General features: G+C 45.5%; 2 protein-coding genes across 6 annotated transcripts; one reads left to right on the forward strand and one right to left on the reverse strand.

Annotated features, from left to right (window-relative positions):
* The first annotated feature begins 49075 nt into the window (after positions 1-49075).
* On the forward strand, positions 49076-52953 carry hamp (hepcidin antimicrobial peptide). Its single transcript, XM_069939962.1, has 3 exons — positions 49076-49297; positions 50043-50099; positions 51372-52953. Exons 1-3 carry the CDS (start codon positions 49211-49213, stop codon positions 51480-51482), a joined length of 255 nt encoding a protein of 84 aa, XP_069796063.1. The 5' UTR covers positions 49076-49210; the 3' UTR covers positions 51483-52953.
* A 2128-nt stretch (positions 52954-55081) lies between these two features.
* Positions 55082-93494, reverse strand: LOC138764273 (serine/threonine-protein phosphatase 2A 65 kDa regulatory subunit A alpha isoform-like). Of its 5 annotated transcripts, none has more exons than XM_069939960.1 (15): positions 93220-93494; positions 91349-91439; positions 90907-91007; positions 90031-90263; positions 87454-87601; positions 85651-85806; positions 83596-83710; positions 83206-83276; positions 82092-82226; positions 64061-64234; positions 63579-63639; positions 59828-59982; positions 59024-59166; positions 57379-57470; positions 55082-55534 (listed from the first exon to the last, which is right to left on the reverse strand). In XM_069939960.1, the coding sequence occupies exons 1-15, from the start codon at positions 93292-93294 to the stop codon at positions 55518-55520; spliced, it is 1767 nt and encodes a 588-aa protein (XP_069796061.1). In that variant the 5' UTR covers positions 93295-93494; the 3' UTR covers positions 55082-55517. The 5 variants fall into 5 exon arrangements, 4 of the variants coding, with proteins under 4 accessions (XP_069796061.1, XP_069796059.1, XP_069796060.1 ...); XM_069939958.1 differs by having other exon boundaries at positions 64184-64234; positions 93220-93351; XM_069939959.1 differs by lacking the exon at positions 64061-64234 and having other exon boundaries at positions 93220-93351.
* Positions 93495-122337: the final 28843 nt, after the last annotated feature.

Below are 122337 nucleotides of genomic sequence, written 5' to 3' on the forward strand. Positions count from 1 at the left end.
TTTCCTGCACATCTGCCCTGGCTTCTTCTGCCTTAGGCTCAACAGGACAGGATTCCTCTTGTCCTCACCCACCACCCCACCAACCTCCACATCCAACACGATCTGCTGCAAACGTTGGTTAGATATATTTACCTCCTATGGAGTGAACTGATGAGTTTCTCCAACATGTTTGTGTATCAAACTGCTATCAGAGTGTCTGCAGATTCTTAGTTAACCCTTTCCTCTCTGGGCATTGGTCTCAGGAGAGTAATCTGTAACCCCTGTCGTCCCCTACACCCCTCCCTGTTTTTATAACCCCTTCCAGTTCCCTACACCCCTCCTTGACTCTGTAACTACCTCATGTCCCCTACACCCCTCCCTGTCTCTGTAACCCCTCTGGGCCCCTACAACCCTCCCTGTCTCTGGAACCACCTCATGTCCCCTACACCCCTCCCTGTCTCTGTAATCCCCCTCTGGGCCTCTACACCCCTCCCTGTCTCTGGAACCACCTCATGTCCCCTACACCCCTCCCTGTCTCTGTAATCCCCCTCTGGGCCCCTACACCCCTCCTTGTCTCTGGAACCACCTCATGTCCCCTACACCCCTCCCTGTCTCTGTAACCCCTCTGGGCCCCTACACCCCTCCCTGTCTCTGGAACCACCTCATGTCCCCTACACCCCTCCCTGACTCTGTAATCCCCCTCTGGGCCTCTACACCCCTCCCTGTCTCTGGAACCACCTCATGTCCCCTACACCCCTCCCTGTCTCTGTAATCCCCCTCTGGGCCCCTACACCCCTCCCTGTCTCTGGAACCACCTCATGTCCCCTACACCCCTCCCTGTCTCTGGAACCACCTCATGTCCCCTACACCCCTCCCTGTCTCTGTAACCCCTCTGGGCCCCTACACCCCTCCCTGTCTCTGGAACCACCTCATGTCCCCTAAACCCCTCCCTGTCTCTGTAATCCCCCTCTGGGCCCCTACACCCCTCCCTGTCTCTGGAACCACCTCATGTCCCGTACACCCCTCCCTGTCTCTGTAATCCCCTCATGTCCCCTACACCCTTCCCTGTCTCTGTAATCCCCCTCTGGTCCTCTACACCCCTCCCTGTCTCTGTAATCCTCCTCATGTCCCCTACACCCCTCCCTGTCTTTGTAATCCCCCTCTGGTCCCCTACACCCCTCCCTGTCTCTGTTACTCCATCTATGCACTTTGTGATCTCTGTCACTCCTGTAACACGTCCTCTGGTGCCTGCTACTCCTGTCCTGGGAAAAAGCTGCTGTCTGTCTACCCCTCCTAATCATCCACACCTCTACTAATTCTCCTCTCACCCTTCTTCACTCCAAGGAGAAAAGTCCCAGCTTTGCTATACTTGCCTGATGAGACTTGTTTACCAATCCAGGAAACACCCTGGTGAATCTCCTCTGTCCCCTCTCCACAGCATCCACATCCTTCCTGTAATGAGGTGACCAGAACTGATCATAGTATTCCATGTGTGGTCTCACCAGAGTTTTACAGAGCTGCCACATGACCTCATGAACTAATGAAGGCCAGCAATGACCTTCTTAACTGCCCTATCAAACCGCGCAGTGACCTTAAAAGATCGATGGATTTGGACCCCAAGATTCATCCACAAACTTTACCTTCATTTGACCCTCCAAAGTGCCTCACACATATCCGGATTGAAATCCCTCTGCTGTTTCTCCACCAATTTCTGCCTCCTGTCGATATTCTGGTATAACCTTTAGCTCCATCCACAACTCCCCCTACCTTCATGTCATCCATCAACTAACTGACCCACCCCAGAAGGGGTAAATTAGTTGATCATTACATTGGCACCTTGCTCCTGCCCTGAGGTGGAGAGAAAACGAATCCCATCGATCTCATCCACACCGTCGGACCCCATGTCCCTTCCCTCTCCCCAGGTTCGAGAGGAGGAATCCCGATTCCAAATCAGTGCAAGGGGCTTCGGGATTAGAAAACCAGAGATTCCCTTTGACACAGGATGGGAGAGTTTCTCATTTCCCTCTCCCTCCCCTCCCCACACGGATCGACTCTCTCACCAGGTCTGACTTCAAACTGCTGCAGGTGGTGTCCTTCGGAACGCCAGGAATACTGGCATGAGGGGAGGGAGGTGGGGAGGAGGGAAGGGCAGTGAGGAGAGGAGGAAAGGGGTGGAAATGAGGGAGGGGAGGAGAGGAGGGGAGGTGGGATGGGGAGAGGGAGGAGGGACAGTGAGGATGGAAGGGCGGTAAGGGGGAGGGGATGGTGAGGATGGAAAAGTAGTGAGGAGGGAGGGAGAGGAGAGTTGAGGAGGGAGGGGGTGGTGAGGAGGGAAGGTGGAGAGGAGGTGAGGAGGGAAGGTGAGGAAGGAGGGTGTGGGGAGGAGGAAAAGGCAGAGAGGGTGAGGAGGGAGGGGGCAGTGAAGAGGGGAGGGAAGGGGCAGAGGAGGAGGGAAGGTGAGGGAGGAAAGGAGGAACCCAGAATGAACCTACTCACCCTCGATTCGCCAACTGCCCAGTGAGACCCAGGATCCAACTCCCTCCTCTCAGACGTCTGTGCTCTCTGGGACTGAGGGAGGCAGGGAGAGCCTTTAACACAAACGGCCCAAACCACCCCTCAAAATTCCCCTCCCATTACCACCTTTCGAGTACAGTGAATACTGTCCGTGTGGGAAGATTTGTTATCTCAGCTCTATTCCCAGAGAAGACTACCTTATTTTTTTCTCTCTGGGACATTTGTCAACAACAGGTTATTAAATTCTATGCAAAGCACAAAGAGAGATAAGGATCCCATGAATTAAGCAGCTAATACGTTATCTCCCTGCCACACAATAGCAGTCATTCACGTTACCACAGAAACTTGCAGAGGATACACAGTATTTTGCCTTTTATCAAACAAAGGTGTGTTCAGATAAACCCATAACGTGCCCCATTTATTCCCCTCATTCTGCTTGCATGGCAAGGTTCAGGAAACCCGTTTCTTTCCACTTTAGGAGAGAACTTGGACATCCCACCACAGAACAGAGCCTTCAACCCACGACCAGAACAAACCTATTAAACAATCTCCCACTTCCCTCCCGACCACCCACAACCCTCCACTTCTCTGACATCCGTGTGCCTGTTTATGAGCCATTTTAATGATCCTTTTGCATCAACCTCCATCACCAACCCCATCACTCCCCCACCTCCCTCGAAGTAATCGTCTCGCATACATTTTCCACCCCTCCCTCTCTCTAACCCCCTCCGGTCCCCTACACCTCTCCTTGTCTCTGTAATTCCCTCCAGACCTCTACAACCCTCCCCGTCTCTGTAAACCCCTCCGGTCCCCTACACTCCTCCCTGTCTCCGTAATACCCTCCATCCCCTACACCCCTCCATCCCCTATACCCCTCCCTGTCTCTGTAATTCCCTCCGGTCTCCTACCCCCCTCCCTGTCTCTGTACTCCCCTCCGGTCCCCTACACCCTTGCTTCCATCTCTCTCCTCTCCTCTCCCCCTTCCTCCTCCCTCCTTCCCCCTCCCCTTTCCCACTTCTTCCCCCTCGCCTGCCCCTCCTCGCCTGCCCCTCCTCGCCTGCCCCTCCTCGCCTGCCCCTCCTCGCCTGCCCCTCCTCGCCTGCCCCTCCTCCTCCCCCCTGCCCCTCCTCCTCCTCCCCCCCTTGCCCCTCCTCTCCTCCTCCTCCCCCCTGCCCCTCCTCTCCTGCCCCTCCTCTCCTCTCTTCTCCTCCTCCCCCTGCCCCTCCTTTCCTCCTCCCCCTGCCCCTCCTCTCCTCCTCCCCCTGCCCCTCCTCTCCTCCTCCCTTGCCCCTCCTCTCCTCCTCCCCTGCCCCTTCCTCCTCTCCTCCTCCCTTGCCCCTCCTCTCCTCCTCCCCTGCCCCTTCCTCCTCTCCTCCTCCCCTGCCCCTTCCTCCTCTTCTCCTCCCCTGCCCCTTCCTCCCTCCTCTCCTCCTCCCCCTGCCCCTTCTCCCCTCCTCTTCCCATGCCCCTCCATCCTCTCCTCTCTGCGTTATAAGCAGATTCCTACTTGGTTTTTGCCCACACCCTGATGAAGGCCCCAGGGCTTTACCTCCTGTGGGTGCTGTCTGACCTGTTGTGTTTCTCCAGCACCTGTGGGCACTGCTTCCATTGTCCACAGACTTCCCTGTGCAGGAACATGTGGGTTTATCATGAAAAGATCAGTTGGCTGTAGAGCAGACCACAATAGAGAGCTCTGTTGGGAGTGGCGGATCAGACAGATTGAGGGAGGTGGCTTGCAGACAGAGCTTTGAGATTCAGGGGACGAGGAGAAACTTCTTCTCTCGAGGAGCCGTGAATCTGGGGCAGGAAACAGTGGAGGTTATCTGAAAGAAACACAGAATATTAGACCACAGAAACAGGCTCTTCGGCCCTTCGAACTCCTGCTAAACTAATTTTCCAGCCCAATCCCACTGACCTGCACCCGCGCCTTCTCATTCCAGATTCAGAATTTATTGTCTTGAACATGTCCGGGAAACATCACAGTGTAAATATTGCTATAAATTACATTTTGAAAAGTAAATCAATTAGTGCAAGAGAAAGTGAGGGAGTCTTTTCTGGAATCTGATGGCGGGGTAGGGGAGAAGCTGTCCTTGTGCTTGTCGTCAGGCTCCTGGACCTCCTTCCTGATTAAGGCAGAGTGAAGGGGACACGGCCTTGGGGGGGGGTCCTTGAGAGCAGAGGCTGCTTTTTTAAAAATATTTTATTTATGATTTTCCAAACTTGATCTCAAAGAGTTATGAACATTATCAGTATCAATGTTAACAGTATCAGTGTTGGACCCTTTATGCAGGGAAAACACCCGTCTGTAAAGGCCCTTACGCCTGGAGAGGTACCTTCCTGAATGCGCCGTTTCCGGCTCCGAATCCAACCCTTCTTGGAGAGGGATAATTGGTGGAGCGCTGCGCTCTGGTTTGGGGCGGGCTGAGGACCTACCCCTCTCCCTCCATGACCCCCTCAAGGCAGGGGCTGTGGGCGGGAGCCATCAAGGGCAGAGGGGGGCCCACAGGGCAATGGAGATGGTCAGTGCAGGCTGGGTCAGCCTCACCGGGCCGCTTCAGCCTTCGCGCAGCAGAGCAATGGCCGTCTTCCCTCCCCATAATCCCCCACGCAGCTGGAACTGTTCTGGGAAACAGAGTGGTTCCACCTGTGTGGGGGATCATGGGTAGGGAAGACGGCCATTGCTCTGCCGTGTATTTAAGACAGGTGGCGCTGTAGCACCAGTTCCCCTGTCTCCATCAGGTCTGGAGGGCGCCTCTGGATATGAATAGGACGCTGGACCAGCCTGACTGAAAGATGAGTTTGCAGTTTTCCATCCGCTCCTGTCGCCGGCCTCAAGGTGGAGGGTTCACCTGAAAGGGCCTGTTAACTACAATTTACAATGATCAATTCCAGACAAGGTTTTCTGCAGAGTTCAAGCTCTTTCCATCCCCCTCCCTTCACCCCCCCCTCAACATTTAACCCTTGACCCTTAACCAACCACAGTTCCACAGATCAAGAAATTCACAACAAAGGCGTGAAACATTTGTAGACCCAGCAACTGTTTTCTTCTCTTGACTTTTCCTGGTTGGGATGGGATGGACACCCCTCCCCACCAATTGAGGGATAGACGGGGGGGGGGGGGGTTGGTAGGGTGGGGGGCATGATGGTCCACACGTGTCTCATTGGAATTTAAGTATGGTTGCCACATTACCAATTGGATTTGGAAAGGTCCATTGTAAGTCTCGTGTCCATTATGTTTCCCAACAGGGATCCTGTGGGAATTCTATATCTATGATTTTTTTTTCATAGGTCTTGGCCTAGTTCCACCCAAAAGGGCCTCACCTTGGTACTTGTCCAGGTTGTGTGTTGAGGCTGCTTTCTTAACACACCGCCTCTTGTCCCTCATGGATTGAAGTCTGGTGCCCATGATGGCACTGGCTGAGTTCACAACTTTCTGTGACCTGTTCCTCTGCTGTGCGTTGGTGTCTCCATACCAGGCATTAACGCAACCAGCCAGACTGCTCTCTGTGGTCCACCCATAGGAATTTGAGAGTCTTTGGTGACCTACCAAATCTCCTCACAAAACTTGGCCACTGGCAATCCTTCATCATGATTGCATCGATATGGAGACCCCAGAACAGATCCTCGGAGAAGCTGACCGACAGGAATTTGAAGTTCTTGACCCTGTTAGAAACAGAAGTACCTTCACAGAAATTGCTCAAGACAAAAATTGAGAACAAAGAACATTTATTATACAACAATGCAAAGTTGGGTGCTTCCCCTTACCCTGGGAATACACACACACACTGGGGCTCACCCAACTTTTATACCATTGATTTCAGTATAGGAATACCCTCCCCCTTACATTCTTCTGCCTCCTGGAGAGGTTTGGCATTAGGCAATCCTGCCTGCCTACGTGCTGTTTCTGTGAGCTTGGAGGACCAGGGGGTATCCTGTCCTTGTCTCATCATGTCATTATCCTCATTGTCCTTATTCACAAACCTGTCTTTGTTCTAATTTATACCGTCCCAACTCTCAGGGCCAATCTCTTCATATGTAGAACTTGCTAATAATTTGTCTAGGGCTAACTAATTACATATGCAAAACCTGCTAATTCTATCTAGGGCTAGAAGACCCTCTACTTCCTACATTCTAATATCCATTTCTTATCCTGTTCATACTGGCTTTATTCATTTACCCATATATCTATATTAGTTTCCTCGTCTTCATATTTTTATATCAGTTTTACTCATCTCTCACAATCCTCACTTTTCTTTTAGATCAGTATTACTGATCTCTCAACTGAAATGTATTACTTGCAAACTTGGTCTTTTTCCCAGCTGGTCAGTAAACGAACTGCAGTCTCAGTATCATTAGACAGAATTAGGGAAACATACATCCTTTGGGTTATAGTGATCTGACAAGGGGTTCGATGAATTAAATACTGCACACAAGTCTTTAGACAGGGGATCGCCATAATGGCCAGAATAGTGAGTCCAGCTGCTATAAGGGCTGTGTGTATCAGACTCCAGTTACCAATAAAAAGTCTAGTTCATCCCACACCGGACCAAGGTTGCCCCGTCTGAACCTGGGCATGGGAAGATTTTCGAACTCCTGAAGAAGTGTCTTTAACCGCCTGACTGTTGTGAGCATTGTCATTAACCAGTCTTTCACAAACGCTGCCTTTAGCAGCTAACGAGTAATTGAGAGCCAGGCGGTTTTGTTGAACTGTGGCTCGTATCTGTCGTTTTTCTTCAGCCCCTAAATTCAGGGCCATTGCTATCTGTTCTGTGATGATCTCCAAGGCTGCCTGGAGTCTGATTAAACGATTTAAATGCCAAGCAGCTTTAGTATTCTGGAGCAGCTTACTTAGTTTACAGCTGGAACTCCCCTTACAGTGGTGGTTTTTTTTAACATTCCGAATGTCTGTGTGACCCAAAAGATGCTTTACAGGAGACCAAGTTGGGGAGGGGTGTTTCTTGTCACTTAACCTGTGAGTTGCAGCTTGTCTGCGAACATTAGCGTAAGTATCACTGAGCCTGTGAGTTGCAGCCTGTCTGTGAACATTAGCATCTGTATTCACTCTATCTCTGCCACATGTACAATCCTGACTACCATTCTGTCTGTCATTGTCCCACCATCTCCTTTGTGCTATCCCTTTAAAACTCCTCTCTTTAATACCTGTAGAGGCCAAAATACAAATCAAATCTACTCCTCTAGAGCCGTTCTGTTCCCCTGGTCCATGTTGGGATCCTATATTAACCCACACCCCACTATGACTATACTTTATATCTATGCCCTGTCTACATTCTAAAGGTAAATAATTGTCACCTCTGCTGCCCCTATTCCAGGAGGACTTAATACATCGTGAGTAATTTAGGGATGTCCCAAAAATGGGGAACCAACAAGAAAAACAATACAATAAATGGTAAAAACAACATTACAGCACTTTTTCCCGGCGTAGTGTAACTTTCAGATCAGAAGGATGAAGGACAGCACGCCAGGTGGAGGGTAGATTATCAATGTCATTAGTCTGTGGTTCAGCAGCTCGTTTAATTTGTTGGATGTGGCTCCATCCCTTTTCTTTCGTTCGCACTGCAGTGTCTGTAATCAAAAGTACACAATAGGGGCCATCCCAGACAGGTTTTAGTTGGTGATCTTGCCATGCTTTTACATATACCCAATCACCAGGTTTAATAGAATGAATAGGATACTCCGGGGGTGGGCAGTAACAGCTGCATGTCTATTTTCTCCGTGAGCACAGCCTGTTTGGCAGCTGCATCTGCCTGTCTGTTCCCCTGTGCTTCAGGACTGTCACCACTTTGATGGCTCCGTACATGAACTACAGGTATTTCCTCAGGTAATGTAAGAGCATCTAGAGATTGGACAATTAAGTTTTCATGGATCAACTTTTGTCCTTTTCCAGTTATCATTCCCCGCTCTTTCCAGATCTTCGCAAAGGTGTGCACTACACCAAAAGCATACTCTGAGTCTGTGTGGATCGTGCCCACCTTGATCTGGAGAGCTCTACAGAGGGCATACAATTCACAAGATTGTGCTGACAAATGACCAGGAAGGTGACCGGCTTCAATCACCATTCCTTCTTTCCCATCCACTACACTATACCCGCTATAGCGAGTGCCATCAATGCAACGAGAAGATCCATCAATAAACCACCTTTCACCCTCCTGTAAAGGCTCATCACTTAAATCCTTTCTAATTTTGGTCTGTAAATCTATTACCTCTAAACATACATGCTTTAACTCATTTATGGTATTGTCAGAATTTGGAGAAACCAAGAAAGCTGCTGGATTGTGTTCTTTATTCGTAATCAGGGTCAAATCATCCCTATCCATTAGGATCGCTTCATATTTTAAAATTCTAGAGTCTGTGAGCCACCTTCCAGCACGTTGTAAGAGAATATTGCGGACTGTGTGAGGGGTGTGAACTATCATCGGGGCACCAAACGTAATCTTTCATCCTTCCTCAACTAAAATAGCAGTGGTTGCGATGGCTTGCACACATTCTGGCCAACCACGACAAACAGGGTCTAAAACCTTTGACAGAAAAGTAACTGGCTATATACAGCCTGCCCTCTCTTGTGTTAGTACTCCGGTGGCTACACCTCCTTTCTCATTGGTATATAGGTCAAATGGCTTAGTTAGGTTGGGTAAAGCCAACACTGGAGCACTAATAAGGTGCTGTTTCACCAAGTTAAAATCTTTAATCTCTTCCTCTATCCAGACAACAGCTTCGCCCCCTAGAATCGTGAGTTTATCATAGAGAAATCTGACCAGGCTAGAATAATTTTCAATCCAGATTCTACAGTATCCCACTAAACCAAGGAATTTCCTAAGTTCTTGGGCATTCTTGGGAGGTGGGATCTGTAGAATACCACGTATCCTCTCTGGACTTATTTTCCTAGTTCCCTGACTTACCAGATGACCTAAGTATTTAACTTCTGATTGAACAAATTGTAATTTGGATTCGCTCACCCTGAGACCCTTATTCTCCAGAAAATTCAAAAGTTCAATAGTATACTGTTTAACTAATTTGTAAGTTTTTCTCGTAATTAACAAATCATCAACATATTGTATCAACTGACAATTCTCTCTCCGAGGAGCCTCATCTAATATTTGTTCTAAGACCTGGCCGAATAAATTTGGTGATTCTGTAAAGCCCTGGGGAAGGACCGTCCACCGGTATTGATTCTTACGTCCAGTAAAAGGATTTTCCCATTCAAAGGCAAACATGTCTCTGCTCTCTGTTGCTAACGGACAGGTCCAGAAAGCATCTTTGAGGTCAATCACACTAAACCATTTACTATGGGGATCGATTTTACCCATTATTGTATAGGGATTAGGAGTCCTCCACTAATCGATAGGTACCGTCTGGTTTTTGGACAGGTAAAATTGGGGTATTAAAAGTGACATACAAGGTTCAAGTATACCATCTTTCACCAACTGGTCAATTACTGGCTGCAGCCCCTTTCGGCCAGCCATAGGAATTGGGTACTGTTTTCGTCTAATTACTTGTTCAGAATCTTTTAAAGTAACTTGCAGGGGAGGAATATCTAATACTCCTCTATTGCCTCTTTCTGCCCATACTCCAGGATTTATTAGTTCTCGATCTTCCTTGCTTAATACATACAATTGAACTCTGATATCTGATTCCTGTGGTCTGGTGCCGATAGCCAATTGGTCCTGTAAATCTCGTCCTAACAAACAAACTCCAGCTTGGGGAACTAGTAAAATATCCTCTGTTATTACCTTTTCTCTCATTTGTATTCTTACATCTCTTAATACAGGGACTGTAAAATCTCTTCCTCCTACTCCCGAAATCATCACAGTCCCCTCTATCTTCACACCCTCGGGTGGTTGTAAAATACTAGACCGGGCTGCCCCAGAATCTACTAAAAAGGTCATCTTGTCACTGTGGGGTTCTATGCTTAAATTTACCAATGGTTCTCCGTGCAGCCCCACGGTGTGTATTGACTGAGAACCGTGACCCCCCCCTATTCATAATCTGCTTCCATCTGTCGGACTCTGGCTTTACCCTACCCTTAATTTAGTCTATGTGTCGTCTGAGTCCAGCGTGTTCGTTAAATGAAGTGATAGGAGAATCAGTTTATTACACAGCATAAGAATAAAGCTTAACAGAGCTCTGGTTCAGTCGTTAGTTCATAGGTCACCTGCACAGTGAGCTATTCCCAAGACTGACCGCGACTGTCCAGTCTCTACAGTTTATATAGCTCAACCTTATTATACAGAACAAAAATTGGCTTTCTTTGCTAGATTTCTTGCATGAGATTTATCACAAGTAATTTCCTGCTCTGCAGTTATCTGGGGTGTAGAGCTCCCATCTCTTTTACTTTAATCCTCAAGGTCAGGATATCCTGTTGTTTTGATCAGAAATCAATTCATATCCCAGATATTTCTAATTATTTCTTTGTTCTCATCTGGCCATATTCTTCTGTTCTACTCAACACCTCCTTCTGTCTTAGCTTCTTACTGATTCCATTCTCTTTGTTTCTGACAGTCTCTGTCAGATTCTTTTTGTTTGTGCTAATCAACTCCTCCTTTTGCCTTAACATTCCTACTAAATTGTTTCATACATATCCTCTCTTTTGTATTTGGGAGCAGGCAATTCTAAACCTACTGTAATCAGCCAACTTTGCTACATACTGTGGCTGCCCCTTACTTACATTACTCTTTCCCTTCACCATGAGGTAAATATTAAATTGTTACATAGTACTGGATTCATGTATACAAACTGAATAGTACATAAGGATATATTCTACATATTTTCTATGATTAATTAACCCCTATATTCCAACACATCAGTGCGTAAGGTCGCGTCTCCCTGGCTTGCATTGGGCATTCTCTCTTAAAATTAGACACCTCCGGACTAGTCAGGGGCACATTTACAAAACCTAGATCCCCTCCCATGGGAACTTCCCGTAAAGGTCTCATCCAGTTAGTTTCTGGCTTATTAGTCTAGGTTCCTGCTCTCTGGGAAATGAATCAAAGGGTTCTGCCCTTTCTTCCAGGAGGGTCTCACACTGCTCTGAATTAAAGTCGCCTCTCTCTCTTGTCAATAGAGGAGGTAATCCAATACTTTGTGAAGGGTCATCATACCACTCCTACTTTCTTCTCTTTTCTCCAGCAGTGGGGGAGGAGGGGAAGGTGCAGAAGGGTAGAGCATAGGAGGTGGGGGGGGGGGGCGCGGGGAAAGATAGGAGCTGGCATAGGAGGAACTTAAGGTGGAGGAAGGGAATGTAACACATCCCATCCTTGTGGTTCAGGGACAAAAGGTTCCTCATCTCTCTTGTCCTTGCATTCCTTTTCATTCAAAACCAGTTGATCAACAATCCCCGGACAGAGCTCCCCTTAATCGGGCTTTTAACCCATTCCAAACAACAATACCTGACCATGGTCAGTTTGTCCTTCCCACGGGTTCTCCCCACACCCCAATCAGATAACATTAATCCTAACATACTTTTGCTTGGTTATCTGATCCTCTCATCCTTCACTAGGACTCTCTTCCTTACTACTCACACCTCCCATACTAACAGGTAAGTAAAATTTCTCTTACCGAGGTCCAGTAGCTAGTTCTAGCGCGCTTCCTTAACGCCCTCTCGTTGTTTGTTCTCAATGCCTCTTCTCGGATATCACTCGCTTCATCCACTGACCAGGCACCCTTCGACTGTGAGTCCAGCTGAATCAGCTGGGGTGCACCTACCCCCGTCGTCGGGCACTCTGTCAGTGGAGGGACTGGGATCCCGGACGAGCCCCCATTTGTTAGAAACAGAAGTACCTTCACAGAAATTGCTCGAGACAAAAATTGAGAACAAAGAACATTTATTATACAACAATGCATAGTTGGGTGCTTCCCCTTACCCTGGGAATACACACATACACTGGGGCTCACCCAACTTTTATACAGTTTATTTCAGTATAGGAATACCCTCCCCCTTACATTCTTCTGCCTCCTGGATAGGTTTGGCATTAGGCAATCCTGCCTGCCTACGTGCTGTTTCTGTGGACTTGGAGGACCAGGGGGTATCCTGTCGGTGTCTCATCATGTCATTATCCTCATTGTCCTTACACAAACCTGTCTTTGTTCTAATTTACACCGTCCCAACTCTCAGGGCCAATCTCTTCATATGTAGAACTTGCTAATAATTTGTCTAGGGCTAACTAATTACATATGCAAAACCTGCTAATTCTATCTAGGGCTAGAAGACCCTCTACTTCCTACATTCTAATATCCATTTCTTATCCTGTTCATACTGGCTTTATTCATTTACCCATATATCTATATTAGTTTCCTCGTCTTCATATTTTTATATCAGTTTTACTCATCTCTCACAACCCCACCCCTCCTCCACTGCTGACCCCTCGACGAGGGCTGGTTCGCATTCTCCTGGTTTTTCCCTCCTGAAGTCCACAATCAGCTCCTTGGTCCTGCTAACGTTGAGCTCAAGGTTGGTGTGACACCACTCAGCAAGCAGATCCTGTACACTTCCTCATTGCCATCTGTGACTCTGCCGATGACTGCGGTGTCACCAGAAAATTTGTTGACAGCGTTTCATTTGTGCCCAGCAACAGAGTTATGGATGTAGAGAGGGCAGAGTAGCAGTCCCATCCACGGACCTGTCCAAATGTCTTTTCTTTTTTTTAAATTTTCAAATTTTTCACACTATAAACCATATAGATCAAGATACATACATTTCCCTTCTTAAATATATATAGTGTCGTTTTCTCCCCCCCTCCCTCCCTCCCTACCTCCCCTCCCATTTATTTAAAGTTCAGAATATAAGATACATTAAACCCATCAAACAATGTTGTCACTCAATAAAAATAAACAAGAAATTCCACTGAGTCAGTTCTTTTCATTCTCTTCTCCTTATGTCACTTTAGGTGGTAGATGTCCACGGTAGGTTTTCTCTATTGTGTTTCATGTATGGCTCCCATATTTGTTCAAATATTGTAATGTTATTTCTTAAATTATAGGTTATTTTTTCTAATGGAATACATTTATTCATTTCTATATACCATTGTTGTATTCTCAAGTTATCTTCTAATTTCCAGGTTGACATAATACATTTTTTCGTTACAGCTAGGGCTATCATAACAAATCTTTTTTGTGCTCCATCCAAATCAAGTCCAAATTCTTTGTTTTTTATGTTAATTAGGAGGAAGATCTCTGGGTTTTTTGGTATATTGCTTTTTGTGATTTTATTTAATATCTGGTTTAGATCTTTCCAAAATTTTTTCACTTTCTCACATGTCCGAATTGCATGAATTGTTGTTCCCATTTCCTTTTTACAGCGAAAACATCTGTCAGATACTGTTGGGTCCCATTTATTTAACTTTTGAGGTGTAATGTATAGCCTGTGTATCCAGTTATATTGTATCATACGTAACCTCGTGTTTATTGTATTTCTCATAGTTCCTGAGCATAACTTCTCCCATGTTTAATTCTTTATCTTTATGTTTAGATCTTGTTCCCATTTTTGTTTAGTTTTACCATTTGTTTCCTCATTCTCCTTTTCTTGTATTTTAATATACATATTTGTTATAAATTTTTTGATTATCATTGTGTCTGTAATCACATATTCAACATTACTTCCCTCTGGTACCCTCAGACTGCCTCCCAATTTGTCCTTCAAGTAGGGTTTCAGTTGGTAGTATGCCAACACTGTATCGTGAGTTATATATTTATCCTTCATTTGTTCAAAGGATAATAATTTATTTCCTGAAAAACAATTTTCTATTCTTTTGATCCTTTTTTCTCCCATTCTCTAAAGGAAAGGTTATCTATTGTAAAAGGGATTAGCTGATTTTGCGTCAGTATTAGTTTTGGTAGTTGGTAATTTGTTTTATTCCTTTCTACATGAATCTTTTTCCAAATGTTGAGCAGATGATGCAATACTGGAGAATTCCTACGTTGTACCAATTTTTCATCTCATTTATATATGTTCAGGTATCTTCTCCCCTATTTTATCTAGTTCTAATCTAGTCCAATCTGGCTTTACCCTTGTTTGATAAAAATCTGATAGGTATCTTAATTGTGCGGCTCTATAATAATTTTTTAAGTTTGGTAGTTGTAAGCCTCCTTGTTTATACCATTCTGTTAATTTATCTAGTGCTATCCTCGGTTTCCCCCCTTTCCATAAAAATTTCCTTATTATTTTCTTTAACTCCTTGAAGAATTTCTCTGTTAAGCGTATTGGTAATGTCTGAAATAGGTATTGTATCTTTGGGAAAATGTTCATTTTAATACAGTTTATCCTTCCTATTAGTGTTAGTGGTAAGTCTTTCCAATGCTCTAAGTCGTCTTGTAATTTTTTCATTAGTGGATAATAATTGAGTTTATATAGATGGCTGAGGTTTTTATTTATTTGGATACCTAGGTATCGTATTGCTTGTGTTTGCCATCTGAATGGTGATTCTTTCTTAAATTTTGAGAAATCCACATTATTCATTGGCATTGCTTCACTTTTATTTGCGTTAATCTTGTACCCCGACACTTCTCCATATTCCTTCAATTTCCTATGTAATTCTTTTATTGATATTTGTGGTTCTGTTAAGTATACTATAACGTCATCTGCAAATAGACTGCTTTTATATTCCTTGTCTTTTATTTTTATCCCTTTTATTTTATTTTCTGTTCTTATCGGTTCTGCTAGTGGTTCTATGGCTAACGCGAACAATAAGGGAGATAGTGGTCCAAATGTCTTTTCAATGTTAAAATTGAGCCCACATTCACCACTTCAGCTGGCAGCTCGTTCCACACCCCCACCACTGCATGAGAAGAAGCTCCCCCTCATGTTATCCCTAAACCTTTCCCCTTTGACCCTTAACCCATGTCCTCTGGTTTGTATCCCACCTACCCTCAGTGGGAAAAGCCGACCTCCATTTACTCTATCTCTCCCCGTCATAACTTTAAACACCTCGATCAAATCTCCTCTCATTCGTCTATGCTCCAGGGAATAAAATCCGAACCTGTTTAACCTTTCCCTGTAACTCAGTTCCTGATGTCCAGGCAACAACCTAGTAAATCCTCTCTACCCTCTTTCTATCTTATTGAAATCTTTCCTGTAGTTCAGTGACCAAAACTGCACACAATTCTCGAAATCTGGCCTCACCAATATCTTGTATAACTTTACCATCACATCCCAACTCCTGGACTGATTTATGAAGGCCAATGTGCCAAAAGCTCTCATTACGACCCTGTCCACCTGTGATGCCACTTTCAGGGAATTCTGCATTTGTGTCCCCAGATCCCTCTCTTCACCCACACTTTTCAGTGCCTGACCATTTACCATTTACTTCCTTTCTTGGTTCGTTCATCCAAAATGCAGCCCCTCACACCTTGTCTGCATTAATTTCCATTGGCCACCTTTCAGCCCACTTTTCCATCTGGTCCAAATCCCTCAGAATCCAGAAGAACAGGAGTTTTTTGCTTCCAGAACATTCATCGCTGTTCAGCACCCACTGGGTGTGGCCAGGGTTTCAGGTAAAAAATGTGTCCAGACACTTGCTCAAATTTCACAGCAGGAATTCCACTAATCCTGAGAGATATTTGCTGCTGAAGAAACACATTCAAACAATCAACTCACGGGTAACCATGCCCCTCGTTCCTAAGACAATCCATCTGCAGCGCTCCCCCTCCTCTTGCCGCCCCCTCCCTTCTCTCATGGGTAACTCACGGGTAACCATGCCCCTTGCTCCTGAAGCACTCCATCTGCAGTGCTCCCCCCTCTCCCCCCTCACCACCCCCTCCCTCCTCTCATGGGTAACCATGCCCCTCACTCCTGAGGCCAACCATCTGCAGCGCTCCCCTCCCTCTCCACTCCTCCCCCCCTCACCGCCCCTCCCTCCTCTCACGGGTAACCATGCCCCTCGCTCCTGAGGCACTCCATCTACAGTGCTCCCTCCATCTCACTGCCCCCTCCCCCTCACCACCCACTCCCTCCCTCACGGATAACCATGCCCCTCGCTCCTGAGGCACTCCCTGCAGTGCTCCCCCCATCTCACTGCCCCCTCCCCCCTCACTGCCCCCTCCCTCCTCACTGTCCACTCCCTCTCTCACCCCCTTCCACCACTCCACCACCCCTACATCTCACTGCCCCCTCCCTCCTTGCCATCCACCTCCCTCCTCACTGTCCCCTCCTTCCTCTCCTTCCCCTCCATCCTCTCCGCCCCTCCCTCCTCTCCCTCCCTCTTTGCCATCCCCCTCCCTCCTTACCATCCTCCTCCTTCCTCACCATCTCCCTCCTCACCGCCCCCTCCCTCCTTGCTGCCTCCTCCCTCCTCGCAGTGCCCTCCCTCCTCGCTGCCCCCTCCCTCCTCGTGGCCCACTCCCTCCTCATAGCCCCCTCCCTCCTCACTGTCCCACTAGCTCTCCGCTGTCCCCTCCTTCTTTGCCGTCCCCCTCCCTCCTTGCTGTCTCCCTCCTTGCCACCCCCTCCCTCCTCCCCATCCCCCTCCCTACTAGCCGTCCCCCTCCCTCCTTGCTGCCACTTCCCTCTCCGCTGGCTCCAACCTGCAATCTTGATGGGACTTAATGAGAATTCTTTAATGACCTGGAGTCACTCACAGACTCAGAGGCTGATCAATGAGGATTCTGTTCAAACAAACAATCAACTGAATTGGACTTTAAATGTAATAAATGTGGCTCCAATTCCCCAGAACTAGGCACAGCTCCATCTGATGTCATCAAGGCAGGGGATGGGGAGGAGGGAGAGGACAGCAGAGGGAGGGGGTGGCGAGAAGGGAGAGGGCAGTGAGGAGGGAGGAGACGGTGAGGAGAGAGGGGACGGTGAGGAGAGAGGTGATGGTGAGGAGGGAGGGGCAATGTGGAGGGAAGGGATGGTGAGGAAGGAGGGGGCAGTGTGGAAGGAGGGGATGGTGAGGAGGGAAGGGGAAAGTGAGGAGGGAAAGGGCGGTGAGGAGGAAGGGGTCGGCGAGGAGGAAGGGGGATGGCGAGGAGGGAGGGGGACAGCGAGGAGGGAGGGGGCAACGAGGAGGAAGGGAACGTCAAGGAGGGAGGAGGTGTCGAAGAGGGAGGGGGCATCAGGGGGAAGGCAAGGAGGGAGGGAATTGTGAGGAGGGAGGCAATGGTGAAGAGGGTGAGGGAAGGTGAGGAGGGAGGGAGAAGGTGAAGAGGGAAGGGATCGTGAGGAGGGAAGGGGTGGCAAGGAGGAACAACAAGGAGTGAACTCCAGAGGTAACTAATCACGGCGATGGGGGGCAGAGTTTGGCCACAGCCGAAATGAAGTGGTCAATCTGCAGTGAGTGATGCCAAAACCAGGCAGTCTCCATATCTCGGCAAACACACTCCCGGCGCCAACACTGTACACAACCAGAAACAAGCCCTGACCTCGGAAACAACAGGTAAACAGCCAGGAACTCCTAACATCAGCAGATCACAGGGATAAAGGGGTCCGGAGGGGGTTACAGAGACAGGGAGGGGTGGAGGGGACCGGAGGGGGTTACAGAGAGGGAGGGGTGGAGGGGTCTGAGGGGGTTACAGAGACATGGAGGGGTGTATGGGACCGAAGAGGCTTACAGAGACAGGGAGGTGTGTAGGAGACTGGAGATGGTTACAGAGACAGGGAGGGGTGTAGGGGTCTGGAGTTGGTTACATAGACAGGGAGATGTGTAGGGGACTGGAGGGGTTTACAGAGACATGGAGGGGTGTATGGGACTGAAGAGGCTTACAGAGACAGGGAGGTGTGTAGGAGACTGGAGTTGGTTACAGAGACAGGGAGGGGTGTAGGGAACTGGAGTTAGTTACAGAGACAGGGAGGTGTGTAGAGGACTGGAGAGGGTTACAGAAACAGGGAGGGGTGTAGGGGAGCGAAGAGGCTTACAGAGACAGCGAAGGGTGTACGGGACCAGAGGGAGTTACCGAGACAGGGAGTGTTGTAGGGGACCAGAGGGGCTTACAGGACAGGAAGGGGTGTAGTGGACCGGAGGGGTTAAAGAGACAGGGAGGGGCGTAGGAGACTGGAGTTGGTTACAGAGACAGGGAGGGGTGTAGGGGTCTGGAGTTGGTTACAGAGACAGGGAGATGTGTAGGGGACTGGAGTGGGTTACAGAGACAGGGATGGATGTATGGGACTGAAGAGGCTTACAGAGTCAGCGAAGGGTGTATGGGACCAGAGGGAGTTACCGAGACAGGGAGTGTTGTAGGGGACCAGAGGGGCTTACAGAGACAGGAAGGGGTGTAGTGGACCGGAGGGGTTAAAGAGACAGGGAGGGGTGTAGGAGACTGGAGTTGGTTACAAAGACAGGGAAGGGTGCAGGGGACCAGAGGGGGTTACATAGACATGGAATGATGTAGGGGACTAGAGTGGTTATAGAGATAGGGTGGGTGTAGAGATCTGGGGTGATGACACAGGTAAACGGTGTCGTGTTGATTGTTAACAAACAGTGAGACCCCAGGGTACAGGGAAATCATTCCCTGAGAGTGGGGACACAGGAGACGGGGTGGGGAGCTGGAGGGACAGAGACAGAGGGGCAGGGAAGGAGAGATTGTGGGGAGGGGAGAGGGGGTTAACGGAAACCGGAGTTGACGGTAATCCCATTCAGATGGAGTGTGTTGCTGCGGATACAAGGAATAGTTCCTCTAATTTTGGGTGCCCTTGGTTTGGCAGTTCTCGGGGTCACAGACAGAGGTGGGAATGGGGCAGGGAATTGAAACGGTGTTGACCCCCGGGTTTGGAAGGATCTGGATAGATACAGGGAAATGGCTCATGGCCCAAATGGCTGACTTGGGAGGGCAGTGACTAATTGGGCTGAATGGCCTCTGAACCATGCTGTGTGAAACTTCCTGAGTTCCCATTACTGGCCAAGTGGAATTAATCCAGGCTCTTCTTCTTCTCCCCCTCCATTTCCCTCCCTCTCTCTCAACATCCTCCCCTCTCTTTCTACCCTCTCCCCCTTTTCTCTTTGTCCTTCTTTCTCTCCCTGCCCCCTCTCTCTCCCACCGTCAGTCCCTCTCCCTTCTTTCCCTCTTCCACACCCTCTCCTCCATTCTCTCCGTCCCTTCAGCTCTCCTCCCTCCCTCTCTCCCAGACCCTCTTCCTCTCCCCTTTCCTGCTCCCCCCTCTCTCCCACTCTCTACCCTCTCCCTGCTCTCCCTCTACCTCATCCTCTCATTCATCCTCTCCTCTTTTTACCCTCTCTCTGTCCCTCTCTCCTTTTTTTACTCTCTCTTTGTCCCCTCTTTATATTTCTCTTTCCCCTCTCTCTCACTTTGTCAGGCTCTACTCTCTCCCTCTCACTCCCTGTCTGCCTCTCTCTCATTCCCTCTATCTTTCCCTCACTGTCTCACCCTCCCACCCTCCCCCCCCTCTCCGCACAGTGAATGATGCTGCAGGGAGAAGGGTCACTGTGCTGCAACGAGATAATCCCCGGCGCCTGAAAGTCTCGGATCCAAGGATCTCTGCCCTGGACGGAGGCCAGTGAGTGGACAACACTTTGGCACACATTTAGCCAGGAGTGCGATACCCTGATTTGTGGATCCCGTGCAGATTAATCATTCACCTGACAGGGGGTGATGGTGCTGGGAAAGGGTGCGAGGCAGGTCCAGGACATTCTGTCCAGACCTGGGAAAACAGACATCATACCTGGGGAAATATCTGCTTGGGTTCCGGAAATGTTCTTGGTCTCCAAACCTTCTCCACAGTGTTCTTTCTGTCTGGATTAGGTTCCATTCTCTGCATGAAAATCTGCAGCGCAGAGGGTGACACACACACACACACGGGGAATCCGTGGCAGTCACGGTGACACACGTATGGGGAATCCGCGGCGGTCACGGTGACACACGCATGGGGAATCCGCGGTGGTCATGGTGACACATGCACGGGGAATCCGAGGTGTAAATGGTAAACACCCAGGGTTTCAGAATAATGATTCACCTAGTTTCACATTGAAGAGATGAATGAGTTTCACATTGAAATTCCAGGTAAAATCCATGACACCGCTTTGAAATTCCTGCTGGAATCCATGAACCCCCCACCATTGAAATTGCTGTGTCCAACTGAAATACCTGGTGAATATACAACCTCACCAATGAAATTCCTGATGGAATCCATTGCACAAGGTTTGCCACGTTGAATTATACACACATCCACATGTCTGGGACTGGTTAATCCTACATTAAAATTCCTGGTTTGTGTGTCCGAATACCAGGGAGAGCCACAAATCACCACTGCAGTAGATTACAAAGTCACTGAGATTCTTGACTCAGCCCCAAACATTTCTCGCACCATTGCTTGGCCATCCAAAGCAAAATTCTCCGTGGAACAGGTAAATTCTTCCTCCAGGGAGATTGCAAAATTGCTGAAAAGCTGTGATAACATCCCTTAGCCAGTGAGGAAATGCCTGACGCAAATATTTACCTTCTCTGAAATTCCTGATGTCACAATTTCCACAAGCATCTGCTCTGCTGGTGAATATGGGGCAGACTATTTCCTAAATGGGGAGAAAATTGAAAATCTCCAGGTGCAAAGGGAGCTGGGAGCCCTTGTGCAGGATGGCCTGAGGGGTAACTTGCAGGTTGAGTCTGGGGTGAAGAAGGCAAATGCGATGCTGGTGTTTGTTTCAAGAGGAATCGAATACAGGAGCAGGGATGTGATGTTGAGGCTTTATCTGGTCCTGGTGGGACCTCACGTGGAGAATTGTGAGCAGTTTTAGGCTCATCGTTGAAGAAAGGATGTGCTGACATTGGAGAGGGTTCAGAGGAGGTTCACGAGGACGATTCCGGGAATGAAAGGGTTATCATATGAGGAGCGTTTGATGGCTCTTGGCCTGAACTCGGGGAATTCAGGAGAATGGGGGAATGTTGAATGGCGTGGACAGAGTCGATGTAGAAAGGTTGTTCCCCACGATGGAAGGGTCCAGGACAAGTGGACCAGGATTGAAGGGCGTCCACTTAGAGCAGAGATGCGGAGGAATTAGATGGGGAGAAAATTCAGAATTCGGAGGTGCAGTCCTCGTTAATCAGGTTGAGTCAGTGTTGAAGAAGGCAAATGCAACGTTGGAGTCCTATCTAGAGGGATAGGGTGCAGAGCAGGGATGTGATGTTGAGACTGGCGAGACCTCATGTGGAGTACGGGGTACAGTTTTGGGCGCCGTATTTGAGAAAAGACATGCTGGCGTTGGAGAGGGTTCAGAGAGGATTTACCAGAATGAGACCAGGAATGGAAGGGTTAGTGCATGATGAATGATTGTCGGCTCTCAGACTGAGCTCGTTGGAGGACAGAAGGACAAGAGGGGACCTCATGAAGGGCATTTCAGACCCTGAAAAGCCTGGACAGAGTAGGTGTAGCAAGGATGTTCCCCATGGTCGGGGTGTCCAGGACAAGAGGGCACAACTTCAGGGTAAAAGGCTGTCAATTTAAAACAGGGATATGTGGAATTTGTTGCCACAGGTGGTTGTGGTGTATTTTTAAAATTTTTTTAATTTTTCACACTATGAACCATATTGACCAAAATACACACAAACATTTCCCTCTTGAATATAGTGTCATTTTCTCCCCTTTTTCCCCACTCCCTTCCCTCCGTCCTTCCCACCCCCCTCCAAACCCATTAAACAATGTCATCACACAATGAAAATAAACAAGAAAATTGTGTCATCTACTGTTACACACTGGGTCAGTTCATTTCGTCTTCTTCTCATTCTGTCATTTTAGGGGGTGGAGGTCCGCGGTAGGCCCTCTCTGTTGTGTTCCATGTACGGTCCCCAAATTTGTTCGAATACTGTGATGTCATTTCTTAAATTATATGTTATTTTTTCCAATGGAATACATTTATTCATTTCTATGTACCATTGCTGTATTCTCAGGCTCTCTTCTGATTTCCAGTTTGACATAATACATTTTTTTGCTACAGCTAAGGTTATCATAATAAATCTTTTTTGTGCTCCATCCAAATCGAGTCCATGTTCTTTTCTTCTTATATTACTTAGAAGAAAGATCTCTGGATTTTTTGGTATGTTGCTTTTTGTGATTTTATTTAATACCTGATTTATATCTTCCCAAAACTTTTCCACTTTCTCACATGCCCAAATTGCATGTACTGTTGTTGTCATTGGGTGTATTTAAGGCAGAAATTGACAGGTTATTGATTAGCCAGGGCATCAACGGGTTTCGGGGAGACGGCCGGGGAGTGGGGCTGAGTGGGAGAATGGATCAGCTCATGATTGAAGGTGGGGCAGACTCGATGGGATGAATGGCCCATTTCTGCTCCTATGTCATATGGTCTTTGCTTGGCTCCTTAACAAATGGGTGATATGTTACAAATGCGGAAGGGTGCTGGGGAGGGGTGGAGAGGTCATCTGCACCTAAAAGCCCATTCCCAGCCCTCTCCACTTTCAAACGCACTCTCCCCCTTCCACCCTGTTCTCGATGGAGTCCAGACCTAAAACAGGCCCTTCCATAGATACTTCTGAGAATGGAAATGTTTGTGGTCCAACACATTGCATGGTCTAAGGGTGTTAATGAGATGTATGGTGTGGCACGGGTGGGGGGGGGGGGTTGTTGTAGGCTAATTGGGTGGCACAGGCCCTTGGATTTGAAGGGTCTTTTACCGTCCTGTATTCAGATTTATTGTCAGGGTACATACATGACATCATATACAAGCCTGAGATTCTTTATCCTGTGAGCACGGCAGAATGACCACTTATTGGCAGTGCAAAGATGGTATACAATGTTCACATGTGAACAAATAAAGAAATGTAAAGGTTCCATTATTGTCACTTTTAGAATGCAACGTGTATGAAATTCTTTAACTTTTGTCTACCGTAAGGCAACCACATTGTCCAACGCCCCTCGCAGAAACCTGCATTGCCTTGTGTTCCCATCCAAGTACCAACCAGCCCTGAGCCCTGCTTAGCTTCTGTGATCAGACAATCCCAGGGCGGATTCAGGCTATTGTGGGGGCTGTACAGTGTAAAGAGATTAAAAAATGTGAACAATACAGAGAATTTTAAAAAAATCAATAAAATGCACAAGTTAGGTTGTAGACTGGGGTGACCATTGAGTCAGGGAACATTTCACTTGTTTAAATGTCGCAAGATAATTCCCCTTAAAAAGATGTTCATGATTTGTTTTGTAATTGTAATTAGCAGAGTAAGTAAATTGATTCTTAACGATCTTAAAAGGAAAAGCATCATACATCAACGGAAGAAGTTCCCTTTTACGCAAATTCAATTTGTATCCTGGAAATTGACTAAATTGTGAAAGTGATGACATCACATGGGGGAAGGGGAAGGACTGGGTCAGAGATGGAAAGTCAGAGATTACCTGCATAAAGAGAGAGCTGATGTTCAACCCCTTTCCTCTGTATCCCCAAAATGTGTTTGCACTCATGAAATGCAATTGCCAAAGGTTCACCAGCCAGATTAAGTAATAAAGGGCTTGACGGGGGCCACACTGCAGAGTGGAAGCCTAAAGTGGTTGTAAATTAGTAAGAATTGTGGCAGTGGCTGTGAATACAATATTTTAACCCATGTAATAAAATCAGAAACAAAATGATTTTTTTGAAGAATTGTAAATAGATATGACCATTTTAAAATAAATTTAGACGCACAGCACGATAACAGGCCATTTCAGCACACGAGTCCAATTAACCTACCCCACCCCCCCCCGGAATGTTTTGAAGGGTGGGAGGAAACTGAAGCTCCCAGGGAAAACCCAAGCAGACACGGGGAGAACATACAAACTCCTTACAGACAATGGAGGATTCGAATCCCAGTCCCGATTGCGCTGACCACTCTGCCCAACTGGGCCACCCCATTCTATTCAATCAAAAGCTTTTTCTGTGTCCAATGATAGGATAGACTCAGGAATTTTCCTGAAGGGCAAATACAGGGGAGTCACGTGATGGAGTAGTGGCCGGTCAGGGAACTCCACCCCTCTCCGGAAAAGTTAAAAAAAAATACACAAAACACAAAGGCACAAGAATAAAAATTAAAACAAAGTGAAAATAAAGGTGGGAAGAAAATGGCAGCGAAGAAAGAAAAGTCGAAAGCAACGGGAAGAAGAGAAGAAGAAAGAACATCGGAAGAAGAAGATGAAGGCCTTACCTGTCCGAGGAGGCCCGCCGTGGAGAGAGAAGCCCGCTCCCTAAGGTCAGTGGAAGTCCCGAGCTCGGGACTACAAAAATGGCTCGTGGAGCCAAGTAAAAGTGCAATAGATATATGTGTGTTTGTGTGTGTATGTATATATGTGTGTATGTATATATGTGTGTACATGAATGTATCCGTATTTAAAGGAAAATATATAGAGTATAGATAAGAATTAATAAGGGAATGAAAGGGAAGAGAGGAAGTAAGGAGGGAATTAAGAGAGTCACCGTTGTTATATATGAAAATTGAAACCTTTTCTGGGGGGGGCTGGGTGGGGAGGAGTTACGGTCACTGCGAAATCAGTTGACGCTTGCGAGTGAATTCGCAAATCCAAATGGAGAGGGGAGATGTGGTTGCCCGACAAGGGATAAAGGGCAACTCAGGAAGGGGAGGGGATAGTGGGGTTAAAGAAATTTTAGATAGGAGAATAAGGGAAATGTTTGATGTTTTAGAAATGTTGTCTTACAAAGTGTTCAAAACAAGAAAGCAGAAATGGATAAGAAGGAAATGTGATGATGAGGAAACGGAAAGGGAAGATAAACAAAGTATGAAATGGCTATGTTGAACTATATGACTTTAAATATTAACGGAATACATAACCAAATCAAAAGGAAGAAACTGCTAAATTTACTGAAAAAAGAAAAAATTGATATAGCATTTGTGCAAGAAACACACTTAACTGAATTGGAGCACAGGAAATTAAAGAGAGATTGGGTAGGACATGTAACAGCAGCGTCATATAATTCAAAAGCAAGAGGAGTAGCTATATTAATCAGTAAAAATGTACCAATTAAAATAGAAGAGGAAATAATAGATCCAGCAGGGAGATATGTAATGATAAAATGTCAGATTTATTCAGAGTTTTGGAATTTACTCAATGTATATTCACCTAACGAAGAAGATCAAAAATTTATGCAAGATATTTTTTTGAAGATAACAGACACGCAAGGGAAAATATTAATAAGAGGGGATTTCAACCTGAATTTGGATTCAAACATGGATAAAACTGGGAAAAAAATTAACAGAAAGAACAAAGTAACCAAATTTATAATTAAATCGATGCAAGAAATGCAACTTTTGGATATATGGAGGAAACAACACCCAAAGGAAAAGGAATATTCATACTATTCGGGTAGACATAAAACATACTCAAGAATAGACCTATTCCTGTTATCAGCTCGTATGCAAAACAGAGTCAGAAAAACAGAATATAAAGCTAGAATATTATCGGACCATTCACCCCTGATATTGACAATAGAGTTAGAGGACATCCCTCCAAGAATGTACAGATGGAGATTAAACTCCATGCTACTTAAAAGGCACGATTTTAGAGAATTCATTGAAAGACAAATTAAAATGTACTTTGAAATAAAAATGGAATCAGTGAAAGATAAGTTTATACTATGGGACGCAATGAAAGCGTTCATCAGAGGGCAAATAATAAGTTATGTAACCAAAATGAAGAAGGACTACAATCAGGAAACAGAGCAGTTGGAAAGGGAAATAGTTAATATAGAAAAAGAATTAGCAATGAAGGAAGACACAACTAAAAGAAGAGAATTGGCAGATAAAAAAATAAAATATGAAACACTACAAACATACAAGGTGGAGAAGAACATAATGAAGACAAAACAGAAATATTATGAACTAGGAGAAAAAACGCACAAAATTCTAGCATGGCAGCTTAAGACAGAACAAACTAAGAGAATGGTATTGGCATCAAGGAAAAAAGACAAACAAATCACATATAATCCAACGGAGATTAATGAAAACTTCAGAGAATTCTACGAACAATTATACCAAACTGAAAATGAAGGGAAAGAAGACAAAAATAGATGAATTTTTAACTAAAATTGAACTACCAAAATTACAAATGGAGGAACAAAATAGATTAACAGAACCATTTGAAATAGTAGAAATACAAGAGATAATAAAAAAACTACCGAATAATAAAACACCAGGAGAGGATGGATTCCCAATAGAATTCTATAAAACATTTAAAGATTTATTAATTCCTCCCCTCCTGGAAATAATCAACCAGATTGATAAAACACAAAGCTTACCAGATTAATGCAAAACAGCAATAATTACAGTAATACCAAAGACAGGGAAAGATCCACTCACACCAGCGTCATATAGACCCATATCTTTACTTAACACAGATTATAAGATAATAGCTAAACTATTAGCAAACAGATTAGCAGAGTTTGTACCGAAAATGGTAAATCTAGACCAAACTGGATTTATTAAAAAAAGACGAACAACAGACAATATTTGTAAATTTATTAACTTAATTCATGCAGTAGAAGGGAATATTTCAACTCAAACGGTCAACCAGTTTACCTATCTCGGCTGCACCATTTCATCAGATGCAAGGATCGACAATGAGATAGACAACAGACTCGCCAAGGCAAATAGCGCCTTTGGAAGACTACACAAAAGAGTCTGGAAAAACAACCAACTGAAAAACCTCACAAAGATAAGCGTATACAGAGCCGTTGTCATACCCACACTCCTGTTCGGCTCCGAATCATGGGTCCTCTACCGGCACCACCTACGGCTCCTAGAACGCTTCCACCAGCGTTGTCTCCGCTCCATCCTCAACATCCATTGGAGCACCTACATCCCTAACGTCGAAGTACTCGAGATGGCAGAGGTCGACAGCATCGAGTCCACGCTGCTGAAGATCCAGCTGCGCTGGATGGGTCACGTCTCCAGAATGGAGGACCATCGCCTTCCCAAGATCGTGTTATATGGCGAGCTCTCCACTGGCCACCGTGACAGAGGTGCACCAAAGAAAAGGTACAAAGACTGCCTAAAGAAATCTCTTGGTGCCTGCCACATTGACCACCGCCAGTGGGCTGATATCGCCTCAAACCGTGCATCTTGGCGCCTCACAGTTTGGCGGGCAGCAACCTCCTTTGAAGAAGACCGCAGAGCCTACCTCACTGACAAAAGGCAAAGGAGGAAAAACCCAACACCCAACCCCAACCAACCAATTTTCCCCTGCAACCGCTGCAATCGTGTCTGCCTGTCCCGCATCGGACTTGTCAGCCACAAATGAGCCTGCAGCTGACGTGGACTTTTTACCCCCTCCATAAATCTTCGTCCGCGAAGCCAAGCCAAAGAAGAAGAAGAAGGGAATAAAGCTCCAACAGTAACAGTTGCTTTAGATGCAGAGAAGGCCTTTGAGAGAGTAGAATGGAATTATTTATTCAAAGTTTTACAAAAATTCAGTTTACCAGAGAAGTATATTAATTGGATTAAAGCATTATATAACGGGCCATTGGCAAAAGTGACAGTAAATGGATATATATCAAAGTAATTTAACTTAAGCAGATCTTCAAGGCAGGGATGCCCAGTATTACCCTTATTGTTCCCGTTAGCTATAGAACCACTAGCAGAATTGATAAGAACAGAAAATAAAATAAAAGGGATAAAAATAAAAGACAAAGAATATAAAATCAGTTTATTTGCAGATGACATTATAGTATACTTAACAGAACCAGAAATATCAATAAAAGAATTACATAAGAAATTGAAGGAATATGGAGAAGTGCCGGGTTACAAGATTAACGCAAATAAAAGTGAAGCAATGCCAATGAATAATGCGGATTTCTCAAAATTTAAGAAAGAATCACCATTCAGATGGCAAATGCAAGCAATACGATACCTAGGTATACAAATAAATAAAAACCTCGGCCATCTATATAAACTCAATTATTATCCATTAATGAAAAAATTACAGGATGACTTAGAGCATTGGAAAGACTTACCACTAACGCTAAGAGGAAGGATAAACTGTATTAAAATGAACATTTTCCCAAGGATACAATACCTATTTCAGGCATTGCCAATACACTTGATGGAGAAATTCTTCAAGGAGTTAAAGAAAATAATAAGGAAATTTTTATGGAAAGGGGGGAAACCGAGGATTCCACTAGATAAATTAACAGAATGATATAAATAAGGAGGGTTACAACTACCAAACTTTAAAAATTATTATAGAGCCGCACAATTAAGATACCTATCAGATTTTTATCAAACAAGGGAAAAGCCAGATTGGACTAGATTAGAACTAGATAAAATAGGGGAGAAGATACCTGCACATATATTATATAAATGGGATGAAAAATTGGTACAACGTAGTAATTCTCCAGTATTACAACATCTGCTCAACATTTGGAAGAAGATTCATGTAGAAAGGAATAAAACAAATTACCAATTACCAAAACTAATACTGACGCAAAATCAGCTAATCCCTTTTACAATAGATAACCTTTCCTTTAGAGAATGGGAGAAAAAAGGGATCAAAAGAATAGAAAATTTCTTTTCAGGAAATAAATTACTATCCTTTGAACAAATGAAGGATAAATATAATATAACTCAAGATACAGTGTTGGCATACTACCAACTGAAATCCTACTTGAAGGACAAATTAGGAAGCAGTCTGAGGTTACCAGAGGGAAGTAATTTTGAATATGTGATTACAGATACAATGATAATCAAAAGATTTATAACAAACGTGTATATTAAACTGCAAGAAAAGGAGAATGAGGAAACAAATGGTAAAACTAAACAAAAATGGGGACTAGATTTAAACATAAAGATAAAGAAGGAAACATGGGAGAAGTTATACTCTGGAACTATGAGAAATACAATAAACACGAGGTTACGTATGATACAATATAACTGGATACACAGGTTATACATTACACCTCAAAAGTTAAATAAATGGGACCCAACAGTATCTGACAGATGTTTTCGTTGTAAAAAAGAAATGGGAACAACAATTCATGCAATCTGGACGTGTGAGAAAGTAGAAAAAATTTTGGGAAGATCTCAACCAGATATTAAATAAAATCACAGAAAGCAATATACCAAAAAACCCAGAGATCTACCTCCTAAGTAACATAAAAAACAAAGAATTTGGACTTGATTTGGATGGTGCACAAAAAAGATTTGTTAGGATAGCCCTAGCTGTATCAAAAAAATGTATTATGTCAGCCTGGAAATTAGAAGATAACTTGAGAATTCAACAATGGTATATAGAAATGAATAAATGTATTCCATTAGAAAAAATAACATATAATTTAAGAAATAATATTACAATATTTGAACAAATATTGGAGCCATACATGAAACACAATAGAGAAAACCTACCGGGGACATCTACCACCGAAAATGACAGAAGGAGAGGAAGATGGAGGGTTATGGGCATTGTGCAGGGAGATGGGATTAGAAAGGGGTGTTTGGTTCGGTGCGGACTAGAAGGGCCTAATGGCCTGCTTCCGTGCTGTAATTGTTATGTTATATGTTATGTTATGAGAAGGAAAAGAAAAGAATTGACTCAGTGGAATTTCTTGTTTATTTTTATTGAGTGACAACATTGTTTGACGGGTTTAATGTATCTTAGATTCTGTACTGTAAATGAATGGGGGGGGGGAGGTAGGGAGGGTGGGATGGGAAGGGGGGGTAGAAAACGACACTGTATATATTTGAAAATAAAAATGTATGTATCTTGATCAAGGGTAAATACATCATCTTCATTAAGCAACTTAGATTAGATGCAACTTTACTGTCACGGTGCCAGTCAAATACAGAGCAAGTGAAATACAATTTGCATCCATGCATAAGTTAAAAATTCATGCTCTATTCAAATAACTATGCAAATAAAAACAAGCACATTCAGTAAGCAAACAATTCTAAAAGCACTGACAGTTCCCACTCAGCCCTGGGATTTAAGGTACAGCAGGTTCACAGCCTCAGGGAAAAAAGCTCTTCTTGACGCTGCTGGTTTGAACGTGAAGGCTCCTGTAGCATCTACTGATGGGAGAATAGACAGTTTGATACAGGATAGTGGCCGGACCACCCTGAGATGGCATAGGTGAGAACGTTCTCAGTGGTAAAAACCCATCAGATGAACTTTCTTCATGCTCCGCAGGAAATAAAGGCCCTGTTGCATCTTTTTGATCAGGTTCAGGGACTAGATGAGATCATCAGAAATCTGGGCACCAAGGAACGTGAAGCTTGATATACATCCCACCACAATTCCATTGATGTAAATAGGGGCATGAGTGTGGTTTCCAGCATGTCTGAAGTCCACAATCATCTTCCTGATCTTGTGGGCATTAAGGGACGTTGTTTTCGTCCCTGTAGGCTGTCTCATCATCCCCTCTGATCAGGCCAACCGCCGTGGTGTCATCTGTGAACTTGATTATGGAATTAGGACCATGTTAAGGGAACACAGTCATAGGTGAAAAGGGAGTACAGGAGAGGGCTCGGTATACAGCCCTGGGGCATGGCGGTGCTCAAGGTGAGAATGGAAGATATGGTCTAATTTAACCGATTGGGGTCTGTTCGTCAGAAAGTCTAAGATCCAATTACAGAGGGATGAGCCGATACCAAGCTGGCGAAGTTTGGAGGGAATTATAGTACTGAATGCTGATCTAAAGTCAATGAACAGCATTCTGACGTAAGAGCTGGAGCTGTCCAGGTGGGTCAGGACAGAGTGATGGCATCCTCAGCTGGTGCAATAGGCAAATTGATGGGGTGCAGGCTAATGGTGGGAAAACAGGATTTCAAATGTGAGAGAACCAGTGTCTCAAAGCACTTGGCAATGATGGGGGTAAGTGGAATTGGGTAGGGGGTCGTTCACACTCATGGCAGTGCGGACGCTTTGGTACTGGTACAATGGTGGCAATCTTGAAGCTCATGGGAACAACTGCCTGGGCCAGGGACAGATTAAAAATGTCCGTGAAGACCCTGGTCAATTGTTCTGCCCAAACTCTAAGAAGGTATATCACCCAGACCAGCTGTCTTCCATACATTCACCACACTTTATTCCCTGGAGTGTAGAAGGTTTTTTTTTAAATTTTTTATTTTTCACACCATAAATCACATTAGCCATGATACACACTTTTTCCTTTTCACACATATACAGTGACATTTTCTCCCCCCCCACCTCCCTCCTCCCAACCCAACCCCCCCAACCCCCCCTCCCATCCATTTAAGGTATACAATCTAGGATACATTAAACCAGTCATACAATGTTGTCACTCAACAAAAATACACCAGAAATTCTACTGAGTCCATTCTTTTCTTTCCTTCTCCTTCCATCAACTTAGGTAATGATTGTCCCCGGTAGGTTTTCGCTATTGTATTTAATGTAAGGCTCCCATATTTGTTCGAATATTTCAATATTATTTCTTAAACTATATGTTATTTTTTCTAATGGAATACATTTATTCATTTCTATATACCATTGTTGTATTTTCAAATTATCTTCCAATTTCCAGGTTGACATAATACATTTTTTTGCTATGGCTAGAGCTATCCTAACAAATCTTTTTTGTGCATCCTCCAAATCAATTCCAAATTCTTTGTTTTTATGTTACTTAGGAGAAAGATCTCTGGATTCTTTGGTATATTGTTTTCTGTTATTTTATTTAATATCTGATTGAGATCTTCCCAAAATTTTTCTACTTTCTCACATGTCCAGATTGCATGAATTGTTGTTCCCAATTCTTTTTTACATCGAAAACATCTATCAGATACTGTTGGGTCCCATTTATTTAACTTTTGAGGTGTAATGTATAGTCTGTGTATCCACTTATATTGTATCATACGTAACCTCGTGTTTATTGTATTTCTCATAGTTCCAGAGCATAACTTCTCCCATGTTTCCTTCTTTATCTTTATGTTTAAATCTAGTCCCCATTTTTGTTTAGTTTTACCATTTGTTTCCTCATTCTCCTTTTCTTGCAGTTTAATATACACGTTTGTTATAAATCTTTTGATTATCATTGTATCTGTAATCACATATTCAAAATTACTTCCCTCTGGTAACCTCAGACTGCTTCCTAATTTGTCCTTCAAGTAGGATTTCAGTTGGTAGTATGCCAACACTGTATCTTGAGTTATATTATATTTATCCTTCATTTGTTCAAAGGATAGTAATTTATTTCCTGAAAAGAAATTTTCTATTCTTTTGATCCCTTTTTTCTCCCATTCTCTAAAGGAAAGGTTATCTATTGTAAAAGGGATTAGCTGATTTTGCGTCAGTATTAGTTTTGGTAATTGGTAATTTGTTTTATTCCTTTCTACATGAATCTTCTTCCAAATATTGAGGAGATGATGTAATACTGGAGAACTTCTATGCTGTACCAATTTTTCATCCCATTTATATAATATGTGTTCAGGTATCTTTTCCCCTATTTTATCTAATTCTAATCTCGTCCAGTCTGGTTTTTCCCTTATTTGATAAAAATCTGATAGGTATCTTAATTGTGCGGCTCTATAGTAATTTTTAAAGTTTGGCAGTTGTAAGCCTCCTTGTTTATACCATTCTGTTAATTTATCTAATGCTATCCTCGGTTTCCCCCCTCTCCATAAAAATTTCCTTATTATTTTCTTCAACTCCTTGAAGAATTTTTCTGTCAGTTGTATTGGCAATGCCTGAAATAAGTATAATATCCTTGGAAAAATGTTCATTTTAATACAGTTTATCCTTCCTATTAGTGTTAGTGGCAAATCTTTCCAATGCTCTAAATCGTCCTGTAATTTTTTCATTAGTGTATAATAATTGAGTTTATATAGTTGGCCGAGATTTTTGTTTATTTGTACACCTAGGTATCTTATTGCCTGCATTTGCCATCTAAATGGAGATTCCTTCTTAAATTTTGAGAAATCCACATTATTCATAGGCATTGCTTCACTTTTATTTACGTTTATCTTGCAACCCGACACTTCTCCATATTCCTTCAATTTCTTATATAATTCTTTTATTGATAGTTCTGGTTCTGTTAAGTACACTATAACATCATCCGCAAATAGACTGATTTTATATTCCTTGTCTATTATTTTTATTCCTTTTATATTATTATCTATTCTTATCAATTCTGCTAGTGGTTCTATAGCTAACGCAAACAATAAAGGTGATAGTGGGCATCCCCGCCGCGTTGACCTGCTTAAGTTGAATTGCTTTGATACATGTCCATTTACTGTCACTTTCGCTAAGGGTCCCTTATATAATGCTTTAATCCAATTAATATACTTCTCCTGTAAACTGAATTGAGTGTAGAAGGTTGAGGGGAGATTTGATCGAGGTATTTAAAATTATGAGGTGAGAGATGGAGTAAATGTACCTTGGCTTTTTCCACTGAGGGTCGGTGAGATACAAACAGAGGACGTGGGTTAAGGGTGAAAGGAGAAAAATTTAGCAGGACAATGAGAGGAGATTGGTGGGAGTGTGGAACAAACTTCCAGTTGAGGTGGCAAATGTGGGCTCAATTTTAACATTTAAAAAGAATTTGGACAGGTACATGGATGGGTGAGGTATGGAGCGACGTGACTGGATGAAGGTCAGGGGGTCTATGCAAAAAAAAAATGGTTCAGCACAAACTGAAAAGGCCAAATGAAGAAATTACAGGATGACTTAGAACATTGGAAAGAATTGCCACTAACATTGATAGGGAGGGTAAATTGAATTAAAATGAATGTCTTCCCAAGGATACAATACTTATTTCAATCGTTACCAATTCCCTTAACACAGAAATTCTTCAATGAACTAGAGGATAATAAGGAAATTCTTCTGGAAAGGGGGGGAGGGGGGGAAACCAAGGATAGCGCTAGATAAATTAACAGAGTGGTACAAACAAGGTGGTTTGCAGCTACCAAACTTTAAAAATTATTATAGAGCAGCAAAATTAAGGTATCTATCAGATTTTTATCAGACAAGGGAAAAACCAGATTGGACCAAGATAGAGCTAGATAAAATAGGGGAGAAGGTACCGGAACATATACATTATAAGTGGAATGAAAAGCTGGTGCAATATAGAAGTTCATCAGTACTGCATCATTTTTTTTTTAAACGTTTGAAATGTTTCTTTTTTTTTATTTTTCACACTATAAACCATATTCACCAAGATACATACAGACATTTTTCTTCTTAAATATATACAGTGTCATTTTCTCCCCCTTTTTCCCCCCTCCCTTCCCTCCCTCCCTCACTCCCTTCCCCATTTATTTGAAGTTCAATCTATAAGGTACATTAAACCCGTTAAACAATGTTGTCACTTAATAAAAATAAACAAGAAATTTTACTGAGTCAGTTCTTTTCGTTGACTTCTCCTTCTGTCATTTTCGGTGGTGGAAGTCCACGGTAGGATTTCTCTATTGTGTTTCATGTATGGCTCCCATATTTGTTTGAATATTGTAATGTAATTTCTTAAATTATATGTTATTTTTTTCTAATGGAATACATTTATTCATTTCTATACACAATTGTTGTATTCTCAAGTTGTCTTCTAATTTCCAGGTTGACATAGTACATTTTTTTGCTACAGCTAGGGCTATCATAACAAATCTTTTTTGTGCTCCATCCAAATCGAGTCCAAATTCTTTGTTTCTTATATTACTTAGGAGGAAGATTTCTGAGTTTTTTGGTATATTGCTTTTTGTGATTTTATTTAATATCTGGTTTAGATCTTCCCAAAATTTTTCCACTTTCTCACATGTCAAAATTGCATGAATTGTTGTTCCCGTTTCCTTTTTACAGTGAAAACATCTGTCTGATACTGTTGGGTCCCATTTATTTAACTTTTGAAGTGTGATGTATAGCCTGTATATCCAGTTATATTGTATCATGCGTAGCCTCGTGTTTATTGTATTTCTCATAGTTCCGGAGCATAGCTTCTCCCATGTTTCATTCTTTATCTTTTTTTTTAATTTTTATTTTTCACACTATAAACCACATTGATCAAGATACATACATTTTCCTTTTCAAATATATACAGTGTCGTTTTCTCCCCCCCATTCTTTATCTTTATGTTTAGATCTTGTTCCCATTTTTGTTTAGGTTTACCGTTTGTTTCCTTGTTCTCCTTTTCTTGCAGTTTGATGTACATGTTTGTTACAAATGTTTAAATTATCATTGTGTCTGTAATCACATATTCAAAATTGCTTCCTTCTGGTAACCTCAGACTGTTTCCCAATTTGTCCTTCAAGTAGGATTTCAGTTGGTAATATGCAAACATTGTATCGTGAGTTATATTATATTTATCCTTCATTTGTTCAAAGGATAATAATTTATTTCCCGAAAAACAATTTTCTATTCTTTTGATCCCTTTTCTCTCCCATTCTCTAAAGGAAAGGTTATCTATTGTGAAAGGGATTATCTGATTTTGCGTCAATATTAGTTTTGGTAGTTGGTAATTTGTTTTATTCCTTTCTACATGAATCTTCTTCCAAATGTTGAGCAGATGATGCAATACCGGCGAATTCCTACATTGCACCAATTTTTCATCCCATTTATATAGTATATGTTCAGGTATCTTCTCCCCTATTTTATCTAGTTCTAATCTGGTTTTTCCCTTGTTTGATAAAAATCTGATAGGTATCTTAATTGTGCGGCTCTATAATAATTCTTAAAGTTGAAAAGAGACAATAAATGTAAACTTTAAAAATTTAATTTAGCCACACAGCACAGTAACAGGCCCTTCCGGCCCACGAGCCTGTCTTGGGTAAACTTATACCTCTCATTTTGTTCATTTTAGATTGGTCACAGTGTTTGAGCTACCGAAAGAAAATAGACACACACACCGAGAGCAGTTCAGTTTATACAAATGTTTATTACTAATTCAAAAGCTGATTTCACACTACAATATGCAAGCCCTTCCCAACTATACTTATCAACGCTTGGACTGGTCCCAACTGCCGAAGCGAGGCAACAACTGCACACTTGTAGTAGGTTGTCAGGGCGCTGGTAGCAGCTTCTCCACCTCCCCCGACCGGGACGTTGCTCGGACTCTGGCTGTTCTTCCTTCTTGACAAGGGGTGTTCCCACCCCTCGGAGAGTCTAAACTTCAGCAGCAGGACCACAGACTTTTATACCCCAAAAACAATTAATCATGCGCCTACTCCTTCTAATATTTGTCAGTCAAAATCAAAACTGAACATTACATTCTACAATTTAGAAGATTAATTATTATGGAACCAGGATGTTATAATTTCCTGGTTTATCTCGTAGATACAAAGACTTATTAAAACTTCTCGAGCAAGACAGGTTGTGACCAATTCGTCAATTTCAGAGTGTTGCATTTGACAACTGCTTTCCCTGGGCCTCACAGTGGAATTCCATTTCAAAGTGTATCTTCAGATAAGTCCCCATGGCTGAGTTTAATTACATCTGCTAGTTCTGAAAGTAAGGTGACCTGCATGTGGACCCAGTGTCGTCAGTTCCACATAAGCAAAAAGCATCTGAGTACATGGTTTTAATCCTCCATTACATTCCACCCCTTGGTCACAATCTGTCATTTGCGAGGCCTAACCAGTATTTGAGTACAGAGGGAGCGAAAAAAGAGAAATCAAAACAACAATTACAAAGATAAGCAATGACGCGAGCAACCAACGGAGGATAGTGTGGCCCACTCCCCCAAATGTAGCAGTTAGCCATGAGAAAGGATTCCAACCAAGGCTCAAATTATCCTTGTTGGCCACAATACCCAGGTACTGGAGCTCACGAACAGATTTTGAAACATGCTGAACAATAACATATTTATATAAGCTGCACTTGAGGCTGGTGACCGAGGACTTCCTTGGTGTAATGCATCGGACCGTGTTTCCCACGGGTAACTCCCTTGGAACGTCCTCGACATTACAAATCCAATTGCTGGCATCAAAGCAGCTGTTAAGCCAGATCACCAGGAGTGTAAAATGGAGAACCTGGAACAAAGAAGCCTGACACATGTCACTCACGATACCATAAGCGTTCAGTGTTTAAACAGACTAAATCATCCTGTCCCTCAATAGCTACCCACCGAGTGTTACCCTGGGCAGGTGTCACTATTTCCCCTTTTACAGGAGGGCCACTACCTGGTGGTGCCACCCATACTTTTTGTCCAACATTCTCTAGTTCGGGGATGGGGGGCATTGACTGTTATTCCTCTGGAATAGGCTGTAATTCAGGAGCATGAAGAAGTCGGTGGAAAGGTGTACCTCCTTTTAAAGGGCGATGATTCAAATTGTCGACTGCCTGCTGCAGCACATGGCACCATCCCTTCTGGGTCCCCAGTGATGTTAACAAATGAATTTGTTCCTTCAGTAAGCCGTTCATTTGTTCAACTAACCCGGCAGCCTGCGGGTAATAAGGAATATGGTGGACCCATAAAATACCGTTGTCATTTGCCCAATCACAGATTGCTTTCCCGGAGAAGTGCGAGCCATTATCAGAGTGAATCTCCTCTGGAACATCATAACGATAAATCAAATGGTTTTGTCCTTGGATAGTGCTAGCTTGGTCAGCCGTCTTGGTGGGAAAAGTAAAAACCAGGCCCGAAAAGGTGTCAACCATTACTAGGACGTAATATTTACCCATGCAGTCTAGCATGGGGCCTATGTAATCAATTTGCCAGACCGCAGCTGAGTGAGCACCCCGTTTTATTCGGCCATGTGGACCAGGTGGAATGGTATGGAACTTCACAAGCTGACATTCTGGGCATGTATGTACGACCATGCGGACATCATCCTGATGGACGGATAAAGCATGTGTACGGGACCACATAGCTGATCCCTTCTCCCCCAAATGACCACTCTGTTCATGTGCCCATCGAGCCAGGGGGACGGTATCAGCACAGCTGATAGTGGCAAGCTGATCTGCTACTGCATTATGTTGAGCCATGTTAGTCGCCATATTGGTATGGGCATCAACGTGATAAACGGTTATCTCACGATGGTGGGAAGCATCCCACAACAGCTGCCACAACTCTTTGCCCCATACTGGGCGGTCATGTATCATCCAGTTGTTCTTTTGCAAATCAGGCATCCATACCACAAGTCCATTAGCCAAAGCCCAGGAATCAGTAAACAGGCGAAGAGGGTGATCATGGGGATCTAGTGGTAAAGTGACTGCCTTCAACTCAGCATACTGACTGGAGCCACCATCCCCCTCCTCCGATAAGTGAGTTCCTGACCTGGGATGGTAAGCCACCTGTTCGTGTATGCGGCCCACCCCTTCAGGCCCTCTGGTCGCACGACTCTGAATATACCACTTCCATTTAACAATAGAAGACTGCTGAGCCCGCCGGATCTTTAGATTAGCATCATTAGCCAGGACCCAATTCATTATAGGAAGTTCAGGTCGCAATTGAACATCTGCATCACCTGTCATTCTTTCAGTATCTAGCAGGGCCCAGTAACAGGCTAGTAACTGTTGTTCAAAAACAGAATAACGAGTGGCAGCCTCAGGCATGGTACGTGACCAGAATCCTAGTGGGACTCGGCGACCCTCTTGTTTCTGCCAGAGGCTCCAGGAGGCCACATCATCAATATAATGGTGAATTGAGAGGGAAGGCGATACTGGAAGGTGGGTGAAGGTATACTGGCGCCCCTTCCAGGTAAAGGCGAACTGATCCTGTGAGTCCTCAGCTATAAGAATACTGAAGAAGGCCTTAGCGAGATCAATGACAGCATACCATGTTCCTGAGTTCCCAGTAGCAATGTTTTCAATAAGAGTGACAATGTCCGGAACTGCTGAAGCAAGTGGTGGGGCATGTTTGTTCAAAAAACGATAATCAACTGTCATTCTCCAGGAGCCGTCCAGCTTCTGGACCGGCCAAACAGGGCTATTGAAGGGCGACGTTGCAGGCCTCACTACCCCTTCTTCTTTCAAAGCATCAATGGTGGCGGTAATCTCCTCCTGCCCTCCAGGGAGGCGATATTGCGGAATGCATACAGGTTTTGAGGGGGGTGGCACCACCACGGGATCCCACTTGGCCTGACCCACCACTAATCTTTTTGTAATAGTCCGAATTCCGAATGCAAACCCCCCTTGGCTAGTATTAAGGGCCATACCAGCCAACATATTAATACCCAGGATACACTCGTCAGTAGCAGCCACCAGGGCATGTAACCAGACAGGGGAAGGGCTATCACCCACCATGGCACAGACTTTTATTTCCTTTGCCAGGGTGACCGCTCCTCCCAACCCCTCTATTTGAAAGGCCGGTCCAGTCCAGAGGTCTGGATTACCAGGAATCACCGAGTGCTCTGCACCGGTGTCGACCAAAGCCAAGTATTGGCGATCATTACCCCCACCCCAGTGGATTGTTAACGGTATGTAGGGCCGCGGATCCCCGTGTGTGCGCCGTGTCTCGATGGAGTAGACACGGGAATCCTGCCCACACCTTCAGGCTTCAGAAGGGTTCGGGGGCTTCCAGGACCACATGCTATTGTTATCTTTAAGAGCCTGTTTAACCCATTGTTTTACCTCATCATGAGTAACTGGAGCAGGAGAAGCCAGCTCGATAGAAGCAGCAGTGGGAGCAGAAAGCACAGCTGGGCCAGGAGGACTCAGCAGCTGGGGATGATGTTCCCCTGCTTTTTGCCTAAATCGATCTCCAATGGCAGCCAGCTCTTTTACAGAGAAATCACGGATCATTGACTCCTTCCGACCCCTGTTCCCACTTTGACTCACAGGGTCCTCCACCCAGTCTAGGGGAGGAGGTGGAGGCCATCCAACAGAGGGAGTAGGCCATAGAGCATAAGCAGGGGTTTGGGTATTTTCCCCTGGGTCCACATGGGAAACCGGGGTATCTATCCCTTCCATCTCTACCCTTACATCATCCCCCCTTCTGTCTGTTTGGGAAATCTGCTGCCTTATAGGGCGGGCGTGAACAGCAGATGGAGAGGGTAGTATGTTAGACACATGCTGAGGAGTATCTGCATTATTACCATTGTCATTCCAGATATTCCCATCCCAATCCTCAATTACATCAGGATCGTTATCATTCCTTATCATGGCATGAATACGATATGGATCGGGTTCTACTCCATGCCTTTCCTTATCTGCACAGAGCTGCTGCCGGAGTTTAATATTACGGCAAATCATTTGGACATGCTTATCTTCCCATTCTTTGGCTCTGTCCTGACTGGTACGAACAATCTCGCTCATCATGGAACAGCATTGTCGCAGGACTTCTAGCTCCTCCTCTAATTGCTTTCTTTTGCACTGAGATTCTACTTCTCTTTGAATTAATTCTGCTTCACGCTGAACGGAGTGGCGTAATGCTGTGGCCAGCAACCAAAAACCATTCGTCAGCATTCCCTTTTTATCAGGAAATTTACTTTCTCGAAGGAGAGTGGCAACCCGCTCTCCCAGAGGTGCACTTGATGAGTCTAACTTCTCATCCCAACTAATGGGTGGTCCCAACAAAGACAGGGTATTGGCCAACATGCCAAACCCATCGTCTTTGGAAGTCCATCCAGGAATCAAGAACTGCTCAGGGCTCACCTCTTTCTTTCGGCGAAACATCTTGAGACCAATCCTGCTCGCAGCGCCAATTGTCTTGGGTAAACTTATACCTCTCATTTTGTTCATTTTAGATTGGTCACAGTGTTTGAGCTACCGAAAGAAAATAGACACACACACCGAGAGCAGTTCAGTTTATACAAATGTTTATTACTAATTCAAAAGCTGATTTCACACTACAATATGCAAGCCCTTCCCAACTATACTTATCAACGCTTGGACTGGTCCCAACTGCCGAAGCGAGGCAACAACTGCACACTTGTAGTAGGTTGTCAGGGCGCTGGTAGCAGCTTCTCCACCTCCCCCGACCGGGACGTTGCTCGGACTCTGGCTGTTCTTCCTTCTTGACAAGGGGTGTTCCCACCCCTCGGAGAGTCTAAACTTCAGCAGCAGGACCACAGACTTTTATACCCCAAAAACAATTAATCATGCGCCTACTCCTTCTAATATTTGTCAGTCAAAATCAAAACTGAACATTACATTCTACAATTTAGAAGATTAATTATTATGGAACCAGGATGTTATAATTTCCTGGTTTATCTCGTAGATACAAAGACTTATTAAAACTTCTCGAGCAAGACAGGTTGTGACCAATTCGTCAATTTCAGAGTGTTGCATTTGACAACTGCTTTCCCTGGGCCTCACAGTGGAATTCCATTTCAAAGTGTATCTTCAGATAAGTCCCCATGGCTGAGTTTAATTACATCTGCTAGTTCTGAAAGTAAGGTGACCTGCATGTGGACCCAGTGTCGTCAGTTCCACATAAGCAAAAAGCATCTGAGTACATGGTTTTAATCCTCCATTACAGAGCCCTTGCCACCCAGTTACACCCAATTGACCTACAATCCCTGGTACATTTCAAATGGAGGAAGAAAACTGGAGCCCCCGGGGAAAACCCACACAGACACGGGGAGGACATACAAACTCCTTACAGACAACGTGGGATTCAAACCCAGGTCCCCATTGCTAGTGCCGTAACAGCATGGCGCTTACTGCTACATGACTATGCCGCCAATAAAAGTACAAGATAGGCAAATTATAAATATATTAACTGTCATCCCAGTGCAAGAAAAAGTGACTGCAATCATAGAACCATACAACATTACAGCACAGAAGCAGACCCCTTTGGCCTTTTCAGTTTGTGCTGAACCATTTTTTTTTTGCATAGACCCCCTGACCTTCATCCAGTCACTCCATACCTCACCCATCCATGTACCTGTCCAAATTCTTTTTAAATGTTAAAATTGAGCCCACATTTGCCACCTCAACTGGAAGCTTGTTCCACACTCCCACCAATCTCCTCTCATTTTCCTGCTAAATTTTTCTCCTTTCTCCCTTAACCCACGTCCTCTGTTTGTATCTCACCGACCCTCAGTGGAAAAAGCCGAGGTACATTTACTCCATCTCTCACCTCATAATTTTAAATACCTCGATCCGATCAAATCTCCCCTCAACCTTCTACACTCCAGGGAATAAAGTTCAAACCTGTTTAACATTTCCCTGTAACTCTGTTCCTGAAGTCCGGGCAACATCGTACTAAATCTTCTCTGCCCTCTTTCTATCTTATTGAGATGCTTCCTGTAGTTCAGTGACCAAAACTGCGCACAATGCTCCAAATCTGGCCTCACCAATGATTGATACAACTTCACCAGAACATCACAATTCCTGGACTCAATACTTTGATTTATGAAGGCCAAGATGCCAAAAGTTCTTGTTATGACCCTATCCCCTGTGATGTCCCTTTCAGGGAATTCTGTATCTGTGTTCCCAAATCCCTGTTCTACTGCACTCCTCAGTGCCCAACCGTTTATCGTGTACACCCTTTCTTGGTTTGTCCTTCCAAAATGCAACAACTCCCACTTGTCTGCATTAAATCCCATCTGCCATTTTTCCAGCTGGTCCAGATCCTTCTGCAAGCTCTGAAAACCTTTCTCTTTTCCACAGACAATTGTGCAGTCCTTTTTTCCCTGATGACAGAAACATGGGGATGTTCAGGAGACTGATAGCTGTTGGAAAAGAACTGTTCTTGGAACCAGAGTTTCTGGAGTGCAAGCTTCTGAACCTACTACCCAATGGTAGAAGATATTGTGACCAGGGTGATGGTCCTTCATAAAGTTGGTTGCCTTTTTGAAACAGCATCTCTGCAGTGGACTAGAGGTTAGAGTCAATGATGAAGCTGGGAGACAGGGGCTTAAAGAAACAAGCAGAGGGGTTACAGAGACAGGGAGGGGTGTAGGGGACCAGAGGGGGTTACAGAGACAGAGACTGGTGTTGGGGATTGGAGGGTGTTACAGAGACAGAGACTGGTGTAGGGGACCAGAGGGGGTTACAGAGACAGAGACTGGTGTTGGGGACCGGAGGGGGTTACAGAAACAGAGACTGGTGTTGGGGATCGGAGGGGGTTACAGAGACAAGGACTAGTTTTGGGGACCAGAGGGGGTTACAGAGACAGAGACAGGTGTTGGGGATCGGAGGGGGTTACAGAGACAGAGACTGGTGTTGGGGACCAGAGGGGGTTACAGAGACAGAGACTGGTGTTGGGGACCAGAGGGGGTTACAGAGACAAAGACTGGTGTTGGCGACCAGAGGGGTTACAGAGACAGAGACTGGTGTTGGGGACCAGAGGGGGTTACAAAGACAGAGGCTGGTGTTGGGGACCAGAGGGGATTACAGAGACAGAGACTGGTATTGGGGACCAGAGGGGTTACAGACACAGAGACTGGTATTGGGGACAAGAGGGGGTTACAGAGACAGAGACTGGTTTTTGGGACCAGAGGGGGTTACAGAGACAGAGACTGGTGTTGGGGACTAGAGGGGGTTACAGAGACAGAGACTGGTGTAGGGGACCAGAGGGGGTTACAGAGACAGAGACTGGTGTTGGGGACCAGAGGGGGTTACAGAGACAGGGACTGGTGTTGGAGACCAGAGGGGGTTACAGAGACAGGAAAGGGTGTAGGGGATCGGAGGTGGTTACAGAGATGGGGAGGTGTGTAGAGGACCGAGGGGGGTGGTTTGCAGAGACTGGGAAAGGTGTAGGGGACCAGAGGGGGGTTACAGAGACAGAGACTGGTGTTGGGGAGGGGAGTGAGTTACAGAGACAGGAAAGGGTGTAGGGGATCGGAGGGGGTTACAGAGACAGAGACTGGTGTTGGGGACCAGAGGTGTTTACAGAGAAAGAGACTGGTGTTGGAGACCAGAGGGGGTTGCAGAGACAGAGACTGGTGTTGGGGTCCAGAGGGGATTACAGACACAGAGACTGGTATTGGGGACCAGAGGGGGTTACAGAGACAGAGACTGGTGTTGGGCACCAGAGGGGGTTACAGAGACAGAGACTGTTGTTGGGGACCAGAGGGGGTTACAGAGACAGAGACTGGTGTTGGGGACCAGAGGGGGTTACAGAGACAGAGACTGGTGTTGGGGACCAGAGGGGGGTTACAGAGACAGAGATTGGTGTTGGGGATCAGAGGGGGTTACAGAGACAGAGACTGGTGTTGGGGACCAGAGGGGATTACAGAGACAGAGACTGGTGTTGGGGACCAGAGGGGATTACAGACACAGAGACTGGTGTTGGGGACCAGAGGGGATTACAGAGACAGAGACTGGTGTTGGGGACCAGAGGGGATTACAGAGACAGAGACTGGTGTTGGGGACCAGAGGGGATTACAGAGACAGAGACTGGTGTTCGGGATCGGAGGAGGTTACAGAGACAGAGACTGGTTTTGGGGATTGGAGGGGGTTAGAGAGACAGGAAAGGGTGTAGGAGATCAGAGGGGGGGTTACAGAGACAGGAAAGGGTGCAGGGGATCGGAGGTATTACAGAGATGAGGAGGGCTGTAGAGGACCGGAGGGGGGGGGGTCTTTGCAGAGACAGGGAAAGGTGTAGGGGATCAGAGGGGGTTACAGAGAAAGAGACTGGTGTTGGGGACAAGAGGGGGTTACAGAGACAGAGACTGGTGTTGGCGACCAGAGGGGATTACAGAGACAGAGACTGGTGTTGGGGACCAGAGGGGGTTACAGAGACAGGAAAGGGTGTAGGGGATCAGAGAGGGTTACAGAGATGGGGAGGGGTGTAGAGGATCGGAGGTGGGGGGGTTTGCAGAGACAGGGAAAGGTGTAGGGGACCAGAGGGGGGTTACAGAGACAGAGACTGGTGTTGGGGAGGGGAGTGAGTTACAGAGACAGGAAAGGGTGTAGGGGATCGGAGGGGGTTACAGAGAAAGAGACTGGTGTCGGGGACCAGAGTGGGTTACAGAGACAGAAACTGGTGTTGGGGACCAGAGGGGGTTACAGAGACAGAGACTGGTGTTGGGGACCAGAGGGGGTTACAGAGACAGGAAAGGGTGTAGGGGATCAGAGGGGGTTACAGAGATGGGGCGGGGTGTAGAGGATCGGAGGGGGGGGGGGTTTGCAGAGACAGGGAAAGCTGTAGGGGACCAGAGGCGGTTACAGAGACAGAGACTGGTGTAGGGGATTGGAGGGGGTTACAGAGACAGAGACTGGTGTAGGGGACCAGAGTGGGTTACAGAGACAGAAACTGGTGTTGGGGACCAGAGGGGGTTACAGAGACAGGAAAGGGTGTAGGGGATCGGAGGGGGTTACAGAGATTGGGAGGGGTGTAGAGGACCGGAGGGGGTTTTGCAGTGAAAGGTGTAGGGGACCAGATGCGGCTACAGAGACAGCGAGGGGGTGTAGGGGAGCAGAGGGAATTACAGAGACAGGGAGGGTTGTAGAGGACCGGAGGGGGGGAGGGAGTTTGCAGAGACAGGGAAAGGTGTAGGGGACCAGAGTGGGTGACAGAGACAGAAACTGGTGTTGGGGACCAGAGGGGGTTACAGAGACGGAGACTGGTGTTGGGGACCAGAGGGGGTTACAGAGACAGGAAAGGGTGTAGGGGATCGGAGGGGGTTACAGAGATGGGGAGGGGTGTAGAGGACCGGAGGAGGGGTTGCAGAGACAGAGACTGGTGTTGGGGACAGGAGTGAGTTACAGAGACAGGAAAGGGTGTAGGGGATCGGAGGGGGTTACAGAGACAGGGAGGGTTGTAGAGGACCAGAGGGGGGAGGGGTTGCTGAGACAGGGAAAGGTGTAGGGGACCAGAGGGGGTTACAGAGACAGAGACTGGTGTTGGGGACCAGAGGGGGTTACAGAGACAGGAAAGGGTGTAGGGGATCAGAGGGGGTTACAGAGATGGGGAGGGGTGTAGATGATTGGAGGGGGGGGGGGTTTGCAGAGACAGTGAAAGCTGTAGGGGACCAGAGGGGGTTACAGAGACAGAGACTGGTGTTGGGGACAGGAGTGAGTTACAGAGACAGGAAAGGGTGTAGGGGATCGGAGGTGGTTACAGAGATGGGGAGGTGTGTAGAGGACCGAGGGGGGTGGTTTGCAGAGACTGGGAAAGGTGTAGGGGACCAGAGGGGGGTTACAGAGACAGAGACTGGTGTTGGGGAGGGGAGTGAGTTACAGAGACAGGAAAGGGTGTAGGGGATCGGAGGGGGTTACAGAGACAGAGACTGGTGTTGGGGACCAGAGGTGTTTACAGAGAAAGAGACTGGTGTTGGAGACCAGAGGGGGTTGCAGAGACAGAGACTGGTGTTGGGGTCCAGAGGGGATTACAGACACAGAGACTGGTATTGGGGACCAGAGGGGGTTACAGAGACAGAGACTGGTGTTGGGCACCAGAGGGGGTTACAGAGACAGAGACTGTTGTTGGGGACCAGAGGGGGTTACAGAGACAGAGACTGGTGTTGGGGACCAGAGGGGGTTACAGAGACAGAGACTGGTGTTGGGGTCCAGAGGGGATTACAGACACAGAGACTGGTATTGGGGACCAGAGGGGGTTACAGAGACAGAGACTGGTGTTCGGGATCGGAGGAGGTTACAGAGACAGAGACTGGTGCTGGGGACCAGAGGGGTTACAGAGACAGAGACTGGTTTTGGGGATTGGAGGGGGTTAGAGAGACAGGAAAGGGTGTAGGAGATCAGAGGGGGGGTTACAGAGACAGGAAAGGGTGCAGGGGATCGGAGGTATTACAGAGATGAGGAGGGCTGTAGAGGACCGGAGGGGGGGGGGTCTTTGCAGAGACAGGGAAAGGTGTAGGGGATCAGAGGGGGTTACAGAGAAAGAGACTGGTGTTGGGGACAAGAGGGGGTTACAGAGACAGAGACTGGTGTTGGCGACCAGAGGGGATTACAGAGACAGAGACTGGTGTTGGGGACCAGAGGGGGTTACAGAGACAGGAAAGGGTGTAGGGGATCAGAGAGGGTTACAGAGATGGGGAGGGGTGTAGAGGATCGGAGGTGGGGGGGTTTGCAGAGACAGGGAAAGGTGTAGGGGACCAGAGGGGGGTTACAGAGACAGAGACTGGTGTTGGGGAGGGGAGTGAGTTACAGAGACAGGAAAGGGTGTAGGGGATCGGAGGGGGTTACAGAGAAAGAGACTGGTGTCGGGGACCAGAGTGGGTTACAGAGACAGAAACTGGTGTTGGGGACCAGAGGGGGTTACAGAGACAGAGACTGGTGTTGGGGACCAGAGGGGGTTACAGAGACAGGAAAGGGTGTAGGGGATCAGAGGGGGTTACAGAGATGGGGCGGGGTGTAGAGGATCGGAGGGGGGGGGGGGTTTGCAGAGACAGGGAAAGCTGTAGGGGACCAGAGGCGGTTACAGAGACAGAGACTGGTGTAGGGGATTGGAGGGGGTTACAGAGACAGAGACTGGTGTAGGGGACCAGAGTGGGTTACAGAGACAGAAACTGGTGTTGGGGACCAGAGGGGGTTACAGAGACAGGAAAGGGTGTAGGGGATCGGAGGGGGTTACAGAGATTGGGAGGGGTGTAGAGGACCGGAGGGGGTTTTGCAGTGAAAGGTGTAGGGGACCAGATGCGGCTACAGAGACAGCGAGGGGGTGTAGGGGAGCAGAGGGAATTACAGAGACAGGGAGGGTTGTAGAGGACCGGAGGGGGGGAGGGAGTTTGCAGAGACAGGGAAAGGTGTAGGGGACCAGAGTGGGTGACAGAGACAGAAACTGGTGTTGGGGACCAGAGGGGGTTACAGAGACGGAGACTGGTGTTGGGGACCAGAGGGGGTTACAGAGACAGGAAAGGGTGTAGGGGATCGGAGGGGGTTACAGAGATGGGGAGGGGTGTAGAGGACCGGAGGAGGGGTTGCAGAGACAGAGACTGGTGTTGGGGACAGGAGTGAGTTACAGAGACAGGAAAGGGTGTAGGGGATCGGAGGGGGTTACAGAGACAGGGAGGGTTGTAGAGGACCAGAGGGGGGAGGGGTTGCTGAGACAGGGAAAGGTGTAGGGGACCAGAGGGGGTTACAGAGACAGAGACTGGTGTTGGGGACCAGAGGGGGTTACAGAGACAGGAAAGGGTGTAGGGGATCAGAGGGGGTTACAGAGATGGGGAGGGGTGTAGATGATTGGAGGGGGGGGGGGTTTGCAGAGACAGTGAAAGCTGTAGGGGACCAGAGGGGGTTACAGAGACAGAGACTGGTGTTGGGGACAGGAGTGAGTTACAGAGACAGGAAAGGGCGTAGGGGATCGGAGGGGGTTACAGAGATGGGGAGGGGTGTAGAGGACCGGAGGGGGGGGGGGGGTTGCAGAGACAGGGAAAGTGTAGGGGACCAGATGGGGCTACAGAGACAGCGAGGGGGTGTAGGGGAGCAGAGGGAATTACAGAGACAGGGAGGTGTGTAGGAGACCAGAGGTGGTTACAGAGACAGAGACAGGTGTGAGTTACAGAGACAGGGAAGGGTGTAGGGGAACGCTGAGGTTTTCGTGCAATGACACCAGGTCCATGGTTTCAGGGCTTTGGACAGGAGAGAGAAAGGAGAAGAGAGGAGTGGGTTTGTGGGAAGAACTTGTAGAGCCTGAGCCTGGTGCCAGGTAGTTCGACTATTGTGAAAGGTTGTTTGCACGCTGGCTCCTGGCTGTCACTGCTGACGTCCCCTCGCTCCCAGTCTCGGCTCCTGGTCCAGACCTCCCCACCACCGTCCCATCTCCAGCCCAATGTCAACATCGGCAGCGTGCCTGGAAATAACGCTTCCAGGAAATATCACTGAAATTACTGGCCTCGGGTCGAACCTGCCCCCCCCCCCCTCCCCCCACCCCACACACCCAACCAGGCACCGGGTCTATATAGAGACTCCGACTCCCCTATTCGAACAGAGCAGAGACAAACTGAAGGAAGAGAGAGAGAAAGTGACAGAGAAAGTGTGAGAAAAATAGAGCGAGAGTGAAGACGGAGAGAGAAAAGTAAAACAGAGAACGATAAGACGAGAGAGATGTCCAGCTGGAAGATGAGGCTGCTATTGGTCGGACTTGTTCTTGCAACTCTTGTCGCGTTGTCCGAGTGTCGTTCCTTGCTGGAGGTGGGTAGGAACATTTCTGGTCTGAACAGGTAGCAGATCACGCAGTTCAGACCCACATCCTTCAACCAACCCCACCACACCGCAAATCCGGATCCCTACACCCCTCCCTGTCTCTGTAACCCCCTCTCCCTGTCTCTGTAACCCCCTCTCCCTGTCTCAAAAACGCCCTCCGGTCCCCTCCGCCCCTCCCTGACTCTATAACGCTCTCTGGTCCCCTCCACCCCTCCCTGTCTCTGTAACACCGTCTGGACTCCTACACCCCTCCCTCTTTTACTCCCTCCAGACCCCAACACCCCCTCCTTGTCTCTGTAACCCCCTCCGGACCCCTACACCCCTCCCTGTCTTTTACCCCCTCCAGTCCCCAACACGCCTCCCTGTCTCTGTAACCCACTCCGGTCTCCTACACCCCTCCCTGTCTCTGTAACCCCTTCCAGTCCCCTACGATCCTCCCTGTCTCTGTAACTCCTTCCAGTGCCCTCAAACCATCCATGACTCCTTTACTCCCTTCTGTCTCCTACTTTCCGCTTTGCTCTGTAAACCCCTCTGGCCCCTGCCAGGGTTAGCAGTGGCACAGACACTGTAGTCGTGTTCACGTGAGTTTGAGATAGCACATACATCGTGGGCTGAAAGGCCTGTTCGTGCTGTGAATATTCCTGTTCACCGTTTGTTATGCTGGATAAATTTTGCTGTTTTCTCTCCGCTGACTTTCCTGAGGAGATGCCTAATCAAATCCCTTCTGTAATAGGTGAAGGAAGAACAGAGCTCCCTGTCAGTGGTAAACTCAGAGGCATCGCATGTGATGGTAGGTGACCAGCTTTCACTGTCCTACCCTCTCCCTCCACCTCCTGACGGCGTAAGGCAGAAAGCAAATGGCACTGTTTTGATCTGGGGAAGTTTGGCATTCAACTCGGTGTGAGGGTGGTGGGGGGAGAATGGCCCAGTTTGAGGGATTTTTCTCAAATCCTGTTGAACCCCTCTGGTTGCAATCCACACTCCGGTCCCCTACATCCCTCCCTGATTCTGTAACCCCCTCCGGTCCCCTCCACGTCTCTGTAACCCCCTCCGGTCCCCTCCACGTCTCTGTAACCCCCTCCGGACTCCTCCACGTCTCTGTAACCCCCTCCGGTCCCCTCCACGTCTCTGTAACCCCCTCCGGTCCCCTCCACGTCTCTGTAACCCCCTTCGGACTCCTCCACGTCTCTGTAACCCCCTCCGGACTCCTCCACGTCTCTGTAACCCCCTCCGGACTCCTCCACGTCTCTGTAACCCCCTCCGGACTCCTCCACGTCTCTGTAACCCCCCCTCTTCGGTCCCCGACAACCCTCCCTGTCTCTATTTGCCCCTGAGATTGACCTTGGTGATGCAAGATTTGTTTGGAAAGGATTGGGCATTTCCCAGTTCCATACAAAGGCTGTCAGGTTTCGATAGATGCACGTGATAACTTCAGAGATAACTTCGTATATTGAGATATCGTATACTGAGATTATCTGCCTCTCTGCCTGTAGAATCAATTTGAACATTTGGCAATGACCTAAAGATATCAAGTCATCATTTGCATGCACAAGTTTGTTCCGGAAACACCAGTCGGGGGGGGGGGGGGGGGGTGCGGGTCTAATACTTTTCCGATCTGGGTGCCCCAAGGAAAGCCTGGGGCGGCGAGGTGGATGGGTGGGGGGGTTCGGAGTGGTGAAAAGATGGGCAGTCATCCAGTGGAGAAGGAGTTACAAAATATCTGGGGGTAAGTACATACACACACTCCCTCACACAAACACATTCTCAAATACACGCAGCGCAGTCTCTCCTTCACATCCTCTCTCACCCCGAGCGGCAGAGGTGGGCATGGAACCCCTGCAGCTGGTTGGCAGCAACCTTATCTGCAAACACCCACTCCACGAATCCCTGGAGAACTCCCCACGCGACCGGCTGGCATGTCCAAGATGGGTTGGGGTGGAGGGAGGGAAGCGAACCAGAGAGGGAGGTGTCTGTGTCCCTTCAATGGCCGGCTGCTGTCCTGGATTTGAAGATTCACTTGCTCCTTTTCCTCTCCCTCCCACCCCCCCCCCCCCCCAACCAGGGCCCAGCAATGACGAGGTTCAGGCGGACATCGCACCTTTCTATCTGCTTGTACTGTTGCACCTGCTGCAAGAGCCAGCGGGGGAAGTGTGGATACTGCTGCAGAATGTAGACGTCGGCCAGCTGGCCCCTCTGCCTCAGGCTAGCCCTCTCTGCACCAACTGTTTCCTGACCTGCTGGGAATTCCAACCCCCTCCCGACTCTCCTGGCCAGTAAAAGATCGATGGTCACTTTGCCACTGCTTGTACACCATTTCCCAGGAGTAGGGCCTTTGGCTCATCTTCTTTGTGCTGGTCAAGATGTCTACCTGAGCTGGTCTCTTTTGCCTGTATCTCTCTGATGGACTCATCCTAATAGTGCAACTCTCCCCATCTCCTCGTCCCACAGACCCAGCCCCTCTGTGTGGAGAAGCCCCCTTTAAATCTTTCTCCTCCCCCCTTAAACCCTACGGTTTTAGACACCCCAACCCTGGAGGAAAAGATTGTGATCATTTATCTCATCCACATTCCCTTATGGACCTCGATAAGGGCCATGTAATAACACAAAAAATGTAATATGAAATTTGCCTGTCATGAGCATTAATACCCGGCGCCCCTTCCAGTACAAGAAGTAAAAGGCAGCCCCCTGTGAATCACCGAGTGTTCATGGACTCACCTCCAGCGCTCCCGCATCCTATGCCATTGCAGACTCTTGTTCAAAGCATTGGCAACTCGAGCGCCAACTCCAAACCTCAAGACATGATCAGGAAGCCCCTCAGTGCCCAAGGCCCCTTGCCCTCTGGAATCCCTGCACAGGTACCTGGTTCCCACGAGCCAGTCTCCAGCAGCCCATGTGGATCCCTCATTGCAATGGTCATCTTCCCTGTAAGGTCATCTACTGTGCTGCTCCTCAAACAGGGTGGGGTGGTGGTATTCTCATTTCTGGTGCCCTGCGTCAGTCCGTGGAGTCTGCAACCCATTGTGGTCTGCGCCCGGCACAGACATTGCCACCTCAGGCACTGATTTTAATTAAAAACACCGTAAACTCCTTCAACAGACTCTGAAGCCTGTACGGAGCTGTCGGTTGAAGCCCGGGCAGTAGGACCTTGCAAAGCGCCGCCATGTCGCTGCTCCACCCACTCCCTGGGGTCCACACCAGCTGTAGAGCCGGTTATGGCAGCTCCAGTTTTGATGCGATTGCCCCTCATCCTTCCAAACCCCAGCAGGTCCAAGTCTCCTCCGATGTTAATCCCTTCATCCCCGGGGTTGTTCTTCGCCAGGCCTCTCTCCAACAGCAGTGCATCCATCCTTCGATTTGGGGCCCGAAATAGCCATATATGCACTCATTACCTGGACGCAAGCCCATGGATATATCAACGTACACCTGTGTATGCACGCCTGTTCATATGCATGGCTTTGGAACAGAAGTTAACAATCAAGGCAACTTGTAATCAAGTCTTATTTGTAAAATGGGGGGGGGGGGGGGGTGAAGGAGGGAGGGGAAAAGGGGAGAAAATGACACTGTATATTCAAGAGGGAAATGTTTGTGTGTATTTTGGTCAGTATGGTTCATAGTGTGAAAAATAAAATTTTTTTACAAAGTCATATTTGTAAAATGAGAATAACAATGTTTGAAATCTACACACTTTCTTTGGACACCATTTGTAAATAGTTAAAAAAAAATCTATATAAATAAAACCTGCTTTCACCATTATAAAATCTTGATCTGCTTTTTATTTCTCTTGAAAACTTCTCCAAGTGCACCACGGAGAGCATTCTGGCTGGTTCATTACTGTATGGTACCCAACACTCAGAATAAGAGAAAACTCCAGAGGGTTGTTAACTCAGCCTGCGACATCACGGGCACCAGACTTCCCTCCATCAAGGACACGGTTGGAATGGCGGTTAGTGCAACGCCTTTAAAGCGCCAGCAATTGGGATTTGGATCCCGCACTGTCAATAAGGAGTTTGTTTGTTCTCCCTGTGTCTGCGTGGATTTTCCCTGGGGGCTCGTTTCCTCCTGCCGTTCAAAATGTTCAGGGTGTTGTAGGTTAATTAGGGGTCATGGACTCGTGGCCCAAAAGGGCCTGTAACCATGCTGTATGTCTAAATTTATAAAATAAAATAATCTACAAGAAGCAGTGTCTTAAAAATGCAGCCTCCATCCTCAAGGACCCCCACCACCCAGGCCACTCAGGAAGGAAGTCCAGGACCCTGAAGACGAGCACCCGGTGCCACAAGGACAACTCCCCCACCCCCCCCCCCCACCCCGCCAGATTCCTGGACAAAGAACCAGACATGACCTCACTTATTTTCCTGCTCTATTTTTAAAATGTGATTTATAGTGTGACGCTGCCACACATTTCGTGACATGTTCAAGATGATAAATTTTGATACTGATTCTCTGTGTGATGGGTTAAAGGCCCACAAGCCCACACCCCCAAATATGCTCACAGTGAGGTCGTGTCTAGGGTTCATTGTCCGTTCAGGAATCTTGATGGCCGGAGGGAGGGGGAGAAGCTGTCCTTGTGCTGCTGGGTGCTCGCCTTCAGGCTCCAGTACCCCCTTCCCAATGGTAGCAGAGTAAAGAGGGCACGGCCTGGGTGGTGGGAGGTCCTTGAGGATAGAGGCTGCTTTTCTGAGACACCGTCTCTTGTAGACATCCTCGATGGAGTGATGGTGCAGGCGCATTTACAACCCTTTATAGTCTCTTCCTATCCTTTGCATTGGCACCTCCATACCAGACAGTGATGCAACTGGTCAGAATGTTCTCCATGGTCCACCTGTCCTTGGTGACATAATAAACTCCTAATGAAATATAGTTGCAGGCGAACCTTCTTCGTGATTGCATCGACATTAAGGCCCTCGAATAGATCTCCAGAGATGGTGATACCCAGGAATTTGAAGTTCTTTACCCTCAGATGTGCTGTCTCCTCGATGAGGACTGGTTTTCCCCCTGGCTTCTCCTTTCTGATGTCCACAATCAGTTCCTCAGCTTTGCTCACATTGAGTTGTTGCGACATCACTCAACGAGCTGATCTATCGCACTCCTGTACGGATTTTCATTTCCCTCTGTGATTCTGCCCACAACAGAAGCTCCCACCTCTGCAAATTGTACTGATGTACATAGGACACCAGAGCACAGGCCCTTTAGCCTTCAATCTTTTGCTGTCCCTACTCTGTAACCCTCTATTTTTCCTCTATCCATGTGCCTGTTTAGGAATCTCTTGAATGCCCCCAATGTTTCAGCCTCCAACACCATTCCTGAAATCTCCCCTAAACTTCCCTCCCTTCAACTTGTACACATCTCCTCTGGTGTTTACTATTCCAGCCTTGGGATACAGACACTGGCTGTACCTCACATAATCTTGTCGACCTCTATTCAGTCTCCTCTCATCCTTCTTCACTCCACAAGGTCCCAGCTCTGCTCGCCTTGCCTCATAAGACCTTTTCCAATCCAGACAACAGCCTGGTAAATCTCCTCTGCCCCTCTCCACAGCTTCCACGTCCTTCCTGTAATGAGGCGACCAGAACTGAACATAATATTCCAAGTGTAGTCTCACCAGAGATTTGTAGAGTTGCAACATGACCTCTCGACTCTTGAACTCAATCCCCCGATTAATGAATCCAAACATTCCACAGGCCTTCTTGACTATCCTATCAATCTGTGCTGTGTCCTTAAGAGATGACAGTAAACTCTACCAGAAATTGTGAGAGGAAACCAGACTCGAGGTTCGAAGAAAATATTTGTAGCTATTTATATTGAACAACAAACCACAACTTCACCTCCGTCTTTTGAATGTTGAAGGTTTTGAGGGAACCTTTCAAATGCAACATTAAAACTCAAGACACAGAACGCATACAAATTCCCAACGGGAAACACTGTGAGGAATGGGGTCAGAAAGGAGGCAGGCAAAGGGGGAAAACAGTCAACCAGTTCATTCGCAGGCAAGGGGAGTGTGAAATGTCCACAGCACAGCAGTGAAGAGCTGTACCTTTGTGTGAGAGGCAGGGTCTGGTTGGTGTACTGAAATACCTCCTTCACCTTCCATCAGTGAAGCCCCCAGCCTGTTTCCGTTGGGGGTGGGGGGGGTACTGGAACCTGCGAGGTCTGCCAGCGCACTGGGAAATGAGTCTCCCGATCTTGGCGTTCGCACCTTGACCACAGCTCAGTTGAGGCACAGCACTGGAAGAGGGAGAAGGCCGGAGTGTGAATGGGTGATGAAGGGAAGCAACCCCCATGATGTCTGCCCTTGTTGGCACTTGTGAACCATCTGTGCTCCCAGTGTGACCTTCTCTACTTTGGGAGAGATTGGATGAAGACTGGGGGAGGCCATTTCCTTGAGCACCTTTGTTCTGTCCGCTGCAACTGCAGGGACCTCCCAGTGCCCAACCTCTTTGATTCTACATCCCCTTCACATGCCGACATATTTGTCTATGGCCTCATGCTGCCGAACCAAGGGCATCCACAAATTGAAGGAACAATACACAATCCGTCAGAGCACTCTCCTCACAGACAGAATCAATATCGACTTCTCCAGCCACCCCCACCCCAGGTCTCTCTCGTTCCCCGTTCATCTGTCTCATTCCCTCCAACACCCCACCCCCATTCCTTCCCTCTCCATTCAGAATTGCCCCCACCCCCCAATCACCTGTTTTTTTCTCTTCTACCCTCCCACCCGGATCCACCTGTGACCTCTTTACCTGTTGGCCTCTCCTCCCTATGCCCCTTCCACCCTCCCTACACCTCTTCTACTCCCTTCCTCCTGCCTCTTCCATCCTCCTCCTGCCCCTTTCCGTCCATTCCTCCTTCTGCCCTCCCCCCTTCCTATGCCCCTTCCACCCTCCCCTTCTCCTGCCCCTTCCACCCTCCCCTTCTCCTGCCCCTTCCACCCTCCCCTCTTTCCCCTCCTTCTTTCTATCTGTCCCTTCCTCACTCCTCTCTTCTTTCTCTGGTCCTCTCTCTCCCCCCCCCCCCCCCCACCACCTTTTAATTCAGGTGATGCCTTCATTACCCAAACAATGACGTTGCAGATGACATGAAGGGTGGAGGTGTTGAGGACAGTGCTGAGGGTTGTCATAAATTACATCAGGATACAGACGGGATGCAGAGTTGGGCCGAGAAGTGGCAAATGTGAAGTTGATCCATAGTGTGCAGGGACGCAGTTTGGAAGGTGGAGTATGTGGTCAATGCCAGGATCCTAACAGTGTGAAAAAACAGAGGAACCTTGGGATCCATACATCTCTCAAGGTCACCCCACAGATTGACAGGGACGCTGGCCTTCATTAGTGGGGGATTGAGTTCAAGAGCCGTGAGGTGATGTTTCAACTCCCTAAAACTCTGGTGAGACCTCACTTGGAACTCTGGTCGCCTCATTACAGCAAGGATGTGGAGGCTGTGGAGAGGGGACAGAGGAGATTTACCAGGATGTTGCCTGGATTGGAGAACGTGTCACATGAGGTAAGGTTCGCAGAGCTGGGACTTTTCTCTTTGGAGTGAAACTCCTTCTTTGGAAGGAAAGGGAGACTTAATAGAGATCGACAAGATTACAAGAGGCTTAGCTAGTGTGGACAGTCAGTACTTGTTTCCCGGGGCAACAGTAGCAAGCACCAGAGGACGTCTGTACAAAGGGAGGAAGGTTTAGGGGAGACGCGATTTTACGCAGAGAGCAGTGGGGGCCTGGAATGTGTTGCTGGGGGCGGGGGTGGAGGGTGGTTGAATAGGGACGTTTAAAAGACCCTTAGTCAGGTTCGTGGATGTAATAGAAAAAGAGTTGTGGGTGTTGAGGAAGATTGTTGAGTGGGTTTAAATGGGTCTGTACAACATCGTAGGCCATAGGGCCTGTACAGTGCTGGAAGGTTGTGCTCCAGTGGATGATTCATGACGAGCTGAGGTTCTCCACCCCCTGACCTTATCCTCTGCAGCCGTCCTGGTTTAACTCCTCTCCTGTTCATTGGCCGTGATTGCCTGTACCTATCCCCTGCCTGCTCCCACCCTTTCGCGGGGAACAAGATCCCTCTGCCACTCACCAATTAAGGCCTGCTGGGCAAAATACTTCACATCGATGTCTTGGTCCCGACACAGTTTCTCCAGCACCACCTTTACGTCGTTCTGAAGCGTGCTGAGTTGGGAGAGACAGTGGGGGGAAGGGAAGAAGGGGAAAATCGTCAGCTGCAGGGGCTTCAAATGGCTTTCTGTGACAGGTTCACAAGCTGATTTCCTCTGTGCTGGCCTTAGTCAGCCGGGGCACTGGGCCCAGAGGCAGGGGCACTTAACAAGCGCACGCAAGGATGCTCTCAGAGTATTGCGCCCAGTTCTGATCGCCTGGCTGTGGAAAGTTTGTCACTGAGTTGGAAAGCATGCATGCCAGAAAAGATTCACTGGGATGTTCCTGGGACTGGATGCATGGTGGGGGGGGGGAAAAGAAGAGACTTATCATGAGAGACTAGGACTTTTCTTCCTGGAGCATTAGAACCTGGGGAAGGAGGGGAGAGAGAGGGGCAGGAGGAGGAGGGGGAGGGGGGAAGAGAGGGACAACACACAGAGGGAGGTGGTTCTGTGGGACAAAGAGATGTGGTGGTGGGAGGGAGCAGATGGTTTTAAACAATCGTGTGATCAGCGTGACTGCATTAAAGGGCTGAATGGCCTTCTCCTGTTCCGATTATGTCTGATTTCACATGGAGTGGTGACCAGACGGTGGTTCAGTAAGTTTTCAGGGGTAGTATGGACTCGTAGCAGGGGAAAAGGCCCTTTGGCCTGACGTATCTGTGCTGCCCCATCTTGTCCCGGCGACAGAGGATTGCGAGGCCAATTCATGGGGGTGGGGGGGGGGAGGAATGGACTGCAAAAACTATGGGCAGACTGGACTGGACCCATTGAGCAGGAGGCCAATGAACGAGAGGAAGGGAAGGAAAACTAGGGGCGGACCAGACGAGGGACTGGATTCGTTGGATGAGAAGCTATTGAACAAGAAGGGTGAAATGGTCGGCTCAGCATAAAACTAGAGGTGGATTGGATGGGGAATAAGGATCGCTGGGCGGGAGGCCAATGGATGAAGGGGAGAGAATGGTCAGCTCACCACAAAACCAGAAGCAGATTAGACAGGGGACTTGACACGTTGGGCCAATGGACAAGGGGTAGTTGATGGTCAGCTCACTGTAAATTCTGTGGAGATTTGTTGTGCTACTTGACCTGTTGGACAGGAGGCCAAAGGAAGAAGGAGAAACTCAGCTCGCTACAAAATCAGGGTTGGATCGGACACGGGAAGTCAACCTCTTGAGTGGGAGACAGAAAACCAGGGGTGGTGGATTAGGCAGGGGATCCACCTGTTGGGCAAAAGGTCAACAGACCAAGCGGGGTAGGGGTGAAGGTCAACTTGCCACAAAACCTGGGCTGGATCAGACAGGAGACTGGACTCATTGGACGGAAGGCCTGTGAATGAGAGGGGTTGGGAATGGAAGGCTCTCTGTAAAACTAGGGGCGGATTACACAAGGGATATGAGGGTGATTGATGGGGAGCCAATGGGGAAAAAGGGGATGGGAGGTTGGCTGGCTCGCCACAAAAACCTGGGCGATTAGACGGGAGACTGGACTTGTTAGGCAGGAAGTGACTGGGCAAGGGAAAGATTGGAAGAGTGGGGGCGGGGTGAAGAGGAGTGGGAGGGTTATACTTGCCTCTGGTCCAGGGCAGGCCCAATCTCCTGCAACGTCTTGGCCACGTTGAAGCGCACATTGGCCACAGCGTCCCCTGCCATCCGCTGGACCGTCGGAAGCAGAAGCTTGGTGGTGATGTCCTTCCCGCACACGTCATGGAGGACCTGGGGAGATGGGGATTGGAGGGAGAGGGAGAGGGAGAGGGAGAGGAAGCCACGGTGAGAAGGTGATACCCACTTCAATCCCACACCCTGCTCCCACCCCAACAGGTCTGTCTATGGTCCCATGCAGCGCCAAACCAACAAATTGGAGGAACAACTCCTTGTATTCTGTCTGGGAACTCTCCACATGACATTTATATCAACTTTCCTCTCTCCCTACCCCATATCTCCTTCCCTCCAGCTCTATACCCCCTTCCCTTCCCTCTCCATCCAGAGATCTGCCCCTCCCCATCACTTCTCAGCTTTTCCCTTCTACCCTCCCATCTAGATTCACCTGTGACCTCTTAACTGTTGGCCTCTCCTTTGCCCCTTCCTCCCTTCTCCTCCCTGCAACATTTGTCCCTCACCCCAGACAAAACATCAACCACCCTCCATTCCATGAAGATGGCATCTAACCTGACAAACTTCTCCTGCACCCCTCCGCCCCGCCCTCCATGGACTCTCGTTCCAAGCTCCAGAGGGGTTTTTCTCTTGCAGTGCGATGGGGGAAGAAGGGAAAGCACGTTTAGGGCTCCAGGGTGGGGAAATTGGGGGACCCGAAATGGGATTGAGCTATGAGACGTGGTGGCTGTTTGGGGGATGGAGAGGATGACTCCCTACTTACATTGATGCTGAACAGTGTGGTCATCCTGTGGAGATAGTTGGGGTCGTTGGACATGTCTAACACCTTCGGGATAATCATGCTCTGGGCCCAAGACTTGCCGAACTTCTGGGTAAGCTTCCTGAGGCTGATGGTAGCAGCTTCACGGATGGCATACACTGGAGGGGAAGGAAAAGCAAAATGTTGCCCCTTCTTTCAAACCAGCATTCGAGAAAATCCTAGGAATTGTCGACCAGTTACATCAGGGGTTCAAAGTTCAGATTTATCGTCAGAGTCAATACTTGACATGACACACACACAATCCTGAGGTGCTTTTTCCTTGGGCCAGACAGAATTTCTACTGATCAGTAGTGCAAAAGTGTTGCACTCAAGAAAACATACGTGGGGAACCATGGACGCCTGCAGATGTTGAAATTGCAGTCAAACACAGAAACGTTGGAGGAACTCAGCTGGACTCGCAGCAACCATTGGAGGGGAAAAAAAACTATATAACTGGTGTTTCAGGCGTGAGCCCTTCTTCAAAGTGGGAGTGAGGAAACAGGCGTCTTAAATTAAAGGCTGCAGAAAGAAAGGTCGGCGGGGGGGGGGGGGGGGGGGAGGGGGGGAAGGAGTCCAGGCCAACGAGGGTGTTAATTAAATGAGATGAGAACAAACAATGGTGAGAATTGATTTTGGCTCTGTGAAAGGAGAGAGGGGAAAGGGGAGAGGGAGATAGGCAACAGATGGTGGGGGGGGGGGGGGTTCCAATGGAAGCCAGAGAAGGTGACATTAACACCATCTAGTTGACAGAAGATGAGGTGCTGTTCCTCCAATTTGCGGGTAATCTCAGTCTGGCATTACATGAGACCGTGGGCATGTCAGCAAAGAATGGGGCAGGGGGAATGGCCCCTGGAAGATCCCTGGTGCTGATGCTGTCAGATCTGAGGTTAACTCATACAAGAGACAAAAGTGATGGACAACCTTTTGGAGAGTTTATGAGCGTTTAAAGAATCATCGTCTTCTCACGGATAGTCAGCATGGTTTTGTAAGGGGCAGGGGGTGCCTTATGAGGCCTTATTGAGATTTTTGAGGTGAAAACAAAAGAAATTGATGGGGGTGGATGTGGATTTTAGTGAGGTATTTGACAAGGTCCCCTGTGGTCGACTCATTCTGAAGTCATGAGCCAAGGGATCAATAGAACCTTGGCTGTGTGGATTCAGAATTGCCTTGCTTGCAAAAAGCCAGGACCCACTCACAGGCTGGGACATACTCTCAACCTAGTCTTATCTATTAACCACCCCATGTTGGACCATACAGCGGTCACTTTCAACCGAGCCCTGCTTCGCTCCCCAAACAAACCTAGTCTCCACTACTCTCGTTTCCACAAATAGGCTCTCAGAGGCCCATGTAGCACCATGGAGATGTCCCCTCCTCACCTCAACACGGGGGAAACTTTCATCCATATTTAATAACCACCTGTTCTTCTATTCAGAATACTGTAGTATCACTCAAGGAAAAAAACACCCAAGGTCAAGACTGCACTTTGGCTCAATAATATCACCAAAGCCCTGAGGTGGGGGTGCAGGATAGCCAAACGTAAGTGGAAGCGAAACAAACTACAAATTTTCCTTCAAAATTCTGAAAACCCGAACAAAATACTCTGCCAACCTAATTTCCAACAACCCCCTAAATCCCAAGGTCCCTGTTCAATACCAATCATTGGGGCCCTGCACCTAATACCGACTCTGATGCTTTCCTTACCAGATGCAAAGAATTTTTAACATCAGGACTAACATTCCCCCCTCCACCCACAATATAACTGTACCACAGCTCTGTACATCCAACTTGTACTGTTTTAGCCCCATCACACTATCCACCCTTAGAAAGATTGTGTTTGCCATGAACCAGACATCCTGTTCCCTCAACATTATCCCCATTCCCCTCCTGGGGGATGTTTTCGATGCAGCGAGTCCGAACATCTCCCCTATTATTAACAGTTCTTTGGCCACTGGGACAGTTCCAATTTGCTTCAAGCGTGCAGTGGTCCAGCCCCTCCTGAAAAAATCCAACCTAGACCCCTCCACACCCAAAAATTACAGACCTGATTCTAAATTTCCATTCTTGTCAAAGGTCCTAAAAATGTTGTTCTTAGCCAATTGTTGCCCTACCTATATCAAAACAACATATCCAAAAAATTCCAGTCAGGCTATAAGGCCCTCCACAGGACAGAGTCAGTCTTTCTAAGAGTACACAATGACCTGCTCCTCACCACTAACTCAGGGTAAGCTCCGTCATTCTAATTCTCGATACGATGGATCACGCTATTTTAATAGATCGTCTCCCACAGAGGATCGGTGTCAACGGCACGGCCCTGAACTGATTTAAATCTCATATCAGTGATAGGTCTTTCTCAGTCAACATGGGCAAATCTTCACCCTCCTCTGCTACCTTTTCCTGTGGGGTCCCACAAGGTCTATTCTGGGCCCCATTCTCTTCTCCTCACACATGCTTCCCCATGGATATATCATCCAAAAATATGGCATCTCCTTCCACTGCTACACTGATGACATCCAGCTCCATCTCCCCCTGAAGCCCAGCGACCAAGCAAGGATAACCAGTCTCATCGACTGTCTATAGAGCTGGATGGCTCAAAACGTCCTGCAGTTAAACAAAGACAAATCCAAGATCATCCTACTTGGCCCCCCCAACTCCACCAAAATTATCGCCAATACCTTTGACAACCTAGCCACCCTCATTAAACCACACGTCAAATCCCTTGGTGTGATATTCGATTCCATCTTCAAGTTTGACAAATAAGTCGATGCCATAGTAAAAGCTTTTTCCAGCTCCATACTAACTCCACAATCACATCATTCCTGGCACTGAAAGACCTCGGGAAAGTTCCATGCTCTTATCTTCTCCCGTTTAGACGACTAACTCAATATATGGGAATTAGCCAGCCATCATTATCCTGTCTGCAACTGGCTCAGAATGCAGTAGCCAGGCTCCTGACAGAAACCAAAAAGAGGGACGATCTCACCCCTCTTCTCGTCTCCCTCCACCGGCTGCCAGAACAGCTCAGGATAGATTTTAAAGTTCTCCAGTTTGTTTACAAAGCCCTTAATGGATTAGCCCCCGCCTACGTCACCGATTTCCTAATCCCCGACTCCACTTTAGGACCCCTCAGATCGGCCAATTTAGGGCGCTTGGTTGTTCTGCGTCCAAATTGCAAACTCAGGGGAGATCGTGCCTTCGCAATAGTGGCCCCCAAGCCATGGAAACATTTTCCGCCCTCCATCAAATCAGCCCTTTCCTTTATTTCTTTTAAATCCAGGCTGAAGTTGTATTTTTACTACTCATGTTTGGAAGTGATTGGTGATGTAACCATTACCTCACAGGTCCTGAACTCAACCCCCTGACTAATGAAGGCCGGCATCCCATTGGCCTTCTTAATTACTCAGTCAGTATCCAGAACACACTTGAGCCCCTACATATCCCATCTTACCATGGACACAGCATGCCCCTTCCCCAGATGTAGGTAATTCCCCCCCCCACACCAGGAGAGGCTGGGGGCCAGTCCAGTCCAAACTCTTGACAGCCCATACATTCATATACATTGCGTGTGCGTGTGTATATGTAAACAGGGAGAACTGCTAAACTCCACACATCTACACCCACGCAAGGACTCATGAATTCAGCAGCGGAGGCAGGAACTGAACTTGGATCTCTGGAACAAGAATCATGCTGATGTTGAGGCATTTGTCGTGACCCTCACCGTGGTCCATCAGCCAGGCCATGCAGAGAGAGTTCAGCTTCTCGTTGAAAAACTCCACGCCCTGCGGAGATAATCGGAGAAGTCGCTGGAGTCCCATCAGGGAGATGGGTTCAACCACTAGCAGTCCAGCCAGTCAACGCATCAGGGTCCGGCAGGCCAGGGTGAAGGGAACAGGCAGACTGGGAGTTGGGGAACAGGTGGACCAGCACAGAGCGGTGGATGTGCTGCCCCGCCATGGAGGTTTCCGACCGTGTTCCGAGCCCATCACCGTATCCAGGAGGAGGGGAACAGCCCACCCCTCCCTGCCCAAGCCTAAAAGACCCAAAGAGACCACACTCCCCACCCCAGTCCAATCTCCTCTGTGAGGCAATACCTCGGTTCCACGGTGGGACGGCGGAGGTGCAGGGGCCGAGCGTGGCCGGGGGTGGGCCTGTACCCAGACATCGGGGAGGGGCATGGGGAGCTCCTGTGGAGGTTCTCACCAGCTGCCCTGCCAACAGGGGCATGTACTCGATGATGGCCAGACGCACTCGCCATTTGTCATCCTCAGCCAGCTCGACTATGGCCGGCAGCAGGGACTGCGAGAGCTGCCGGATGCCGATTACCTGGTTCACACATTCCAAGTTGGAAATGATGTTCAGCCGGACCTCTGGGCACTGCGGGGAGAGGCAGAGAGATGAGCGGGGGTGGAGGGAGGGGAAGGGAGGCAGGATGTTGTGCTGACTCATGTAAACCTACTTCATAATCTCACCCATTTCTCCCTCATACCCATAACCCCCGATTTCTCTTACATCTACGTGTTGTGTGGGAAGGGAAATGTTCAGTTGGTTCAAAGAACAGCGGGTCTGGACATAGGCTGCATGCAGAAATAATTTTGATTGTAACATTCGTAAGGGGATGCTCGTATTCTCAATCACACACTGTACAACCAGTCACATCGGTTGTAATACTACTGATTCCAGCAACTGTTACACTCTTATAAGCACAGTACATCCCAGTCACATCAAACTTAATACTACTGATACTAGCAACTGTTTACAAAGACTTATCACAACACGGACAATATGCTCCCCACCGTTCCTTGTCGAATATGGGCTCAGATGCTATCTGCAATTACAACAGTATGCAACAACCCCAATCCCTCTGTAGTGCACACCTTACCAGCAACTCCTCCAGCGTTGTCCACAGCAGGGTTCATCTCAGGGACTAAGAGCAGAAGAGCAAGAGCTACTGCACATGGTGGACTTCAAGCTGGAGAGTCCAGCCCAGGTACTCACAAAGTTATTGAAGGGGCCAATGGTCAGGTGTGCACTAGTGGGTGGGCAGACAAACCTTGATTGGCAGGTGATGTGACTTCCGACGAGGTTCAAGACGGAAATCAAGTGCTCCTCCACACTACGTCCTTGCTTGAGGCTTTAAATTCCCCGATTGTACCAGCCTCCTCCACCACCATCCCCAGCATGCATTCCAGGTACCTACCATTCTGTGTAAACTTTCTTCACTTTATACAGATATCCTCTGGTGTTGGCTACTCTCGCCCTGGGAAAAAGGTGCTGGGCATCTACCCTACCTGTGCCTCTCATAATCCTGTAGACTTCAATTAAGTGACCTTTCATCATTCTTCACTCCAAAGAGAAAAGCCCCAGCTCTGTTAACTTGTTTCAAAAGACACGTTCTCCAATTCAGGCAACAGCCTGGTAAATCTCCTCTACCCCCTCTCTATAGCTTCCATATCCTTCCTGCAGTGAGGAGACCAGAACGAAACACAATATTCCAAGTGTGGTCTCATCAGAGATTCATAGAGTTGTAGCATGACCTCTCGATTCCTGAACTCAGTCCCCAGACTGATGAAGGTCAGCAGAGAACAATGTATTGAGTATAGGAGCTGGGATGTAATGGAAGCATATAACTTATACAACTTTAAGATATTGGTGAGGCCAAATTCGGAGAATTATGTGCAGTTTTGGTCACTGAACTACAGGAAAGATCTAAATAAGAAAGAAAGAGGGCAGAGAAGATTTACTAGGATGTTGCCCAGTGTTACAGAGTTCTGTGTTGTATGTTGGAAAGCAACAGTTTGCCTTTAGGAGCCAAGGTGAAGGTGGACTGCTGAGGGAGTGGGAGACGCACTGAGCATGTGCAAAAAATAATCTAAAAATTTCTGGACTTGGATGATAAACCACCAGTGCTGTGGAGTGGAAGGAGGCCCAGAGCACGAGTCATGGTCTGGAGGATAGTTTAGAATGTTGGGCATTTTAAAAGGGATGAACGTTCCAAAGGCAGCCAGAAGGATCCAAACCAAGTCAGTGGTTCCTCTCTCTGCAGCAACACAAGACAACTTTGAATTTTGTTCTCTCTCTCCCTCAAAGATCTTTTAGCTTCATTTTACCAAACAAACTGAATTTTGTTTATGATCTTTGCTTCAGTTGAGATCGAAGTTTTGTGAGTCTTGTGTAAGTTTTTCTGTGGGCTGGTTGGAAATATAACTTAAGACTTTAATTACATATGTTATATTTAGGCTGGGAATTTATTAGTTTTACACTGTTATAGAGATTTGCATTGTAACCAGTGGGCAATGTTATAAAAGGGGGGGGGGGGGGTAATTTGAATTAAAGTTTGAAGGTGAATTTTTGTTAATAAAGTAATTGTTCATCTTTACCCCTGTGTGATGTGCCTTCTTTGTGGTTGCTGGTTTGATCTTGCAACATAATTTGGGGGAATCGTCCGGGATCAAACCAATTTGGAAGCTTTAGGGATGATTGACTTGGGCTTAGTTATCAGTCATCTGAGTTTGACTCAACCTCCAGCTTGAAATTAAAAATAAACGGTGAGTGTATAAATCACTAGCAGAAAAACCAGCATGAATATTGACCAGTTCATCGCAAACCCTTCAGTGGTTAATTTAAAAATGACTAAAAAGTCAGAACTGATGGTTATAGTTGGCAAGTTAAAACTTCTTACAGTAAGAACTGGGGTGAAAAAAAAGGAAATTGCCCGAAAGATGGTTAAGCACTATGTAGAAAGGGGGATTTGAAGAAGCTGCATTAGAACAGTTTCCAAAGGAGAAAACTTCAGAGGAAGTAAAGTTGGCTTTGAGAAAACTAGAGTTAGAGGAAAAAAGAGAGGGAGAAGGGAAAGCTGAATGGAAAGCAATAAGGCAGGCAGAAATGGAGGAGAGAGAGAAAGAACGGAAGCATGAGCTAGAATTAGCTAAATTAAAGCTGACCCTAACGCAAGGAGAGGGAGAAGACCAAAACCCACGTGCAGCTCAGGAGGAGAGGTTTCTGGTCAGTAGAGAAGTGAGGTTAGTTCCTCCATTTGAGGAAGCTGAAATAGACCAGTATTTCCAGCATTTTGAGAAAGTAGTTGTAAATTTAAAACGGCCACCAGACCAGTGGTCACACCTGCTACAAAGTGTTCTTAAAGGGAAAGCCCAACAGGTGTATTCGTGTCTCATGGTACAACAAGCAGCTGATTAAGAATTTGTAAACAGGCTATACTCCGATCTTATGAACTAGTTCCAGAGGCTTATTGACAAAAGTTCAGGAATTAAAAAAAAACAGTAACCCAATCTTACGTGGATTTTGCTTATAGGAAGGTTGTGTGTTTTGATCGGTGGTGTGCCACAATGAAAGTAGAAAATAACTTTGATTTATTGAGGGAAATCATTCTGATTGAGGAGATTAAAAATTGTGTTCCTGACTATGTTCAAGTGTACTTGGCAGAGAAAAATATAAAAACTTGGCAAGAATTGGCTAAATTCAGAGGAATATGCTTTAACCCACAAGCCTAAGTGGACACCAGGGAAAACCTTTCAAAGGAATACTGCTGATAACCCAAGTAGAGTAGAAAGAAAATCTAGAAGTGAGGTTAAAGGAAGAGAGGAAGAGAAATGGGTGAAGGAAAAATTTTGGAGTGTTATTTGCCACTATTGTAAGAAGCCAGGGCACATAATAGCGAATTGTACTGCATTGAAAAGGAAGAAAGAGAAAGGGGTGGTGCCAACCACCTGTGTTCAGAGTGAGAAAATTAGGAATATCTTTAAACCATTCATGACTGAAGGTTTCATTTCGGTTAAAGAAAGATCCAATCCAGTTAAAATCCTGTGGGATACTGGAGCAACCCAATCGCCTGTATTAAGCAATGTTTTGAATTTTAGTGAGGAGACTGATTCTGGAGATGTGAATTTAAATAAAGGCATTGATGGTGAAGCAGAGCCTATCCATTTGTAAAGAATAGTTATGAAATTAGACCAATATCTTTACTTAACACAGATTATAAGATAATAGCTAAACTATTAGCAAACAGATTAGCCGACTATGTACCAAAAATAGTAAATCTAGACCAAACTGGATTTATTAAAAAAAGACGAACAACAGACAATATTTGTAAATTTATTAACTTAATTCTTGCAGTAGAAGGAAATAAAGCTCCAACAGTAGCTGTTGCTTTAGACGCAGAGAAGGCCTTTGACAGAGTAGAATGGAATTATTTATTCAAAGTACTACAAAAATTCAGCTTACCAGAGAAATATATTAATTGGATTAAAGCATTAGATAAGGGGCCATTGGCGAAAGTGACATTAAATGGATATATATCAAAACAATTTAACTTAAGCAGATCAACAAGGCAGGGATGCCCACTATCGCCCTTATTGTTCGCGTTAGCCATAGAACCACTAGCAGAACTGATAAGAACTGAAAATAATATAAAAGGGATAAAATTAAAAGACAAGGAATATAAAATCAGTTTATTTGCAGATGACGTTATAGTATACTTAACAGAACCAGAAATATCAATAAAAGAATTACATAAGAAATTGAAGGAATATGGAGAAGTGTCGGGATACAAGATTAACACAAATAAAAGTGAAGCAATGCCAATGAATAATGCGGATTTCTCAAAATTTAAAAATGAATCACCATTCAGATGGCAAATGCAAGCAATGCGATACCTAGGTATACAAATAAATAAAAACCTCGGCCATCTATATAAACTCAATTATTATCCACTAATGAAAAAATTACAGGACGACTTAGAGCATTGGAAAGACTTACCACTAACACTAATAAGAAGGATAAACTGTATTAAAATGAACATTTTCCCAAGGATAAAATACCTATTTCAGGCATTGCCAATACACTTGATGGGGAAATTCTTCAAGGAGTTAAAGAAAATAATAAAGAAATTTTTATGGAAAGGGGGGAACGCGAGGATAGCACTAGATAAATTAAACAGAATGGTACAAACAAGGAGGCTTACAACTGCCAAACTTTAAAAATTATTATAGAGCCGCACAATTAAGATACCTATCAGATTTTTATCAAACAAGGGAAAAGCCAGATTGGACTAGATTAGAACTAGATAAAATAGGGGAGAACGTACCCGAACATATATTATATAAATGGGATGAAAAATTGGTACAACATAGGAATTCTCCAGTATTACTTCATCTGCTCAATATTTGGAAGAAGATTCATGTAGAAAGGAATAAAACAAATTACTAACTACCAAAACTAATACTGACGCAAAATCAGCTAATCCCTTTTACAATAGATAACCTTTCCTTTAGAGAATGGGAGAAAAAAGGGATCGAAAGAATAGAAAATTGTTTTTCTGGAAATAAATTATTATCCTTTGAACTAATGAAAGATAAATACAATATAGCTCAAGATACAGTGCTGGCATATTACCAATTGAGATCCTACTTGAAGGACAAATTAGGAAGCAGTCTGAGGTTACCAGAGGGAAGTAATTTTGAATATGTGATTACAGATACAATGATAATCAAAAAATTTATAACAAACATGTATATTAAACTACAAGAAAAGGAGAATGAGGAAACAAATGGTAAAACTAAACAAAAATGGGAACAAGATCTAAACATAAAGATAAAGAAGGAAACATGGGAGAAGTTATGCTCAGGAACTATGAGAAATACAATAAATACGAGGTTACATATGATACAATATAACTGGATACACAGGCTATACATTACACCTCAAAAGTTAAATAAATGGGACCCAACAGTATCTGACAGATGTTTTCGCTGTAAAAAGGAAATGGGAACAACAATTCATGCAATCTGGACATGTGAGAAAGTGAAAAAATTTTGGGAAGATCTAAACCAGATATTAAATAAAATCACAAAAAGCAATATACCAAAAAACCCAGAGATCTTCCTTCTAAGTAACATAAAAAACAAAGAATTTGGACTTGATTGGGATGGAGCACAAAAAAGATTTGTTAGGATAGCTCTAGCTGTATCAAAAAAATGTATTATGTCAACCTGGAAATTAGAAGATAACTTGAGAATACAACAATGGTATATAGAAATGAATAAATGTATTCCATTAGGAAAAATAACATATAATTACAATATTTGAACAAATATGGGAGCCATACATGAAACATAATTGAGAAAACCTACCGGGGACATCTACCACCTATAATGACAGAAGGAGAAGAGAATGAAAAGAACGGACTCAGTGGAATTTCTTGTTTATTTTTATTGAGTGACAACATTGTTTGACGAGTTTAATGTATCTTAGATTCTGAACTTTAAATGAATGGGAGGGGAGGTAGGGAGGGTGGGATGGGAAGAGAGGGGGGTGGAGAAAACGACACTGTTTATAATTGAAATAGAAAATGTGTATCTTGATCAATGTGGTTTATAGTGTGAAAAATAAAAAATTTAAAAAAAAAGAATAGTTATGAAATCAGCCTGAGTTAATGGACAGGGATAAGATCAAGTCTGCCGGTGGATGGAGTTTCTCTTTTGTTAGGGAATGATTTAGCAGAGGGTAAAGTCATACCTGCAGTGAAACTCACAAGTATGTCATTGGTTTATGAGTCTGAAAAGGATTTGTAAATCTACCATTACTAGAGCCATGTCCAGAAAAAAGGTAGAGGTAGAGGAAGTCTGTGATGATCCTGTAGAGGAGGCAAGCATTGAGGACAAACCTAAGGATGTAGCTATGCTGCTGTCAAGAGAAAAATTAATAGCCAGACAAAAGCATGATCCTGATCTTGCTGGGATAAGAGGTAAGATTCTGTCTAACCAGGAAATTGAAACTGTGCCAGTAGGTTATTTTGTTCAAGATGGAATATTTTTTGATATTTTTTTAAATTTTTCACACTATAAACCACATTGATCAAGATACATACATTTTCCTTTTCAAATATATAGTGTCGTTTTCTCCCCCCCCCTCCCTCTTCCCATCCCACCCTCACTACCTCCCCTCCCATTCATTTAAAGTTCAGAATCTAAGATACATTAAACCCGTCAAACAATGTTGTCACTCAATAAAAATAAACAAGAAATTCCACTGAGTCTGTTCTTTTCATTCTCTTCTCCTTCTGTCATTTTAAGTGGTAGATGTCCCCGGTAGGTTTTCTCTATTGTGTTTCATGTATGGCTCCCATATTTGTTCAAATATTGTAATATTATTTCTTAAATTATAGGTTATTTTTTTCTAATGGAATACATTTATTCATTTCTATATACCATTGTTGTATTCTCAAGTTATCTTCTAATTTCCAGGCTGACATAATACATTTTTTTGAAACAGCTAGGGCTATCCTAACAAATCTTTTTTGTGCACCATCCCAATCAAGTCCAAATTCTTTGTTTTTTATGTTACTTAGAAGGAAGATCTCTGGGTTTTTTGGTATATTACTTTTTGTGATTTTATTTAATATCTGGTTTAGATCTTCCCAAAATTTTTTCACTTTCTCACATGTCCAGATTGCATGAATTGTTGTTCCCATTTCCTTTTTACAGCGAAAACATCTGTCAGATACTGTTGGGTCCCATTTATTTAACTTTTGAGGTGTAATGTATAGCCTGTGTATCCAGTTATATTGTATCATATGTAACCTTGTATTTATTGTATTTCTCATAGTTCCTGAGGATAACTTCTCCCATGTTTCCTTCTTTATCTTTGTTTAGATTTTGTTCCCATTTTTGTTTAGTTTTACCATTTCTTTCCTCATTCTCCTTTTCTTGTAGTTTAATATACATGTTTGTTATAAATTTTTTGATTATCATTGTGTCTATAATCACATATTCAACATTACTTCCCTCTGGTAACCTCAGACTGCTTCCCAATTTGTCCTTCAAGTAGGATTTCAGTTGGTAGTATGCCAACACTGTATCGTGAGTTATATATTTATCCTTCATTTGTTCAAAGGATAATAATTTATTAAGCAATTTTGTATTCTTTTGATTTTTTTTCTCCCATTCTCTAAAGGAAAGGTTATCTATTGTAAAAGGGATTAGTTGATTTTGCATCAGTATTAGTTTTGGTAGTTGGTAATTTGTTTTATTCCTTTCTACATGAATCTTCTTCCAAATATTGAGCAGATGATGTAATACTGGAGAATTCCTATGTGTACCAATTTTTCATCCCATATATATATGTTTGGGTATCTTCTCCCCTATTTTAACTACTTCTTATCTAGTCCAATCTGGCTTTTCCCTTGTTTGATAAAAATCTGATAGGTATCTTAATTGTGCGGCTCTATAATAAGTTTTAAAGTTTGGCAGTTGTAAGCCTACTTGTTTATACCATTCTGTTAATTTATCTAGTGCTATCCTCGGTTTCCCCCCTTTCCATAAAAATGTCCTTATTATTTTCTTTAACTCCTTGAAGAATTTCTCCGTCAAGTGTATTGGCAATGCCTGAAATAGGTATTGTATCCTTGGGAAAATGTTCATTTTAATACAGTTTATCCTTCCTATTAGTGTTAGTGTTAAGTCCAATGCTCTAAGTCGTCCTGTAATTTTTTCATTAGTGGATAATAATTGAGTTTATATAGATGGCCGAGGTTTTTATTTATTTGTATACCTAGGTATTGCATTGCTTGCATTTGCCATCTCAATGGTGATTCTTTCTTAAATTTTGAGAAATCCGCATTATTCATTGGCATTGCTTCACTTTTATTTGTGTTAATCTTGTATCCCGACACTTCTCCATATTCCTTCAATTTCTTATGTAATTCTTTTATTGATATTTCTGGTTCTGTTAAGTATACTATAACGTCATCTGCAAATAAACTGATTTTATATTCCTTGTCTTTTAATTTTATCCCTTTTATATTATTTTCAGTTCTTATCAGTTCTGCTAGTGGTTCTATGGCTAACGCAAACAATAAGGGCAATAGTGGGCATCCCTGCCTTGTTGATCTGCTTAAGTTAAATTGTTTTGATATATATCCATTTACTGTCACTTTCATCAATGGCCCCTTATCTAATGCTTTAATCCAATTAATATATTTCTCTGGTAAGCTGAATTTTTGTAGTACTTTGAATAAATAATTCCATTCTACTCTGTCAAAGGCCTTCTCTGCGTCTAAAGCAACAGCTACTGTTGGAGCTTTATTTCCTTCTACTGCAAGAATTAAGTTAATAAATTTACAAATATTGTCTGTTGTTCGTCTTTTTTTAATAAATCCAGTTTGGTCTAGATTTACCATTTTCGGTACAAACTCTGCTAATCTGTTTGCTAATAGTTTAGCTATTATCTTATAATCTGTGTTAAGTAAAGATATGGGTCTATATGACGCTGGTGCGAGTGGATCTTTCCGTCTTTGGTATTACTGTAATTATTGCTGTTTTGCATGAATCTGGTAAGCTTTGTGTTTTATCAATCTGGTTGATTACTTCCAGGAGGGGAGAATTAATAAATCTTTAAATGTTTTATAGAATTCTATTGGGAATCCACCCTCTCCTGGCGTTTTATTATTCGGTAGTTTTTTTTATTATCTCTTGTATTTCTACTATTTCAAATGGTTCTGTTAATTTATTTTGTTCCTCTATTTGTAATTTCGGTAGTTCAATTTTAGTTAAAAATTCATCTATTTTGTCTTCTTCCCTTCGTTTTCAGTTTGGTATAATTGTTCGTAGAATTCTCTGAAGTTTTCATTAATCTCCATTGGATTATATGTGATTTGTTTGTCTTTTTTCCTTGATGCCAAACCATTCTCTTAGTTTGTTCTGTCCTAAGCTGCCATGCTAGAATTTTGTGCGTTTTTTCTCCTGGTTCATAATATTTCTGTTTTGTCTTCATTATGTTCTTCTCCACCTTATATGTTTGTAGTGTTTCATATTTTATTTTTTTATCTGCCAATTCTCTTCTTTTAGTTGTGTCTTCCTTCATTGCTAATTCTTTTTCTATATTTGCTATTTCCCTTTCCAACTGTTCTGTTTCCCAATTGTAGTCCTTCTTCATCTTGGTTACATAACTTATTATTTGCCCTCTGATGAATGCTTTCATTGCGTCCCATAGTATAAATTTATCTTTCACAGATTCCGTATTTATTTCAAAGTACATTTTAATTTGTCTTTCAATGAATTCTCTAAAATCGTGCCTTTTAAGTAGCATGGAGTTTAATCTTCATCTATACATACTTGGAGGGATGTCCTCTAACTCTATTGGTGAGTGGTCCGATAATATTCTAGCTTTATATTGTTTTTCTAACGGTGTCTTGCATGCGAGCTGATAACAGGAATAGGTCTATTCTTGAGTATGTTTTATGTCTACCCGAATAATATGAATATTCCTTTTCCTTTGGGTGTTGTTTCCTCCATATATCCAAAAGTTGCATTTTTTGCATCGATTTAATTATAAATTTGGTTACTTTGTTCTTTCTGTTAATTTTTTTCCCAGTTTTATCCATGTTTGAATCCAAATTAAGGTTGAAATCCCCTCCTATTAGTATGTTCCCTTGTGTGTCTGCTATCTTCAAACAAATATCTTGCATAAATTTTTGATCTTCTTCGTTAGGTGAATATACATTGAGTAAATTCCAAAACTCCGAATATATCTGACATTTTATCATTACATATCTCCCTGCTGGATCTATTATTTCCTCTTCTATTTTAATTGGTACATTTTTACTGATTAATATAGCTACTCCTCTAGCTTTTGAATTATATGACGCTGCTGTTACATGTCCTACCCAATCTCTCTTTAATTTCTTGTGCTCCATTTCAGTTAAGTGTTTCTTGCACGAATGCTATATCAATTTTTTCTTTTTTCAGTAAATTTAGCAGTTTCTTCCTTTTGATTTGGTTATGTATTCCGTTAATATGTAAAGTCATATAGTTCAACGCAGCCATTTCATACTTTGTTTATCTTTCCTTTCCGTTTCCTCATCATCACCTTTCCTTCTTATCCATTTCTGCTTTCTTTTTTTGAACACTTTATAAGACAACATTTCTAAAACATCAAACATTTCCCTTATTCTCCTATCTAAAATTTCTTAAACCCCACTATCCCTTCCCCTTCCTCAGCTGTCTTTTATCCCTTGTCGGGCAACCACATCTCCCTCTCCATTTGGATTTGCGAATTCACTCGCAAGCGTCAACTGATTTCGCAGTGACCGTGACTCCTCCCCACCCAGCCACTCCAGAAAATATTTCAATTTTCATATACAACAAAGGTCACTCTCTTAATTCCCTCCTTACTTCCTCTCTTCCCTTTCCCTTATTAATTCTTATCTATACTCTATATATTTTCCCTTAAATATGGATACACTCATGTACACACATATATACATATACACAGATATATATATATATCTTCTTTGGCTTGGCTTCGCGGACGAAGATTTATGGAGGGGGTAAAAGTCCACGTCAGCTGCAGGCTCGTTTGTGGCTGACAAGTCCGATGCGGGACAGGCAGACACGGTTGCAGGGGAAAATTGGTTGGTTGGGGTTGGGTTTTTCCTCCTTTGCCTTTTGTCAGTGAGGTGGGCTCTGCGGTCTTCTTCAAAGGAAGTTGCTGCCCGCCAAACTGTGAGGCGCCAAGATGCACGGTTTGAGGCGATATCAGCCCACTGGTGGTGGTCAATGTGGCAGGCACCAAGAGATTTCTTTAGGCAGTCCTTGTACCTTTTCTTTGGTGCACCTCTGTCACGGTGGCCAGTGGAGAGCTCGCCATATAACACGATCTTGGGAAGGCGATGGTCCTCCATTCTGGAGGGCAGCGTGGACTCGATGCTGTCGACCTCTGCCATCTCGAGTACTTCGACGTTAGGGATGAAAGCGCTCCAATGGATGTTGAGGATGGAGCAGAGACAACGCTGGTGGAAGCGTTCTAGGAGTCGTAGGTGATGCCGGTAGAGGACCCATGATTCGGAGCCGAACAGGAGTGTGGGTATGACAACGGCTCTGTATACGCTTATCTTTTTCAGTTGGTTGTTTTTCCAGACTCTTTTGTGTAGTCTTCCAAAGGCACTATTTGCCTTGGCGAGTCTGTTGTTTATCTCATTGTCGATCCTTGCATCTGATGAAATGGTGCAGCCGAGATAGGTAAACTGGTTGACCGTTTTGAGTTTTGTGTGCCCGATGGAGATGTTGGGGAGCTGGTAGTCATGGTGGGGAGCTGGCTGATGGAGGACCTCAGTTTTCTTCAGGCTGACTTCCAGGCCAAACATTTTGGCAGTTTCCGCAAAGCAGGACGTCAACCACTGAAGAGCTGGCTCTGAATGGGCAACTAAAGCGGCATCGTCTGCAAAGAGTAGTTCACGGACAAGTTTCTCTTGTGTCTTGGTGTGAGCTTGCAGGCGCCTCAGATTGAAGAGAGTGCCATCCGTGCGGTACCGGATGTAAACAGCGTCTTCATTGTTGGGGTCTTTCATGGCTTGGTTCAGCATCATGCTGAAGAAGATTGAAAAGAGGGTTGGTGCGAGAACACAGCCTTGCTTCACGCCATTGTTAATGGAGAAGGATTCAGAGAGCTCCATATACACACATACATATAGTTCGTGGTCATTTTTGCTCTCGTTACATGTCTTCATCTCTCTGTCTGTTTTGTAGTTGTTCTGCAAATTTTCGTGCTTCCTCCGGATCCGAGAATAGTCTGTTTTGCTGCCCTGGAATAACTATTTTAAGTACCGCTGGGTACTTTAGCATAAATTTATATCCCTTTTTCCATAGGATCGCTTTATCTGTATTAAACTCCTTTCTCTTCTTCAGGAGTTCAAAACTTATGTCTGGATAGAAAAAATTTTTTTGACCTTTGTATTCCAGTGGCTTTTTGTCTTCTCTTATTTACTTCATTGCTTTCTCCAATATATTTTCTCTTGTATATTTTAGGAATTTTACTAAAATGGATCTTAGTTTTTGTTGTGGCTGTGGTTTAGGGGCTAATGTTCTATGTGCCCTCTCTATTTCCATTTCTTCCTGTAATTCTGGTCTTCCTAGGACCCTGGGGATCCAATCTTTTATAAATTCTCTCATATTCTTGCCTTCTTCATCTTCCTTAAGGCCCACTATCTTTATATTATTTCTTCTATTATAATTTTCCATTATATCTATCTTCTGAGCTAACAGCTCTTGTGGCTCTTTAACTTTTTTATTAAATTCTTTTAATTTCTTTTTTAAGTCCTCTACTTCAATTTCTACAGCTGTTTCTCGTTCTTCCACCTTGTCCACTCTTTTTCCTATATCTGACATGACCATCTCTAATCTATTCATTTTTTCTTCTGTACTTTTAATTCTTTTTTTTATTTCACTAAATTCTTGTAATTGCCATTCTTTTACTGATTCCATATATTCTTTAAAAAAAAATATCCATGGTCTTGCCCTTCCCTTCTTCTTCCATTTCTCTATGTTCTTCTTCTTCCTCTGGGTTGGTCATCTGTTGTTTCCTTGTTTTCTTTTTACTCTCTTCTTTCTTGTTCTCATTTTCTATGTTCTCTTCTTCTTGTTGTGCTGTAGCTGTCATTCTCAGCTGTGGAGATCGACTCCTTAGCTGGTCCCCCCTCCCGTAAGTGTTATTTTTGTCATGCGCAAGGACTTGTGCATGCGCGGTTGCGCACTTTTGCTTGGCTCCGCGAGCCATTTTTGTAGTCCCGAGCTCGGGACTTCGACTGACCTGAGGGAGCGGGCTTCTCTCTCCACAGCGGGCCTCCTCGGACAGGTAAGGCCTTCACCTTCTTCTTCCGATGTCTTTTCTTCTTCCCGTTGCTTTCGACTTTTCTTTCTTCGCTGCCATTTTCTTCCCACCTTTACTTTCACTTTATTTTAATTTTTGTGTTTGTGCCTTTGTGTTTTCTGTGTTTTTTTTAAACTTTTCCAGAGAGGGCTGGAGTTCCCCGACTGGCCACTATTCCATCACGTGACTCCCCGTTCAAGACGGAATATTGATGAGAAAGTGGAGACCTCAAGTGATACCTGCCAGTGAAAACTGGGCGGTAGTAAGGCAAGTTGTAATTCCCAAAACTTACAGGAATGAAATATTAAAGTGGCTTATAGTACACCTTTAGGAGGACATCTTGGAGTGAAGACGACGGTAGAAGAGATAAGGAAACAGTTTTATTGGCCGAAATTAAGAAAAGATGTTGTGAACTTTTGTAGAACATGTCACACTTGTCAACTGATGGGCAAACCTAATCAAGGACCACCAGTGGCACTTTTACAACCCATCCCTGCTTTCAGGGTGCCCTTCTCAAAAGTGATAGTGGATTGTGTTGGCCCATTGCCAAAAAACAAAGCAGGAAATTAATATTTGTTACCATTCATGTGCACAGCTTGAAAGTTTCCAGAGGCTATTCCCCCGATACATTAAAACGAAGATGATTGTGAAGGCTATGCTAAAATTTTTCACACTGGCCTACCAAGGGAAATTCAATCAGACCAAGGCAGTAATTTTATGTCTGGAATATTTCAAAAGGTGGTGTATGAATTGGGAGCCCATCAAATTGTGTCGTCTGCCTATCATCCTGAAAGTCAAGGGGCCTTGGAAAGGTTCCATTTAACTGTGAAAAATATGATGAGGGCTTATTGCGTGGAAAATAATAAGGATTGGGATGAAGGAATCCATTTGTTATTGTTTGCTGTTAGAGAGGCAACTCAGGAGTCTCTTGGCTTTAGTCCATTTGAGTTGGTCATGAAGTCAGGGGTCCATTACTATTGTTGAAGGAACAGTGGATACATAATAATATACAATCAAATCTGTTGGATTATGTTTTCAAATTTAAAAACAGATTACATCAGGCTTGTGAGATGGCAAGGAAAAATTTAAAAACTGCTCAGGGAAAAATGAAAATTCGGTATGATCAAAAAGCAAAAATTAGGGACATTAAACCTGGCAACACAGTATTGGTTTTGTTTCCAATGCAGTCAAACCCTTTGAGAGCTTAGTTTTCAGGACCATATAAGGTGAAATCAAAAATTAACCAGGTCACCTATGTCACTGAGACGGCTGATCGTCAAAGAGAGACACAGGTCTGTCACGTGAACATGCTTAAGCCTTACTTTGAGAAAATGACTGAGGAGGAGACTAGGATTCCAACCAAGGTGCTAGTTGTAGAGGAAAGTAAGGAGGAGATTTTGTGGAAGGTCATGGAGCACGGAAAGTGATAAGACCCAGGCTGGAAAATTCTATAGTTTTGCAAAACTTAGACACCAAGTTAATGCATTTGACTAAATCAGAAAGGGAAGAAATGAAGACATTACTTATGAAATTTAAGGATATATTCCCAGATGTTCCAAGAAGAACTACCGTGGCTTGTCATTATGTGGAGGTCAGTGATGCTAAGCCTATTAAGCAGCATCCTTACCAAGTTAATCAGGAAAAGAGCAGATTGTTGGATCAAGAAGTGGATTATATGCTCAAAAATTACATCATCCGAAAATCGAGTTCAAATTGGAGTTCACCCTGTGTTCTGGTGCCTAAGCCAGATGGCTCAATTAGGTTTTGTACAGATTATTGAAAGGTAAACATGATGCGTTCCCTATCCCCAAAATAGATGATTGCATAGATAAGGTGGGGAAGGCTAAGTTTCTTACAAAGATTGATCTCTTAAAAGAATACTGGTGTGTTCCTTTGACAGAGAGAGGCAGGGATATTTCTGCACTTGTTACACCTTTGGGATTGTACGAGTATAATGTTATGCCTTTCCAGATGAAAAATGCACCTGGCACATTTCAGAGAATGATTAATGCAGTAATTCAGGGTTTAGAGCACACAGGAGCCTATATCAATGATTTAGTCATTAGTATGGATACATGGGAAGAACATATTCTTGAATTAGAGCAGTTATTTCAGAGACTGGTGGAAGGCCACCTCCTAATTTATCTGGGTTATGTGGTAAGACAGGAACAGGTGGCACCGGTTGGAGCAAAAGTATTGGCTATCACTGCATTCCATATCCCCGGTAATAAGAAAGCTCTTCGGAAATTTCTAGGTATGATTGGTTACTATCATAGGTTTTGTAAAAACTTTGCAGAAATTGCACTCCCATTAACAAAATGACTTGGAAAGAAAGAACAATTTATCTGGTCAGATGCATGCCAGGAAGCATTTCTGAAATTAAAGGCTATTTTATGCCATTAGCCTGTACTTTTGTCCCCTAACTTTGAAAAGTCATTCTTTTTAGCTGTGGACGCCAGTGACGAAAAAGTTGGTGGTGTACTGTTACAGAAGAAGGATGGTCCATGATGGAGTAGAACATCCTATTTCAGACTTCTCAAAAAAGTTTAACGACCATCAACAAAATTATTTAACCATTGAGAAGGAGTTATTAGCGCTTGTTTTAGCATTGCAACATGTTGATGTGTATATTTTTACTGCTCAAAAACTGTTAATAATATATACTGATCATAATAATTAGATTTTCTGTCTAAAATGAAAAATAAGAAGACGGTTAGTGAACTGAAGCTTAATGTTACAAGAGTATGATTTAATTATTACACACATGAAGGGAACAGATATAATGTAATAGGAGATTGTTTGTCAAGATGTTAATCTGGGTAGATATGAATCTAATCACATACTTATTGTAAAAAAAAGTTTATTTTATTTATGTAATACTTCCATTGTTAAAAATTTGTTCTCGTGGACCAATTTTTTTTAGCAGAATAGGTGTTACAGAGTTCTGTGTTGTGTATTGGCCTATGTGTTGTGTAGTTTTATGTTGGAAAGTGACAGTTTGCCTTAGAGAGCCAAGGTGAAGGTGGATTGCTGAGAGAGTGGGAGACAGACTGGGCATGTGCAGAAAATGATCTAAAAATATCTGGACTTGGACCATAAACCACCACTGGGTGGTGCTATGGAGTGGAAGGAGGCCCAGAGAATGAATCATGGTCTAGAGGACAGTTTAGAATGTTGGGCATTTTAAAAGGGATGAACATTCCGAAGGCAGCCAGAAGAATCCGGACCAAGTCAGTGGTTCCTCTCTCTGCAGCAACACAAGACAACATTGAATTTTGTGCTCTCTCTCTCTCAAAGATCTTTTGGCTTCAGTTTACCAAACAAACTCAATTTTGTTTATGATCTTTGCTTCGGTTGAGATTGAAGTTTTATTAGTCTTGTGTGTTTTGTGTCTAAGTTTTTCTGTGGGTTTGTTGGAAATATAACTTAGACTTTAATTCCATATGTTATATTTAGGCTGGGGAATTTATTAGTTTTACACTGTTATAGAAATTTGCATAGTAACCAGTGGGCATTGTTATAAAAGTGGGGGGGGATTTTGAATTAAAGTTTGAAGGTTAATTTTGTTGTTAATAAAGTAATTGTTCATCTTTACCCCTGTGTGATATGCCTTCTTTGTGTTGCTGGTTTGATCTTTTAACACCGGACTTCAGGAACTGAGTTACAAGGAAAGGTTAAACAGGTTCGGACTTTATTCCCCGTAGCGTAGAAGAACGAGGGGAGATTTGATCAAGGTATTTAAAATGATGAGGGAGAGACAGAGTAAATGTTGACCGGCTTTTCCCACTGAGGGTAGGTGAGATACAAACCAGAGTACGTGGGTTAATGGTGAAAAGGGAAAAGTTTAGGGGGAACTTTTTCCACACAGAGTGATGAGTGTGGAACAAGCTGCCAGTTGAAATGGTGAATGTGGGCTCAATTTTGACACACAAGAATTTGGGCAGGTGCATGGATGGAAGGGGTATCGAAGGATATGGATTGTGTGCGGGTCAGTGGGACTAGGACACAGACTAGAAGGGTTAAGAAGCTTGTTCCTGTGCTGTAATGTTCTATAGTTTTGAGGCCAGGTTAATTGAGCATTTCTCTTAGGGGTGAAGGAGGATGGGAGGTCAGACCAGCTGCATCAGGGTCTGATATGGGAAGTTCACAGGCAAAATCCTTCCCACCATTGTGAACATCTACAGGGAACACTGCCGTCAGAGAGCAGCAGCGATCATCAAGGATCCACACACCCAGCACACGCTCTGTTCATGCTGCTGCCATCAGGAAAGAGGCATAGGTGCCACAAGACTCGCACACACCAGGTTCAGGAATAGCCTTTACCCCTCCACCATCAGACTCCTCAACAACAAACTCAGTCAAGGACTTGTTTAAAGACTCATAGTTTTGCACTTTTTTTCCCCTGTATTGTAGCCAGTTTATATTTTTTGTTTCCATGTGTACGTTGAATCAGTTTTCTTGCACTGCCAATAAGTGGTAATTCTGCCTGACCTGTGGGAAAAAGAACCTCAGGGTTGTATGTGAATGTCATGTAGGTACCCTGACAATAAATACCCCAGGAAAATCTCACCTCATCTTTCAGCTGCATCAGGTAGAGAGGCAGGAGGTGCTCCACTGTGTTGTCCTTCCCCAGGATTGGAGAGAGGCCCATGATGACGGACGCCATGGCTGACTTTACATGCTCACTACCATCGGAGACGAGCTCCTGCATGGGATCAAAGGCAACTCAAGAGATACACACACTCTATGATTCCTGAAGGAGCATGGTCAACTTCAGCTGCATGCTAACGCTCCGTTCACCCTCCCATTAGGGTGAAGCTCCCTCTACTCTGCCCCATCACACACTCCTGGGTCAGACACAGAGTAAAGCTCCCTCCGCATCGCCCTGTCACACACTCCCGGGGTCAGACACAGTGAACGAAGCTCCCTCCGCACCATCCCATCACACACTCCCGGGGTCAGACACAGAGTGAAGACCCCTCCACACCATCCCATCACACACTCCCGGGGTCAGACACAGAGTGAAGACCCCTCCACACCATCCCATCACACACTCCTGTGGTCAGACACAGAGTGAAGCCACCTTTGCACCACCCCATCATATACTCCCGGGATCAGACACAAAGTGAAGCTCCTTCCACACCATTTTCCCCCACTCTTTTGTGTGGATAGGTGGTGTCTTTTTTTCATATCTTGTTGAAAGGTTCAAGCCCGAAACGTCAATTATGTATTTTTACTTTTGAGAGTTTCTCCTGCATTGTGTTTTACTTCTTACAATATTCCATGGACAGTCTAACCAGAGTTTTACAGAGCTGCAACATTACCTTGCCCTCTTGAACTTAATCCGTCGACTAATGAAGGCCATCATCCCATCGGCCTTCTCAACTACCTTATCAATTTGTGGAGCACCCTTGAGATCGATGGATTCCACAACGTAAAGTATCCTACCATCAACCCTGTACTCTGCCTTTAAGTTTGACCTTCCAAAATGCATCACCTCACACGTACCCGGGTTGAACCATCTGCCACTTTTCTACCCAGCTTGGCATCCTGTCCTATGACAACCTTCTGCCTCGCCCACAGGAAATAGAATCTCTGGATTGTATGTGATGTCATGTTTTTACTCTGACGATAAATCTGAACTTTGAACTTTCAGATGCAAGTGAGGGAGATTAAATGCTTACTTTGACACAAGGGAGAATCTGTTTGATGATAATTTGCTGTCGACCTTCCTCGGGCAGGTTTTCACAGAACTCTGTGGAGAGATTGAAAGGAGGTAAAGGCTCGTGGAACAGCATGTAACCAGACACATCCAATCATGGGCTGTGACATGGACAGAGAACTTGTCACTGAGGCAGTGGATCAGAAAAGGCGGTAATCTCGTCAACTGAAGGGCCAGTGAATGGTGAAGGGGCGGCGAGGATGGAGGGTGGGCTAGGGAACATGTGCAGCTCTGTGCCGGGAACACCGACCACACTGTTGGGAAGGACATAAAAATTGTGACAACCCCTCCCAAACGGGAATGCTGCTGGTTTTCAGCCCTCTTGGGACTCTGGTGGAGGGAGCTCCCTGACCTTTGATCCTCTGGGCAGCCGCAGTCCGCACCTCCGCCTCTCCGTCCTTCAGGAGGTTATGGATGGCCGGCAGTAGGTCTTTCCTGGAGATGTCGGGCCCCACCGCTCTCTGGAGCTGTCCCACACAAATGCAGGGGGTGGAGGAACGAGGAAGGGAGGGCAGCAGTGGGGTGGGGAATTAGGGGCAAGGGTGGGGTTGTTGGGGTGGGGGGGGAAGAACGAATTGTCGTGGGGTGGGGTGTTGAGATAGGGGGAGTGTATTGGGATCCAATGGAATTAGGAGGCAGAAAGAGAGAGAGGGGGAGGAGGCATGACACATGGAAGAGAGATAGGGAGAAGTAGGGAGAGAGGTATGGAGGGACAGGGAGAGACAGGGAGAGTCCCTTTATGGAGGGAGTGGAGGAGAGAGAAAGTGGTAGTCAGGCAAAGAGGGGGGAGAGAGGGAAGAAAGACGGAGGGAGGGAGGAAGAGGTGGAGAAAGAGGCGGGGAGAGGGGTTGGAGACAAAAGGAGGGTAAGTGGAGACAGGTTAGAAAACGAGCTCTTCCACTTCAGTGTGAGCATGACCCATTATCGTCAGAGCTTAGGGAGGGCGGTCTGAGGCTGAGCCCAATTAAAACAAGCCCCACGCGCTTTTGTCAGGCCTGGCCTGTGGACTCCAGACACTTCAGGGCCCTGGAAGATCCAACAGTAGCAATGTCTGTGTTGCCGGAGCTGCTGTAATGACACCCATGGGGAGTGGAGTCACAGAACTCCCTCGCGGGATCCAACCGCCCAGTCTGACTGCCGCAGGCCTGTTGATGGAGAGGCTATGAGAGGAAGCAGAGGGCTGGTTCAGGGCACTAGAAAACACCTCTCGTTTGAGAAGAAGCGGAGGGAAGGTAACCTCGGTGGTGGACTAATGAGGGGGTTCTCGGGCTGAAGAACACTCAGGCAGTGGCTGTTGGTTACTCGAGGCAAGGAACACACGCAGGATGCAGGAGACTTGTGCAAGGCTGGCTGAAGACGCACCAGGTATCGGAACCGGGATGCAAGAGGGTGCCGGAGGCGCTGAAGGGTTCCTGATGGTGTCAGAGGTTCGGATCTGGAGCTCGGATTGCCAATGCTTTGTGGCCACAGGGGCTGCGGGAGGCGAATCCAGTAACTCAGGTGGGAGGGGCCTCTCTTTTGCTTCTCCTTCTCTGACAGTAAGAGGCAATTCAGGCGATTTCTGGTGATGGTGAATCTGTCCACCTTACGGCCGAATAGTCAATTCTGAGTAACTTGACACGGTTTTTAATTACATGAGAATAAAAGAATCTTGAATTGTGGTGGATACAGGACAGAAACCTGTGGCTCACTGAAGGTGACAGGAAACTGGAGTGGTGGGGGAAGAGGGTGAGAGTGAACAAGGAGTAAGAGGGGCAGAGGGAACGTTGGACAACATTTTACAGCAGCTCAATCAAGGGCGTCCTGTCCAGCTGCATCATAGTGTGGGACGGGAGCTGAAAAGCATTGGAACAGAAGTCAAGTCAGAGGGTCATCAAAATGGCTGAGAAGACCATTGGGGCCTCCCCTTTTCACCGTTGATGACATTCACCTGTTGCTTAAATAAGGCTCAGAAAATGATTGAGAACCCTTTCCATCCAGCACATAGGAGGGAGAGAAAGAATGAAAGAGAGAGATAGAAAGAGAGAGAGAAAGAGAGAGAGAAAAAGAGAAAGAGTGGAAGAGAGAGAGAGAAAGAGAGAGAGAGAAAGACAAAGAGAGAAAGAGAGGAGTGAAAGAGAGAGAGAGAAAGAGAGAAAGAAAGAGAGAGAGAAAGAAAGAGAAAGAGAAAAAGAGAAGAGAGAAAGACAAAGAGAGAAAGACAAAGAGAGAAAGAGAGAGAGAGAGAGAGAGAGAGAGAGAGAGAAAGAGAAAGAGAGACAAAGAGAGAGACAAAGAGAGAGAGTAAAATCAGGAAAGCCAGGCTGAGGAATAGCTTCTTCTTGCAGGCTGTGAGATGGGTGATCAGTATATCCTGTAAGTGAGTGTGAGAGAGAGAAATTTGAAATAAACATCAGGTGGAACCTACCTCTGCAAACTTCTCTGCCATCATGTACCGCACTCGCCAGGATTTGTCCTCTGCGGCTTGACGCAGTGACGGCATTAGCATTTTCTCCACCTCATCATGCTTCAAGAGCTGGGCGATGCTGATACAAGCTTCCACTGCCAGGAGCCGAACTGAGTCCTGGATAGGATTGGATGGGGGAGAAAGAAATGTGAGGGAGCAACAGGCCATTGATAGGATGCAGAGCTGGGTGGAGAAGCGGCGGGTGGAGTTCAATTCGGATAAGTGTACAATAATGCAAAAATTAAGCAATACAATTGGATATTGAAATACAAATTACAAGCCCCCCCCCCACCCCATGTTAATTCAAAGCCCTGATCACAGTTTGGAAAAATCTAACGTGCGGGTATCAACGTGTAAACTGGCAGTCCAGCATCGAAGGGTACAACCACTCTAAAACTTTAGATTATGGGAACTTTGGAAGGTCCAAAGTTCAGATTTACTGTCAGAGTCTGTACATGACATCACGTATAACAGCGAGATTCTTGTTCCTGTGGGCCAGGCAGTATTTCTAGTTATCAGTCGTGCAAACTGTACTTAAGAAAACACAAGAATGCTGGAAGAACTCAGCAGGTCTCACATAGGAGATTAGAGACATCCAATGTTTTGGGCCTAAGCCCTTCTTCAAGGTATGAAAACTGTCAGTTGTATCTCTTCATCCTACAGATGCTACGAGACCTGCTGACTCGCGTTTTTACGACAATCCACAGCATTTGCAGACTTTTGTGTTTCATTCAAGAAAAGCTATGTCAACAAAAGAAAGAAATGTATGTGAAATGACTGTGCAACACAGGGAAAAATTATATATTCAGTAATAAATTACATGTAAAGTAAGAGTTCTTAAAGGAGTCCCTGACTGAGTTTGTCATTGAGGGGTCTGGTGGTGAGAGTCTTGTGACACCTACACCTCTTTCCTGATGGCAACGTCAAGTACACAGTATGTCTCGGGCAATGTCGACTCAATGACTGCTGCTGCCCTCCAAAAGCAGTGAACGTGTTGATCAGAGATGGCCAAGCCTTTCTGCTTATGGGCCACATTCAAGAACCTTGCCCTTTAAATGCACTATTTGGATCATTTCAGGATGATGATGTTTTACTGACTCCATCTCAAAATTGAATTTTATCTCTTACTTCATTAAGGGACAGACGTGCAATTTTGATGAACTGGAAAGACAATTTTCCACCTACTCATACACGATGGTTAACTGAAATTATGTCTTGTTTAAGTTTAGAAAAAATTTAGATAGGCCATTAAAGAATCAACTACTAATTTCCTAAGGACTTGGGGCCCTTTTATTGACCATTCCCATAATCTAAAGTTTTAGAATTGTTGTACCCTTTGATGCTGGGCTGTCTGTTCCCAAGTTGATACCCACACAATAAGATTTTTCCAAACTGTGGTTGGGGCTTTGAATTAACAGGGGGGGGGGGGGGGGGGGGCGGGGGGTTCTTGTAATTTGTATTTCAATATATAATTGTATTGTTCAATTTTTGCATTATTGCAAACTTTAATAAAAATCTTTTAAAAATTTTAAAATACTGTAAATTACATGACACATGTTTATGACGATAAACCTGATTCTGACAATAAATTTGAACTTTAAAGTCATTGGAGGTCGACAGTTTTCGAGCAATGAGGGTGCCAAGTGTGATGGGGCAGGGAGGATCAGAGAAATGAGGGTTGGGAGGAGGCAGACGTCACCTATGATTGGAACGGGGTGGGAGACTCGAAGAGCGAAGCGTCCTGATTTGTTGGGCAGGTCTCACCTGTTCGTCCGCGGCCAGGTTGGCGAACACAGGCACGATCTCAGACCTGACGTCCTCCAGCTCCACCACCTTGGCGAACTCACCCAGCTTGGAGGCGGCCGCACGCCTCACCATTGGGGTGTCGTCCGTGCAGAGGATCTTGAAGTTCCTGCGGGGGGGGGGGGTTCATGTGGATGAACGGAAGGATGGAAAGAAAGAAAAATTCAGAGCTGAAGGGTGAGGCTGGGTCATAAACATAGAAGCAAAGAGCCCATTCAGCCCACTGAGTCTGCCCAGCCATTCAAGGTGATCCATTTTCCCATTCAGTCCCACTTCCTGGCCTTTGATTTAAGCTTTTAATTTAATGATTTCCATTTAACCTTTGATACCCTGGCTAATCAAGAACCTGTCGATCCCTGCCTTAAAGACTCCCATTGTCCTGGCCTCCACAACCACCTGCGGCAAAAAATTCCTCCTTATCTCTTTAATATTCGAAATATTTCAAGAGATCCCTCCTGAATCTCCTAAATTCCAATGAGAACAGGCCATAAGGCACTAAATGTTCCTCATAAGGCAACGGTTTTGCTCCCGATATCATCCCTTGTGAACCTCCCCTGAACCCTCTCCAACGTCAGCACATCCTTTTTTCAATGAGGAACCAAAAACTACTCACAATACTCCACATGAGATCTCACCAGTGCCTTATAAAGCCTCAATATCACATCCCTAAAAAAATATTGCAGCACAGTGCAGGGCCTTCAACTAACGATGTTGTGCTGGCCCATGTAAACCTACTCCACAATCTCCCCATTCACCCCCCTCACACGCACAACCCTCGATTTCTCTTACATCCACCTGTCTAAGAGCCTTTTAAATATCCCTATTGTACCAGCCTCCATCACCACCCTCATCAACACATTCCAAGCCCTCACCACTCTCTGTGTCTCCCCTCACCTTGTACAGATGTCCTCGGCTGTTTGCTACTTCTGCCCTGGGAAAAAGATGCTGGATGTCCAGCCTATCTATGCCTCTCATAATCTTGCAGAGAAGGAGGATGTGAGTTTGTGATGGTGGGGGGAGGAGTTTAAAGGTGATAAACATTTTCTTTTTACACAGAGATAAGTGGGGGCCTGGAATGGGATGCCAGGGGTAGTGAGGAAAGGCAGATACAATCGTGACATTAAAGAGGTTTCTAGACAGTTCCAGAGAATCTTTGGAAAAGATGAGGCTGGAGATAGAGGGGACAAGACACAGGGAGGGAGCTGGGGGGAGGGGTGGTAAACAGGAAGCAAAAAATTGTGGGTGGGGAGAAAGAAGCAAGAGACGAGAGACAAGACATTGGGGGCAGGAAACTTTCCACCCACCTCTTCTTTTCTCAACCCTGATCCTGCCCACCATTCCCCCCCACCCCCCTCACTTAACTCTTTCTGGGCTGCTCTTTCCCTGCCCCTTCAGTTTTGTAACCTCCAAGTCCCACCAATCTGGGCGCTGGGTTGAGTTTTGAGATGTAGCAGGGGAATGGGACCTTCCGGCCCACGGGGCAGCATCGCCCGAACACAGCCCTGTGACCAAATTAACCCACCTTCCCTCCTTATGTCTTTCAAAGTTGGGGGTTGAGGCCACATCACTGGCAGTGTAACGGCATTGGGTTGACAGTGACATCCTAAAATGGTTGGGGGGTGGGGGAAGGACGGGGTGGGAGGGTTTCTGTCACATGACTGACTAACAAAGAACCATACATCTCGGAAACAGACCCTTCAGCCCTTTTAGTCTGTGCAGAACTATCTTTCTGCCTAGTCCCACCGACATGCACCATATCTTTCCATATCTCTCTCATCCTTGTACTTGCCCAAATTCTTAAATGTTAAAAATGAGCTTACATTCACAACCTCAGCTGGCAGCTCATTCCACATCCCCACCACTCTCTGTGGGTGAAGAAGTTCTCCCTAAACTTTTCCCTTTTCACCCTTAACCCACGTCCTCTTGTTTGTATCTCACCAACCTACATTTACTCTGCCTATCCCCCTCATAATTCTAAAATACTTATATCAAATCTCCCTTCGTTCTTCTGCACTCCAGGGAATAAAGCTTTAACCTTTCCCTGTAACTCTTCTCGTAAATCTTCTCGTCTGCATAGGAGAGAGGCTTAGACGGGGCAGTGGCCAGCACCTGTTTCCCAGGGAGGGATCAGCAAACACCAGAGGACATTTGTACAAAGTGAAGGGAGGGAAGCTTAGGGGTGACGTCAGGGGTAAGTTTTTTTTAATAACAGAAACTTGTGGGTGCCTGCAATGCTAAAATATTAGGGACATTTAAAAGACTGTTAAGACACATGGACAGAAGAAAAATGAGGGTTATGGGGTTGGGAGGGTTTAGTATTTTTTTTTAAGGACACAACATCAGGTGCCGAAGGGGCAACTGCCATGTTCTGTGTTCTAAATTCCATCTGCCATTCCTCAGTGCAAGTTTTCCTGCTGGTCCAGATCTCTCAAAGTCTTGAGCCCCTTTCTTGCCGTCCACTGCACTCCCAACCTTTCTGTCATCTACAGCCAATGTCTAATACCCCACCCCACCTCCTACCCATTCACTGATACTCACTGGCAGAGTTCGGACTTGATGGGGTTAGAGAGCCGGGGGTAGCAGACGCTGAAGAGGCCGCAAGCAGAGGTGCGGGAGGTGAACCAGTCTCCATTGGCGAGGCGCTTGATCAGGGGCACAAAGTGGGTCTCCAGGTCCGCCTGCGAGTGCTCTTGTGAGACAGCACACAGAGACTCCACCGCCTTCTCCCTTACCACTGTCTCCTCCATGGTGGCCAGGTTTTCCAGTGGGGGCTGGTGGGGGGGAGGGGGGGGAGACACATCACTAGCCAGTAAATGCAGAGATGAGCGGCAATCGCAGGAGTCCACGGCAGAGCACGATCCGCTGTAAGAACTCAGTGCTGCCAGTGCGGAATTCGGAGACCAAGAACTGTGCAAGGAGCTCCTGGTGTGGGACACGGAGATCGGGAACTGGGCACAGTGCTCCCAGCCCGAGATATAGAGACCGGGAACTGGGCATGGAGCACCCAGCCTGGGATACAGAGACCGGGAACTAGGCATGATGCTCCCGGTGTGGGATACAGAGACCAGCAACTGTGCATGTTACTCCCGGTTTGGATACAGAGACGGGGAACTGTGAACAGTGCTCCTGGTGTGGGATATGGAGACTGGGAACTATGGTCTGTGGTCCAAGTAGCTGGCAGTACAAGTATCAGCCTAGACTGATTCACTGCCCTCTTCCAGTGTTAACATTCCTGCCTACATTTCCTGGCGAAGGAGTCCGCACTGTATCATCACACTTTCCTGAGGTCAGACACGGAGTGAAGCTCCCTCCACACCGTCTCATCACACACTCCGGGGTCGGACACAGTGAAGATCCCTCTAGGTTCAGCTTCGAGAAAGAGGGAGGGAGGAGGAGTAGAAGAAGGGCACGTACCAGCAGGCAGTGGACATGTGGTGGGCCACCCACCAGGGCAGAGAACGATCCCAACTGTTCCGCCAAGGCAAGCAACACTTCATCCTCATCGTAGATTGTATCTGGAACACAAAAGAAATGAGTTCTTCATTCACAATTTATAATTCGCTTGCTTCTGTTGGAAAGCTTAGACCATACTGGAAGCATCGTTCAGATACTGGTCTCTATATCCCTGAGTCAGACTACACTGGGAGCATTGTGCACAGTTCCCAATATCCGTGTCCCACACCAGGAGAACCATGCCCAGTTCTTGGTCTCCGTATCCATGGGTCAGCAAAATTTCCCATCATGTGCTATTCTGCAGAAATGTACCTGCATCACAGTGAACCCTCGGCTCGACAGCACCGAGGAGTGAAGGCACAGCAGAGGAGGGGCAAAGGGAGATATCTGCGAGGATGCTCACCTGTCAGGAAGGGCAATAGTTCATTCCGTGTTCTCTCCACGCCTAGAGCCAGCGCGATGGTTGACAGTTTCTTGATACTGTTCAGACGCAACTGTAACAGAGGAGAACTAAATGGTGGGGCATCCGGACATACAGTCACTCGAGATCAGAATGGACCGGCCACCCCTCGTCCAGGGATGGGGAGGAAATCGTGCCCAAGACCGTGAGGTAGTCACCCGATGAGGGGCAGGTGGGTGGGTCACCTAGTAAGGACACATCGATTGCCCGATTTTTTTTGGGGGGGATGAGGGGGCGAGTGTTGGGTTACCCAGTGAAGGAAAAGGGAGGTGGCTCACCTGTGAGAGTACAAGGGAGGAGTGCATCTCCATCATCAGCTCTTCATTCCTCCCCAATCCCCTTTCCTGTCTCATCCTCTCCCTTGTCCCCCCCACCTCCCCCTCCCCTCCTCTCAACTCCTCCCCATCCGCTCCTTCGACCCCATCCCTCCCCTCATCCCCCTCCCCTCCTTCATCCCCCTCCCCTCCCTCATCCCCCTCCCCTCCCTCATCCCCCTCCCCTCCCTCATCCCCCTCCCCTCCCTCATCCCCCTCCCCTCCCTCATCCCCCTCCCCTCCCTCATCCCCCTCCCCTCCCTCATCCCCCTCCCCTCCCTCATCCCCCTCCCCTCCCTCATCCCCCTCCCCTCCCTCATCCCCCTCCCCTCCCTCATCCCCCTCCCCTCCCTCATCCCCCTCCCCTCCCTCATCCCCCTCCCCTCCCTCATCCCCCTCCCCTCCCTCATCCCCCTCCCCTCCCTCAACCCCCTCCCCTCCCTCACCCCCCTCCCTCATCCCCCTCCCCTCCCCTCCGTCCCCTCCCCTCCGTCCCCTCCCCTCCGTCCCCTCCCCTCCGTCCCCCTCCCCTCCGTCCCCTCCCCTCCCCTCCGTCCCGTCCCCTCCCCTCCGTCCCGTCCCCTCCCCTCCGTCCCGTCCCCTCCCCTCCGTCCCGTCCCCTCCCCTCCGTCCCGTCCCCTCCCCTCCGTCCCCTCCCCTCCACTCCTCCCCTCCACTCCGTCCCGTCCCCTCCACTCCGTCCCGTCCCCTCCACTCCGTCCCGTCCCCTCCACTCCGTCCCGTCCCCTCCACTCCGTCCCGTCCCCTCCACTCCGTCCCGTCCCCTCCACTCCATCCCTTCACCTCATCCCCGTCCCTCACCTCCTCCCACGGCTCCTCCCTTGTCCCCTTCCCTCTCCCACTCCCTCGTCCCCTCACCCCTCCCTCGTCCCTTCACCCCCTCCCTCGTCCCCTCACCCCTCCCCATCCCCTCGTCCCTTCACCCCCTCCCTCGTCCCTTCACCCCCTCCCTCGTCCCTTCACCCCCTCCCTCGTCCCTTCTCCCCCTCCCTCGTCCCTTCACCCCCTCCCTCGTCCCTTCACCCCCTCCCTCGTCCCTTCACCCCCTCCCTCGTCCCTTCACCCCCTCCCTCGTCCCTTCACCCCCCTCCCTCGTCCCTTCACCCCCCTCCCTCGTCCCTTCACCCCCCTCCCTCGTCCCTTCACCCCCCTCCCTCGTCCCTTCACCCCCCTCCCTCGTCCCTTCACCCCCTCCCTCGTCCCCTCACCCCTCCCCTCGTCCCTTCACCCCCTCCCTCGTCCCCTCACCCCTCCCCATCCCCTCGTCCCTTCACCCCCTCCCCTCGTCCCTTCACCCCCTCCCTCGTCCCTTCACCCCCTCCCTCGTCCCTTCACCCCCTCCCTCGTCCCTTCACCCCCTCCCTCGTCCCTTCACCCCCTCCCTCGTCCCTTCACCCCCTCTGACCCCTCCCCTCACCCCACCCCCACGTCCCCCTCCCTCACCCCCTCCCCTTCCCACGTCCCCCTCCCCAGCCCCACCTGCACGTCCTCATTCCTCAGCTCGTCAATCAACACCGCAATGGGGTAGAGCGAATCGTCAACAACCGCCGCCATCACCCGCCGCCCTGCGGGGAGCCGGCGCGCAGGCGCACAGCTGGTCGGCCGAAGTCGGAAATTCCCCGGCGCACGCGCTGTACCTCGTGGCTGCTTGGAGCGACCGCCAGCGCACCCTGGCGGTCTTGAGGGGAGTTTCACTGGCCGATTCCTGGAACCTGGAAGATCCAGAGCAAATTCCTCTCTGCCTGCTGGAGAGAGTCGTAATGGCACGGCTCGCGCTCATCCAAATCATGGCCGGGACATCGGAGTACACTCGGGGTCACGATAACAGGGTGGAGGGCAACAGCTAAACAAAAAAGGAAGGGACAGGAGAGGAGGGAGGAAGGGGCAGAAGGGAGAGGGGGAGGAGGAGAGGGGGAGGAGGAAAGGAGGAGGAGGAGAGGAGGAGGAGGAGAGGAGGAGGAGGAGAGGAGGGAGGAAGGGGCAGGAGAGGAGGGAGGAAGGGGCAGGAGAGGAGGGAGGAAGGGGCAGAAGGGAGAGGGGGAGGAGGAGAGGAGGGAGGAAGGGGCAGGAGGGAGGGGAAAGAAAGATGGGGAGGAGGGAGGAGTGTCGGACTCTGGCTTTACCCTACCCTTAATTTAGTCTATGTGTCATCTGAGTCCAGCGTGTTCGTTAAATGAAGTGATAGAAGAAGGTATTCGGTTCAACAATCAGTTTATTACACAACACAAGAATAAAGCTTAACAGAGCTCTGGTTCAGTCGTTAGTTCATAGGTCACCTGCACAGTGAGCTATTCCCCAAGACTAACCTCTACTGTCCAGTCTCTACAGTTTATATAGCTCAACCTTATACAGAACAAAATTTGACTTCCTTTGCTAGATTTCATTATCATACAGAACAAAAGTTAGCTTTCTTTGCTAGATTTCTTGCATGAGATTTATCACAAGTAATTTCCTGCTCTGCAGATATCTGGGGTGTAGAGCTCCCATCTTAATCCTCAAGGCCAGAATATCCTGTTGTTTTGATCAGAAATCAATTCATACCCCAGATATTTCTAATTATTTCTTTGTTCTCATCTGGCCATATTCTCTGTTCTACTCAACACCTCCTTCCGTCTTAGCGGCGTTCTTACTGAGTTAGTTTCGTTTCCATTCTCTTTGTTTCTGACAGTCTCTGTCAGGATTCTCTTTGTTCTTGTCTGGCCATCATCTCCTGTTCTCATCAACACCTCCTTTTGCCTTAACATTCCTACTAAATTGTTTCATACATATCCTCTCTTTTGTATTTGGGAGCAGACAATTCTAAACCTACTGTAATCAGCCAACTTTGCTACATACTGTGGCTGCGCCTTACTTACATTACTCTTTCCCTTCACCATGAGGTAAATATTAAATTGTTACACAGTACTGGATTCATGTATACAAACTGAATAGTACATAAGCATATATTCTACATATTTTCTATGATTAATTAACCCCTATATTCCAACACTATCGATTAGTGCAGGATTTGAGGGAGTTAAACAAAATCATTCTCACCCGTTATCCGGTCGTACCTAACCCCTATACGATAATGGGTAAAATTGATCCCCATAGTAAGTGGTTTAGTGTAATTGACCTCAAAGATGCCTTCTGGACCTGTCCGTTGGCAATAGACAGTAGGGACATGTTTGCATTTGAGTGGGAGAATCCTTTTACAGGACGGAAAAATCAATACCGGTAGATGGTCCTTCCCCAGGGTTTTACAGAATCCCCAAATTTGTTTGGCCAAGTTTTAGAACAGGTACTAGATGAGGCCCCTTGGAGAGAGAATTGTCAATTAATACAATATGTTGATGATTTATTAATCACGGGAAAAACGTATGATGTGGTTAAACAATACACTGTTTAATTTCTGAATTTTCTAGGGAATAAGGGTCTTAGAGTGAGCGAATCAAAGTTACAATTTGTTCAATCTGAAGTTAAATACTTAGGTCATCTGGTTAGTCAAGGAATTAGGAAGATAAGTCCAGAGAGAACATGCGGTATTCTGTAGATCCCACCTCCAAAAAGTGCTCGAGAACTTAGAAAATTCCTTGGTTTAATGGGATACTGTAGAATTTGGATTGAGAATTATTCTAGCCTGGTCAAATTTCTTTATGATAAACCTGCAACTCTAGGGGGTGAAACTGTTGTCTGGACAGAGGAGGAGATTAAAGATTTTACCTTGGTGAAACAGCGTCTTATTAGTGCCCCAGTTTTGGCTTTACCTGACCTAAATAAGCCATTTGACCTATATACCAATGCGAAAGATGGTGTGGCCATGGAAGTATTAACGCAAGAGAGGGCAGGCTTTAGACACCAGTTGCCTTTCTGTCAAAAATTTTAGATCCCGTTTGTCGTGGTTGGCCAGAATGTGTGCAAGCAATTGCAGCCACTGCTATTTTAGTTGAAGAAGGACGAAAGATTACATTTGGTGCCCCGATGTTAGTTCACACCCCTCGCACAATCCGCACCATTCTCTTACAACGTGCTGGAAGGTGGCTTACTGATTCTAGAATTTTAAAATATGAAGTGATTCTCATGGATAGGGATGATTTGACACTGATTATAAACAAAGAACAGAATCCAGCCGCCTTCTTGGTTTCTCCAGATTCTGATACTGTCCCCAATGATTTAGAGCATGTATGTTTAGAAATGATAGATTTACAGACAAAAATTAGAGATGATTTAAGTGATGAACCTTTATGGGAGGGTGAAAGATGGTTTATTGATAGATCTTCCCGCTGGATTGACGGCATTCATTATAGTGGGTATAGTATAGTGGATGGGAATGAAGGAGTTGTGATTGAAGCCGATCATCTTCCCGGTCATTGGTTGGCACAATCCTGTGAATTATATGCCCTCTGTAGAGCTCTCCAGGGTTTAGAGGGAAAGGTGGGCACAATCTATACCGACTCAAAGTATGCTTTTGGTGTAGTGGAAAGATTTGGAAAGAGCGGGGAATGATAACTGGGAAAGGACAAAAGTTGATCCATGAAAACTTAATTGTTCAATCCTTAGATGCTCTTATGTTACCTGAGGAGATAGCTGTAGTTCATGTACGGGGCCATCAACTTATTGACAGTTCTGAAGTAGAGGGGAACAGACGGGCAGATGAAGCTGCCAAACAGGCTGCACTCACAGAAAAAATAGACATGCAGCTGTTACTCCCCACCCCACATGCGGTTCAAAAGACTCCCATCTTTTCACGGGAAGAGGAGGTTTATATTAAAGACCAGGGAATGTCTCAAACTGCCGATGGGTTGTGGTGGACGGCAGAGGGACGCCAAGTACTCAACAAAGCCCTGGCTCGTCAGATTATTGATCAGCTCCACCAGCAGACACATTGGGGAACACAGGCACTTGTTGATGCTTTTGTACGGTCCTTTAATTACTCGGGAATATACACCATAGCCAAGCAAAGTACTCGGGGGTGCCCAATCTGTCAGCGAGTGAATAAGAAAGTCATGTGCCAGGTAACGCCTGGCGGTCGCGATATAGCCGTACGCCCGTTTCAACGACTACAGATTGACTTCACGGAATTACCTAAGATAGGGGTTTATAAATACCTCCTGGTAATGGTGGATCATTTTACTCGATGGGTTGAGGCTTTCCCGACCCCTAATGATCGTGCTAGCACCGTTATCCGGATATTACTAGAGTCTGTTATTCCGCGCTATGGCATTATTCAAACCATTGACTCAGATCGAGGTACACATTTTCCTCTCAGGTACTCCAGGGTGTGTGTAAAATCCTGGGAATAGATTGGCAGTTACATACCCCATGGCACCCCCAGAGTTCAGGCCGTGTTGAACGGATGAATCAAACCCTGAAAGATCAACTCACTCGACTTCATGAGGAAACTGGCCTCTCCTGGATTAAATGCTTACCTTTAGCTTTAATTAGAACTCGCACAGCTCCTCGTAAGGACCTTGCTGTCTCACCATATGAAATGATGTTTGGTCTTCCTTACATGGGATTCCACACTGATACCCCTACCCCTGAGGCCAATGACAAGTACATATCTAAATATTTACAGGGACTTTCTACTTTTCTGTATGACTTACGACAGAAGGGTTTATTAGCTCAAAACCCACCCCTGGACTATCCTATTCATTCTATTAAACCTGGTGATAGGGTATATGTAAAAGCGTGGCAAGCCCATAAACTAAAACCGATATGGGACGGCCCTTATTGTGTACTTCTGATTACAGACACTACAGTGCGAACAAAAGAAAAGGGGTGGACTCACATACAACGCATTAAACAAGCTAATCCATGGACTAAAGACGTTGATAATACACCCTCCACCTGGCGTGCAGTCTCGCATCCTTCTGGTCTTAAAGTTACGCTACGCCGGGAAAATGTGCTGTAATGGTATTTTTATTATTTGCTGCATTGTTTTTCTGCTGGTTCCCAATTTTTGGGAAACCACCCCATTGTACACAATGTATTAAGTCCTCCTGGAATAGGGGCAGCAGAGGTGATAATTACTTTGAGGAATGGACAAGTTTACCTTTAGAATGCAGACAGGGCACAGGTATAGAGTGTATTCATAGTGGGGTACCTTATTTAGTATGGTTTAATTTAGGATCCCAACATGGACCAGGGAAACAGAACTGCCCTAGGGGAGTGGATTGGGTTGGCGTCCCGGCCTCTACAGATATTAAAAAGATGAGTGCTAAAAATATGGTACAAAGAAGATGGTGGGAAAATGATGGGCAGAACATTAGTCAGGGCTATACCTGGAGTAGGGATAAAGGGGGTATATATGCTAATGCTCGCAGACAAGCTGCTACTCACAGGTTAGGTAACAATAAACGCCGCCCCCCCCCCCCCAACTTGGCATCTTGTAAATCATCCTTTGGGTCACGAATACATTGGAAGGCTAAAGGCCATCACTATAAGGGGGATTCCAGTTGTAAACGGCTCAGGCTGTTCCAGACAGCTGTTTGGCATTTAAATCGTTTAACCAGACTCCAGGCAGTTTTGAAGATTCTCACCAAACAGACAGCGATGGCCTTGGATTTATTGGCTGAAGAACAACGACGGATACAAGCTACAGCTTATCAAAACCGCCTGGCTCTCGATTACTTGTTAGCTGCTGAGGGCGGCGTTTGTGGAAGATCGATTGATGACAACGGTCACAATGGTCAGGCGGTTGAACTTTTTACTGGTGACTGGAGGTGGATACACACAGCCCTTATAGCAGTTGGACTCATTACTTTAGCCATCATGAAACTTCCCTGCCTAATGACTTGTGTGCAGTGTTTAATTCAACGGACCCTTCATCAGATCCCTACAACCCAAAGGATGCATGTTTCCCAAACTCCGTCTGATGATGCTGAGATTACAGTTCGTTTGCTGACTCGCTGGGAAAAAGACCAAGTTTCCAGTTGAGAATTTAAAAAGTGGGGATTGTGAGAGATAATAGAATATAAAAATTAGTATTAATAAAATAAAGAATAATAGACTAGACTAAAGGAAGTTAAGTAAGTGCTGAATAGGGATGAATTCCGATAAGAGTGTGAGGAAGGGTTACGCAAGTACAATAGAAGAAAGGTGTGATAGAAAGAATTAGCAAGTTCTGCATATAGAATTAGTAAGTCCTGGGGGTTGATGTTTGAATAAAAAGAAAGGCAGATTCATGAATAAGGACAATGACATGATGGGACCCAGACAGGATACCCCATGGTCTTTCAAGTTTACAGAAAACTGCATGTAGGCAGAAGAATGACCAAATGCCAAACCAATCCAGGAGGCAGAAGAATGTTAAGGGGGGGGGAGGGGGGTAATCTCTACACTGAAATGAACTGTATAAAAGCTGGGTGAGCCCCAGTATGTGTGTGTATTCCCATGGTAAGGGGAAGCACCCAACTTTGCAATGTTGTACAATAATGTTCTTTGTTCTCAATTTTTGTCTCGAGCGAAATCTGTGAAGGTACATCTGTTTCTCACAGAAAGTATTGGAGAGGATTCACGAGGCCAGGATTTCAGAAAATTTAGCCAGGAAAGATGTTCATCACGGCTCTGTGATAGGCAGATCGTGCCAGATGAAGCAAATTAAGTTGTTTGAGGAAATGAAGGTGGGGCTGTAGATGTGGTGTTTATGGATTTGAGTTGGGCACTTGACAAGGTTCCCCATGGTAAATTAATTCAGAAAGTCATGAGGCGTGGGTTCCATGGAACTTGGCCAGGGTGGGTTTAGAATTGGCAGAGGGTAGTGTGAGAGATGGGAAAATTGATCTAAAATTATGAACATGGAAGAAACTAAAATTCATCAGTTAATGGCTGTAACCAGTACAAACAGGATGAGCTTGGGGATTAGGATGCAGGAAAGCAGAGTCAGCACGATTAACATAAGAATCTTCTGTGTGACAAGAGCCACCATAAGACTAAAAAAAGGAATGGTAAGGTACAATAGAATGTAGGAAGTTGAGGTAGTCTGGATCAGATAAGGGTCTCCTAGCCCTAGATAGAAGTACAAAGTCCTACATATCTAATTAGCTAACCTTACACAGATTTATACATATTAAATTAGCCAACCCTAGATAGAATGAGTCTACTCTGCATACCAAGAGATTGTAGCCCCGAGAATCAGGAAGGTGTGAATAAGGACAATGACATGATGGGACACCCACAGGATACCCCCTGGTCCTCCAAGTGTACTGAAACTGCATGTAGGCAGGAAGGATTGCCTATGCCAAACCCATCCAGGGGGCAGAAGAATGTAAGGGGGAGGGCACTCTGATACTGAAATTGACTGTATAAAAGTTGGGTGAGCCCCAGTATGTGTGTGTATTCCCAGGGTAAGGGGAAGCACCCAACTTTGCATTGTTGTTGTAATAAATGTTCTTTGTTCTCAATTTTTGTCTCGAGCAATTTCTTTAAAGGTACTTCAATTTCTAACAAATGGAGGCTCGTCCGGGATCAGACTCCCTCCACTGACAGAGTTCCCCGACGACGAGAGTAGGTGCACCCCGGCTGATTTAGCTGGACTCACGGGCGACGGGTGGCTGGTCAGTGGAAGAAGCGAGTGATATCCGAGAAGAGGCATTGAGAACAAACAACGGGAGGAAGCGCACTAGAGCATTGCTACTGGAACTCGGTAAGAAGAATTTTACTTGCCTATAAGTATGGGAATTATGAGTAGCAAGGAAGAGAGTCCTGGTTCAGGATGTGAACACCAGATAGCTACGTACAGCCCGCTTGGGTTGATGTTATCTGAGTGGGGCACGGGAAAGACCCGTGGGAAAGACAAACTGACAATGGTCAGGTATTGTTGTATTGAATGGGTTAAATGGCCGGTTAAAGGGAGCTCCGTGTACTGGCCAAAGTTCGGATCCGAGGATGAATGGATGTGTCAAGCATTGAACATCTGGCTCTATCAAAACCAGAGAGACAATGTTGAGAGCAGGGAATATGCAGCCTGCTGGCTCAAGGGACCCATTGAACAACTGGTTTTGAATGAGAAAGAACTCAGGGATAAGAGAGAGGATGAACCTTTTGTCCCTGAATCACAGGGGTGGGATGTGTTACATTCCCTCCCTCCACCTTATGTTTTTCCTATGCCGGCTCCTATCTTTCCTTCCCCTCCTATGACCTACCCTTCTGCACCTCCCCCTCCTCCCCCACCACTAGAGAAGAAAGAAGAGAACCGGAGTGGTATGGTGACTCGCTCACAAAGCGCTCGATTACCACCTCCGTTGACAGGAGAGATAGAACATTGTAATTCAGAACAGCGTGAGATCCCTCAGGAAGAAGGGGCAGAACCCTGCGATTCACTTCTCAGGGAACAGGAACACAAATCTAAGAAACCAGAAATCAGCTGGATGCGACCCCTGCGGGAGGTTCCCGTGGTAGAAGGTCTTGGGTTCGTAAATGTGCCCCTGACCAGCACTGAAGTACGTAATTTTAAGAAAGAATTAATCTCCCTGATAGAAGATCCCCAGGGATGTGTCGAACAGTTAGACCAATTTTTGGGACCAAACCTGTATACTTGGGAGGAATTAACATCCATCTTTAAGACTCTGTTTACCTTAGATGAGCGGGGAATGATCCGACAGGCAGGCATTAGAGTCTGGGATAAGGAACACCAAGGGGGGCACGAGGCGACCCCTGGAGAAGTCAAATTCCCCCTCACAAAACCTAATTGGGACAAAAATACCAGTGGTGGCCGCACACTGATGGAAGAATACAGGATTAATTTGATCAAAGGAATCAGAGAATCTGTCCCCAAAGGACAGAATTTCAAAAAAGCCTTTGAGGTTCCCCAAGGTCCCGAGGAGACCCCCTCTGCATTTCTCAATAGATTGCGCACGGCAATTCAACAATATGGGGGTCTCGACATGGAATCTCCAGCAGGGGAACAATTGGTTCTAACGGGTTTTGTTACCAACTCAGCCCCAGACATCAGAAGAAAGCTACAAAAGACAGAAAATTGGCACGAGCAAGGAATTACCCAGCTACTGCAGATTGCTCAGAGAGCATTTGTCCAGAGGGCAGAAGATAAACAAAAAGGGAAAGCTAAAATTTTAATACAAACAGTCAAAGGAATAGTAGCTGATCATCATGAAAAAGATAAGGATTACGGGCCAACTTCTGTACGCAGTGAGGGGAGCCACGGGTGGGGAGGTGGGGACCCCAGCAGGTGGAGGAGTAGAGGAGGATTCCGGGGACGACGTGTGCCCCCTAGAAATTTTGGGAGAGATTGGGAAACAGGACCTCTTATCTGTTTCCATTGTAAAAAGGAAGGGCACTTTAAAAAGGAATGCCCACTGCGAGCAATGGACACACGCTCCTATGCCCTGATGGAAGCTGATTACGAATAGGGGGGTCACGGTTCTCAGCCAATACACACCGTGGGGCTGCACGGAGAACCATTAGTTAATTTATGCATAGGACTCCACAGTGATAAGATGATATTTTTAGTCGATTCTGGAGCCGCCCGATCTAGCATTCTACACCAACCCCAGGGGGTTAAAATAGAAGGGACAGTTACAGTTTCTGGGGTGGGAGGACGAGACTTTCCAGTCCCGGTATTGCGAGAGGTCAGAATTCAAATGGGAGATAAGATCATAATTGAGGATCTTCTATTACTTCCCCAAGCCAGAGTATGCTTGCTAGGAAGGGATTTACAGGACCAATTGGCTATCGGTACCCGACCTTTACAATCAGGCATTGGAGTACAATTCTATGTTTTGAACGAGGAAGATCGAAAACTTATAAATCCAAGAGTATGGGCAGGAAAAGGCAATAGAGGAATCCTCGACATTCCTCCACTACAAGTCACTTTAAAGGATACTCAACAAATTGTTAGACAGAAACAGTACCCGATTCCGATGGCTGGCCGAAAAGGTTTACAGCCGTAATTGACCAGTTGATTCAGGACGGCATACTCGAACCCTGTATGTCTCCCTTTAATACCCCGATTTTACCTGTTCAAAAACCAGACGGCACCTACCGCCTAGTACAGGACTTGAGGGAGCTTAACAAATTCATTCTTGCCCGTCACCCGGTTGTACCTAACCCCTATACCATCATGAGTAAAATTGACCCCCATAATCAATGGTTTAGTGTCATTGATCTCAAGGATGCATTTTGGACTTGTCCATTAGCTACAGAGAGAAGAGACATGTTCGCCTTTGAATGGGAGAACCCCTTTACTGGCCGTAAAAACCAATACCGGTGGACTGTCCTTCCACAAGGCTTTACAGAATCGCCCAATTTATTCGGTCAGGTCCTAGAACAGGTATTAGATGAAGCTCCTCGGAGAGAAAATTGCCAACTCATACAGTACGTTGATGACTTGCTAATTACAGCGAGGACTTATGAATTAGCTAAAGATTTTACGGTAGCACTTTAAAATTTTTTAGAGAAGAAAGGTCTGAGAGTCAGCGAATCCAAACTACAATTTGTGCAATCCGAGGTCAAATACTTAGGACACCTAGTGAGTCAAGGAACCAGGAAAATTAGTCCAGAGAGAATAACTGGTATTATACAGATTCCCCCTCCCAAAAATGCCCAGGAACTCAGGAAATTCCTTGGGTTAGTGGGATTCTGAAGAATCTGGATGGAAAATTATTCTAACTTGGTCAAATTCCTTTATGATAAGATTCCCAGTATAGGAACCGAACCCCTTGACTGGACGGATGAAGAGATCAAAAATTTTAACTCTGTTAAACAGTGCCTTACGCGTGCCCCAGTTTTAGCGCTACCCGACCTAAACAAACCTTTTGACTTATACACTAATACCAAAGCTGGGGCAGCCACCGGAGTACTCACCCAAAGCAGGGCAGGCTATAGACAACCAGTAGCTTTCCTGTCAAAGCTTTTAGACCCCGTTTGTCGCGGCTGGCCAGAATGTATACAAGCCATAGCAACCACTGCAATTTTGGTTGAAGAAGGGCGAAAGATTACTTTCGGCGCCCCTATGATAGTTCACACCCCTCATACAGTCCGCAATATTCTCTTACAGCGGGCTGGAAGGTGGCTCACGGATTCGAGAATTTTAAAATATGAAACGATCCTAATGGACAGCAATGATTTGACCTTACTTACAACCAAAACTCTCAACCCAGCAGCCTTCCTCATCTCTCCAACTAATGACCAATCCTCAAATGATTTAGAACATGTGTGCTCAGAGGTTATCGACTTACAAACCAAAATTAGGGAAGACCTAACCGATGTCCCTTTAACTGAAGGAGAAAGATTGTTTATTGACGGCTCTTCACGTTGTATTGCAGGAACCCGCTATAGTGGGTATAGTGTAGTGGACGGTAAACAGGAACTGGTGATCGAAGCCGGTCGCCTCCCTGGTCATTGGTCAGCACAATCCTGTGAGCTATATGCCCTCTGTAGAGCACTCCACAAACTAGAGAACAAGGTAGGAACTATCTATACTGACTCTAAATATGCTTTTGGTGTAGTCCATACCTTCGGTAAGATATGGAAAGAAAGAGGGATGATAACTGGCAAAGGACAGAAGTTAGCCCATGAACAGTTAATTACCCAATCCCTAGAGGCTTTAACACTCCCGTCCGAAATTCCCATTGTACATGTGCGGGGACACCAGACTGGTAACAGTCCTGAAGCTAGAGGAAACAGGCAGGCTGATGCAGCTGCCAAACAGGCAGCATTAGCAGAAAAGATTCACATGCACCAGCTACTGCCCACACCGATAGAGATTAAAAAGACCCCCATCTTTTCACGGGAAGAGGAGGTCTCAATGAAAGATAAGGGATTTTGCCAGACTGCCGACGGCAAGTCCTTAACAAAGCCATAACTCGCCAAGTCATAGATCAGTTACATCAACAAACACATTGGGGAACCCAGTCCCTTGTTGATACCTTTGGACGTTTCCTTCACTGCCCTGGCATATACAATATTACTAAACTTGCTACTAGATCTTGTCCCATCTGTCAGAGGGTTAATAAGAAATCGATGCGCCAAGTAATACCTGGCGGTCGCGACATTGCCGTTCGCCCGTTCCAGCGCATTCAAATAGACTTCACTGAACTTCCTAAGATTGGTATTTACAAATTTCTCCTTGTCCTGGTCGATCATTTTACACGATGGGTTGAAGCTTTTCCTACCCCGAATGATCGCGCCAGCACTGTCATCAGAATACTCATTGAATGTGTCATTCCACGATACGGTATGATGCAGACCATTGATTCAGATCGAGGTACGCATTTCACCTCTCAGATTCTCCAGGGTGTCTGCAAGAACCTAGGAATAGACTGGCAACTACATACCCCATGGCATCCCCAAAGTTCGGGTCGAGTCGAACGTATGAATCAAACGTTGAAACTTCAACTCACCCGACTTCATGAAGAGACTGGTCTTTCCTGGATTAAATCGTTACCATTAGCCCTGATTAGAATTCGGACAGCCCCTCGTAAAGATCTTGCAGTCTCACCGTACGAGATGATGTTTGGGCTCCCATTTATGGGGTTCCACACTGATTCTCCCATTCCTGAGGCTAATGACCAATACATTTCAAAATTTTTTCGAGGGCTTTCTACTTCCATCCACGATTTGAAACAAAAGGGACTATTAGCTCAAACACCACCCTTAGACTTTCCTATACATTCTATTAAACCTGGTGATTGGGTTTATGTAAAAGCATGGCAAGAGGATCAACTAAAACCTGCCTGGGATGGTGTAGAGCTCGTCGAAAGAACCAAATACTTGTTGATCCAAACCAAGGCTTTTATTAGCAAAAGACCGGAGCTCTTCACAGGTGGCCGACCAGTCTGGAATGATCCGACCTGGCTAGGGACACAACCCTTTAAGGCCCAGACAATAGGTGGGGCTTAGCTCTCAGCCAATCGCTGTAAGCACAGTCTAGATACAGTAACTATATACACTATGTACATTGATGATAGATCTGTACTATCACAGATGGTCCCTTCTGTGTACTTTTAATTACAGACACCGCAGTAAGAACAAGAGAGAAAGGCTGGACCCACATTCAAAGAATCAAACCAGCTTCTGAACCACAACATCACGACACACAGACTCAACCCTCAACCTGGCGTGCAGTTCCTCATCCTTCAGACCTGAAACTTACACTGCGCCGTGACAAAGTGCCGTAATGTTACATTTATTGTTGTATTTTTTAACTGTTTATACATTTATTGTTGTATTTTTAACTGTTTATTCATTTATTGGGGTATTGTTTGTTAACTGTTTATGTCACTTCAGTACTCGCTATGTTTTAAGTCCTCCTGGAATAGGGGCAGCAGAGGTTACAATTGTGCTACTTTACAGTGTAGACAGGGCATAGATTTAGGGCATTTTTAATACGGACCAGGGGGAACACAGTAGCGATAGTCAGTTAACACCCTACATAGTGATTAATCAATGTAGATTTCACACACAGGGAGAGACTCACAGGCAAGCTGCAAAACACAATTAATTTGCAAGAAACAATCCCCCCCCCAGCTTGGTCTCTTTTCATCACCCCGTGAAGGGGAGCACCAGTTACCAACAACGTGAGCTGCTTGGCACCTCAATATCAGACTCCAGACAGCCTTCAGAGATCGGTGGCCCTAGGGTTCGAGGCTGAAGAGGACATCAGATACTAGCCACAATTCAATGGAACCGCCTGACTCTCGCTACTCGTTCGCTGCTGAAGGCAGCGTTTCTCACAGACTGCTACTCGTTCGCTGCTGAAGGCAGCGTCTCTCACAGACTTCGTCAGGACAATACTTACAAAAGTCAGGCGGTTAAAGACACTGCTTCAATATTTCAACGTGAATTTGCCCATGCCCATGTTCAGACGTGGCAACTTCAGACTGATGTGGGATGGACTAGACTCTTTACTGAGAACTGGAGCCTGATACTCGCAACCCTAATAAGCAGCTGGACTCGCTACTCTGACCTTCATGGTGCTCCCCTACCTAAAGACTTTACACAGGTATTACAATTCGGTTATTGACCAGCTGGGTAAAACAACACCTTACACTTGAAAGATCAGTATTACTGATCTAAAAGAAAAGTGAGGAAAGGGGGGGGGGTGGAATCAGTCACACTGACACCAGTAACCAAAGATCAGTAACACTGATCATGGTGAAAGATCAGTATTACTGATCTAAAAGAAAAGTGAGGATTGTGAGAGATGGGAAAATTGATCTAAAATTATGAACATGGAAGAAACTAAAATTCATCAGTTAATGGCTGTAACCAGTACAAACAGGATGAGCTTGGGGATTAGGATGCAGGAAAGCAGAGACAGCACGATTAACATAAGAATCTTCTTTGTGACAAGAGCCACCATAAGACTAAGAAAAGGAATGGTAAGGAACAATAGAATGTAGGAAGTTGAGGTAGTCTGGATCAGATAAAGGTCTCCTAGCCCTAGATAGAAGTACCAAGTCCTACATATCTAATTAGCTAACCTTACACAAATTTATACATATGAAATTAGCCAACCCTAGATAGAATGAGTCAACTCTGCATACCAAGAGATTGTAGCCCCGAGAATCAGGAAGGTGTGAATAAGGACAATGACATGATGGGACACCCACAGGATACCCCCTGGTCCTCCAAGTGTACTGAAACTGCATGTAGGCAGGAAGGATTGCCTCTGCCAAACCCATCCAGGGGGCAGAAGAATGTAAGGGGGAGGGTATTCTGATACTGAAATTTACTGTATAAAAGTTGGGTGAGCCCCAGTGTATGTGTGTATTCCCAGGGTAAGGGGAAGCACCCAACTTTGCATTGTTGTTGTAATAAATGTTCTTTGTTCTCAATTTTTGTCTCGAGCAATTTCTTTAAAGGTACTTCAATTTCTAACAGTAGTCAATAGAGGTCAGTGACTCGTGGAGTTCTGTTGGGACCCCCTGCACTTTATGATATTTATAAATGACCCGGACAAAGAAGTGGAAGGATAGCTCAGTAAGTTTGGACGTGTTGTGGATATTGTAGAAGGTTGTCATAGTTTGTGCATTGGGCAGAAAAGTGGCAGATGGAGTTTGTGAGAGATGAGTACAACTGATATAAAAATATGAAAATGAAGAAACTAAAATTGATACATGAGTAAATGAATGAAGCCAGTAAAAACAGGATGAGACATGGATTTAGAATGCAGGAAGCAGAATCAGTCTGAGTAAGATAAGGATCTCCTAGCCTTTAGACAGAATCAGCAAGTTCACTGTATGAATGAGATAAGGATAGACAATAGATAATAGAATATAGGAAGTAGAGTTATGAATGAGATAAGGGTCTCCTAGCCCTAGACAGAAGTACCAAGTTCTACATATATAATTAGTAAGCCTTACACAGATTTATCAAGTTATGCATATTAAATTAGTAAACCCTAGACAGGATTAGCAAACTCTGCATATGAAGAGACTAGGAAAGGTGTGAATGGGGACAAGGGCAAGGTTGTGAATAAGGACAATGAGGACAATGACATGATGGGACACAGACAGGATACCCCCTGGTCCTCCAAGTGCACAGAAACAGCACGTAGGCAGGCAGGATTTCCTAATGCCAAACCTCTCCAGGAGGCAGAAGAATGTAAGGGGGAGGGTATTCCTATACTGAAATAAACTGTATAAAAGTTGGGTGAGCCCCAGTGTATGTGTGTATTCCCAGGGTAAGGGGAAGCACCCAACTTTGCATTGTTGTATAATAAATGTTCTTTGTTCTCAATTTTTGTCTCGAGCAATTTCTGTGAAGGTACTTCTGACCAGCTGGGAAAAAGACCAAGTTTACAAGTAATACATTCCAGTTGAGAATTCACGAAGCGTAGCTAAAAGAAAAGTGAGGACTGTGAGAAATGAGTAAAACTGATATAAAAAAAGAAAAGGAGAATGAGGAAACAAATGGTAAAACTAAACAAAAATGAATAAAGCCAGTATGAACAGGATAAGAAATATATATTAGAATGTAGGAAGTAGAGTTAGTCTTGTGAGAGATGGGAAAATTGATCTAAAATTATGAACATGGAAGAAACTAAAGTTCATCAGTAAAATGGCTGTAACCAGTTCAAACAGGATAAGCTTGGGGCTTAGGATGCAGGAAAGCAGAGTCAGCACGATTAACATAAGAATCTTCTAGTCTTTGTGACAAGACCATAGGACTAAGATAAGGAATGGTAAGGTACAATAGAATGTAGGAAGTTGAGGTAGTCTGGATCAGATAAAGGTCTCCTAGCCCTGGACAGAAGTACCAAGTCATACATTTCTAATTAGCTAACCATACACAGATTTATACATATGAAATTAGCCAACCCTAGATAGAATGAGTCAACTCTGCATATCAAGAGACTGTAGCCCTGAGAATCAGGAAGGTGTGAATAAGGACAATAACATGAAGGGACACCGACAGGATACCCCCCCTGGTCCTCCAAGTATTCTGAAATTGCACGTAGGCAGGCAGGATTGCCTAATGCCAAACCTCTCCAGCAGGAGGCAGAAGAATGTAAGGGGGAGGGTATTCCTACACTGAAATCAACTGTATAAAAGTTGGGTGAGCCCCAGTGTGTGTGTGTATTCCCAGGGTAAGGGGAAGCACCCAACTTTGCATTGTTGTAGTAATAAATGTTCTTTGTTCTCAATTTTTGTCTCGAGCAATTTCTTTAAAGGTACTTTAATTCCTAACAAATGGGGGCTCATCCGGGATCACACTCCCTCCACTGACAGAGTACCCCGACGACGAGAGTAGGTGCACCCCGGCTGATTCAGCTGGACTCACGGGCGACGGGTGGCTGGTCAGTGGAAGAAGCGAGTGATATCCGAGAAGAGGCATTGAGAACAAACGGCGGAAGGACGCGCGCTAGAGCAGTACTGCCAGAACTCGGTAAGAGTATTTTACTTGTTCCTAAGTATGGGAATAGCGGGCAGTAGAGATGAGAGTCCTGACACAGGACGTGACCACCAGATAGCTACGTACAGCCCGCTTGGGATGATGTTATCTGAGTGGGGCACAGGAAAGACCCGCGGTAAAGACAAACTGACGACGGTCAGGTATTGTTGTAATGAATGGGTGGGATACCCGGTTAAAGGGAGCTCCGTGTACTGGCCAAAATTCGGATCCGAGGATGAATGGATGTGTGAAGTTTGAACTTATGGCTCTATCAAAACCAGCCAGACAATGTTGAGAGCAGGGAATATGCAGCCTGCTGGCTCAAGGGATCCATTGAACAGCTGGTTTTGAATGAGAAAGAATCCAGGGATAAGAGAGAGGAGGAACCTCTTGTCCCTGAATCACAGGGTTGGGATGTGTTACATTCCCTCCCTCCACCCTATGTTCCTCCTATGCCAGCTCCTATCTTTCCTTCCCCTCCTATGACCTACCCTTCTGCACCTTCCCCACCTCCCCCACCACTAGAGAAGAGAGAAGAGAGCAGGAGTGGTATGATAACTTGCTCACAAAGCACTCGATTACCACCTCTGTTGGCAGGAGAGAGAGGTAACTTTAATTCAGAACAGCGTGAGACTCTTCAGGAAGAAAGGGCAGAACCCTTTGATTCATTTCCCAGGGAGCAGGAACCCAGACCTAATAAGCCAGAAACCAATTGGATGAGACCACTGCGGGAAGTTCCCATGGGAGAGGGTCTCGGTTTCGTAAATGTGCCCCTGACCAGTACTGAAGTGTGTAACTTTAAGAAAGAACTGACCTCCCTGATAGAAGATCCCCAGGGATGTGCCGAACAGTTAGACCAATTTTTGGGACCATATATATATATATACAATATGGGGGTCTCGACATAGAATCCCCAGCAGGGGAACAATTGGTACTAACAGGTTTTGTTACCAACTCAGCCCCAGACATTAAGAGAAAATTACAAAAGACAGAAAATTGGCATGAGCAGGGAATAACCCAGCTTCTACAGATCACACAAAAAGCATTTGTCCAGACATCTGAGGATAAGCAGAAAGCAAAGGCTAACATTTTGATGCAAGCAGTTAAAGGAATAGTAGATGAGTAACATGAAAAAAGGCAGGGACTGTGTGCCAGCTCCTGAATGTTGGGAGAAGTGCAGGGAGTCGGAGAGTAGAGACCAGAGATAATTTCATAAATCACGACTTCCCACTTCAGTCACTGACCAATATTGATTAAAATTCATGCTAAAAATTAAATGTCATAAATGATCGTTTTTCAATACTGTAGAATTAGCGAATTTAACTACCAGTTAATTCCAATTTATGAAATAAATTGTATTTAAATGTGATTTTGCACAGGGAGTACCTGAGAGTTGAGTGATGTTATAACATTTGCAGGGAGAAATGTTTGCGCAAATAGGGTGAGTTCTATACATCTTAACTTTAAGTGTATGTGAGATAAAGAAAGGATCTGATGTGTAAAGTGGCTGAATCAGCCAGTTGAAGGGGGAGTGTGCATGTCCCTTTAAGTGCACTGTGGCACTTGAAATTGAGGCTTCAGGCTCTTGTCTTGCAGTTAGAGGTATGGAGCCCTATCAAATACATTTCTTCTACACATTCAGCAGTCAAGGTCCGTGAGTTTAAAGATCACCCACCTCTGGAGAATAAAGATACCTCTGGGGATTCCTATGGGGATTCCTATAAGTTTAATCATTCATTTCTCTGGTGCATTTTCCTCTGGAGTGAAATTAATGCCTCAGCACAATTTCTCTGTATTGCCGCTGTTATTTAATTCATGATAACTTTCCCCCATTCATCAGGTTTATATTTAAATCCGGTAGTGCGGAAGTTACATTGTAAATAATCACGGAGGTAAATCCTGCGCAACTGGATTCAGCTTAATGGAGAAATAAACCTGCGAACTGGTCTATGGTGCTGTGTGAGTACTGCAATAGGTGGAATATGATTTAAATTGGTGGCATAGTTCAGAACAATTGGGTGCATAAGAATAATAATATCATTAATAACTCACAAATCTTGTACCAGATGCTATTCAGTACATCTTGACTTAAGGACTGGAGAAATTGGCATGTTAGAATGAGATTGGCATGGTACCAATATTTCTTGATTCAATAATGACTCCACAAGCTCCAGGATTCATGCAGCAGAACTTTAAGTGGAATATAATAGAAACTAGCCTGTACTTAAATTATTGTGTGTGCAATTTTCATAAGAACATCTTTTAACTTTTTTTTGGTGCCTGTTTTACAGACTGTTTTAAATAAGGCCAGCTCCTGTGAGCTGTGGCACAAGGCATTTTACTTAAGGCAGAACTAAAGGTTGAATATGTTTCAAGTTCTCTTGCAGGGGCTCTTGTGCTGCAATGTCTGTTATGTACTCACTCTAACAAATTGGAGGGTTGTGCCCCATACAGACAAGCAGCTCCAACTGCATTTTAATAAGGTCTAACATATTCAAAACCCATGCAAATATGGTTTGTGTTTCATTTTACAATTTTTACACTAACACAAAGGAAAGTCAGATTGTTATTCATTTTATTAAAATCTAGTGATTGGTTATATGTAAAAGCATGGCAAGAGGATCAACTAAAACCTGCCTGGGATGGTCCCTTCTGTGTACTTTTAATTACAGACACCGCAGTAAGAACAAGAGAGAAAGGCTGGACCCACATTCAAAGAATTAATGACAAAGTGCCATAATGTTACAATTTTATTCGTTTTTTTTAATGGTTTATTCAGTTTTGTGTATTTTGCTGTTTTCAATGAGCTTTACATTTATTGTTGTTTATTCAGTTATTGTTATATTTTATTGCTGCTTTCAATGGGTTTTACTTTCATTGTTGTTTTACTCATTTTTTGGAATATTGTTCGTTAATGTTTTAAGTCCCCCTGGAATAGGGGCAGCAGAGGTTACAATTGTGCTCCTTTAGAATGTAGACAGGGCATAGATTTAATGTATAGTCATAATGGGATATAAGGGATCCCAATACGGACCAGGGGAATTAAACAGCTTTAGTGGAGTACATCTAATTTGTATCATAGCCTACACAGGTATTAAAGACAGGAGTTTTGAAGCGATAGCACAAAGGACATGGTGGGACAAAGACAGACAGAATGGTAGTCAGGATTGTACATGTAACAGAGAGAGAGAGTTAATACATATGCTAATGTACACAGACAGGCTGCAACTCACAAGTTCAATGATACATATGCTAATGTTAGCAGACAAGCTGCAACACACAGTTAAATCACAAGAAACAATCCCCCCCCAGCTTGGTCACTTTTCATCACCCCATGAAAGGGAGCACCAGTTTCCAACAACGTGAGCTGCTTGACACTTTAATATCAGGCTCCAAACAGCCTTCGGAGATCGGTGGCCCTAGGGTTCGGGGCTGAAGAGGACATCAGATACGAGCCACAATCAAACGGAACCGCCTGACTACTGCTACTCGTTCGCTGCTGAAGGCAGCGCTTCTCATAGACTGCTACTCGTTCGCTGCTGAAGGCAGCGCTTCTCATAGACTGCTACTCGTTCGCTGCTGAAGGCAGCGCTTCTCATAGACTGCTACTCGTTCGCTGCTGAAGGCAGCGCCTCTCACAGACTTCGTCGGGACAACACTTACAAAGGTCGTGTGCTTCAAAGACACTGCTTCAATATTTCAACGTATGGGATGGACTAGACTCTTTACTGAGAACTGGAGCCTGATACTCCAAACCCTAATAAGCAGCTGGACTCACTCCCCTGACCTTCATGGTGCTCCCCTACCTAAAGACTTTACACAGGTGTTACAATTCGGTTATTGACCAGCTGGGTAAAACTACACCTTACACTTGAAAGATCAGTGTTACTGATCTAAAAGAAAAGTGAGGAGAGGGGGGGGGGGGGATCAGTCACACTGACACTAGTAACCAAAGATCAGTAACACTGATCATGGTGAAAGATCAGTATTACTGATCTAAAAGAAAAGTGAGGATTGTGAGAGATGGGAAAATTGATCTAAAATTATGAACATGGAAGTAACTAAAGTTCATCAGTAAAATGGCTGTAACCAGTTCAAACAGGATAAGCTTGGGGCTTAGGATGCAGGAAAGCAGAGTCAGCACGATTAACATAAGAATCTTCTAGTCTTTGTGACAAGACCATAGGACTAAGATAAGGAATGGTAAGGTACAATAGAATGTAGGAAGTTGAGGTAGTCTGGATCAGATAAGGGTCTCCTAGCCCTGGACAGAAGTACCAAGTCATACATTTCTAATTAGCTAACCATACACAGATTTATACATATGAAATTAGCCAACCCTAGATAGAATGAGTCAACTCTGCATATCAAGAGACTGTAGCCCTGAGAATCAGGAAGGTGTGAATAAGGACAATAACATGAAGGGACACCGACAGGATACCCCCCCTGGTCCTCCAAGTATTCTGAAATTGCACGTAGGCAGGCAGGATTGCCTAATGCCAAACCTCTCCAGCAGGAGGCAGAAGAATGTAAGGGGGAGGGTATTCCTACACTGAAATCAACTGTATAAAAGTTGGGTGAGCCCCAGTGTGTGTGTGTATTCCCAGGGTAAGGGGAAGCACCCAACTTTGCATTGTTGTAGTAATAAATGTTCTTTGTTCTCAATTTTTGTCTCGAGCAATTTCTTTAAAGGTACTTTAATTCCTAACAGTCTGAATAAGATAAGGGTCTTCTAGCCCTAGATAGAATTAGCAGGTTTTGCATATGTAATTAGTAAGCACTAGACAGTACAAGTTCTACATATGAAGAGGTTGTAGCCCTGAGGGTCGGGAAGGTGTAAATTAGAACAAAGACAGGTTTGTGAATAAGGACAATGAGGATAATGACATGATGAGACACCGACAGGATACCCCCTGATCCTCCAAATTCACAGAAACAGCACGTAGGCAGGCAGGATTGCCTAATGCCAAACCTATCCAGGAGGCAGAAGAATGTAAGGGGGAGGGTATTCCTATACTGAAATCAACGGTATAAAAGTTGGGTGAGCCCCAGTGTATGTGTGTATTTCCAGGGTAAGGGGAAGCACCCAACTTTGTATTGCATAATAAATGTTCTTCGTTCTAAATTTTTGTCTCGAGCAATTTCTGTGAAGGTACTTCTGTTTCTAACAAATGGGGGCTCATCCAGGATCCCACTCCCTCCACTGACAGAGTGCCCGACGACGGGGGTAGGTGCACCCCAGCTGATTCAGCTGGACTCACGGACGAAGGGTGACTGGTCAGTGGATGAAGCAAGTGATATCCGAGAAGAGGCATTGAGAACAAACAATGAGAGGATGTTAAGGAAGCGCGCTAGAACTAGCTACTGGATCTTAGTAAGAGAAATTTTACTTACCTGTTAGTATGGGAGGTGTGAGTAGTAAGGAAGAGAGTCCTAGTGAAGGATGGGAGGATCAGATAACCAAGCAAAGTCCGTTAGGATTAATGCTATCTGATTGGAGTGCGGGGAGAACCCGTGGGAAAGACAAACTGACCATGGTCAGGTATTCCTGTTTGGAATGGGTTAAAAGTCCGATTAAAGGGAGTTCAGTATATTGGCCAAAGCTCGGATCCGAGGATGACTGGATGTGTCAAGCATTGAACAGCTGGCTCTATCAAAACCAAAGAGATAATCTTGAGAGCAGGGAATATGCAGCCTGCTGGCTCAGGGGATCGTTTGATCAACTGGTTTTGAATGAAAAGTAATGCAAGTACAAGAAAGATAAGGAACCTTTTGTCCCTGAAACACAAGGATGGGATGTGTTACATTCCCTTCCTCCACCTTATGCTCCTCCTATGCTGGCTCCTATCTTTCCTCCCCTCCTATGCTCTACCCTTCTGCACCTTCCCCTCCTCCCCCACAGCTAAAGAAAGGAGAAGAAAGTAGGAGTGGTATGATGACCCTTCACAAAGTACTGGATTACCACCTCTATTGACAAGAGAGAGAGGCGACTTTAATTCAGAGCAGTGTGAGACCCTCCGGGAAGAAAAGGCAGAACCCTTTGATTCATTTCCCAGAGAGCAGGAACCTAGACATAATAAGCCAGAAACTAACTGGATGAGACCTCTGCGGGAAGTTCCCGTGGGAGGGGGTCTCGGTTTCGTAAATGTGCCCCTGACCAGTACAGAGGTGCGTAACTTTAAGAGAGAAATGATCTCCCTGATAGAAGATCCTCAAGGATGTGCTGAACAATTAGATCAATTTTTGGGACCAAATACATATACCTGGGATAAGTTAACATCTATCTTTAAAACACTGTTTACTTTGGATGAGCGTGGAATGATTCGCCAGGCAGGGATTAGAGTCTGGGATAGGGAACACCAAGGGGGACCAGAGGCGATACCTGGAGAAGCTAAATTTCCCCTGGCAAAACCAAATTGGGATAAGAATACTAATGATGGTCGCACATTAATGGAAGAATATAGGGTTAATTTGATAAAAGGAATCAAGGAATCTGTCCCAAAGGGACAGAATTTTAAGAAAGCATTTGAGGTTCCCCAGGGTCCTGAGGAGACCCCCTCTGCATTTCTGAATAGATTGCGTACGGCCATACAGCAATATTGGGGTCTGGACATAGAATCCCCAGCAGGTGAACAACTAGTATTAATGGGTTTCGTTATGAACTCAGCCCCAGACATTAGAAATTACAGAAGACTGAGAATTGGCATGAGCAGGGAATAACCCAGCTTCTACAGATCGCACAAAGAGCATTTGTCTGAGGATAAGCAGAAAGGAAAGGCTAAGATTTTGATGCAGGCAGTCAAGGGAGTCATGGAGGAACAACAAGGAAAGGGTAGGGACTGTGTGCCAGCTCCTGGACATTGGGAGAAGCGTCGGGAGTGGGAGAGTAGAGAACAGAGATAATTTCATAAATCACGACTTCTCACTTCAGTCACTGACCAATATTAATTAAAATTCATGCTGAAATGTAAATGTCATAAATGATCATTTATCAATACTGTAGAATGAGTGAATTTAACTACCAGTTAATTTCATTTTATGAAATAAATTGTATTCAAACGTAATTTTGCACAGGGAGTACATGAGAGTTGAGCGATGTTATAACATTTGCAGGGAGAAATGTTTGCGCAAATAGGGTGAGTTCTATACGTCTTATTTTTTTAAATGTATGTAAGATAAAGAAAGGATCTAATGTGTAAAATGGCTGGATCAGCCAGTTGAAGGGGGAGTGTGCATGTCCCTTTAAGCGCGTTGTGGCACTTGAAACTGAGGCTTCAGGCTCCTATCTTGCAGTTAGCAGTATGGAGCCTTCTCAATAGATTTAGTACATTTGTTCTACACATTCAGCAGTCAAGGTCCGTGAGTTGAAAGATCGCCCACCTCTGGAGAATAAAGAAACCTCTGGGGAATCCAATAAGTTTAATGATTGATTTCTCTGGTGCATTTTCCTCCGGAGTGAAATTCATGCCTCAGCACAATTTCTCTGTATTGCCGCTGTAATTTAGTTCATGATAACTTCCCCCATTCATCAGGTTTATATTTAAATCCGGTTGTGCGGAAGTTACATCGTAAATAATCACGGAGGTAAACCCTGCGCGACTGGATTTAGCTTAATGGAGAAATAAACCTGCGAAAATGTCTATGGTGGTGTGTGAGTACTGCAATAGGTGGAATATGATTTAAATTAGTGGCATAGTTCAGAACAATTGGGTGCATAGGCATAATAATATCATCAATAGCTCACAGATATTGTACCAGATGCTATTCAGTACGTCTCGGCTTAAGGACTGGAAAAATTGGCATGTTACAGAGAGATTGGCATGGCACCAATATTTCTTGATTCAATAATGACTCCACAAGCTCCAGGATTCATGCAGTGAAATATAATAGTGGAATATAATAGAAACTAGCCTGTACTTAAATGATTGTGTGTGCAATCTTCATAAGAACATATTTTAAATGTTTTTTGGTGCCAGTTTTACAGATTGCTTTAAATAAGGCCAGCTCCTGTGGGCTGTGGTGCAAGGCATTTAATGTTTAAATTACAATAGCGATGTTAAATAATCGTCAAATTCGTTGCCGTCTGCAGTGACAAAGACATGTTTTATTCCCGCTCGGCTATTTTTAAAATAAATTCATTTTAGAATACAGTTAATATCACTCGCCGAATCATTATGGCTAATTGTGTATTTAAGGCAGAACTAAAGGTTGAATATGTTTCAAGTTCTCTCGCAGGGGCTCTTGTGCTGCAATGTCTGTTATGTACTCACTCTAACAAATTGCAGGTTGGTTGCCCCATACAGACAAGCAGCTTCAACTGCGTTTTAATAAGGTCTAATATATTCAAAACCCATGGAAATATGGTTTGTGTTTCTTTTTACAATTATTCTAAATATAACATTTACACTAACACAAAGAAAAGTCAGATTGTTATGGTAAACGGTGTCTTGCCACACAACGATTTTGGAAACTATTGTAAAAACAGATAAGGCATTAAATTGCAGCTATTCACTTTTAATTAGCATTTCACCAAGTAAACAGGATCGTGAACTAATAAATCCTGGGAATACATTGGCAGTTAATTAAGACAGAAGGGTTTATTAGTTCAAAACCCACCCCTGGAACATCCTATTCATTTTATTAAATCTGATGATTGGGTATATGTAAAAGCATGACAAGATCACCAACTGAAACCTGTCTGGGTTGGCCCCGATTGTGTACTTTTGATTACAGACACTGCAGTGCGGAACGAAAGAAAAGGGGTGGACTCACATAGAACGAATTAAACAAGCTGCTGATCCACAGACTAAAGACATTGATAATCTACCCTCCACCGGGCGTGCAGTCCTTCATCCTTCTGATCTGAAAGTTACACTACGCCGGGAAAAAGTGCTGCAATGTTATTTTTACCATTTACTGTATTGTTTACTTGTTGGTTCTCAATTTTTGGGACATCACTAAATTACTCATAATGCATTAAGTCCTCCTGGAATAGAGGCAGCAGAGGTGACAATTATTTATCTTTAGAATGTAGACAGGGCATAGACATAAAGGTTAGTCATAGTGGGGTATGGGTTAATATAGGATCCCAACATGGACCAGGGGAACAGAACGGCTCTAGAGGAGTAGATTTAGGGAAACATACATCGTCGGGGTCACTAAATTGTCGGACTCTGGCTTTACCCTACCCTTAATTTAGTCTATGTGTCATCTGAGTCCAGCGTGTTCGTTAAATGAAGTGATAGAAGAAGGTATTCGGTTCAACAATCAGTTTATTACACAACACAAGAATAAAGCTTAACAGAGCTCTGGTTCAGTCGTTAGTTCATAGGTCACCTGCACAGTGAGCTATTCCCCAAGACTGACCTCTACTGTCCAGTCTCTACAGTTTATATAGCTCAACCTTATAGAGAACAAAATTTGACTTCCTTTGCTAGATTTCATTATCAAACAGAACAAAAGTTGGTTTTCTTTGCTAGATTTCTTGCATAAGATTTATCACAAGTAATTTCTTGCTCTGCAGTTATCTAGGGTGTAGAGCTCCCATCTTAATCCTCAAGGTCAGAATATCCTGTTGTTTTGATCAGAAATCAATTCATACCCCAGATATTTCTAATTATTTCTTTGTTCTCATCTGGCCATATTCTTCTGTTCTACTCAACACCTCCTTCTGTCTTAACTTCTTACTGATTCCATTCTCTTTGTTTCTGACAGTCTCTGTCAGATTCTTTTTGTTTGTGCTAATCAACACCTCCTTTTGCCTTAACATTCCTACTAAATTGTTTCATACATATCTTCTCTTTTGTATTTGGGAGCAGGCAATTCTAAACCTACTGTAATCAGCCAACTTTGCTACATACTGTGGCTGCCCCTTACTTACATTACTCTTTCCCTTCACCATGAGGTAAATATTAAATTATTCTTTCTTTGGCTTGGCTTCGCGGACGAAGATTTATGGAGGGGGTAAAAAGTCCACGTCAGCTGCAGGCTCGTTTGTGGCTGACCAGTCCGATGCGGGACAGGCAGACACGATTGCAGCGGTTGCAAGGGAAAATTGGTTGGTTGGGGTTGGGTGTTGGGTTTTTCCTCCTTTGCCTTTTGTCAGTGAGGTGGGCTCTGCGGTCTTCTTCAAAGGAGGCTGCTGCCCGCCAAACTGTGAGGCGCCAAGATGCACGGTTTGAGGCGTTATCAGCCCACTGGCGGTGGTCAATGTGGCAGGCACCAAGAGATTTCTTTAGGCAGTCCTTGTACCTTTTCTTTGGTGCACCTCTGTCACGGTGGCCAGTGGAGAGCTCGCCATATAATACGATCTTGGGAAGGCGATGGTCCTCCATTCTGGAGACGTGACCCATCCAGCGCAGCTGGATCTTCAGCAGCGTGGACTCGATGCTGTCGACCTCTGCCATCTCGAGTACCTCGACGTTAGGGGTGTGAGCGCTCCAATGGATGTTGAGGATGGAGCGGAGACAACGCTGGTGGAAGCGTTCTAGGAGCCGTAGGTGGTGCCGGTAGAGGACCCATGATTCGGAGCCGAACAGGAGTGTGGGTATGACAACGGCTCTGTATACGCTTATCTTTGTGAGGTTTTTCAGTTGGTTGTTTTTCCAGACTCTTTTGTGTAGTCTTCCAAAGGCGCTATTTGCCTTGGCGAGTCTGTTGTCTATCTCATTGTCGATCCTTGCATCTGATGAAATGGTGCAGCCGAGATAGGTAAACTGGTTGACCGTTTTGAGTTTTGTGTGCCCGATGGAGATGTGGGGGGGCTGGTAGTCATGGTGGGGAGCTGGCTGATGGAGGACCTCAGTTTTCTTCAGGCTGACTTCCAGGCCAAACATTTTGGCAGTTTCCGCAAAGCAGGACGTCAAGCGCTGAAGAGCTGGCTCTGAATGGGCAACTAAAGCGGCATCATCTGCAAAGAGTAGTTCACGGACAAGTTTCTCTTGTGTCTTGGTGTGAGCTTGCAGGCGCCTCAGATTGAAGAGACTGCCATCCGTGCGGTACCGGATGTAAACAGCGTCTTCATTGTTGGGGTCTTTCATGGCTTGGTTCAGCATCATGCTGAAGAAGATTGAAAAGAGGGTTGGTGCGAGAACACAGCCTTGCTTCACGCCATTGTTAATGGAGAAGGGTTCAGAGAGCTCATTGCTGTATCTGACCCGACCTTGTTGGTTTTCGTGCAGTTGGATAATCATGTTGAGGAACTTTGGGGGACATCCGATGCGCTCTAGTATTTGCCAAAGCCCTTTCCTGCTCACGGTGTCGAAGGCTTTGGTGAGGTCAACAAAGGTGATGTCGAGTCCTTTGTTTTGTTCTCTGCACTTTTCTTGGAGCTGTCTGAGGGCAAAGACCATGTCAGTGGTTCCTCTGTTTGCGCGAAAGCCGCACTGTGATTCTGGGAGAATATTCTCAGCGACACAGGAAAAATTAAATTATTACATAGTACTGAATTCATGTATACAAACTGAATAGTACATAAGCATATATTCTACATATTTTCTATGATTAATTAACCCCTATATTCCAACACATCAGTGCGTGAGGTCGTGTCTCCCTGGCTTGCATTGGGCATTCTCTCTTAAAATGTCCCTCCTTTTACAATGGTAGCAAACTAATGCTCCTGTTTCCCAATTCCTACCGGGATTACCAAGAGGTCCCGGGAACAGTCGTCGTCCCCGGAATTCCCCTCTACCCTTGCCCCTGCTCTGGTCTCTACTCACACTCCCGGAGCTCCTCCCAATGTCCAGGAGCTGGCACACAGCCCCTACCCTTTCCTTGCTGTCCCTCCTTGACTTCCTTGTCTGCCTGCATCAAAATCTTAGCCTTTCCTTTCTGTTTATTGGGCATTCTCTCTTAAAAATTACACACCTCCGTACTAGTCAGGGGTACATTTACAAAACCGAGACCCCCTCCCATGGGAACTTCCCATAAAGGTCTCATCCAGTTAATTTCTGGCTTATCCTCTCCTTTATAATGTCTAGATTCCTGCTCTCCGGGAAATGAATCAAAGGGTTCTGCCCTTCCCTCCCGGAGGGTCTCACACTGTTTTGAATCAAAGTCTCCTCCCTCTCTTGTCAATTGAGGTGGTAATCCTACTTTCTTCTCCTTTCTTTAGCTGTGGGGGAGGAGGGGAAGGTGCAGAAGGGTAGAGCATAGGAGAGAGGGGAAAGATAGGAGCCGGCATAGGAGGAGCATAAGGTGGAGGAAGGGAATGTAACACATCGTCTTGTGTTTCAGGGACAAAAGGTTCCTCATCCTTCTTGTCCTTACATTCCTTTTCATTCAAAACCAGTTGATCAACCGATCCACTGAGCCAGCAGGCTGCATATTCCCTGCTCTCAATATTATCTCTTTGGTTTTGATAGAGCCAGATGTTCAATGCCTGACACATCCAGTCATCCTCGCATCCGAGCTTTGGGAGTGGGATCCTGGACGATCCTCCATTTGTGAGAAACAGAAGGACCTTCACAGAATTTGCTCGAGACAAAAATTGAGAACAAAGAACATTTATTATACAACAATGCAAAGTTGGGTGCTTCCCCTTACCCTGGGAATACACACACACACTGGGGCTCACCCAACTTTTATTTCAATATAGAAGTACCCTCCCCCTTACATTCTTCTGCCTCCTGGATGAGTTTGGCATTAGGCAATCCTGCCTGCCTACGTGCTGTTTCTACTTGGAGGACCAGGGGGTATCCTGTCGGTGTCTCATCATGTCATTATTCCTCATTGTCCTTATTCACAAACCTGCCTTGTTCTAAT

The sequence above is a fragment of the Narcine bancroftii genome, chromosome 5 (assembly GCF_036971445.1).
Source record: "Narcine bancroftii isolate sNarBan1 chromosome 5, sNarBan1.hap1, whole genome shotgun sequence".
Classification (NCBI taxonomy): domain Eukaryota; kingdom Metazoa; phylum Chordata; class Chondrichthyes; order Torpediniformes; family Narcinidae; genus Narcine; species Narcine bancroftii.

What these genes read in the sequence shown, in the direction of transcription:
- LOC138764273 (XM_069939960.1), bottom strand. Translation starts at nt 93,294, where the DNA reads ATGGCGGCGGTTGTTGACGATTCGCTCTACCCCATTGCGGTGTTGATT. An exon ending in TGAGGAATGAGGACGTGCAG is followed by an intron (nt 91,440 to 93,219) that starts GTGGGGCTGGGG and finishes CCTCTGTTACAG; the next exon opens with TTGCGTCTGAACAGTATCAA. An exon ending in CCACACTGTTCAGCATCAAT is followed by an intron (nt 59,167 to 59,827) that starts GTAAGTAGGGAG and finishes CCATCTCCCCAG; the next exon opens with GTCCTCCATGACGTGTGCGG.
- hamp (XM_069939962.1), top strand. Translation starts at nt 49,211, where the DNA reads ATGTCCAGCTGGAAGATGAGGCTGCTATTGGTCGGACTTGTTCTTGCA. An exon ending in AGTGTCGTTCCTTGCTGGAG is followed by an intron (nt 49,298 to 50,042) that starts GTGGGTAGGAAC and finishes CTTCTGTAATAG; the next exon opens with GTGAAGGAAGAACAGAGCTC. An exon ending in CAGAGGCATCGCATGTGATG is followed by an intron (nt 50,100 to 51,371) that starts GTAGGTGACCAG and finishes CCCCCCAACCAG; the next exon opens with GGCCCAGCAATGACGAGGTT.